The 121,896-nt window shown below is 47.5% G+C and overlaps 1 protein-coding gene across 1 annotated transcript; it reads right to left on the bottom strand.

The window, feature by feature from the left end:
* Positions 1–2,664: 2,664 nt before the first annotated feature.
* LOC142590435 (PRELI domain containing protein 3B-like) lies at positions 2,665–61,759 on the bottom strand. Its single transcript, XM_075702542.1, has 6 exons — positions 61,548–61,759; positions 57,097–57,262; positions 54,670–54,756; positions 45,643–45,713; positions 23,791–23,893; positions 2,665–5,286 (listed from the first exon to the last, which is right to left on the bottom strand). Exons 1-6 carry the CDS (start codon positions 61,577–61,579, stop codon positions 5,116–5,118), a joined length of 630 nt encoding a protein of 209 aa, XP_075558657.1. The 5' UTR covers positions 61,580–61,759; the 3' UTR covers positions 2,665–5,115.
* Between the last annotated feature and the right edge of the window lie 60,137 nt (positions 61,760–121,896).

The following is a 121,896-nucleotide window of genomic DNA, read 5'->3' as shown; positions in this document are numbered from 1 at the left end:
GGATGCTTTTATTGAGCTGGTTCTTTATTGAAATGTATGCTGTTCTGTACATTGTATGCACAATTCCAATGAATGCATGCACTGTTCACTTCACTATGCTGAGTGCTTTCAGCTTCTGCATTACGAGGGGTATGAACCATTGCATTTATTGCTCGCTTAGGGAGGAGTGAGCCATTACTGATATTTTTTGTTCATGGACGGACATGAAAAATGCCGACCACCAAGAGGCTAACAGCTTCATTGTGGAAGAGCACTACGCCTTGTTTCCAAGGCACCAGACCTCTGCCACACCGCTCCTTCGTTTCAAAAGCGCACAGCTATAAAAATTTTATCCTCATACAAATATAAGCTTTGTCGCTTATAAAGAATTGAAAAAAAAAAAGAATGGTTACACATTAACAAAACTGGCATCGTTAAAACAGCACATTTCTACTCATAAATTACGTCACCCATAACCTCGTAACGTTGACATGAGCAGAACTACGACGACCAAATGCTACAGTTTTGTTTGCCGGAACTGTTCAATTGAATGCACTAAAAAAATGATCTACATGTATCTATTCTGCCTCTGAAACGGCTAATCAATATAATTGTGCGATAGCTTTTGCTGCTGTAATAAGTTCACATCCTTTTCTTTTATCACTGCCTTATTCCTCTTAAAAGTGTGCGAAATGTCTCCACAATAATTTTGTTTATTAACTCCAATTGTGGTTGTTTTCATTTAGTATGAAGGTTATGCATTATGTATAATGTCTGCTTTTGCTTAACCACTATGAAGCTGCCTGCGTATGAGGTGGCCAGGTTCCCCTCGAGCTTCTACTGGCAGCTTTCTGCCTGGTCATCCGCACACCCTTGTTGCAGAATAAACTCAGCTGAATGCAATCTGGATACCCTAAGCTACGTTACTGCCGTGTACTGACACTTAGAAACAAAGTATAATTCACCCTATATTCTTTATAAACATTGCTGCCCATGGAACACATGCAACCTACTCATGGTGTAATATGTGCAGACTACACAGTGAAGCTTAATTTGCATGGCAATTACAAAACTACACAAATGAACATGTAGCAATAGAAGCCACTGACCCACTGCATGAAGCGACCACAAAGCACTGCCGATCATAAAAGTGGCACGAAAAAAAAAAAAAAGAAAACTGCACATGGTATTGATTTCAAGCCAGCACCATAGAAAGTTGCAGAGTTGCGATATAATACATTGCAAGAATGCCAAAAAAGTTTGTACATGTTTGTAGAAGAAATTTTAAAGAAAGGAGATCTGCTGGCAGGGGATAAATTTACAAGCAAATACCTGTAAACTTGCAGTGGCCCCTAAAATGGAGCCACGAGGAGAGATGAACTAATGCATCAAAGTACCTACCACCGTTACATGGCAACTTTCAGTTGCTACTGAGTCAATCTAAGTTGAGCTGTACTACATGGCAGATGCAACTGCCAGTGACATCTGAACGGCAGTTGACTTCAACTGAGATTGACAATCCCAGTTGAAACAAGTCAACTGCCAAGTGGGGCGAGTGGATAGCGTGTTGTTGCAAATTGCTTCTCCACTGCCTGCCAAAGGGTTTGTTAGGTCAGTCAATAACCCTACACACTGCTCACATGCAAAAGACAGTGTACCAGGTAAATCGCAAAAACTAGCATGGACACCCGAAAAAGGCATGCAACACAGAAACCAGAGGATAGGCTTCAGTTTGCTTGGATATTTAACTACCTGTTTGTTAGAAAAAAAGATTTAGTTAAATTGAATAGAACTTTTGGCAAAAAAATACCTACATTATTAGTTATCTGAAAAATATAGAAGGATGCTTTTTTCGTCATTTAAAGATGCTTCTACACCCTTATCACATGACCATGTGTGCTTAGCTGAACACGGAAGTGCCATGCAACTCCAAGTAGACTTCTATTCAGTTGAACGGCAGTTGAAAGTGCCTGTATGAACAAAGGCAGTAGATGCAAACGACAACTATTGTATGGGATACAATTCATCCAGTTGTATCTTGTATCTCAAATACTTATCGCCTCAGTATTTTGTATATGTATCATGATACATCTGCAAGGTGTCTTTGCCCTGCCCTGCTTTATAAGTAGCCTGTGCTTGGTTTGAATGTTTTAATTGTTTGGAACACCTTTTATACTAGCATCATCTTTCAGGGCTCCTCTTCTAACAGTTCTCAGAAAACATTCTCCACAGAATGTCTCAAGGGCTACGCATTTTTCTTGTATAACTCTATGATGCATGTGCGAGGTTAATAAATGGATAGTTATTGGTAGGTATGGGTATGACAAATTCACATGCATACCATGCCAAAATCATAAATGCACACAGTTTTCATGGAACCATGTTTTCAGGCATTTTAAGTCTACAAATATAGGGGGAAATGGACTTCAGCTTTTCCCGTGTCTTTGCAGCAAACAAGAAATTTTGCTCGAAAGAGTCTATTAATCATGGTGGTGCCTTGAAGAAAGACTAAAAAAATAATGAAACAAAGCAGAAAAGAAAGAGGACGTAGAAAATGGCTGCAACCCGCTCTGCCTTGTGAAAGATGTTCTAATGAGCTTGAGAAACATGGATACCTTTCTTAAGTTATTCACATGAGTTTTGATGCAAACAAAGATAATATATTAACTCTGAAGAGAGTGGAAGTCAGTGACAATGTTCCCATTTTTATTTGTACCAAACTGCTTACAGCACTTCAACTTGCTTTTCTTAGGCCTGCCTGTTATAGAGAAAACTAATCCGGAGAATTAAATACTGTAGAGTACATGGCTGTATTCACTTATACACATCAAGGTGTGGTTCGCACCAAAAGTTTAAATGTTCAGGTCATTATAAAAATAGCCTGTTTCTTTTGTTCCCGGAGCAAATGCATGTATGCACACTCTCCGTCTACTCAGTCCAACATCTATTCTAAAGCAAGAGTGGAAGAATGTTTCAAGGTACTGGCTGATCCCACATAACTTACACCAAGCTGTATTTCACGGTTGCACAAGCAACCAAAGTCAAGACACTGGACGCAACTTTGCACGATACAGCCCTGCAACAACACAGGCCACGGTTGAACACGTCAGCACCTATAAAACCACAACACCAGAAATTGTGCTCCAAGACTGACAACTTTGCAGCAGCAGAACAGTAAAAGTGGTAGGCGACAATTGGCAGGTACAAACAAGAAATGTGTGCAGCCAACAGCTGAGAAAGGACAGGTGCAATTGTGCGCTGCACTGCGTAATCACATTTGAAAGACCTAGTGAAAGTGGCAGTCACACTTGTGCCTTCAATTGCAGCAAATTGAATTATTATGCCTGCACACCTTCCTCTGGATTTCTGATTAAAAGCGAGGCTCTGCACTACCATAAATACATTGTCATAAAAATCTCCCACCTCTACAAACTGCTTGAACACAACAAAGAAAAGCATCTGTGGCACATTTTTTTCAATGTAGTACAAAACAAGTGTGTGGTTACAAATTTGCCTCCAGTTGCTAGCTACTTGTTCTTAACGCAGGATTTTTACTAAACCTGTTGGATAGAATGCATCCTGCGACACGAGCATCATGCTTTCTGGGACTCCTTACAGCAGGTCTCAAGTCAGGCATTGAGCTGCAGACATGGTACCTGGCTCTCGTAAGCCACACTGCAACATGGTCGAGGAGGTGTGGTCGAGGAGGTACCATATGATGTGGAAAGAGTCCCAATATTCAGACCGTTCCCACACATCCACCTGGTCGACATTTGTTATCTTCAATGAAAAGCTACTGCATCAAGGTGAAGAAAGTAGTCATACGTAACTGTATGTAAACACATTATTAGCCACAATAAATGTGTACATTTAGAAGTCTAATATTCACTGTAGCCAATCACGCAAGTTATATCAATAAGTAATCCAATGATCTTGAAGTTACAATACAAGAAAGCTTCTGAACAGCAACAAGATGGGAAAAAGCCTACCACACCTCCTGAATGAATCTGCAAAAATGAAAAGATCTGCCAGAGGAAGCATAGTCTATGTGCTTGAACATATCTCCACATTCTGTGGCAACATGCATTATTTGAAGACGCCTACAAAAAATGCAATATGCATGAATAGCAGGCTTTCTGCAAATTGCAGAAAAACATACCAGGATTCCTAGTGCATAATCATTGTACAATTGGACTACACGAAGTGGTTCCCTAAATGGAAACCAAGAAATGTGCTGGCACAGCGATGTATTCCATTACATAATAAAATTGAATGCCTATGTTCGCAAACATTAAATAACATGTAGCTGACACAGAACATACATAAAGCATACACTACAGCACAGGCAAAAGACCAGTATAGGTCTCCCCAACTGGCTGCAGAAAAACTGCCTGAGAGGTTACAACTTTGGCATCCTGGAAAAGACCAAATACCAGTTATTTCTAGCAGCACTAACCTCATGTCCAATCTTTATTTATTTATTTATTCTTTATTTAAAATTTTGATTCCCATTCCTGGAACAAATACCCTCTTTAAGCCAAATGACAATGCAACTTTATTAGCTACAGTAGAAGAGAAACCTCAATTTGTTTACACACACTGGCTAAAAGGTACTAGCAAATGCAATTCCGACAAAAAATATAAGGCTCCTCCATAGAAACATCCACTCACTTCCAGACTTTCTTTAAATAAAAAAGGTCACTGCTGCAGATCCCCTCATATAAATAGACAATCTACAGTGCCACAAAAATGCACTCAACTGCACACACTAATGCCAGCTGGCTAGCCTAACTCGCCATTTCAGTGGTGACAAAGCAGTCCCTGCCAACATGTCACGCAGCTGTCCATGTGCGCACTGTGCTCATTTGAATGCGAAACACATCAAGAACATTGTACACATATGACAAATGCACAACCTTCATGTGGGCACATCCCGCTGGAAATTGGTCAGAGACCTCCACAAACACTGACGAACTAAAAATGTCCACGTTTCAAGATGAGCTCTTCCATCGCCATACTCTGACACAAACAAGCACAAAGGGCTGTTCGGACAAGCTTGCCCTCAATTGGTTAAGTTTCCTAATCTGGTTCCTTGCTTCTTCCTTTGAAAAACATGCAGTTAGCTAGGGCCCAGTGTCAGTTCTTGAAGTGGTAGTGTGGCTCTGATGTGGTCAAGTGGCTCAAGTCATCCATACTTTTCTTGGCAGCTGATGTGATGATCCCATCGACACTCTTCACAGTTCGGCATGTCAGTTCTTGTACCTCTTGACTCATACGACCAATAACCCACTCCATAGCCAAACGTCCCTGCATAGAAAGAATGAGGCAGGTCCAGTATATGTATAAAGGCAACTGCCAAAAGTAACTGCAATGTACGCATTGCACAGTAAAGCAAGACTGTTCCTTTTCAAACTAATTACCAATGAGAAAATGAAATGCCAATAAAGTACCTTCAGCAAGCACTTACAGCCCCCTAGATGTTGTTTGTAGGTTATGAATATTCTGTGTACACAAATAACCTTTTAACATAACCTGTAGGCTTGCCCATTCTGTTCATCAGACTAACAAGATTTGATCTCAGGAATGCTACAAAGCAATTAAGAGATGTGTAAAGTAGCACATATGACAGTTCAATTTAAGTTTTGTTGTTACTGCTAAAAGCAGCAAAAGATGGAACAAGCAAAGAAACCTTGCAGTTTTTTTTATTTGCAATCTTTTGGCTTTGTATAATTACAGTGGTGGTCCAGCAAGTTAAGGATTTGGAGCAGGGAAAAGCAGTTCTGGAGCAGCTGCACTAGCCTTCTGGAGCAGTTTTGGAGCAGAAAAATAGACCTCGTTTGGAACATTTGGTGCTGCACAGCAACAATGAGTAGCCATTTGGTGCAGCTTGTTATTACTGCAGAATTGGTAAATGCTGCTCAACAGTAAAGGAAGACACAAGGTCAACAGTCAGCAGCAGCCAATTAGGCTTGTGTTCAGATGGATGCTAGTATACCACACAGGGTATGTTGCAAACAGATTTTCGTTTGGGTAGGCAAGAAACTTTTGTAAAGAAGTACATAAAGCTCTGTAGAACAAAGCTATGCAGGCACGCATAAGACACATGAAAAGTTACAGCTGTGCTATAACAATTTCTGCCATCAAGCATACTAAAGTAATGGCAAATGCCTTGCGTGCATTCCAAATGTGCTTTGATGCGTTTATTTTGTGGATTGCATTCAATAACCATGCTCGAAGCTACGACAAGAGACTGATGTGAATCTATAAACGGCATCCGGAATGAAATGCTGCCGTGCGGTGTGTTGCGAAGATGGCAATAGTAGCCGTGGATAAACCATGTACCATACCTTAGACTCGCTTTCATTACGAGACAGTTAGGAGGCTTTACGAGTGTCATGCAGCCTTTGCAAACAGATACGAGTCGATTTGGCACCAAACCGTAACTTTAGTTGCCGACACCCAAACGACCCGAAAAATTAGTGCCAATTACACCCAATGGTCTTTGCTTCCGCCACCAAGGTTTGTAAGTGGTAGGGCTGGCTAACACTCCCAAGGTTAATTCTAGTAGTAAAAACATAAATACCCAAGAAAGTGGATGGGGAAACGGCCCCACGGTAGAGCTCAATTGGTTAGAGCATCACACGCGTAATGCGAAGACGTGGGACTGTTCCCCAGCTGTGACAAGTTGCTTCTTCATCCACTTTCATTGCCATTAATTTATCATTTCTTTAATTCAATTAGTATGTACAAGCAATTTTCCCTATGTTGTCCTTGGTGTCCTTGTTTTTTGGCTTCTTATGATACGATTATTAAAAATTGGGCTGCTCAGTCAACCCCCTTTCCTCTTGTTTGTGGCATGCCATTCTCAAAATTCCGAAGAATAACTTTGTCAAGAATGTAAGACAAGGTACTAGCAACTTTACTGATAGAATAGTGTGGCACTATAACCCGCATATACTGCGCGTATATAGCAAAGCGTGGCATACACATATATAGTGAAATTTCGTTATTACAAACACCACATTAACGAACCTTTCAGAAATCCCCAGCCGACTTCTTATGGTTTCAATGTAAAAGGACTTCTTATGGTTTCAATGTAAAAGTATTTCAGCACTACAATCTTCAGAATACCAAATGTTTCAGAATAACGATCGTTATTCAGTTTCCCTGTCATGTTAACAATGCCTCAGTACTGCAAACTAATATTCCAAAATCTCGGGGTTCTTAGATTTCCATGTATGTTTCAAGACAGTCAAAACAGTAGCTAGCAGACAAGATGCAGAAAGCGGACACCACGTAGCACGATTAGGAAAAAAAAAACGCGGGAGAAAATTTTTTAAACCTATTCCGGACGCGATGACGCATCGGGTTTTTCGAGCGCATGCTCCACCCAGGCAAGTGTCACTTAGCAACAGAGGCACATCTCTTCCTTCTTTTGCCCTTTCTATGCACACCTCTTTCTTTCAAGCTTCTTTCTGTGCCCGTACTAGCTACGCATGTGGAGAAATGTAACCTCCGAACTCATGGCGGAGCCACACGGCTACATTTTGCACTTTCCAGACGATATCGTTTACACGCACTTGCACTTTAGAATATTTCAGGTGGCCACCTTGAGCGAGACAATTGCGGTGTCTGCGGCAAGGAATGTGAAAACAAGCAAACATGAAACGTTGCGCTTTGGAAGTGACATGGAGCTTCCTTTTTGTCAGTAGTTTTCTCAGAGTCAGCGTCTGCTTCATGCTCATCACTCTTACTATACGGTGCTTCGGTGATGCATCGCGGCGGAATCTACGGAAAATAGCAAGAGCACAGGTCGTGAGCCAACAGCGACATTTTCATGGACAGCTCAAAGAGTGGCAACTCATGAACTGATGGGTTGACGGGCAGAATGGTTAATTTTGGGGCTTTCACTATAACAATCTTTCAGAATAACGAACGATTTTCGGCAGTCCTGCGTGAATCGTTACATCGAGATTTGACTGTACCTAAACATACACTGAAATTTTCATTGAGCACTGGATGCATATTAAAGAAGCCCATGTGGTCTGGGTGCACGTTAAGAAGCCCATATGGAGCCCCCACTGAGGCGTGTCTGACATAATTAGATCGTGGTAGTGACACGTAAAACAACAGTTTATTTTAAATTGCAACATTCCATATCACGGCTGCTGTACATGCCAAAAATTAAGAGCACGGCAAAGGGAGCAACAGTGCAGATGCACTGACACTGTTTATTCTGGAAAAAGTATCATTGCATATATGGTACATGTGCATGACAAATGAAATGAACTGGGTACTATAACACGCACACAAGAAAAATGTGAGAAGGTCAAACGAAACCACTGAACCATGCAGCTCACTTAATTGCATAATCTATGGATGATAATACTTCTGTGGGAGAGCTATTCTGGGCTGAGTGAGAACTTCAGCTTGCTTTTTAAAGGGCCCCTCACCAGGTCTGGCCATCTTTAGCTGACAAGCGCAGAGCATACAATACGCGATAACAATAGTGTCTGCAAAGTATTACATCGCTACGTGCCTTGACAAGATCTGAAATTTCAAACCGAATGCTATTTGCCCTTCTCCTCGCAGCCGCGGAACGCCGAGACGCGCTCGCCGAGTCAGCACGGATCCACATCTGCTCCTCGAAGTTTTCACCCTATCAACGGAACCTTCTTCGATAGGACTCCAAACTTGTGCTAGGAAGACGTCTCAAGGTACCCACCTCCCGGTGAGACGAACTTTTCATCGTTTCTCCGCAATTAATGGAAGAACTTGGCCGGCTTAGCCGGCCGCCGGCCACTAAGCCTAGTCCTTGGCTGGACGCCACCTCGACACCACCGACGCCACGCGCGTTCGTGGGCTTCTGAAGCATGGAAATCAAGCAAGCAGCGGCGTCCGCTTCGACACTCGGCCACTGGCGCACCGTAGGGACAACGCCGCGCCAGCAACACGCCACCACTGTGATTGTTAAATTCACAGCATGCCTGAACCTTGCTGCAATCGACGTCGGTACCCTCAGCAACGCTATTCGCTCGGCGGCAGGACTCAACACAGTGGAACGCAGCAACACATACTTCAAAATCCGCACCACACAAAACCTGGTGGCCGTTGACACCTATCGTCGATCTGCTGCCGACAAGCTCGCGGAACTAAAGAGCATCACTATCAACGATGCAGCTTACGAGACAAACACCTACGTGGCCGCTGATCCTATGAACGCACGCGGCGTCATACATGGAATACCCACCTCGGTCTCCGACTGAGAGCTGCAGAGTATTGTGGAAGTAGAACAAGCGAAACTCCTGACTATCCGCCGAATAGGCACGTCCAACAACGTGATGGTGACGGTGGAAGGCCCACGTTTACCCAGATTTGCCCTTATTAATCGCGTTGTCCAGCGCCTCTACCCATTTCGACACAGAAGTTCGCTGTGCTCGCACTGCTTCACGCTCGGTCACGCCACTGACGTATGCCCAAATCGTTCGATGTATTGCATGTGCCATCAATGCAGTAGAAGATTTCCCAGTGCGCAAAGCATACCCTCCCATGAGTGCTTCCCCTACTGCCATAATTGCGGCGGTGAACATTCGGCGACTTCGAAAGACTGCCCAGCAAGAAAAGAAGCGGACCGCGCGGCGCGTTCGCGGGCGTCCAAGCACCGTCACCGACGGATACGCAACACGAAGTCCTTCCAGTATACATCAGATTTCCCTGAATTGCCACAGGGGACACACCGTCCCCGTCAACAGGACACAAGAGTCACTATAAGTGACAAGACCCCAGACACCTCCATCGCTACTTCCAACCGGTTTTCCGTCCTTCGCCAGACGAGTCGCAGCCGGAGTCGCAGTCGCAGCCGGAGTCGCAGTCGCAGCCGCAGCCGCAACCGCAGTCGCAGTCGCGGCCGCAACCACAGCCGAAGTCGCAGTGCCAACCAAACAATCACAGAAAAATCTCCAAATGGAAGCCCGCCGTCTAAGGCCGCCAAGCGATCTACCACTCCGGAGCCGAAACGTCCCAGAAATGACAAGAGTCAGCCAGCCTCTGATAACGGTGAGCCAGTCCGTCCAAACCTACCTACTAATTCCTCACAATCCTCACCTAACACTTCACAGTCAACCCGTTCTATTTTACGGACTCCAGTCCTTCATTACTCGTACTCTCAAGCTCTTCAGCGCCCTATGACACCATCTACAACACCATCGCACATGCCGGACCAAACAAGCATGCAGCGCCTTGAACGAGCGGTGCAGGTTTTAACGGCTAAAGTAGACAGCCTCGCGAATGAGGTTGCAGTGATTCGCACGATACAGGCTGAAATGCAATATCTAAAACAAGAAATTGCACGCACTGATGTCGTCGTTCAACAGCTAGTAGCGAACGCGCAAATATTCGCGCGTGCACAGACATCCACGCAGTCCAAGGTCGATGAGCCCTCCGGCTCGGCAAATCTGTAATATGGCAGGCCCTAATCGACCTTTAGTAATATGGCAATGGAATTGCAGGAGCCTTCGAAGGAAGAAGGCTCTCTTACAACAATTCATCTGCCGAGAAGCGCAGAAACCAGATATCATTTTAATTCAAGAAGCTAGCGGACTTATATCATTATCGGGATATGAACACTTTACCCAAGGAAGTATTACTAAACGAGACAAAAGAGCTCCACAGGGTGTGACCGTTCCCATTACCACTGTAACATACGTGGCCAAACATATTCCAGCTATACAAATCGATACTGATTCCATAAACAATTCGACTCAGGAGCACGTTACTGTCCAATGCCGCTTCGGCAGCCGTGACGTTCTAATTATCAATGCATACTGGGTCCCAAGGCTCGACTGTCCTTCTCTGAAATGGTTGGACACGTACACAAAGCTACATAAGGACAAAGACATCATTATAACTGGGGATTTCAATACACATAACATATCATGGGGCTACCAGCGCACAACTAAAGCAGGGCAGCGCCTCGAAAGAAAAATGCAAGATAACAAGTATACGTTTCTTAATGACACAACTGAGCCCACGCGCCAAGGAAACAGTGTCGAACGTGACTCTAACCCGGACTTAAGCTGGTACCGCGGAATCGGGAATGTAACTTGGGCGAATCTTCACGAAAGTCTTGGAAGTGACCATTACATCATTGAAGTTACTCTAAGCATTCCTCGCTCTAAGGCTCGCCTTGCTAACGCAGCTTCTAGTACACAACTTACTGACTGGCACCGATTCCGATCAGACCTAGACAGGGCCGACGAACAGCCGGGCCTACATTCATGGGTGAAGAATATTAGCGAGACGAGGAAAAAGTACACCAAAATGATTGCGCGTACTGCTGAAAACCCACACATAGACTCTCATCTGCTTAACTTATGGGATAAAAGACACAGGATAGTACAGAACTGGAAGAAACATAAACAGAATCATAGCCTTCGCAAACTTATTGAGCAAATAACAGTAGAAGCACAAGAATACGCGCAATAACTTTGCACTGAGAACTGGTTAGAAACATGTGACAAGCTCAACGGCCGCCTACATACTGCGAGAGTGTGGAATATCTTAAGATCACTTTTGGGCCAAGGAAAACCACGACACACCATGGAGAAGATAATGATGAGCTCTGGCCAGACACGCGAAGAAATAACTGATGAAATTCGTCAGACGTTCTATCCCTTGGACCAAAATGCAGAACAACTTCCGGATTACCCAACTGAGTCACTCGAAGAGAGTACAACAGGCATAAACAGCCTGTTTACTTTAGCTGAGCTACATACGGCTCTCTCTTCGCTGAAACGAAACACAACGCCTGGCAAAGATGGGATTACTTATAGTACACTTCGTAACTTACCCTCTTCTCAGTTAGAACAGCTTTTAAAATACATCAACAATATTTGGGAATCCGGAATCCTTCCAGAGGAATGGAAAACGGCAATAATAATACCAATCCCGAAACCCGGCAAACCGGCCAACTGTATCACAAACCTACGTCCTATATCTTTAACGTCGTGTGTAAGCAAACTGATGGAACGCATGGCCCTTAACCGTCTCAACTGGCACTTAGAAAACAGCAATGCTTTTCCTTACACAATGACAGGCTTTAGATCACATGTTAGCACTCAGGATACCATGCTTCGTATCTCGGAAGATGTGTATCAAAATCACAGTCTCGTACAAACCAGAGTAATCGCAGGTGTAGATATACACAAGGCGTTCAACCACGTGAAACACTCCGCTATCCTTAAGAACCTCTTGACCTTACGAACCGGCGCCCGCCTCTACAATTATATTAAAGATTTTCTTACCGGTCGCTCTATACAAATTCAAATCAATGGAGAGCTGTCAGCGCCATACCCTCTGAGTACAGGAGTCCCTCAAGGCTCAATCCTATCACCCACTCTCTTCAATATTGCTTTTCTCGATCTGCCTGCCCGGCTCTCTTCCATCGCACTACTCGAACACAATATTTATGCAGACGATATTACTATATGGTGTTGCAAGGGGTCCCTAGGTGAACAGGAGCACACCATCCAGTCAGGCTTAGATACCATTCACGAATACGTTAATGGTATTGGGCTTAAGTGTTCTCCAACAAAATCTGAGTACATAGTAGTAACTAATCAAATAGGCCGCCGCGCGGAAGAGCAGCGCCAAAGCATCAGTCTCCATATCGAACACACTGAAATACCGCGCCGATCTAACATCAAAATACTGGGCTTCATCCTTCAGGATGACGGTAGAGCTGAAGTATGGTTGGAAAAAACGATCCGACAACTAAACCAGATATACCACATGTTATCTAGAGTAACACGTAAACACAGAGGACTAAAGGAGCAAGAACTTCGAAGGATTATTGAAGCGCTTGTCTACTCCCGTGTGCTCTACCAACTTCCATATCAATCTCTCACTAAGACCCAGCACTCCAAATTAGAAACGGCGCTCCGCAAATATACGAGATTAGCTTTAGGAGTACCCCGATTCGCCGCAAACGACCTTGTGGCCGCCACTGGGCTTTTCAACACACTTGATGAACGCATTACAATTTGCAGACAAGCGCAAATTCAAAGGCTTCAAACATCCCCACAAGTGCGCAAACTGCTCGAACATCAAGGATACCAGACAGGTGCCCTACCGCCTTTTCCACCGTTATATTCACCACCATGGGACTCACTACCAAGATTCACGGTCCTACCCATACCACAACATATGCAGCCGCACAAACACGAAGCTCGCCGCTCCCAGTTAGTCAAACGAATAAATAGGAAAAACCCACTACCAGACACTACGTATTATTATACGGACGCTAGTCACTCGGAGGGTAGATGTCTAACTGCAGTAGTCGGCCCTGACTACGAGCATGTAAACGCACACATAGGAGTCCCCGACCCATCCGACGCAGAGGCTCTTGCTATTCTCGAAGCAGTCACCCGGCCTCATCATCCTACCCAACGCATCTTAATTCGCACCGATAGCCAAGATGCATGCCGCATGTTTCGCGACAACTTGCTACCTGAGCATATACACAGCCTACTTCAATGTCACTTGGATGCACACCCTTCGCTCTATGTTACCTTGCAGTGGATACCTGGGCACCAAGGCATGGGGGGGAACTCTCGAGCTCATGAGCTCACCTGCGTAGTTAGTTTTCCGGGTCCCCCGTGCCTATGGCCATCCGAATTTAACCCAAGGGAACACAGAAAGACTTTGCACAAGGAGCGCACATCACTTTTAAAGCAACTTCGCGCCAATGCCGTCGCCTTTATTACTCCCCCTTCTAACCTCTCGCGAGAAGACAGCGCTATTCTCCGAAGACTTCAAACAAACTCGATAGTGACTCCTCTTTTCCGTCACTATATTCAAGGCCTACCTGGGCCACCGAAATGCCCGAACTGCACAGAATATCCGTCCCTAGAGCATTGTCTATGGCATTGCCCTCACACTCAACCCAAACTGCAGTCATCCCTCTCTAACATTCCCACTAACATCAAGCCACGGTCATAGACGGACTGGCTCACTCCACCACCCCATGCAACTAACATTCTCCTGCCGGTGCTTATCCAGCACGTCAGAGACGTGTTGGGTAAGGACTGGTAGCTGACCGACCAGGGTTGAGCGCCGGACGCTGGCGTAAAAATAAAAGTTTTTTCTCTCTCTCTCTCGCAGCCGCTGCGCTCCAAGCCGGAGGGTGACATACAAGTGTGTGTGCTGTGACGTTGCTTGTGGCGACATGTGACTTCGAGAATTATTCAAGGCAACATCTGTTATTTGTGTAATATGTTGCTTGAATAGACAGCAAGAGAGATGTACTTCCGTTTCGTCTGCTTGTTCCCACGTCGTGCAGTTGACTGCGCAAACACCGAAACTGTTATTTTCTACCTCGTTTTAGCATGTGATCATGCTCTGCGATCCGCTTGTGTCTGCCTCAGTATTCGTGCAGCACTGACTCATACCGATAGCCAGGTGTCCTCATGCACAGCATGCAAAATCGTGCGCTGCACAAAACAAGACAATCACAACAGCGTGCGTGCGACCTCATCAGTGGAAGTGCGCTGCACCGCAAAAAAGCGAAAAAAAAAATGAAGGTGGGGCCCGTGACATATCCATCATGCAATCCATGAGCTCCGATATGGGAGAACGCAGGGAAGGAATTTCACTTGCGGAGGCTAGACAAGGCAAGTGGAGAAAGCGTCAAATTTGCACCTGTAAAGCCATTATTGCACTTATCGCCGCACATAACACCGCATTGGCTGTGTGCCTTCATAACCGTGCAGTCACCATCTATGATCGCGTCAATAGCCACAGCTATCATCCACAGCGGTTGTGGCAAACACTATACCGCTTCATTTAGACTCAGTGCACGTGTCTGCCCTGTGCCTTCAGAACTGCAAGGCCACCGTCCATGATCGCACCGATAGCGTCCGCGTTTCTTCCACAGCAGTTGCAGCAAACAGTAGTTTTGTTTTGACTCGGTGCGCATGTCGCCTGCGTGCCTTCAAAACTGCATAGTCGCCATTTATGATTGCATCGATAGTGACCACGCCTTCATCTGCAGTTGCTGCAGTAAATGGTAGTTTCCTTTTGATTCTGTGCATGTGTCAGCCACGTGCCTCCAGAACCGCAAGGTTGCTGTCCATGATCTCTTCAATAGCAGCCACGGTTTCATCTGCAGCGGCTGCGGCAAAGAGCAGTTTCCTTTTGACTCTGTGAAAAGCTGTCGAGGATGACGCACATTCTACATTGCAATGGACAGAGGATCTGTTGGCAACCAGTTCGCTGGCAAAAAAAAAAAAAATAATAAATAAATAAATAACTGAGGTGTGCGCATGGTAGTGAAAAGAGTGTCTCAGATGAAGATGCGTGTCATGGCTGTGCTGTGAAGGAAGTCATGATGCCTTCTCTACTGCGAGTGCTAATCAGTCACGAATGACGAGAATTGCAGCTTCTACACTGCTTTTGCGCAAAAGAGATACAATTTGTAATTAATTCAGTAGAAGTGTGACGTAGTAAGCATTTATTTCTTTTCTTGACACCCTTGATAGTTTGACATTCTGTTAAATTCTTAGATTTTCTTAGGGCTAATGAAATCCAAATTAACAAGGTTTTACTGTAGTAGTATCTCCAAACATCATCGCTCGTTAATACCGCCCTACGTGTGCTTCCTGTTTGTGGCCAATGAAGCACAAATGGCAACTATAACACACCGCTTTCATTATGTTCTGTGAAATTTAATTCTGCATGCTTCCTTTCTTGTCGCAAACATAGGGGCATGCTATATTATTTTTTTCATAGATCAGCAGCATGTTACATTCAAGTGCACTTATATATTCTCACTATAAATCCATGAAAATCAGGTAGATACGGTTATTTGCAAGAATAAAGAGACGCTTGTAAGAAGTAACTAAGAGTGAAATGATTGACAGGCTGGGCACAAGACGCGTCAGCTCGTCATTTGTCAGGTTATCGGGAAAACAACTCGCATTCTCTCAGGCCGATTTCAGAGTATTCAAAGCCATGGCTGTGCGACACGCACACTTCCTGTGAATTCGTGTGGACAGTCAACGACCAATTTTTCGGACTCGAAATTTTTCAGACATGCCCAATAATTTAGATGCCTTCAAGGCACCGCACTGACCCATAGGGCTAACGTATAAGAACACCTGAAATTTTGGACATTGAAACCCTTCACCGTCCGATTTATCAGTCTTTTTGCCATCGCTGTATGTTTGAAACATCATTAATTGAATCCACCACTGATACCATTTTGATTACCTCACAGCCTCGAACTAATGCTCTTACACGACACCCCATTGGTAGCCGTAGCCACCACTGCACATATGCTAGGCCTAGCTGCTTCGACGTTCACTACCACCAAGCTTCCCGTTGTTTACTGCTGTGTTTTTCATTGCAAGAATTCACTGCAGTAAGCAATGGCACCGACACCGCCTTTGTCATCTTTGTCGATGGTTTTGAAGCGTGGAAAGCACGGCATGGGTCAAGCGTTGCATAATGACGGGTCGCAAAAGTCAGCTTCGTTGCAATACAGCGAGCGGTGTTAGGCGGTGAAAAATATGCGATGTGTTGCGTGAAGCATACCAAAAGTAGCAAGGGTTGACTGTCACGGAACCCAGTTTGTATTCCTTAATTATACAAGCGTGCCCCTACCCTCTCCCGTCACATTATGAGCACAGAAACACCTAATGGAGTACTGGCGGGCCCTCAGAGGTGTTTCGGATGTTTCTATGGTAATTAGAGCCCTTGGGGGCAAAAAAAGGCCTGCATTCATTTTTTTCGACTGCATCATTTTTCGCTCATTGTCACGGCCATATTTTATATTCTAAATATATTTTATTTTTTGCACTTTAAGAAATTTCGTGTGACCTTGAAGAATTGTTGACTGAAGTGATGGCCTTATATGAGAATTTAAAAGACCTCATAGTAGGAGACAATTCAATTCCACAGCCCGAGTCCCTCCCACCACCAAGAATCTGGCGTCTCTTGACGGTGTAATCTTCCTTCGTGCAATTGTCGTATACTTTGCTATTACTAATACTGCTTCGCCTTTCAGGCAAAACTGCAGCCTCTCTATGTACCTTTTTTTCTTTCTGTGAGTCTGAGTATAAGCGCTCCTGCGCATAACTGCTGTTGATTCTGATTTCGAGTGAATCCGGCATGGCCTTATTTCGGTTACTGAGTGCATTATACAGGGCGCCCCAACTATCATGCACCAAGGCTTAAAAAAAAGAGCAGTTGCGTTACTCGAAGAAAACCTAGTGCATATTGTTTCCAGTACAGTGGAGTAGCCGCCAATAATTATTTCGTTCCTGAAATTTAATTGGACAATTGCAATTAATTATCTAATTTGAGAAGTACTGTCCTAATTATCAAAGTGTCAATGAGGCATCTGTAGTCACCCCAGACACCCCCAAATGACATCTAACTGCTGTGTTTTCAGCGACGTACTAATTGGGTGCAATTTTTCCGACTAGCAAACAAACCTCACGAAATATTAAAAATACCATGTGACTGCGCTCCCACCCACATTATAAAGCCGAGTGCTCAAATAAGTTGATTGAAAGCAACTGCACTGCCTGTTATTGCCTGTGAAAACCCAAAGAGACAGCGCATCACCTTAATAATAATACGGAAGGAGCACCAATAGCAAGTTTCACAGCTTTGCAGCTATTCCTTCCTCTCCACGTCACCTTATTATCCATCTCTCAAGGCCGACTGATCCCACTGATAACAAAAGCCCCTTGATAATGCAGCCGAAGCGCTGCTCTAACCATGCACGAGGAAATAAAGAGAGAAGGCAGGGCTGTTAACCAGAAATGCATCTGGTTAGCTACACTACTCTAGGGGAAAGGAAAGAGGGTACAGAAAGAGAGGGAGAGAAGGGGCCGGAAAGCAGCGGGGAGCTCGCGCATGCACGTGGAGGGCCTGAGCAAGACAAAGACGTTCACATAGGCCAGTCGCCCCCAATAAAGACAAAAGTGCGACGAGCGATGGAGATGGTCAAGTAGCACCTGCACAGACAACGCATGAAACGTGAAAAGCACTCTAATAGACATAACATGTTTAAAACTCCCGGCTTTACTTGCACCGCATCGACAGAGTGCGCGCACAGCTATATTTCGTGCCAGAAATTTGGTTTGGACCAAAGCCAAATTAAAGTGATGGTTTTAGTTTTCATGAGAGTGTATACCGTATTTACACGATTGTAAGTCGACCCCTTTCTTTAAATTTGAAAGTCTGAAGTTGGGGGGTCGACTTACAATCGAAACCGAAACATGGCCCCGCCAAAAAAAAAAGCGATACCAACGGGAGCTACAATGTAGTTACAATTTTATGTTTGCTCTATGGCCCTACCCTTATCTTTTCGCTATCCCACGTGTTTGTTCGCTTTTCGGAAGGGTTTTTCAACATTTTTGAGAGCTTTACATTGAATGCAACACTCATGGGGGGGGGGGGGGGGGTCGATAGTTGATGGAAGCGCCGCTGTTCCCATTTGCGGCGGCATTCTCAGAACAGCGGCGCTTGCGGGGAGTATCGGTAGTTCATGGAAGAGCAGACACCGCTCGCGGGTTTCTTTCTCTGTTAAAAGGCATTGGTATTGGTTTGACCAACTTTTTGACGCGTTCCACTTGACTGCCGGCTACGTGCTACTTCTATGCTTCCCCAGTCGTCATGAGTGCTCCAGGCTCACTAATCGTTCGGCACTCGCTCACAGCAGCGTTCAAGAGGGCTGCCATCCTTTGCGCCGAAGAAACAAATCACTGCGCAGCCGGCCGCAATTTCGATGTTTCTGAACGGGTGGCGCGAGAGTGGCGACTGCAGCGAAGCGAAATGTGACGGCAAGTGAGAAATTTCCCACGTGCCGAAGTCTGGACGCTTTCCGGAGCTGTAGGCTAAGCTTGCGGCGTACGTCGCTGAAATGCGTGATCGGTCCCTGCCAGTGAATTGCGACGTGGTCATGAAACAAGCCCGGACCTTCGCCTTAATTTTAAGGTTCTGCTCCGCCGTGAGTACAACAAATGGCTGGCGGCAGAAGACTGCGAAATTACGCCAACCGGACCTGTCAAAAGAGCCTCTCTGACGGCTGCGTGTGGTTGGGTGCATTTGGCGTGTACTGCTGTTCTGCAAGATGTCCTGGTGCGGTGGTTTGCCAAATTTGAAATTTCGCTGGACCACGATGCGCTGTGGGACAGCAGCAACGATGACGATGGCAGCACTAGTGAAGTCGAGTAGTCCAGTGACCATGTCGGCTACTAATAAATTTTCGTTATCGAATGCGCCCTCGGGTATGCTCGCTCATTTCTTTTTTTTTTTCCCGGTCACGCGATATGGGGGGGTCGACTTACATTCGAGTCGACTTACAATCGTGTAAATACGGTACCTGCTGCAAAAACACATTTATGGTGTCAAATAAAAGCGGAATAAACAGACCGCAAAGCGACCCATGTGATAAGAAAAGGCAAAACCGATACGTTCAAGAAAGTAAATTGTGTGCTGGTGCTCCATCTTGCTGATACCACAGAACTGGAATACGTGACAGCGGGACTTTGCTGAGAAACTCATCCACCACTCCAAGGATTTCGTCCACATAATGCCGTCCAGTCAGTGTGTCATCAAAGAAAATGGGACAGATTAAAGCACCAGTGTAAATTCCACACCCCACATTGAACGACCACTGGTACTGGTGCCGTTTGCGCTTTACCCAGTGTGCATTGTAGTCACTCCAATAGTGTGCATTATGCAAGTTTACCTTGATGTTTCTGTGAAAATTGACTTCATCTCTGCACATGATGTTGCTCAAAAAGTCCGGTGAGTCATCAGCTATTGTGAGGACCCAATTCAAGAAATCTAGAAGATTCAACAGGTCTTGATCTTCCAAGCATTGGTGCTGGTTAAGGTGATATGGGTGAAAGGCTATCGCTTAGAATCCTGCAACTGATGACTTGGAAATTGGTACCTGGGTGGCCACGTCCTGCACGCTAGCATGAGGGTTTAAGGCCATAAATACTAGAACATCCGTGCGTAGGCTAGGAATCAGATGGAGTTCTACACCGCTGTTTCTTGAAGCTGCCGGTCTGTCTCAGATTTTCATCATTTCTGATGATAGTCAACACGTTTGGTCTACCGCCACACTTCCATGACTGATATATATTTGCAACCTTCCTCTTCTTGTCATTTGCAGCTCCCAAGGCAAGGGTCATTTTTACCTTCTGCTCATTAGAGAAAGACATGGGGACCGGCACGAAACAAAATGCACCTCTAAGCATTTGCACTGACACTGTCAATTCCCTTTTGTGCCGATAGGTTTTGTGGCAAAAAAATATTGTGCAAATCCCACACACTGTGGGAATCGATGACAGCGAAGCTTTCCGTGCTGGATGCTTTGATTGATAATTAGCAGTGATGTTTATGGTTAAGCTTAACTTCTTCAACGTTTAGTCTAACATGAGAGCGGTGAGTAGACGTTAACCGTTACCTTGCGGGCACCAGTACTGTTTGTCTGTGCAGTACACAGAACCCACAGGGAGAGGTGTTTGCTTGAGGTGTTGTGCGCCATATTTCACAACCTCTGAGAGGGTTGAGCATCAACATTTCCTCACATGGCACATCACATTGTGGCAGAAGTATTAAACTGGAATTGGATTATGGGGCTGTATGTGCCAAAACCCCTCAGATTATCAGGCAAGCCGTAGTGGTGGACTCCGGATTAATTTTGACACCGTGATGTTTCTTAAGGTGTCCCAAAATCTAAGAACATATGCGTTTTCTATTTCGTCCCTGTCGAAATGCGGCTGCTGTGATTGGGATCAAATCAGCGACCTCTAGCAATGCCACAGCCGTAAAGCTAACGCGGCGGACACAGAAGTGTTGACTTGACAGTCGACCGCTTCCGTAGTGTCTCCTGGACCTTGCGTTGCGCTTTAATGCAGCTCTGCTTCTGCACGCCCTGCGTAAGTTGCCCGCTTGACATATTTGCATGGCGTTTATTTTTCAGAAATAGCAGCAACATACTGTACCGAGCCTTGAAGTTAAGCTTATCCTGTTTATCCACAACCGCTGTCGTATAGTAGTAGTAGGGTTTCCTTGCCTTCTGAGGTAACCTTCATCACCCCTCCCCTGTACGGTAACTGCCTCTTCTCCCTCTCCTTCTCCTCTGTACAGTTCTATCTGCGTCCCCTCTGGCCTCGCAGGATAGTAGAAAGGGAAGCGCTGCAGTTACTGCAATGCTTCTGAGGGGAGTCATGGATAATTACAGCTGTCAAGAGACTAATGTAGCGATGGTCAGGGAGCTCCAGAGGGCATTGTACACATTCGATGTGGTGGGGTGAAAATGAGTTTACAGCAGCAGCCACAGCAGCGGCCACAGCAGTCACAGCAGTCACAGCAGCACCAGTGGGAAAGTCGAAGGAAGAGGCAAAGAAAGCCTCGCTTTAAAAAAGAACCATTTGTGCACTTTATCTACGCTAAGACAACAGCTACCACAGCCTGTTTCCAAATGCAACATGTTACTTCGGCTGAAGCGTGGCAGATAAGGCACTAGCTCGATCACGATCTTTTACAGCGAATCTGTATATAGCTAGCCGATTCGTCCGTCCGTCTGTCGCCTGTACGCTGAAAACTCTTTCGGCGCAATCCCATGTGAATGCATGAAATAAAAAAAAAAAAAACGAGAGAGGCCCGCGATTGGCTGCACCAGTAGTGACGTCACTGCTCTCCGTCGCAGCCAAGCAGGTGTGCTGCAGTTTCTCCCTGGCTCAGAAATGGGCAGGCCACACATCATACGTACTCCTGAGGAGCAGGCAGCTTTCGATCAGCAATGCCACAAGCAGAACTGAGAACGTGCTCATTTACACCGCCCTGATGCTGCAACCCGCGCACAAGAACAGGCTCGTGCAGTCAAGCGCAAGCAACAACTGCGTACCAAGGATCCGGCATCCTACCAAGCTGTCGTTTAATGAACCATCAGGATTAATCCAGTCATAAACACCGGGGCGGCACGTTTCAGCTTCACTGGTTAACCGTCTGTACGGAGTGCTTGGACAGTGATTTTGTTGTTATTTCCTTCATTTCATACTGGCTAACTCAGAAGGAGCCTGTTAGAGGGTGCTGCATTATGATGCGGCTGAGAGCGCAGTCATGTGGCATCCGCCATATTTCTCAGGGTTTATTTATCAGTCGGAAAAAATTAGTACACAATTAGTATGTCGTTGGAAATACCGCAGTTAGATGTCTCTTGGCTGTGTCTACAAATGCTCATTGACACCGACAATTATGATAGTATGTCTTGAGTTAATTACAATTACCTTTATCTTCCTATCTACCTCTAATCTCAGTAACGAAAAAATTACTGGCAGCTACTCCACTGTACTGGAAACAATATGCTTTGAGTAAAGCACTGCTTGTTTTTCAATCTTGGTGCATGATAGTTAATTAAGGCACCCTGTATATACTTATGACCTCTGCATGCAAGTGACGATATTTCCAGCTCTAATAAATGTTGTAAATCATTAGAAGTGCTTTTTAATGAGTCGTTAGCTTTGCTTACTGGAAAGAGAAGCTATACTGAGACAAATATAATTCACGTGCATTTCACATGCCGTTGATAAAAGACTGCCCAAGGGGTCACTAAAGTCTACAGGTTTTTTTTCAGGGTCGAAAAAGCATGCAAAGCATATTGAAGTGAGGTGAACATACAGCAACATATTCATTGTCTAGGCATTAGCTATCTGAACATTTAGAAATAATTGTTAATTGGCTGCCTCCTTCTCTTCAAAAATATAATAAACTTTGTGCTGTGCATATATTAAATATATTTATACATGCATGGTGTTTACAGTGGAAATTTAAAACAACGTTGAAGAGAGAAAATACGGATGATGCAGCCACTGCTGGTACTTCTAATACACTTGCTCTCCCATTGTCAGGATTTGCAGAAATAAAGCAAAGCTTGAATTAAAATCCTTGCAAGTCCGCGCCAACAAGTGATGCAGTAAGCTATTAGCCACAATAAAATTTTAAGTGAAAACGTTGAGCTAAGTCAAAAGGAACCTCAAATGATGTGGGTGGCAAAACTCTGGCAATGACATGTTGGGGGGAATGGGGGAATAGTTGGCGCCTGTGGCCACGGCCCTTAGTGTTTTTGAAAAATCAGACAGACTGCATATATTACCTCCCCTGCATCAAAGAAAATTTGTTAAAGGAAAGGTTAGCATTTGTGTGTCTCACTTCCTCTGTCCATCCCTCATGTTTGTGCTATTACTCTGGTCTTCACATAGATGTCTCTTTTCCCGTCAATTGAGAATTTCGAGTGCTAGCTATAACATTTAGTGACAGTTAATTGTGAGCTTTCTTCAGAGTCAAAATATGCTGGCAGCTGAAGATAGGCCAAACTAAGTGTTGAAATCTCATAAATTACATGGTGGTGGTGCTATTTCTTGGCAGAGAATGATACCACAACATTGGTACCAAACCTCTGCATAATGATGGTGGTGCATTGCAGACAACCACATCAAGTTGTTATAGCTTGCAGCTCACAAGGGACTACAAAATGAAAGTGCAGCCCATGTAAGTGCAGCATGGGCAATGTCTTATACTTCCACTTATACATGACACACAAAAAACTTGTCTCCTGGAAAAGATTAACAAGGCAACATCCTTCAGCACCAGACCTTTCCACACTTTCACTAAAATGTGTTACAGGGCGTTTATGATTTCAGTGACAATATTTAAGTGCATGAAAAAGCTGGAAATGCAGAATTAATTCAAGAGCTCAACAAAAAAATAAAAATGAGAATTTTTCACCTTTCCCGCATTTGAAGAGATTGCTTTGGCTACGAAGTCTTCCAAGTAGCTGCTCAAAGGCACGCCCCTGATTGTGATGACTGCTTCTTGTGTCATCAATGTACTGGAAGAAAACACAAAATGAATAAGCCATTTGGAATCTGAATAGCCTTTCAGCTGTCAGTCACAAGTATAGCTTATTGAAAATTCTGAATTATCTTCCCATTTACAAAAATGCACATGGTAGATTTATAATTTGCTCTGTTTGTGCTGTCATTAGTTTGAGACAACATTCTGCACACCATGTTTGATGCTTGCGGTACTGCACCAACCACAAACTTTCACTTAAGCATTTGAATTGCATGTTTTAGACTTGATTATGGTAGTGACAAGGAGAGCAGAAGCAGCAGTACTACAAGACCACACCATACTCTATGATGCTTTGCAATAATATAGGTATAAGTAAATGTGCAAAACAATCTCCGGTCTGCATTAACCTCTCCAAGTGACAATGACAGTATCATTCAATTAACTACACCCAGTTCAACAAGACCTCTACAAGTATAGCATTTCATGATTTGCAGTCACAAGCTGGATAACTGGATATTTACACTACGTGAAACTGCACTTAGCCATATGGTGCTAACTACCATTCTACCAAGGAATGTTCGCTGACTTAGTTACCAGTTGAATTTAACATTCTTCAGAATAACAAAAGTATCATGGCCATATGTGTAGGCTGAAAATACAGTATTCAGTTGAAAGGTACAATTATGCAATGGAAATGAACTGCTTTGGGTCCAAGCCGCAGAACTCAAGCACAGCAACTTAAGGGAGCAACTTCAGCTCCTGTACAACATCAGAAAGCAATTAGCACTGATACTATTAAGTAGAAACATTCACCTACAATCCCATGGTATTACACAGGGCACCATACTAAAGACGAAAGACCAAGTGAGTGGACACATGAACAGTAAGAGGGGAAGCAGAGGCAGGCATTGAAGACAAAAAGGAAACTGATCCTGACTAGGACAAAGAAGGTCCACAAAAGACTCCAAGAAAAAGCAACAAGGGCCCAGGAGAAGTGGCCATTCACAATAAGAAAGCAGGTGGACCTGGTGACCAGCACAGAATGCAGCAAAATGCCGTCACATACTTGCACTACCGCTACACTAGCAGAGAGCCCCTTTTCATTGCTGTTATATTTACTTCAGTACTTTAGCTCTCAGTATTGGAAGCTGCATGCCCTTTGGTAAAGTACTCTTCAATGGAGCATTAATTTCTTCTTTAGTTCAATAGTTTGTTATCCCCTTCTGTGAAATGCTCAGTTGCCTCTCCTGTTTCATCCATAACTAAATATTTACGTATTTGAAGGAACTTCTTAATCTCATCTTCTCTCTCTCCCTTTTGTAGCCTTGGCAGAGGCCATGTTTAGATAATGGGCACAATATGCACGGAAGGAGCAAAGTAAGCAATTCGAATATGCCTGCCTGAAATGTTACCTCAGAATCTTAGATGCAGCCCTAGCCTACCAGGCCGCCTGGACCACTTTCCAAAAATCAGCAAATCTAAGGGTAAATGAAGTTTCATTCAATGGCCAATGACTAGGACCTTCCATGAAGCAGATGGTTCCAGCACGAAGGCATCGATACTGCTTCCTTTGACTTGACTGTGCTGCTTTTCCTTCTAGTGATGATACAGGAAGCCACACCTAAGAATCAAACAGTGAGAAGGCAGGCTTGGATGATGGCAGAAAAGGTAATGGTTGTAAGCAGGCAACTGACCATTCTTTCCCTTATCGCCCAGAAAACTAAGTTTTGAACTTCATTCCGCAGGCATGGTGTTCACAGCTGTTTAGATCAAGAGGTAGGGTACAAATCTAATTGCTTGCCTCATATTATCCATAAAAATGAAAATGCCATTCCATAGGCACTTCAGGACGCCAACACCTGTGGCAGACCACTGAAGTGCGCCTGTTTACTATGACGAAGGGGAGGTAGGTAGGTAGTGTTACAAATTCAGATTTGAAGCAGCTGCCCTCCAGTGCAAGACGATACTCTGTTGCAGATCACTTTATACATGCCACATGAATTCAACATACCATATTTTCCACAGTATAAGACATGTTCTTTTCCAAAATGTTCGGTGGTGCATCTTATATAATGGTGCATCTTATGTACATGCTATAAAAACATGTGCAATGGGGCAATCAATATGCAAATTGTTTTTTTTAAGAGTGCGAGAAACTGCACAGTGGCATTCCCAAAAAACCAATCTTGTTTTAACAGTCGAACAACCGTGGCAACAGATATAACCTTCTAGAGCTGGCCATATAGCCCGTGAGGCAACTGCAGTAAAGGCCACCATTGTGGCCGCTGTGATTCGAGGTGATGTGTAGTAGTAGGCTGTCACAGGTTAGCCTTTCTTTTTCATAAGAAAGAAGGTGAAACCCATAGAAATTATGCAATAAATAACGAAAAGGCACTGCAATTTTTCATTGTTACGCTGTGGCACCTAACATCTGTCCATCAAAAAAAGCACCACTTGGTTATCGTCATCATCAGTTGCCTGTGCGAGAAGCCTCAGCTACCATGGTCTCAGAAGTCTACCAGTAGTAGCTGCAGTGCTCACGGCAGCCATTTCGCTTTTAATGCAATAGCGTTAAGGAGCCCGTGTCGCAGAAAATCCGGTGTTGGCATTGGACATCGTTTCGGTGAAGAGATTTTCGAACTACGCAAACCCAGGCCCTCCATGTGACGCAAGGAATTTAGTGAACTAATTGAATTTCTTAAGCTAAAATACGTGTAAAAATCATAAACTATTACTTACACACAACCTACAGACAGATAGCTCATGGAATGTAATTTGACTTTACGAGAAAACATAATTCTGTTACGCAAAAACTCAAAGAAACCCCTTTTCCAGCGTTTCTACCATTCACAAACCAGCCGTGTAAAAATCATAAACTATAACTTACACACAACCTACAGACATGATAGCTCTTGGAATGTAATTTGACTATACGAGAAAACATAATTCTGTTACGCAAAAACTCAAAGAAACCCCTTTTCCAGCGTTTCTACCATTCACAAACCAGCCGCAGCGTCTGCCAATTGCGGGCACCAGCGCGCGGGTGCCTCGGGGGCCATGGAGCGGCGCCCCCAGTTCCTTGCAATACCTCCAGCTGGCACTTACCTCCGTCGCATTGCGACCCTCGCAAGAGGCCGTGTTTCTACCAGAAAGCCCACCTTCGCGCATAGCGTTCGCAGCCACATTTCCCGATAAACATTACGGTTACATAGGCTCCAGTTGCCGGGAGACATCAGAAGCAGTCAGGGATCCTTGAATGCTATCATGTTCCACTCTTAAAGGCGAAGCTTAAGCGTGCTCAAAATTTTTGTATGTATAATTTTTGTATGCATATGTTCAGGCATGATGTGATCATTGTTTGTGTGGTTGTCCTGGGCGTTCCACGCCAACGACAAGCTTATGTCGTATAGAAGTTTTTCAGAGGCCAACAACAGTAACCTAGTGACGCTGCCGGCCAAAGTGGCTGAACATTTAGACAATGCATTGGAGGATGAGGCCTTCGATGGCTTTGAGTGAAGTGAAATAAAAGTCAGTTTTCTGGGACTTTGAGGAGTGTTGGTTTAAGTTTTATTCTGCTAGAATTTGCAGCTCTTAAAACTTCCGTTTAGAGGAATTTAGCAGCCTGAAATGGGTGAGTACTACATTTTACAAAGAGTGTACAAGTGTGCATAATCACGTTTCATCAAGTCGACTGAGTTAGAATAGGTGGACCTTATATGCCAATTTTTTATGCGAAAGTCGTGAAAAGTAAGAGATGCGTCCAACACAAAGGTGCAATTTATAGAAAAGAAAACACAGTAAGTTCACACTACAACAACCTTCAATGCACAGATTCCTACCGGCATCACATTCTGCCCAACCTGACAAGCTAACATTCCCACTGAAGTGCTGCTGTAGTGTTAAACAATTCAATTACATTTAGATTCGAAATATTGTAAAAGGAAATGTTTTATATATAACTAGTCACTATAAATGGCTTTGAGCTCAATATAGCTTTCCTTTCTGTTCTTTCAAAGGTTGTTTCTGAATAGAAGCATGTGAATTATTTTTAAAATAGTTCGAGCAATTATTTACATTAGTTAGTTACAACTGGATTTCCATTTCTTACACGGCCTTAAAAGTGAAAATTTTCTGCGCTATTTACCACTGCTTGCTATAACAGAAACAAAGTTCAATGAGCAAATTATGGACACTTCTTCAATAGCGAAGATGGAAAGTGATTTAAAGGGACACTAAAGGCAAATTAAGTCAATGGTATCTGTTAAAATGCCCTTCCAGAAACCTCACAGCACTTGTTTCACGTCAAGAAAATACTTAGTTTAGGAGAAAATTGCATCTGAAGGCTCCGTGTACCTAATTGTAAATCGCCTGCTGCCAAGCAGAAAGTGGTGACGTTGCATATGCCATCAACACTCTTTACTAACATCGGTGAGTAAAAACGCGCCCACCAGATGGCACATTTTTTGCGCAAAATGCAAACGCATGGCCATGGAGAAACAGAGTTAGGACAGAGCGTTGGAGTTGCCACTGCTGCTGCTCTTGTGACATGGGCCATTTGGGCAGCTCCCGCGACATCACATGGACGTGGGATTCTCTGCTACTTGCAGCCTGTGTGAGTTTTGCGAGGCAGCAAAACTAGTGCAACACTATGTCATAAAACTACTGGAAGGCGAAAACGAAACCTTTTGACTGCCTGCATCATTTTCAAATGTAGTGACATTGAGTTTTTTTTTTTTTTTTAATCAAATGGAAATGTACAAGTAGCATTTTCTTCCATCTTACAATACAATGCAATTATAGTTTTATTACAAATCGTTGAGTACTAGTGACAGAATTATAATAAGGAGTGCCTACATCATCATGTCAAGAAAAGACTTAGCTTAAGAGAAAATTGCACCTGAATGGTCTACATACCTTTAGCGCAATTCAAATTGCCCGCCTCCTACAAGGGAGTGGTGATGTTGCATCTGCCATCACTGCCCTTTACTGCCGTCAGTGAGTAAAGCGGTGCCTGACAGACAGCGCTACAGTTATCTGCACAAAACGCAAACACGTGGCCATGGAGATACCAAGCCAAGATAGAGTGCTGGATTCGCCGCTGCAACTGCTCTTGGTTAAGCAGTGTGGAGCGTTCGGGAAACCCGCGATTCCACATAGACGTGCAATTCTCTGCTACTTGCAGTTTGTGCGAGTGAGAGTCAGTAAAACCAGTGCAGCACTATGCCATAACAAAACTACTGAAACGCGAAAGCACGGGCAGTGCAGAGTGGAGAAAATGAAACCTTTTGACCACCCGCGTCGCTGTGAAGGATAACTTCAAAGAGTTCCTTTTTTCAAATAGAATCAAATAGAAATGGACAAGCAGCATTTTCTTTTGTCTTATAAGGCAATACAATGATCTTTTTATTAGGAGTGGTTGAGTACTACTGAGAGAATTACAGTGAGGAGTGCCTTCCACATCAGCCTGGTACTGGAATGTCCCAGGGAAGTCTGTGTCCTGCATTTACCTCAATTTTCCTGCTACTAAAGCTCTGTTCTCGATAATATTGACGACTTGGACAGTCTCAAGCACTAATCTATCCCTTTAGCTTGACTTAATGTTTGCCTTTAGTGTCTCTTAAACTTTTTATTTTAAATAAAACAAACCTAATCAAAATCGGTGCCGAGGTTGCCGAGAAAAATGCTGTCTATGTTCCGGTCATTAAGATAGAAGTTCCCAAGCTAAAGCTTCCTCTTAAATGACTCCTCCCTGCAGGACAGCAACTGTCATTCAATTTCAGGACTCATGAAGTGTGAATGTCAGGAAGCAACAGCCTGGAGAACTGAGCAATTCCTTCTTATGATGCTTCAGCATTAACATGAATGTGTACAGTTAAAGAATTCAAATGGAATCAAACAGCTCACCATTGCACAAGGTGAATACATCCTCTAAGGGACAAAAATTGAAAATGCATGTAGGAAAAAATCAGTCCCACAGGAGACGTGGAAGTTGGTGCCATTAATGGTAGCAAATGGGTTCACCTAATTATTCTAAGACAACCTCAACCATACTTGTAGGTAAATACAGGCAACTGGCAACTACCGTGAACGCCTAATACATAGTTTTCATTGACATCATCATGGTCACCCTCTTCGGGTACTAACATGTTGAGAAGCTGCATAAACAATAAAAGGAGCAGCACGATAACAAAACTTGCACATTGTTACGATTGGCGTGTAACACCCCGTGCAAAAAGGATGATCGAAACACCATGCCTAATCGAAACGGAGGATGCATCCCTAATTTGCTTGAGTAGTTGCTGGTCTGGAGGGTGCCCCGCAATGATTAAGGGCCCCTTTGTGTGTGTGCGTGACAGGTGGAAGGGACGCCTTCTGCGAACTGTGCGACTCAAGGGGAGACTCCTTTCCGCGAACCAAACAGGATCCACGAGTTGCCGCCAGCAGAGGCAAGCACGTGCAACATTGCCTAGGAGAGAGGGAGCAGCCGCCCATCATAGACCATACTCAGTACATGTCATGTGACGTTGACGTGAGCAAAATCCCGCCTACGATTTTTAGCGCGCCTACTTAAGCGGCCCCGCAATGTATTATTGATTATTCTCTTCTTTTATATCCTTCACCAACCATGGAATAAACAGTGCAAGTTTCGCACTAAAAATCGTCTCGCCTCTGCCTGGTCGCCATGGTCTACCGGATGCCGGCAACCTGCCGACAACGCCACGCTACCCAGTAGTAACGCCGGTCGAGGTTAGAGTAACTGGCGTCGCAACAACTTGGTGGCAGTGGTGGGATACATACCCCAGAGGCCCCAACTTTGGATAACATCTAAGAGATTGTCTCCTCTTTGTCCTGGTGACAACTTCGGAAGGAAGGTGCCGGGATTCATGACTGCATATGGTGAGTGCATGGCTTTTCTTCACTGAGATATCACTTGGCTTTACGTATACTTTTGAGAAGTACAAAGCAGTGATTTTTCTTTCACCGTTGACAGAAGTTTTGAGTACGTCGAGGTTGTTATAGAGTGAAGAGTTAGCAGCACTAAGGGCAGCCATGAGCTTGAAGGCACTAAAGAAGCCGTAGTTGTTTAACTTGGCCAGAGACTTGGGCCTTCAAATTGCCGAATCGAAGAGAAAGCCGGAGATCATTGAGGCGATCGAAGCAGACGACGATGAACTGAAGGAATGCCCAGAGAGCATTGCACATAAGGAGGAAGAGCATAAGCACCTAGAAGAAAAAGAAGAGCATGAGCAGGCAGCACGCGAGGCCAAAGAAGAGCGCGACCATGTTGCACGTGATGCACTTGAAATGAGGCGCCTAGATACAGTGAAACCTCGTTAAACCGTAGTTGGCCGGAGCTCGGAAAAAGTACGTACTAAACGGTAGTACTGTTTAACCAAATAGCATGAGATCGCCCACTTACCTGTCGAAAACGGAACTTGGAGAGAGTGCGATGAAAGGGGAAAAAAACATGCAGTATTTATTCACTTCGTGCGACAAAAGTGTTATTTTCGTTTGATGCTGCGGCGGCCTAGCATGACGACGACAGCGGCCTCAAACTTACTGAAGCTGCGTGCCAGCTTTTCAGCCAGCCCCATCTTCTCGGCAAACACTCGCATGGCAGATCCCTCGTTGGCGATACGTATTCTCCGTGCACATGCACAGTAGTGCTGCAGAAGTCCCGGGGGCGCCTTTTTCATTGCCGAGTGCCGGAGTTTGGAATACTTTTCATTTGGAATAGAGTTACGTTATCGCGCCCCTGTTCTCGTTGCGACGATTTCATTCATGAGGCTGACATAACGCGTAGCTTATGCCACTGTCGGGCCTGAATCACCTGTGCTGTCATTTTCCGTGTCGTCCTCATCACTGTCGCTAGTGGACACTGCGGCAACAACACAGGCAACGATGGCGAAAAGTCGAACCTCGTAGCCGACATGTCTTCGCAGTCGCAGCAGCGCTGCGGAGCAACTTCTTCACATTCCAAATGCCACATACTGTAGTCAACAGCAGATCCCTGTTGCATGCCGACGCCGACTTCGTATCACGTTCGATAGCATAGAAGATGTCTCATTTTTCTTCTATGCTGAACACCCGGCGTCTTTTTTATCCGAGCTTCGGAATGACGCGAGTCCTCGCTTGCACGGCGCCATAACGCTCTCCGGCACGGCGTCGAAATCATGTTGATATTGATGTGGCTTCACGTGCAAACGCACAGGGCGCTTGGAGGCCGTTGTTCCGATCTCTGAGACTTGTTGTTCTGCCGGGCCGCCCGATAGAGACGGCACACCGCCGTGTTTGCGCAATGAAAAGTTGAAACGCTACGTTTTAACCGATCCATACGCAATAAGCTGGTACTGTTTATGCGGATACAAAACACATTATGTTCAATGGCTGCCGAGTCAGGGATTTGACTTCATTACTTCTAAAACGAAACTACTGTTTAAGCGGGTACAGTTTAACGAGGTTTTACTGTATAGAGTTTCTGAAGACTTAAAATACTGAAAGACCTAGCACAGAGGCACGAGAAAGCGAGCGCAGAATGACAGACTTGATGGAATCTTACGCAGTAGGTGGGGACATAGGTCTTTTTCTGGTGCAGTTTGAGCGCACGTGTGAGCAGGCAAAATTCGAGAAACATGTGGCTGCAACGTTTGCTTATGTTGCTGCCACGTGAGGTAGCTGATATGGCCCGCATGGGGAAAGAAAAAGCAGAGGACTTCAATAAAGTTAAAGCGAGTCTGCTTAAAAAGTACAGATTATCAGCAGAAGCATTCAGGTGAAAATTCAGGGAGGTCGAGAAGACCAGAAGCGTGTCATACTCAGATTTCGCATACACCTTGGAGGTAAACCTGAAAGAATGGCTCAGAGAAGAGGGTGCAATCGGCGACACTGAAAAGACAATCCAGTGTGTTGCATTAGAACAGTTTTTCCGCCGGCTGCCAGAAAACATCAAGTATTGGGTTCAGGATAGGCCAGGCGTGGACACTATCACAAGTGCGGCCGATCTCGCTGAGGAGTACGTAACTCGCCGTGCGTTCGAAGGCAATGAAGCTCCTAAGAAGGAGATGACTACAGACCCAACAAGCCTGAGCGATGGTCAAAGTCGAGTCAGTATAAATCAAAGGAAAGGTCAGATTCGATGAAAAATAGTGACGAGAACAGCAAGGGAAAGGAGGAGACACCCGAATAGAGGGCAGAAAGGCAAAAGAAAGAAGCTTTTTAGGTAAAGAAACAAGTAGTTTGCTACAACTGCCAGCAAACGGGGCATATCTCCATGGGGTACAAAAATCCCAAGCTAGTGTTGATGTCACTAAGTAGTAACGAGGAAAATCTGAAATTGCTAGAACCATACATTCGAGACCTCATGGTAATCGGCAAACCGTGTCGGCTGCTTCGCGACTTGGCAGCCACAATAGACGTGGTGTACTCGTCGTATGTGGAGTAAGGCCAGTTCACGGGACAATGTGCTTGGATAAGGCAAGCTGTAGAGGCCTCCAGTGTTTGTCTCCCTGTGGCAAAGATTCGCATCAAAGGCCCCTTTGGAGTACTGGACACTGAAGCCGCCATCTCTGCAAATCTCCCGCCGCAGTATCCATATTTGTTTTCTAACAAATCCGAGGATTTGCTGCGGCGCAGGGGAATCTGGTTTAGTGAAGAAATAGTACAAGCCCTAACTCGTTTCAAGGCAAGGGAGCTCGCGGCCAAGGCAGTGTACGAATGTCCAGTGGTGGAGGAAACAGGTTTGACAGAGAATTCGTCAACCAGCACCAAACAGGACAGCCCTATAGGGGATATTGCGGAAAGTACACTAGCTAATGAAGAGGTCAGAAAAGTGCCGAAGCCTGAAAAGTCTCGAGAGGCAGAATGCAGTAGAAAGTTATTGCCACATTGATTGCTGAACAGGAAAAAGATTCCACCCTGCGGAACCTAAGGCCAGACGCGAAAGAAGGTGTGGCCAAGCAGAACGTAAGGTTCCTCAAGAGGTCAAGCGTCCTCTATAGAAAGTACACCAGTCGAAAGGGAGTGCAATTCGACCAACTCGTGGTGCCGTATCCCTATTGTGAGCAGCTCCTGCATCTGGTCCATGGGGGCTTTCGGACAGGGCATCTGGGCATTCGGAAAACGAAAGACCGCTTACTGCAGTAATTTTACTGGCCCGGCAGCTTTCGGGAAGTGGAAGCATTCGTGAGAAGCTGCGACACATGTCAACGCATAGGCAAGCCCGGAGATAAGGCTACAGCGCCAATGAAACTTGTTCCCAATATCACGGAGCCGTTTCGCAGGCTCATAATAGACACAGTGGGACCACTTCCTGCAACGCAGTCTGGCTATCGGCATATTCTCACTGTACGAGTACTATGCCCCGCAACGAAATTCCCAGAGGCAGTGCCCCTCAAAGAACTAGGCTCGTTGGAAATCGTCAATGCGCTTTTGTCTATCTTCGTGCGAGTAGGGTTTCCTGCAGAAATCCAGTCTGATCAAGGATCCGTCTTTACAAGCACATTGACCTCGACGTTTTTGGAAATGTGTAGTATTAAAATTATTCATAGCTCAGTGTACCACCCGCAGTCAAACACGGTAGAGAAAGTCCACTCAGTCATGAAACGGCATTTGCGAGCCCTTTGTTATGAGCACAAAGCCGATTGGGAGGTTTGCTTGCCTGCAGCAATGTTTGCGCTTCGAACTGCACCACATGAGTCAAGAGGTTTTTCATCTTCAGAGCCCTCTTCGCATTGTTCGAGAAGCCTGGGAAGGCCGGGCAGACGACCCTTCGGTTGTGGCATACATGCTAGAGCGGTTAGACAGACTGCACACATCTCAAGAATTATCAGGGCAGGAAATGTGCAAGGCTCAAAGCAATGCTAAGCATTACTATGACAGGACGGCTTGAACGCGACGCTTTAACATTGGGGAAAAGGTAATGATTCTGAAACCCTCATTGAAAAACAAACTACAGGTTCAATGGGAAGGACTGGTTGACATAATTCAGAAACTATCTGATACAAACTACATTATCACGGTACCGGGAAAACGAAGGACACCACAAGTGTACCACAGCCATCTACTTAAACCCTACCGGCATAGGGAGGCCATTGTGAACATGTCGCTTAAAACAAACCTGAGGAGATGCCTGTCGACTTTCCGGAGTTAACATTAATAACGGGGACAAAAGAGATTCACGAGACCATTGACAAGCTAGTAGAGCAGGCGGAGTTGAATCCCAATCAAAGGGGCAAACTGAGAGAACTTGTGTTTGAATTTAAAGACATTTTCGGACACACCTGGCAGGACCACTGCGATCGTTTACAATATCGAGTTAACTCTCATCGGACCCAGTTCGTTCGAAAGCTTATCGCGTTTCACCTCGTCAACGTCAAGTCATGGCCGCTGAAATAAACAAGGTGTTAGAGTTAGGTGTAATCGAGCCAGGAGAGAGTGATTATACCTCGCCTCTTATCTTGGTTGAGGTCCCAGGAAAGGAGCCGCGACCGTGTATTGACTACCGCAGGCTCAACTTAATCACGAACGACCAGACCTACCCAATACTGCATATCGAGGAAAGGCTTGAAAGAGTGAGCAGTGCTAATTTCATCTCTACGCTCGATTTAGTCAGAGGGTACTAGCAGGTTCTGTTGACCGAGAGGGCAAGCAGGCTTGCGGTGTTTATTTCCCCAGAGGGAACCTTCGGCTGAAAGTCCTGAGCTTCGGATTGAAGAATCTTCCCTATTGTTTCTCCAGCCTTATGGACCAGGTGCTACGGGCAATGGAGGACTTTGCACTTCGGTATCTCGATGACATAGCAATCTTTTCATCATGGGCGGACCATATGCAACACTTGCGAACCGTGTTGTGTCGTCTACGAGAGGCCAACTTAACTGTCAAGGCTCCCAAATGCCAATTGGGGCGCACGGAGGTAGCTTATCTAGGTCATGTAATAGGGCAAGGCCATCGTCGGCCTTCAGAGGTTAAACTGGCCACAATAGACAACTTCCCGCAACCATGCACCAAGCGGGACATCAGGTCATTCCTTGGTTTGGCAGGTTATTGCCAAAGATATATTCCACATTATTCCGAGAGTGCAAGTTCTTTAACAGATGCTCTCAGAAGAACAGAACCACAAATGGTAAAGTGGGATGACGCAAAAGAAAAGGCTTTTAGTATGCTAAAGAAAGTACTTAAGAGTCACCCAGTGTTCAACACGCCCAACTACTCTAAGCCATTAATTCTTCAATGTGATGCCAGCGACCGGGGTATGGGGGTGGTGCTTTGTCAAAAGAGAGATGACAAAAATGAACCCCCCGTACTGTACGCCAGTAGAAAGCTTTCAGTTCGTGAGGAAGCATACAGTGCATCAGAAAAGGAATGCGCGTGTTTGGTATGGGCGGCGCAGAAGCTAGCTTGCTGTATCGCTGGTTCAAGGTTCACCATAGAGACTGACCACTGTCCCCTCAGATGGCTGCTGTCCATGTCTACAAAAAACGACCATCTTTTGCGCTGGAGCTAGGCTCTTCAACAGTACACCTTCGATACTCCCTATAAGAAGTGTAAGCTTAACAGTAATGCCGACGGTCTGAGTCATTGCCCCTAGAGTAGCGAATGCATCACGCTCACTCTGGTTTCCATGTCATTTTTACGTTGGTATTCTTCTCCATAAGTTTTTTTTATCACAAAGTTGTTGTTGATTGTTAGCTGATTTTCGTAACCACGTCTTAACGCTTTCAAGAAATGGCTGTTTTTAGTGTTTAGGGGGGGAGGACGCACGTGAAAGGGATGGGAAAGCAGTAGCTGGTTTTCCTTTTTTTGTAAAGCCTGGTGTGTCTTGGGGGAGGGTGGCCTTGTGCTCGCTTGCTTCGTGGTTGTGGGTCCGGAACTGTTCTGGAGTGGTCGCTTGCCCAAACAGGAGACGAAAAGTTGCGAGACCGGTTTGCAAGTCCGGTTTCACCGGACCGGACCAGGGAGAAAAAGCATACAAGAGCGCCACGAGGACTAATGAACGACTCCAGGGAATCTACAAGATACGAACCAAGGGTTCGTCACCACGGAGGCAAATTCTGTTGCTGAATTGCCGATCCCTCGCCCAGTGGCTGCTGGCCCCTACGCGTCGGGATCTTCCTCCCTCGCCGGAGATGCTGTTACGATTGGCGTGTAACACCCCGTGCAAAAAGGATGATGGAAAGACCATGCCTAATCGAAATGGAGGATGGATCCCTAATTTGCTATGGGTGTCTTGAGTCGTTGCCAGTCTGGCGGGCGCCCTGCAGTGATTAAGAGCCCCTTTGTGTGTGTTGTTAGGATCGGCCTGCAGCTATTTCAGCCGGCTGCACGTGTTCCGATCCAACCGGGACGGTGGCGCACTTCAGAGAACTGCGGATAACCGGCAGCCACGTGGCGAGGGGTCAGCTCAGGGGAGTTCTCGAGGGGAGGTAATTGGCGGAACCTCCCCATGCGCTTTTCAAGACACCAGACAATGTGCTACCCGGGCACGCCACCCGGGACGGCTCCGAGTTCGACGAAGCAGACTTTGTGCGCAACACGACAACGCCGCCCTGTTCTGCTACGAGTGGGGAAGTTGCCCCGGGAACGCTGACAAAGGCTCCTTCCCACGCGCCGACCAAGACGCAAGACAATGTGCTACCCGGGCCCGCTACCCGGAACGGCTCAGAGTTCTACGAAGCCCCTCTGACGTCGGCTCCGGACCATTACACCTGTGTGTGTGTGCGGCACATGTATGTGAGCCCTCCTCCTCCAAAAGGGCGGGTCATCTTCAATGACGTCGAACTATGACGTCGAGCGGAGTGCTGATAAGCAGCGATTGTCGGCTGCTAGTGTGTGCTCGTTGTCGTGCTTGAAATGTACTCGTGAGCTGTGTGCTCGTAAGCTGTTTGCTGTAGCTCCTCTTGCGGGCTCCATTTGGGAGTCACGCTAGACTGTCGATGCATCTCATGTTAAACTGTAAATAACATGTAAATAGATCCTGCTCTCCTAAGTCCCGACGAAGAGTCAAGCTCCTTCCTACAGCTAGGACTGCCAAATCTTACATCTGAATGGCAGCGGTGAGATCGGCCTACAGGTCGTAGATCGTCCGACAACTCTAACAAATGGTGGCAGCGGCGAGATCGTCCCGACGAATCTTACATCTGGTTGGCAGCGGTGAGATCGGCCTACGACTCGGAGACAGCAACGGCAGCTGATGGACGTTGACACATGGTGACCGACCGGTATCCTGATCAAGTTGGAGGCGACTTGGGATTGACCACCTCTTGCAACTGACTGGATACGGCGGAGAAGGACTGGTGATATGGTGCTGCTTCAGTGGGTAAGCGTTCAGTTTTGGCTGTAAGATTTACCAGGCTTCAATTTCTCTGTGTTTTTGGATTTGATTCGCTGGGGATCTTTTACTTGTATTTTGAATTGCGTGGGTATCGCAGCAAGTATTGTGTGACAGCAGAGCCAAAGCTTAAAGGGATACAGAATAAAAATCGGAGAATATAGAGAAAACCCCACAATTGCATTCCTAAGACACGATTGCTATAGTATATAGTCATTATTCGGGTTACTTTTGAGCGGATGGCTTTATTTTTGACTCTCTATGAGCGGCCACTGCGCAACTCGCAAAGCGCTCCCGACAACAAGCCGGCGGATCTGACGTCACACCTACCCTCAGCAGCCGCGGAGCGAGCTGGCCGGCTGCGCAGTTTTGTTTTCCTCGCGCTGCGCAGTACAAAATGCAAAGTTCTAGTGAGAGCGATAGCATGAGCGGAACTTATGACTCCGACTTGGATGAGCGGCCTACTGAACGACCACGAACGACAAAGGCGTATGCCTACGATCAGTCCGCGTCGTCAAGCGAAATTGACGACGACCCGCCGCAGCTGTCCCCCTCCGTGGTGCCGAGAGAGTCTGGACCAGCAAAGTGGTGTTTACACTGTGCATTCCATGTACACGCGTTCGCCTCGAGAGATCAGGGGCGGCATCATAGGTGGAAACCAGATTTAAACGCGGTTCCTGCGGCTCGGATCGCAAGCTCGCACCTGTCACGAATGAGTTAGCGAGACGAGAGGTGCACGCCTCATTGACAGTGTTGCATCCGAGGCGGTGCGCCCAGCGTGATGCACTCACGCAAACGCTTTGCCATGTTTGGTTTCAACAGAGCGAGGACGCTTATGCCTCAGGCTATGCAATGTCAGGCGACGTAAGGAATTTACTCTGCGTTCTGCGCAAAGCGGCTTGCTCCGCCCGCTTGGATGGGTAGCTGCTAGCGCGTAAAACATGAAAGCCATCAATGCACAATACAGGTGCCGTGAGTACACACTGTTGAAAAAAAAAACGTAGAAATCGTTGAAGATATTGACGCGTGTAGACCTCCCTGTACCTATGCCATCGGAGCAGGTGTGGCCGGCGGCGTGAGCATAACAGTCGGCTGCCGACTCTCGCGCGGCAGGTGCTTGATGCGCGCAAGTAGCTGTTTTGAGAATAGATGCGATGAAGCAACGGGTGAGGATTGGAGCCAGGCATGTGCAGTGACTGAAATGCGCCTCTGTAAGCAGGGAACGTCTTGTTATTCACGAAGTGAACGAGTACATGCGCAGCGGTTTCAGCGTCCCGTTGTTTCATCGCAGCCGAGCACTCCTTCCCTTGGTGCACACGAGATGGCGCCACCAGTCTCACGTCGGCGAATTTTTTTTCGTCAGCCGTCGCTTCAGACGATGCGCATTTCGATTCATTCTGGCAGAATTGGCCAAACATCTGGCTCAGAACGTCGTACAAACGACAAATTACGGTCAAACGGCACCTGTGCGCAAAACTACAGCGTGAACAAGTACGCGAGAAAAAGACTACCGCTGCCTGCCGTTTTCACATGCGCACAGCAGACCCTCGGCATTTTGCGGCGTTGACACGGCTGCTCCACACATCAAACCACAAATCCACGAGATCAAAGACGAGGTTTTCGAACAGCTCACACGAGGAAGCGGTACGAATAGGACGGTCGAACAAAGAAAGCGTGTTGCTGCAAACGTCAACACGCCCCTTCGCGCGCTCAGTGTGGACGATCGCTCGCAATGGGCCTCGAGGTGGGTAAGCGTGACGTGATATCCGGTTTTGCCAGAGCTTTCGGAGGAGGCCGGTAGGTGCTGTGATTTGAGAAATATTCACTAAAATAAGTACTTTTCGCTCACTTCTCCTCAGAAAGAGTGTTGTTTTGGTCGCTCTCGGTGCGACAGCTATCAATGGAGACAGAAATCTCGGCGACAAATTTTTTATTCACTATCCCTTTAAAGTAGCGATCATGGTCCTAATGTGTTTGACAAGAGCTGACCTGTTGTGGTTGTGTGAAGAGATCGAGGTAAACGTAGAGGAGGACTTGACGGAATCAGAGATTCGTAAAACCATTCTAGAAAGTAACAATGATTTGAAATTCATCGAACAAATGGGTAACCGAATTCTAAGCAAAAAACGGGAACAGGAAGCAATTAGGCAAGAACAGGAAAAATTTAGGCAAGAACAGGAAGAAGCAAGGCAGAAACTGAAAAGCATTTCACAGGAAAAAGGCCGAACTGAAGTAACGAGGCAGTACATTGATGCATTGAACGAAGAGATTGAAGGTTTAGAGCAGGCAATCGAACTAAGTCAACAGCGGCTTGAGGAATCTGTAGGCTGGACGCAGCGAAAGTGGAAGGAAGTCGATAGCAGATGTTGCTGAAAAGTCGAGGAAAGTAGTACTACCTGTGAGAGTAGCAGCACGTTCATAGATGAACTCGAAGTGCTAGCAGCTAACGATGCCTTAGTGGCAACAGAGGCCGTTAAAGGCCGGAGTGAGAGCGACGAGGTGCTGTGCCAACAGAGGACTGTAGAGACAGCTAGGCCAGCTGCGAACAAATTGGCACAGTTACCGCACGTGTGCATCACATCTCATGGTAGCGAGGTCGTTAGCGAGGTACAGAATACTGCGGACTTGACAGACGCGAGCGCACCCAGGTCAAGTCAGGTCTGCGTGCCGAAGTGCAGTGCGAGCTGGGCGATGCAGTTGAGGGTAGTTCGCAGGATTGCGAGCTCCGTAGCTCAAGAGAAGACAACTGCATTGTTCAGGGATTGGTGCAGCTCTCCGCCAATCTATGTAGCCACGAGAGGGATGATTTAGTTAAGAATCATTCGGACTCTGCGGGTAAGAGACTGATCCGGGCCGAAGAGATGTGTACCGACCAGCACGAAGCACCAGAGGACGGCATGAAAGGGCATTCCAAGAGAAAGCGGCGCAGAAAGAAGCGCCGTAAAGATCAGAATGCGGTGGCTAATGTAGTGAAGCCAAAGACGGCGACAGGCGCAAAAAGGCAGGGCGCGAAGAAAAGAAAGGTGCGATCGTCGTTGACATGTGCGCATCAAGCACGTTTTAGCCACAGGTCAAAAAGAGACAGAGAAGCATGTTCTGCACGGACGTGGACAAAAGGCACAAGGCAGTTATGTTCCTCGTCGTTCCGTCGTTCTTTTTGGAGTGCAGCATGTAGGGCGAAGGAGCACCAGGTGGCAAGACGAAACGAGATGGTAGGGAGTCGCGATGCGGTCAGTCAAGTTGGTGATGAAAGCGTGGCGCCAGGACACAAATTGGCGGGAGACTGTAACGTCTTGGAGGAGCTGATAGTGAGTCAGCCCTTTTGTTGTTCCTGGGTAGCCAGAATAGCTTTTGAACTGCGACCACCTCGAGTACGACTCAAAAGTATGAGTCAGACGTAAACATTCGAAACGGGAGGCCATGAGAGCTTCCGCAGAAGTGGAACGTTTTTTTTTTTTTTAGCATTTGAAAATTTCGCGGTTTGAGGCTAGAATTTCTTTCAAAATGTAAGGTATGAGCTTTGTGTTTTGTTCGAGAAGCTCTGAGATTTGAAAGATCCATGTAGAGTTGAGATTTAGTTTCGCGAGTGCTAATGAAAGAGTAGATAGGCTTTTTTTTTTTGTGTGTGTGTGTAACCTGAGTGTCAAGGTTATCGTTGAGAGGCCTATCGTAACGCGCGTGTGTATTAGTTAACCTTTTTTGTTTTTTTTTATTTTCTAAGGTTAAGCGCGTAGGTTTTCAGTGAGTGCCTGATTTGCACTGAGAAGAGCTCTTAGTTCCTTTAGCGCGTGTCCTGTGCGGACGGAAGGAAGCAGAAGGTTTATGACTGGGTTGCTCGTGTGTGTTGAGGGCAGCCGTATTCTGACTTCTCTAGTACGCGTGCGTAGAGCTAGTTATTAGAAGACATTTGTTTAAAGGTTCCTCGGTGTTGCGTAAGTTACGAAAGTTTGGTTGTTCGTTTAAGGAACGTGTCCTGTAGGGACTAAAGGAACAAATGTGAGTAAGCGTGATGAAACGTTCGCAGGCAACGCAAGCACGTGTTCGGAATAGGGACCACAAAGCTAGCGCGATTGTGATTACAGACCTGTGGAGTTGGCCAGACGGTTCAGTGGCAACGGTACATGAGATAAGTACGCCACTGTGAAAGGGTAAGAACAGACTGTTCGTGAAGCTAGGCTGCTTAAGTTATGTTTAGGTATTGGTGGTTAAGAGCCTTTAGTTTGATTCTGCGTAAACCTTTACTCCTGTGCAGCGCGACGATCGGGTTCGGTCGAACTCAAGAGGAACGTGAACGCTCGCTTTGGCAGCACGAAATTTTCGGGCAAAATTTGGGATTCCCACTTGAGTGGCTTGCATTGAAATTTTGATAGGAAGCCTGGTGGGTTAACAGCTGATTCTGGGCGTTTGAATGCCGAGCGGTATTGTGTTGCCGGGTCAACTCTTCTGTGTCAGTTGTTGTGAGATGGTTGAAGGCATTCCAAGTGCGCAGGGGTTGCAGAGAGCAAAGCCATCGTCTTGCTCGCCAGCCATTCTCTTCCTGCCCAGTGGTTGCCAGCACTGGCCAGGCGAGATTTTCTGGGCCATGGAAGAGCTGTTAGGATCGGCCTGCAGCTATTCAGCCCGCTGCATGTGTTCCGATCCAGCCGGGACGGTGGCGCACTTCAGAGAACTGCGGATAACCGGCAGCCACGTGGCGAGGGCTCAGCTCAGGGGAGTTCTCGAGGGGAGGTAATTGGCGGAACCTCCCCATGCGCTTTTCGAGACACCAGAAAATGTGCAACCCGGGCACGCCACCCGGGACGGCTCCGAGTTCAACGAAGCAGGCTTTGTGCGCAACACGACAACGCCGCCCTGTTCTGCTATGAGTGGGGGAGTTGCCAAGGGAACGCCGACAAAGGCTCCTTCCCACGTGCCGACCAAGACGCAAGACAATGTGCTACCCGGGCCCGCTACCCGGAACGGCTCAGAGTTCTACGAAGCCCCTCTGACATCGGCTCCAGACCATTACACCTGTGTGTGTGTGCGGCACGTGTATGTGAGCCCTCCTCCTCCAAAAGGGTGGGTCATCTTCAATGACGTCGAACTATGACGTCGAGCGGAGTGCTGATAAGCAGCGATTGTCGGCTGCTAGTGTGTGCTCGTTGTCGTGCTCGAAATGTACTCGTGAGCTGTGTGCTCGTAAGCTGTTTGCTGTAGCTCGTCTTGCGGGCTCCATTTGGGAGTCACGCTAGACTGTCGATGCATCTCATGTTCAACTGTAAATAACATGTAAATAAATCCTGCTCTCCTAAGTCCCGACGAAGAGTCAAGCTCCTTCCTACTGCTACGACTGCCAAATCTTACATCTGAATGGCAGTGGTGAGATCGAGCTCTTAGATCGTCCGACAACTCTAACAAATGGTAGCAGCAGCGAGATCGTCCGACGAATCTTACAGTGTGCGGGAGGGAGGGACGCTTTCTGCGAACTGTGCGACTCAAGGGGAATCAAACAGGACCCACGGGTTGCCGCCAGCGGAGGCAAGCATGTGCAATGTCGCCTAGGAGAGAGGGAGCAACCGCCCATCACCGATCTGACTCAGTACATGTCACGTGACATTGACGTGAGCAAAATCCCGCCTACGATTTATAGCGGGCCTATTTAAGGCCCCGTAATGTATTATTGATTATTCTTCTCTTCTATTATACCCTTCACCAACCATGGAATAAAGAATGCAAGTTTCGCACTAGAAATCGACTCGCCCCAGCCTGGTCGCCATGGTCTACCAGATGCCTGCAGCCTGCCGACAATGCCACGCTACCCAGTAGTAACGCCAGTTGAGGTTCGAGTAACCGGTGTCGCAACAGCGTGCTGCACCAAGTTACAATTTGAAAACAGTGACAATCTAGTGAAAAGCAGTCCCTGTCAAAAAGCAATATGGTATACTGGGAGCTGATATGGTGGACTGCCGTCATCATGACTGGCCTGTTTGAGTACTGGCAGGGTGAAAAACTGCGTCTGTGATGTCATGCGAAAGCTATTTATAGCAAACGTTTATATGTGTGCGTACTGGTAGGAATGGCGAAAGCTCACGCGTGGACCAACATTCCAAACTGGTGAATTTGCACTACACAGCTTAAACTGACAGTCTCAAGGAGTCAAGGCCACATGCACAATATCTGCACTTCGCGATGGGCAAATGCAAAACGCACTCACGGCATTGACCAACTTTTCTGCAGTGCTGCAGTTGTAAAACACAACTAATTGCCTTCACTGGCAAAATTCATTTTTCTAGCCTGCCCGATAGTTCAGACATCTTTGCAACCCCTTTTGTATCCAAAAGAAAGTCAGTCAATAAATGTGTTTACTTTCCGCAAACACAGTGAAGATCCAAAGAGCGCCGCTGACAAGCGACTGCAGCAAAAGGCTTCTCCATCGCCCTGGCAACTTCTGCGCACCTGCTGAGCCAGCATGCTGCAGCCGCGTTTTCGTTGCCCCCTCCATTCCTTGTTCACTCGCTCCACGTCTCCTCCTCCTCCACGTCGCCTTCATCGCTCTACCCTCAGCCGGCGTACCTTGTGAGAAGTGCACTCGCTGCCTCACTTGTCTGCCGGATTTTCTGGCAATCACATTGTAACCAGTAATTCATCTCGTGCGGCTGCACTATAAGCGGCTACATTGTAAGTGACCTGAGCTAATGCCAATGTATATACACTCTAGAGATTTCTTTTGGAGGCAATTCCTCTTGATATTACTGACTTTTTAAAAATTTTTATTTATTACTTTTACATTCAATACACAAGGACATACTTTAGCAAGTATATTTCAAATACGACTCATTTTGACAAAATTTCCCCACGCTCCACACACATCCAAATGTCATGCACCCCAATTCAAGCATCTATAATGCAGATGTAGCTAGCAGTGATAAAAACACCAGAGAAGTGCCAACTGCTGCCTGGTAATTCAATCTACAGAAATTTCAAATGCCAGTGTTTATAAGAATTTGTTGCATGTAGAAATGTTTTCTGATGCTAATTTTACATGCGTGTTAACTTGATATGCACCACACTTTTCTTTCTTTTGGAGTTAGAGCTTATGTACAGTACACCAGGTGTGCCTTTTAGATACATGAACATGATCTTAATTGCTTGCAGAAAACAGCTGCAGTTTCTTGAGGTAGATTACTGGACGAGGCTGACAGTTGCATTAAAAATCATAGTAAACACTTCTCTAATCAGTGAAATTCCATTATATTTTAACCGTTTCCAATTTGGAAACTGGAAGTGAGGCATCACACTCCAGTATGCTCTGCCTTTTTGAAGAAAAGTGGCTGCAGGGCCCCTTTAACAACAATATTCCCTCCCCCCTCCTGGGAAAAAGAAATACAAACCAACTGCTTCACCACAGAAGGTGCTACAAGGAACAAAAGCACTGCCTACTTTTATAGAGTGGCAGGTAAGCCACAATGAATACTCACTTGCCCTTATGCTGAGGGTGTTCTGTGTAGGTAAGTTTCTCCACAATGGAAATCTCATTACAGAAGGTCAGCTGCAAAAATAAAACAAAGGAGCATTAAAAACTGCATAAAATTTATCTAAATACACTTGTTTCATTGCATTTTTAACAACCTTTCCTAGGCATACAACAACAAAACAAGGAAGCCCATGTACGTATCATCTGGCTGTTTCCTTGAACCCACCATCTCACAATGGCAGCATGAGATCACCACAATATGGCTGCTGATTAATGTTTTCAGGATGAACTTATGACATAATTTTCATGGCAAGGCAAATAGAATAGACTTGTTAATTCGACTCCAGCAAATTCAACCCTGATTGAAGATCCCAGCGAGTGCCAATGAACATTTAATGGCCAAAAATTTAATTTCAATACTGGAATTCGTCCTCACCAGATTAAAACTTGACAGGTCGGTACAAACGCGAATGACACAAATTGTAACTCTAATGAATGTAATAACTGTCTTGGTGGTGCTAAAGGACGCTGAATGCATCGAAGACATGGCAATCTCTCCCTAAAAACACTCATTTTTGGCCTGCTCTGGAAAAATGTTTGAGCAAAAGCAGCAGCTTAAAGTGATTGAGTACCATATTTACCACCTGTGCCTAACACAACTTTTTTTTCACAAGGAAGTTTATTAGAAAATTGCCTGCACAGTGCAATTGGATACGAAACAGTGTTTGCAACAGCCTACCATCTGTACTATCAGTGCCAGCATCATTGATACTTCCCCTCAAGATGGTAGTCGAAGTTCTCCCGTATGATGTCGATGACATGCCGCTTAAATGTTAGGGTAGTGGCAACAAATTTGTGTCAGATTTTTCAGCATTCCCAAGAATTGCATTGCAGGGCTCTCACAATGTGGTTACTCTAGGCATAGGCTGCCATCCTGTTTGCATTTGTTGGAGAGGTGTTTGACAAAGGTGCAATATGTAATATCAATCATGCAATGGATGTATGGAGATCATGGTGATGACATATTGTGGTCCATAAAGGTGTTAAAATGCTATCTAAGATTACGGATAACTGACATTGAGTTAAATAAATTTCCATTCTGTGAAGGTGAACGTCTCAGGTTTAATCCTTCCCCAATTGCCAGAATCAGATGCACACTACATTTCTATTCTGTTTAGGAGCTTTGTCATTTCTATGTTGGTTTTCTACTTTGAACACAAAAATTGTGCATGCATTAGATTCAGGGGCCAGCAAAAATCTGGAAAATACTGCCAAATGAGGCAACAGTGTCTTTGGGTATTGCTTCTGCCTCTTTACTTCGACCCGCCAGATAATTCAATCAATTTTGTCGTTCTCATCAAGGTTGAATTAGCAGAATTTGACTCTGTCTTCTGCGGTCAGCAAGCAGTGGCTGCATATTGTGAGGATTGTGTGCATGCATTTTTGTTGCACCACCACAGTACAGCACATTTCGGGCATAGGGACTGCACCGTGGTGAGGTCACTTACGAACTTTGTGCGTACAGGCCAATGCTTTCCGTCTCTGTCCTCTGAGGGCACCATACAGCAGCGAGACTGTAAATCACTTGCTGCTGTCCGCCCCCAAGCAAACCACGGGCTAAATGACTGGTCTTTTTGGGCAGGAATGCCCGGCCCCTCCCTCCTGGCTCGACCGCAGGAGCAGAGTCACAAACAGCTCTCAGACGGCGAAACGGTGTGTAATGAATTCCAATTCTCCCTGTCACCTCTTTTCATTGGCCTGCCTTACTGAAGTTATTTAACCAGAGACGTGCACACCTATTCATTGCTCCTATTCTAGAGACACCACCACAGAGAAGCGACTTCACGTGCATGGCCATACTGTACAGGGTCACCCTCAGAGGCTGTATCGAGCTGAAGGAACAGTGGCCTGGTAACATGGTTATTGGGAGTCATCCTCCTGTGTAGCAGCATGTTACAGCATTTTCTAATATACTGTTGTGTCACCCTTGCATTGTGGGAGATTTGGCTCAGGTGCACCATGAGGATAGGGTGTAGCTGTTAGTCAACATCAAGGTAGTAGTCTTATAAACGCTTTCTTTGTACTCTGGGCCTTCTCCACGTGGCGCTGCTGTCTTGCTCCCAGTGAATGAGCATTAGCTGCAGGCACACGAAACACATGTGGCAGAGCTGATCGTCCCCCTGTGGGCTGGGATCCTCAGACCAGGGTGTCTACCAAGTTGACATTTCCAAATTCCCTGAGTTTTCCAGGTTTTCCCAGAGTGCCTTTGCAAAATTCCCTGAGTGATGCAGAACTATGTTTTATGTCAAGACAGGCTGAAATCATATCGCCAGAAGCTGTCAACCTCTAGAAAGCATACGAAAAAATTTAAAAAAGTGACTTAGTCCAATTTGAAGACTAAGGAGTAGAGTTTATGTTATTCAAAAAGAGAATAGAAGGGAGGGGTCAGTAAAATGCACAGCAAATAAAATGTCTTTAAAAAAAACTGCAAATCGAGTCGGACATTCTCAAGTACGAATAAAAAGGAGATGCATACAAAAGCAAATATTTTTGAATATGAGTTATTTCTATCAACTGATAGCAAGCTCAGTGGTATGAGGCCCGAACGTTGTCACAATTGAGATTCTTTCTCAACAGCTCATAAGTCAACCTCAACTGTCCTGACATACTCTCAGCCCGTGCACGATGCCTCAGTGTTGTGTTTCACTGTTTTAAAGAGTATTTTGGTTTGGATGAGGGACACCTGCATTTTGGCATCAGCCAACGCTTTGTTTTTTGAGCTCAAGCTCCTTCAAAACGGCGGCAGCATGCTTCCTTTCCCGTTAATTTCTCAATGCGTAGGTCCTTTCTGTTCTTGTCCTCCTTCCGCCACTCTTTCGCCCCACAGACCACTTGAAACATCTTCTTGGTCAGTTGCACAGTCCACATCCGATTTTTTTTAACTCCCTAGGAGCCGTGAAAACGTCCGAAAAATCGGCCAGTTCAAAAAATAATTACCTGTCATTTACTGCCCTTTAGGGCTCAAACCGCCACAGGCACATTCGAAAACGCTCTGAAGGCCTGCCGGTACACGTATTAGGCATATCGGTGCTCGTACTGTGACAGTAAATACCTGGTGCACGTGTGTATAATTAGGGAATACATACTGTGTCCCATGGCAATAGCCCTTTCCCACGCTTATGCTTAACTGCAATACTTTTGCTTATGCTTCACCAAGTAACATTTGCATACGGAGGCGAAGCTGACTTTTGGGAACCGGAATTATGCAACGCACCGTGCTTTCCAAGCTTCTAAGCCAATCGCGAGGACCACAAAGGCGGAGTCCGTGCCATTGCTGACAGCAACGAATTCTTTCAATAAAAAGCACGGCATCCAACGGCAAGAAGCTTCATAGCGAACGTCGAAGCAGCTAGGCCTAGTGTTGCCGCCGTGGTGGCTACGGGTGCCAGCGGATCTGCGTGAGAGAGCGCCGGTTCGAGGCGGCAAGGTAATCGAAATGGCAGCGATGGTGGCTTTGATTAATGCCGTTTCGGACCTGCGATCAGGGCAAAGCTTCCGGAAAATCGGATGGCGAAGAGTTCTTACGTTTGAAATTTCAGACGTTCTAGCACATTCACTCTATGGGGTATGTGGTGGTGCCACGAAGTCGTCCAAATTATCGGGAATCCGGAAAGTCGGCCATTGACTGTACACTCCTCCAGCCGACGACAGGGTGTAAAAAACTATTCATTACGATTCCTGTCTGTTACTCGAGCCTGCATTACCTCGACTTTCGACCCTTTCAGTAAAATTACAGCTAATTTTCCCTGATAGAAGCACAAATTCCCCGAGTTTTCCCTGAGTTTTTCCAGACTACTCAAAATCCCTGAGAATTCCCGGTTGGTAGACACCCTGTCAGACTTGCATGGCGGTCTAGGTGCATCCAAGAGGAGCACCATGTGATAGAGGCCACAATATCCCACCTGCAGGTATCACTTTTCACTAATGAAAAGTGTTTCAATGTACCAGTCATTTTGACAACTCCCCGACATCAGCTAAAATAAACATCAGAAATGCTCCCAAACCATTGGACAACTCTACCCCAGCTGAAGGTCAACCTGGACTTGCAGCAACAAAGACCACTACTAATGAAGATATGTCCTTGCAACTGTCATTCACATGACCTGTGAAAGCTAGGCTTGAAGCAGACAATGGGGACAGCCATGTTGATGTCATCAAGTAAGCTTCAAAGTAAATTAACAGGAGACATCAGATCAGACCTTTGACAACATTGACGACGATGACATTGCCAAGGAGGTGGAAGACACAGATAGACGAACCAGGGTTACCAGTAGGAAACAGCAATGCGTGTCACGGCTACATGCCTAGAGAGCACCAATACAAATGAAGTTTCCAATCATACTCAAATTCAAGAAATTGCATTTCGAAATTGGACCTCAAGGGTGCTATTCAAACTGGTACTATAAGCAGAAACTAGTCGCTTGAACTACTGGGTCCATATCCACAAAAAAATATATATATAATCGACAGGTGGGCGAGTTGGTAAGGATTCATTTCCTCGAAATGGTGAAACAGAAACACACTACACGGAATTGCACTTGTATTCTTAGTGTTATTCCGTGTTCATGTCTTTCTGTGGCACCGTTTAGAAGAAATGTTTACAAAAAATATTCTCACAGAGAGCCATGCATAAGGACAGAAGCCAGCCAATTACCATATTGGACATGTTATTAGCCAAGGTGGCCAGTAAATCACAAAAAGCTCTGCGAATTCGTCCACTGGAGTACTGTGTTCACCTTAGATCAAATATGATATTGGTGACAACCTTGGGCGAGGCAAACTTCTGTAAAGTTGTGAACTTAGATTCTCTCAAGACCTTGTCATACCATTCTTGGCATGCAAATCACATTAACTCAACCCGTATAACTGTGGCAGTGACATTTCAAGACCCCAATCTCCTGCCAACTATGCACTTTGAGATGTGTCACATTTCTGTTCATACGCATAAGGCAGCTCCTCTGTGCCCATGTATCACACACAAACAAGCGATAACATATGCTCCAATAAGCACCATCTCTGCTGTGAAAAGTGTGGTTCTGACCAACATGAAAAAACCAGACCTGTGCACTGTGGAAGCCACGCAGTGGTGTAATAACTGATGGCGTGCACATTGCAACGGACCTCAAATGCCCACCTCACACAGGTACAACTGAGAATCTACAGGCCAAGTTTGCAGTTCCAAGAAACATGAACACAGCATCGAGGGAGGTGGGAGCATGGTGACCTATGTTGTCACCAGGTCACTGACCAGAGCAACGCTGCCAGACATGACTGCCTTCAGAGCGATAAGCATCCTCAGCCCAACTTCTGATCAGTACTAGCAACAAAGGAAACAGCTACAGCAACCATCAAGGTTCAGGGTAATGAAGGGGACATTGTAAACAAACAAGAGGCAGCTCCTAGAAGCTCATGCAACTCACTAGCACCTCAGACTATGAAAAACTCAAATAAAAGCTACAAGATGTCCATTGTTGCAAAGAATGGAGGCTGAGGGAGGAGCCAGTAGATTCCTGTGCCTCCGTGCAATGATTACAGGTGCAGTAGAGGCAATGAATGCTGTGTTTTCCCCACAACTGCATGCGTCAGCCTAAGAAGACACACACGGTTGAAGAGGTGATCAGCACATCTGATCCCCTCCCAAGCACCACCAAAGCCCTCCACATCTCAGGCACCACAGAAGGAAACAAGCAGAAACTATTCTAAGAAGCCTAAATTGCATTCTTGGCAATTGCATGGGCCAAGAATAAATGGTGTTCCTATAGTTGACCAAACCTCAATTTCTAACTGGAGAACATTGTTAAAACCACCTCCAGATAATGCTCCATCTCATCAATGAATAATGGGAGGGCAGTCACTCACCTTTCCTCAAACTGAGTCTGTAGTCGTCCCTATACACGAACTAGGAAACCAGACCAAGCAGGGAAGCTTTGCCCAATTTCTCTCACACGCAATCTTTGCTAATTGATGGGAAGAACGGCACTGGAAAAATATTGCAGTACCTAGAGCACGACAATTTTTCACACCCATCCAGTTTGTTCTCGCTGTAATCATTGCACACACGACATACTTCAGTTGCACCACGAAGTTCTCAGCCCGCATCTCATGGTGTGACGGCAGTGGACATATAGAAAGCTTTTCTCAGTTCCACATGAAGCAATCAGTTAAAGCATCAGGTTGGCAGGAGCATGTGTCCACATTCTCAACACAATCCAAAGCTTCCTTGGGAACATTACGAACAGAGCCACATGGGACCAGTGCCCTAAGCGAACATGTGACCCAGGGTACAATCTTGTTGCCTACAGTTTTCAATGTTGTGATAGCAAGACTTCCCAGTTTTCTTGAAACAGTGCCCTCACTAGTGGCGCATTCTACTGGGCAAACGGGAGGATTCAAAAACGTCCCAAAATTGCTCTCTCAAGAGCAATCATGTTCCAATGGGCGAACAGGAGCAGGAGCACTGTGATCCAGTTAGGATCAACAGGAGCACTTAGGCGACGCCAAGTGCAGTTCAAGCTGCGCCCATGCGAAAAGCAGTGTGAAGAGAGTCACAAGGCACAAATGCATAATAAGTTAAACCTCGATATAAGGAAGTCAGTAAAATCGGCAATTTGCTTCGTTATATAGAAATTTCATTCAGCCGAAACTCAACCTTTTATGCAAATAAGTACCATAGCGAATCAATTTTCCTTACATGGAAAGGGGCCACAGAATTTTCCAAATTATCAGGAAATCGAAAAAAGCAAATTTCAATGAGAGAACAATTCACTGATTAATTTGGGAGGCAGCAACAAATGATACGGTTTCATGCCACGTACGTCGACAATATCTTCTTGGCAGTACGAATTGAGCGAAGCCAGCCACACTTTCGTGTGCACTCCGCTTGCGTGGCTGATAGGGTCTCCTGACAAGACATTCATTTGAGGCATCGCCAGTCATTTGTGCGCAGGCGCGAGAAAGAGCGGGCGCGAGAGTGATAATCTGGGGCTTTTGCTCCTTGAATATATGACTCTGCCCAGGCACTACAGAGGAGGTGCCTTAGCGCGCATTGTAGGCACTTGTCCCCTAGACATACCTGCATTGCAGAGTGCGGCCGAGTTTGTTTACGCTCAGCCACCGGGTGCCCGCGCGGTGAGGCAGTGGGCACGGACGCCCCATTTGGTGATCGCTGTGTCTGAAGGGGCAAGGTTCTGGCTGGTGTTGCATAAGTTGCGGGTCCCTTTTTTCGTCGCGATGACAGATTGCATTTTTTACAAGCACTGCTCCAGGAGGGCACATATAACTGGCAAACGGAGGCCTCAGGAGAGCCCCTGTGGTTATAATAAAGCAGGCGGTGCAGGATCTCCAGGGCACCCAAGGGGTAGCGGGGGGATCAAAGCTGGAAGCAGGGCAGCCCATAGGTTGAGGCCACGGAGGCCAAAGCATGCCAGGGGGTGTTCGCATAAAGAATTGGCTGTCCCTGATAGCAGACAGCCCATCTAGTGGCATGTTACAATTAATGATAATAACACATTGTTACAATTAGCAAAAAACACGATTGAATAAATATAATTACGTCCAGCCGCCAACTTGTGACGCTAAGTTCAGCGCTACCGCGCCCCGCGACTTCTGCAACACCCCCCCCCCCCCCCCCCCCCCCCCCCGTCAGAACATTTCCATTTCTCGTAGAAGTAGTGGCCGCCTCATCGAGTAATCTAGATCAAGGGTTAGAAGTGTGCTATCTGCCATAGGCCATCTTTAAAAAGTTTGGCACAGCTAAAAGAAATATGCTGTATAGTGTAATCATTGTGACATTGTTAGTAGTGATGTCATCAATGCTTTCTTTGTTGTTTTTCACCAACTGCCCGATCCTGGGCACATCCTCCGAGTGTGTGCCATGTTTAAGGCTTATCACCATCATTATGTCACCTCTTTTGCACTGTCAATGGTGTCTTCACAAGCATGACAATGAAGAATTGTATGCCAACGAACTGCCATCTTATCAAGAAAAATTTCTATGTGATGCACCTATCATCATCCTTGTTCAGTACATGCACAGACGTCCCTGCTCTGAAAGCCTGTGTGGAACACAAGACCTTGCAGTAAATGCCCAGTGCTGTTGTTTCTGAATAGCTCAGCAGTTAGCACGTCCTACTCCCAAATACACAATGCTGCAGTGGCATGAGCTCGAATCCCAGTGGTGGCATTTGGGAGCAAAGTTCTTTTTTCTTCGCTCTGTGACAATGGTGAAACTGGGTATGACAAGGTGGCCCAGCGCAAAAAGTATGTCAATGATAACAATGGTCCTCAATGTAAAAGAATGGACAGATGAACAAGGCTTACCCGGTTTCAAGCAATTAAATGCTGTCACATTAAAAAACAAAGACAGTGTCTCATCTTTGCCCAACTTTGCAGAAGTAAACAAATAAATCTCTTGATAATGGATCAGGTAAGGAAAGTGAATCTTTATCAAAGGAAAATGTTCCAAGTTGCTCAGTAGGAAGTATTCTAGCCTGTAACCAGAATACAGGCAAGGCCACAATATAAGCCTAAAGATAAACAGAAACAAATGATAGCCAGCTAAAAAGGCCTCTGACATACTATAGGCACCTCGTGTTAAGGTAGGCAATTTCTAAATTCGGAACTTTGTATCCATTGGTCACCACAGGAAAATATATATCAATGCAGGCAGTGCTAGAATCAGTGCAAATCCAATCATAGACATGAACAGATAAGCTAGACATCTACAAATATTTGTACTGCCATGCATTATATACATAGAAAAAAAAAATCAATACCTTTTTTTCTTACATTGCAAAAAATATTGCTCCTTTAAAGGTTCCCAATTGTAATTTTGTTTTTTACTATCATCCTTGCAGGACAGGCTACAACCAACTCTACTAATAAGCATCAATGCCTGCTCTGGTACTTACCTTAACCCAATGACAATAATTTACATATGTTCACACAGAAAGAGCAATTATACTGCACTCACATTTCTTGACAGCATAGTCATGGTACGCTGTGCAGGATCCACCACAGAGTGTTCGCTAGCATAGCAGGTTCGGTCAGCGCCCAGAATCTGCACACATACCATAAGTTGCTTATAATTAGGTTGCACAAGTTCAGTACACCTATTAGTTGAAACTACATTATTCCTAAATATTCTCAAGTACTATTTAATGCAGCAATGAGAGCGACTTTTTTTTTTCAGTATTATTGAACAAAATGTCAGTGAACGGCTGAAAAGATAGTATAGTGACTGCAAGAAGTGTGCTGCTGCGCATACGCATCTCACTCTCCCTAATGTAACCACTACCAGCAGAGATCACCACTGGCTTACACACACGCACACACACACAATTCGACTGTGGGATTTAATGTACCAAAGCAATATACCTTCAGTGTTTAAATATTGCCTTACATCTGACATAGACTTCGGAAGATGCAGAAAACGTCTAGCTGTGTTTAGCTTTCAAGCTTTCACCAGAGACATTAAAATCTTGATAATTTCCACTACCATAATTCCCTAAATTTGGGTCCTGTTACGCTAGCAGACACTTAAATGGACAAAAACTGCGGATATTCAAACACATCAAGGTGTGAGGCTATTTCACAAAATTTCTACCTACCGCTTATCAAAGAAGTATGATGCCCGAACACAAACTTAAATATTTCATTGAAACACAATAGCACGCTCAGTTGCTTCTTTTTTTCTGTGCGATGCTCAGGATACCCTGGTGCAGTTCTGGCATACGCTAGAGGGATTTCTGCGTATTGCGCAATCATGTGAGCCACACGACACTGGTAGGGCAGCTGAACTGCAGCTCCATGTCAAGGGTAATGTCATAGCCACTGGGCTACCCGTGGCAGCTAAAATGAGACTTTCGTTGTGCTCCCCCTCCACTCTATGTCTATACAGTCGCTGACTGATTTTTCGGACTCCAAAAATTCAGACATGCTCGACTATTCGGTCTGCTTCGCTGCACCGCCATTCTCCCCATAGACGATAATGTATAACAACTGCCGAAAGTTCGGACACCTTGCAACCTCTCGTCTGATTTTTCGGACACTCCTTGAGCCAACTCTATCAAAAGCACCATGCACAGACTCTGACCAGTGCATGGTTCGACTTGCTGAATGCCATTTTTGTTTTGAAAAGAGCCTCCTTTCTGCCCCACGAAGTGGCGCTACTGCAAATCCTTGCTCATCATCATCATTTCTGCCTGGTTCGTGGCTACAGCAGTTCCGGTCTCGGCTTAGTAAGCCATGTCAAGACGATCCAGCAGCTGATTTGTTTGTTTCTTCGTGCATGACGCTGCGAGTAGGCCACGTTTTTTGTTTGTGCGGCTAGTATCGGCGTGACAGCGTGGTGATGTTTGCTTTGTGTGCTGTGTCGAGGTTGCAGTGATGCAACGTGGCATACGGAAACATAGCGTCAAGTGTCTAATGCACCAACAGTGCCCGAACAGACTGCACTGGGGAATGCCGGCAAGCGGGTGCTGGGAGCCTAGGATTCGTCGCCTTCCGATGCGCACCCTACTGACGGCGAAAGTGTTCTGCCGAGACCTGTGCAGTGGTTCTGGACACCGTCTCATTTGACAGTTTCACAGGTGCCCACGCTGCTGTACTGACATGCGCAGAATTCTATGACGGCGAGATCATTCGTCAGATTTCTGCTGCACCGTCGGACGATGACTCCGAGTCGGATGATGACGCACCATGTGCTACACTGCCGTCGCATGCGGAGCGTGCACAAGCAGTGACTGTACTTTCAGCCGCCTATAGTGACCGTACGACCCTCTCCGAGATTCAGGCTTATCTGACTGCGCGTAAACAGAACAGCGTACAACGGCGCATTCACGATTTCTTCAAGCCTACTGCCGAGCCCGAATAAGTGCGTGGAAATACAGGATTTTTTTTTTCTTAATCTGCTTTTTCGGACACCTGTTTATTCGGACATTTCCTCAGTCCCCGTGAGGTCCGAATAAACAGTCAGGGATTGTAAATATAACAAAAACAGCTCAAGCTCCAAGCTTTTCTCTGCACCATTACAACTTGTTTTCACTGCATTAATTTTACCATATGAAAGGCACAGCAATGAAACTGAAACAGGTAGTACAATGCAAAAGTTGAGGAAAATGCCAAACACTGCCTACCTTACAAGTGTGGTTCTTAGTTGTGCTAAAAGGACCAAACGGGCAATGTACACAACTGCAACCAAAGCCCCTTACAGGGCTAAAGAAGATAATTGTATAGTGGCCTAAATCGAGGGGGCAAAATGAATGCTTATTATAGTTTCAGTTGAGCTCGGTGACAGAGCACATGAATGCACAAGCAGTGCTATCTTGTCACAGTCCTCATACTCGCACACCAACAAACACCTAAAGCAAATGCACACACACACAACAAAGCAGCTTACCCTCTGTGCCCATGTAGGAAATCCCCACGCTGTGCTGATAAGGCGGTGACTCTTGAGGACACCATTGTGCACCTGCCTGTCTACCACATCAATGCCAACCACAGCAGGGTTCATTGGATTGGGATATTTCCGCCATGCAGCCTGGGCAACAGTCTCCCATGGATGGCTGTGTAAAGTGGCAGAAAAAAAAAATAAGCGCCAGAACAACAAGGCCTTTCCCAAACATTCCCATAAAGCAGTCACTGACAATACATAGAAAGGCGTCAAATTCCTCTTATGAAAGCTGCACAGAAAATTGTACCCTCACTAATGTAACAGTGGGTTAATTACAGACTTTTCCTACACTTTGAGAATATCAAGATAATGCCCACATGAAAACAAAAGAACAACAGTAGTAGCACTGAAGCAGTGACACATGTTGCAGCTTTATCAATTGCCTAGCTTTTGCTTGACAGTGCACAAGATAACACAGGAAGCCATTAAAACAGGGCTTTAAAAATGGTAAGCACAACTGTTTAATACTACAGTGAACATAGGCAAGTTCCCCCCCCCTCTCAGAACTGGGGGGGGGGAGTAGGTCATTTGCCCCCCCCCCTTCCACTTTTGTGAGCTGGTAATATGGTGCCTGGAGCCCCGACTATTGCTCAAGTCTACAGAAGCCGCATGAAGCCCTGATAATGGGGGTCTGGCCTCTCCACCAGCTGCACGCAGAGCCTTGGCCACATCGGTTCTTCAGAGCACTCATCAATGGTATTCATATAGCACACAGGTACTCTGTAACAGCTGGCAAATTTTCCACCTCTGCAAGTCAGCAGTAGTCTTTCTAGTCTTGATCTGGGCGGCGATCTGGGCTACTTGGTCTGTCAATAGTGCAAGTGAACCTCAATAGTACTATTGAGGTTCACAGTACTTTCAAGACTGCTTTCATTTATTTGGTCGGGAAAGGTGTTCTCGAGGTGAAACTGATATAGCACAAAGCGTTCGCTTCTCGCTGCGGTGGTCTTCATCACGCCAGTGTTGTCACAGCGAGTGCCCATGGTCATCGAGTGAGATGTGTTTATATTTGCCTGTCCGTCCGTGACACCATGCTTGTCATAGGCGTATCTACTGGTTCAGGGGAACACATGCCCCTCCCTCCAACAGTTAGGAGTGAAAGCGAAAAGTAGGCCATTTGCACCCCCCTCCCCTTTACACACACACACACACACACACACACTTCTGAAAGCAGGTACTGTCAGCTGCACACTGACAAATGCAACAAAACAACAGCTGATGCCAAGTTGTCTCTCAGAATTGCGGCTACATAGGCAAGATTTTATTACGTATCCCCTGTTTGAGCAGCTAGAACTGCGTTTCGGGCACCGCCGCCACGTGCTGTATCAGGTGGCGCTCGGCCGGTTGCACTATGCAGTTAAGAGTTACCGTACATTGTGATGCGAGACCTGCCTTGCAAGCCTGCATTGCTAAGAAAGCTGTCACTGGGCTGTCCAAAACAAGTTTAATCTGCCATCCCTTGCATCATCCCGCATTTGATGGGGCTGTCTAACCTAACCATCTTTGACAACACAAAATCGGATTTGCTTTCTAGAAATTATCAGTAATGAATCAGTGTTGCCATTTACATGATTTTCTCACTAGGTTTAGTCACTCTTTTGTCTGCTTATGCAAAGTTTTCTATTTAGCAATCACCAACTTTTTAGTGACTTGAACGAACTATTGGCAATATTTTAACGACTCATAAGTCAGAAAGTTTGCTTGAAAAAATGGCATTCTAGAACACAGTTGAATATTCAAAAGGTACATGTTAGCAGCCAAAACTCTTTGAATGACGCATAGGCTCTGTGACCATGATGAACGAACGGTTGCCTTCACATTAGTAGCCTCTACATTGTGATTGTGCTTCAGAGCACAGTGGTCACAGCTATCATAGTGCTGACAAAAATGAAGTTTCTTTATTATTTATAAAACCAATCTAAATGTGTTTACATGCTACAGGATCAGGGGTGCCACTAAATCCATTCGATTGTGCCAGAGAGCTAATTTACCAAAACCAAGTGGAATAAACTGTGTTCAGATTTAGAGCACAGTAGGTGAATAAGACATATCGACTGCGTAAAAAAAGTCGTAAATATTGGAACGACTGAGCTCGTTCACGCTTGTCTGAACAAATCGGTTCCATACTGTCACGGCTTTTGGACCAATCAGTACTTCATGGCAGCTTTCAGGTAGATCAAGGGCGAAAGTGTGGTATTTAACCTGTAAAAGCTCGGATAATTGTGATCGCCGTGTTAAAAACACGTGGCCAAGCATGTTCCGCAGAACCTAGTTCTGCTGTCACGAACGTCGAGAAGAACAAAAAACTTAGGGATAATGTGCAAATTAAGTGCATTTTCATGCTAGGAAAACTACTGTGCTTGCGTAAACGCAGCACCATTAAGGGCCTCGTGTCACAGAAAATCCAACGTCAGCGTCACAGCCGGCCTTGGCGTCCCATGAGCAAAAATTGCCGTATATATTCTATACGGCACTAAAGTTCTTATATCACTAAAGTTGCTCATACCTTGTCTTACATTTTTTACAAAGCTATTCCTCGGAATTTTTAGAATGACAACCCACAAACAGATGTCATAAAACAAAACAACGACAGCGCATGGCTTTTACTGTTAAATCTTCTCAGACTGAAATGTTCAAAGTGTGAAACAATAACAGAAAATCGGCCCATGCGAAAGGCCACGTTTCTGCCAGAAAGCTCGCCTTCATGCATAGCGTTTGCTGCCAGAATTTCCTGGTAAACGTTACGGTTACATAAGCTGGAGTTGCCAGGAAGCGTGAGAAGCAGTCAGGGATCTTTGAATGCTATCACTTTCCAATCTTAAAGACAAAGCGTAAGCATTCTCCAAATTTTTTGTCTCACTTCAGCGATACACTTCAGAAAATATTGGCAACACTAGACTAATCGTTCATCCCGTTCAAGTGGAAACCAGATCTATAGATGACAAAGATAATTTTCACCGATGCATTTTCAGTCTTTGTTATTGCAATGGAAATCAAATAATCCGCATGGGAGGCGATCTTTACAGCACGCACCGCGTAGCTTGCTTCCGTACGCTTCGGTCAGTCATGAACATGAACTTCTGTAGGACCTCCAATGAATATTTCACAATAAATCAACATGCCATTAACTCAATAAATAAAAGAATATGTCATTTTTTATTAGCCTGTGGCCGCTAATGCAGCATCTACCTAGCCCCACTCACACCTGCATTGTGCGCCAACTCACTCCGACCCCTTGGCAGAGCCAGCCGTGTCAGGTTTTGTGGTAAAGCATATGAAAAAGAAGCATGTACTGCAGAAATCAAAGGGGAACTATATATAGGTTTACAGTAGTGCAGCTTCTGTTGTTGGCGTGGTGTCTGTGCCAACAGAAAAGCAGTGAGAGCGATCCCAGGCTGCACATACTGCAAAGATCACTTTCCAATCTTCAAACTCTCACTCTCTTTGTGTGTGTGTGTGTGTGTGTGTGTGTGTGTATATATATATATATATATATATATATATATATATAGTCAGAGAGAGAGAGAGAGATGGCTTGCCGCTTCCCCCCCCCCAAGAAAAATAAACAAAAACCATTTTGTTGTTTATCAACCACACTCTCGTTTACAATTTGCGTTTCATTCGTGAAAAGATTCCTGGGCCGGGTGTAACTTTGCAAAAGTAATGAACAAGTCTCTCGATAATGGATCAGGCAAGGAAAATCATACTTTATCGAAGGAAACAGCTGTTTCAAGTTGCTCAAACAATTGGTGATGGTACACAATGCGCACGACGCTAACTATATTTTGAGTTATAACCAAAGACGCGCTACCAAGCGAGCGGAACATTTCCAGTGTTATCAACAAGACCGTGACGTCACGCTATGGCGGAAATGCCCGCCGCACTTTACGGAGGGGCTCTCCGACAAGTCGGATATTGAAAGAATACTGAGATAACAAATCTGAGTTGCTGCATGACGAAATGCACGGCGTCGTACAAAGCGCCCTTGGGCAAAGCTACCCTGAAGTTGTTTGACCGGGGAGCGCAACGGCCTACATGCCATGCATGCTCGTCGTGACTTCGCCACACAACGGGGATGCCGAGTTAGCTTTATAATAAAATACGTATTTCCCAAAACTTTCCAACACTTAATGTCACCTGAACTACATAACGACTCGTCTTCACACTGTCACACAGTGTACCGTAAGTCCATCGAACGACAGTACAAGTTTGAGCTAGGTTGGTGCCGACAACTACATGTCAGAAGCCGTAAACATTTGTTTTATTACTACAAACGTTGCTTTACGTTCACGGCGTTACTCACAACTAGCAAAGAGTACAGTGAACAACGAGCACTGCACCTGTCAGGCAAAACAACTTGCATCAGATTCCCAAGGTCGAAGACGGCGCGCACTTACTTGAATGTATGTTCTGACGTCCAGATTTTCATTTCAAGCGTTTCTTTCCAATAGTTGACGTTCAATAACCGTTACAAAAGCGTTGAAGTGCGAAGGTGCCTTTTAGATGCTCCAAATTCAAGAAATAGTGCCGTTTTTGGATGAATCGTGACTAGCTGTAGCTAGCTTTAGTCTGCTGCTTGCGGCTCCGGCGAGTCTTGGCGGAAAGAGGAAGTGTGTCGAAGTCACGACAGCTAACGTTCAATGACGAACTTCCGGTATTTTTACGAACTGTTTCGGTTTCGTTTTGTTTTCTTCATGTTTGTTCACAACGTTGTCTGTATCTATGTGAACATTTCACATTATTCTGTTGCGCTAACGTGTATCACGTAACAGTGACCTTAAGTCAACAATACACTGCAGTGCGCTTCTCTGCCCACTCTGCTTCACAGCCGATTCTCACTGCGGTGCGAAAAATGCTGACAGTCTCGCGAAAGTAGCGCTGAATATAAAACTAACGTTACGATAACGTTATGAAAGTTTACAAACAAAACACAGTTCGACGATAAGCTGAAATTTAAAACTGAGTATTGCAATAAACCCAACGTTGACTCTACCTTATAATCTCGGAAAATGTCATCTATGAAAGGTAGGCACGTGGTGGCGCTGTTGACAGCAGCGATGGCTTCAGAATAAAGCGTTTGGATGATAACTTGTTTGTTGAGAAAGATCATATCAACAAGGGACTGAGGCAGGGGTGCCCTTTATCCCCGCTGCTGTTTATGATGTACATGGTGAGGATGGAGAGGGCGCTAGAAGGAAGTAATACAGGGTTTATTCTCTCATACAAACAGGCGGGTACAGTAGTAGAGCAGCAACTCCTAGGTTTATTTTATACGGACGACATTGTGTTGCTAGCTAACAAGCAAAGTGATTTGAAACGTCTGGCTAATATCTGTAGACAGGAAGGCAACAATTTAGGTTTGAAACTTAGTGTTCGAAAATCAGGTGTTATGGTATTCAATGAAAACAGTGGACAGTGTAGATACAGGGCCAGGAAATACCTCGGGTAACAGAATATAAATACCTTGGTATATGGATAAACGAAGGCAATAGATATATCGAAATGCAGGAAAAAAAAAACCATAACAGTAAAGAGGAAGAGAAATTCAGCCATAATGAAGCACATAGCGCTATGGGGATACAATAGGTACGAGGTCCTCCGAGGTATGTGGAAAGGTGTAATGGTTCCAGGACTTACTTTTGGAAATGCGGTTGTTTGCTTTAAATCAGGGGTACAATCAGGACTCGACGGGAACCAAAGGTCAGTGGGTCGCCTCGCATTGGGCGCTGACGGGAAGACTAAAAATGAAGCCGTACTGGTCGATAAAGGCTGGACAAGTTTTGAAGTGAGGGAAGCTCGCAGTAAAATTGAGTATGAAGAGCGGCTGAGGAATATGGAAGAAAGTAAATGGGCTGGGAGAGTGTTCAGGTATCTGTACAGGAAAAACATTGATTCACAGTGGAGGAAAAGAACTAGGAAGCTTACCAGCAAGTATGCGGCGTGTAGGGTGGGCAACACAGCAACAAAGAAGGTCAAGCGGAAAGTCAGAGAAGCTGAAATAATCACATGGGTGGCGGCAATGGAAAAGAAACCTGCCATGAGAAAAACGAAATCAGGAAAGAAACCATTTATGATAACTCAAAGGGAAGCTCATTACTTCTCGAAGTGTGTTCGGGATGCCTTAGAACACGCACCTATAAAGCGAGATATAAGAAGGAAAAAGAAGCATGTGCTTGCTGCGGTAAAGCTAGGGAAACTGTGGAGCATGTCTTATTGGAATGTGAAGACGTCTACCCTATTCATATTTATTCATAGGGTAACACTTTTGGTGCAGTGGCGCAAGCGCTGACACCAAGCTTGCGTTCTGGTCTTACTCAGTCGTTTTCTTCATTACAGAGTGTTTTATGTCCCACTGTCCCTGTCTCTCTCGTCAGTCACAGTCTGTGACAGATGGCAACACTGCATAGTATATTCATGTATGCAGCAAGTATACATGCTCTTGTGGTAAATTTAAACCATATGTCTAGCATATTTCCTAGGTTCTGCAATGAGCCCAGGTATTGCCCAACCTTCCAAGTTTCTTGAGGAATGATGCTGAGTGATGAAAACACCACATATATGACTTTGACAAAGCTGATTTATTAAATCCCAAGAAAAGTACCCAAATCAATTCCCAACCAAAACACAGCACATATGGACAGGCCAGGGCAACAAAGAAACTTACAACATACTTGCCCTTAGGAGTGTTTGCTGTTGGGCTATTTGGTACATAACGCTAAGACCACATGATGCTGTTTTTGTTCTTACCTGCCTTACTGGAGCAAACTTGTGCCCTATAAACCAAAGGTACTATCATAAGTAAATGAAATTCGAACCCGACAAACCCAAACACCGACATAAATATACAACAGCTTACATGGTTGATTTCATAGAAAAGCGAAATCCATCTTTCCCTGTCAAGAGCATTATATAGCACGTTGGAGTTTATCACACCCTACCTTATGCAGAATAATCCGATTTTGTCGTTTCTCACCCTTGCTGCGCAATTTGGTTGGGGGTTGCGTGTGATGGCTGGCGTCACAGTACAGTAGTGGGACAAAAATTTGGAGGATGCTTAACAGGAAACTTTAGCTCGGGCCCAACTCCGACGCGACCTATTCAAATACATGTAAAATGCAAAAACGTTTTTCTGAGGTAACCCCTGGACCGATTTTAATGAAACTTTTGCATTTAAGAGAGAAAGTTAAATTCTAGTGACTGATGGCAGCGGAATTTCGATTTAAGGTCTGAATTTTCTAAAAAGAAGTTTCAAATGTTCGGAAGCTCGAAAAAATAGACGCACGAGGTTTATAAATCAATAGCTCTGCATCAAGAACAAATATCGCGATTATGTAAACGGCATCCTTCACATAATTCAAAGCGGACATATTTGATATGTCAATTTATATCTTACGTGAATTTGTTACGTTGTGTACAAGGGTTCTGCAAAAGCTGTATCTCCCTATTAGTGAATTTTTTTTAGATTCACGTGTAACATATCAATTTTGTCTGCTTTAGATGTACTATCAGATGCAATTCACATAATTCTGATATTTTTTGTTGCTGAGTTAGAGAGTTGTAAACATGATAGTTTCTTTTTTAAAATTTAGATTTTTACCAATTTTTAATAAAAAATGACAGTCTAAATAAAAAAATTCGAAAGCGACAGTCACTACATCTTAAGTTTTTTTTTTAATGCAGCAGACCTCGTCAAATTTCGTGCAGTGGTTGCGGATAAAAACGAATTCTCCTTTTGCATTTATTTAGATAGGAGCACCCGAGCTAAAGCTTCCTCTTAAGCTTCGCCTTTAAGAGTGGAATACCCGATAGCATTAAAAGATCCCTGACTGCTTCTGACGATTCCCGCCAACTGCAGCGTATATAACCGTAATGCTTACCGGGAAACGCTCGCGGCGAACGCTATGCACGAAGGCGGGCTTTCTGGTAGAAACGGGGCCTCTTGCGTGGGCCGAGATGTGGCGGAGGCGAGCGCCATCTGGAAGTGTTTCAAGGAAATGGGCGCGCCGCTCCGCGGACTCACATATATTCACGTGCAGGCGCTTGCAAATGGCGGACGCCGTGGCCGGTCTATGAATCGTAGAAACGCTGGAAAAGGGTTTATTTGAGTTTTCGCGTAACATAATTGTGTTTAGAATGACAGAAAGCTGAGCTAGTTGTTAAGGATTCATAATGCAAAGAATGGCTAAGGCGTACAGACACAGACACAAGAGAAATGGACAACACGTCCACTTCTCTTGTATCCGTGTCTGCGCGCTTTGCCCCTTCTTTGCATTAGGAATAATGTTTTCTCGTATATTCAAATTACAATGCTACGCTATCATTTATGTAGGTTGTGCGTAAGTCGTACTTTACGATTTTTCTACGCATTTTAGCTTGAGGAATACAATTAGTTCAGTAACTTCCTTGCGCCACATGGAGGGTCTGGATATGCGTGGTTCGAAAATCTTGCTGCCGAAGCGACGTCTGATGCTCGACGCCTACGCGGGACGCCTGCGCCGGATTTTCTGTGACACGGGCCCTTAACGCTATCGCATTACTATATGTTTTTTATACCAATGACAACAGTTTATCAGCACATAGACTGCATGGTAAGGGGCGATCTCAATAAATTAACATAATATCATCCTCCTAACTTTCACTATCTTCCACTGAGGCACTTCAGTTTTTTTTTACTTCTACTGTTGCGAGGAAGAGCACTTTCTGGCTGCATCATCCCATCTGCCGTGTGGGTGGGCAAGATGCTGCAAGAGTGTGCAGTCACTCCGACGCAGTACCCAATCAGTGAGTATCATGCTATTAAGGTCAAAGTTTCAGAGGTGGAAATTTCCTCATAGCTTTGAGAATTAAGCAAGAGTTCGAGAAATCAATTTTAGATTTTTTTAGATTCCCTTACATATAATCTCCCGTCACGGTAGCAAGCTTGAACAAAACGTCTCGTCAAAATGAGGGATTCTTTTTGTCAGTATGCTTCTGCGTGAGTAATATACAGCTCAGCTTCTTCTTGCTCCAGGGTTGCTGTAAGTATCAGAGTAATGAAAGTTGCGTGGCTTCCCATAACTGATAATGTACGATCCATAATATACTGCACTCACTCACTTGTAATCGGTGCTGCTTTTGTGTGTCAGTAAAAATGAAAAACAACAGTTCACTGGCAAGTTTAATTTAGTAATTATTGGTATAAAGAATTCATGGTGCAGTAGGTGCGCTTAAATGATTTCATGATGGTACTTGCTGTTTATCTCGATTTCATACTTAAATGTTTATGGAATATTGGAGTATTGACAGTGCAAGAATTTGCATATTTAGCCCAAGAGAAGTCTGCCAATGTGTATAAAAATGTGCATTTTGTGAAAAAATATCTTTCACAGCCAGAACATCAATTCTTTATCAGTCACTGTTTGCATTTTCTGTGCATTTTTCGCTCTACACAATATAAGCGCAGCAATTTCAAAATTTAGCAGTCAGCTTTTGCATATAGCCATGCATCTAAATTTCCTGTATATAGTTCTTTCTGAGACAATTCTTTTGCGGTGGCAAGATGGGAGCAATTACAGTAGTGCAATGTAAGCATCGACACTGTGAAGGAACGCACATAAGCAATTTGCCTAGCTTCTGGAAAAAATAAAAAATGCTAACAGATATCTCTATGCTTGTGTGTAGCAAGTTCCCTTTGTATTTGCGGGGTTTCCCAACTATCAAACACGAAACTTGTAAAGAAAAATGAATTAGTCTACGTGAATAAGACTAAGTATATATTGTTTAAAGTCTTGTTGAGAAACCGCCAGTAATATTTTAGTCCCCAATATTCAGTTAGAATTCAAAGAATTTAACTAACTTCCTAATTACTGCAATAATTGTCAAGATGTCAGAGAGTTGTAGAGAATCGTACGACATCGAAATGAGACCTTTTCAGCAAAAGCATATCGCGTGTCTATTAAGGCGAATGCCTTAGACAGCTCATGGGACGAAAAATCTCATGTCCGGCGTTATGACACCAAAATTCATAGCGAGTCGCACCCTCGACCGTTAGTGGGAGTCGAAGCCACTACCTGTGCTGTTGATTAACGCGAATTTTAATAAGACCCATGACCTTTGGTCTAAATTAGGGTGAATTAGGCCATCAATTTCTTTATAAGAAAGCATGAAGCCAAAGCGAAGAAGCGTGAGTGCGACCTGTGGTGTTAATTACGACAAGGAAAATGAAGGCATAGTTAATTAAGACAGAGTTAATTAAGGCACTTGAACCCACGACCTTTGGTGGGAGTCGAAGCCACTTGGAGATATGTGCGAACCGGCCATAGCTCTAAGTTGAATTCCAATTGACCTTGTGAAAGTCGAGAGTCGAGCCCACGACCTGTGGTGGGGGTCGAAGCCTCGACCTTTGGTGGGGGTCGAACTCACAACCTTTGGTGTTAATTAAGGCACTCGAGCCAGTTGAACCCCCAACCTTTGGTTGGAGTGGCACCCACTGCCTTTGTTGTTAATTAAGGCTAAGTGAACTAAGGCACAGTTAAGATATAGTTAATTAAGGCACTCGAACCCACGACTTTTGGTGGGAGTCGAGCTCACTTGGAAATATGGGTGAACCGGCGATATCTCCAAGTTGGATTCCAATTGACATCATGTAGGTCAGGAGTCGAAGCCACGACATTTGGTGGGAGTCGAACCCTCAACCTCTGGTGGGAGTCGAACCCACGTTCTTTGGTTTTAATTGAGACGAGGTTGATTAAGGCACTCGAAAGCACGACCCAACATGGATGTATGGTCACGTGAACCCGTCATATGTGCAAGTTGGATTCTAGTTGACATCCTGAAGAACGAGAGTCGAACCCACTATGCCTTTGTTGGCAAGGCGAAGTTAATTAAGGCACTGTTAATTAAAATAGTTGATTAAGGCACTCGAACTTATGCCTTTGGGTGGGAGATGAACCCTTTACCTTTGGTGGGAGTTGAGCCCACGACCTTTGGCGTTAAGCCGAAGTCAGTTAGGGTACGGTTAATTAATATATATTTAATTAATTATAAGTTACGTATAATCAAGGCACGCTAAACCGCGACCTTCGGTGGGAGTCGAACCCGCGAATTTTGGTGTTAATTAGGGCAAAGTTAAGTAAGGTAGAGTTAATTAAGGCACTCGAACCCACGACTTTTGGTAGTAGAAAAAAGTAAGTAATAGGAAGTAACAAAGCACTAGAATGAAAATGTCAATGTAATGAATGTCTCGTGAGTGGGCAGGTTTCGCCTTCATTCTCTTCAGCGTATGAACGTTTATTTTTTTCCGGCGAAGACAGTATTGTCGCCATCTAAGAAAGAGCCATCTCAGTCTAAAGAATTGTGATGATTGTATTTGCGTCTCCGCGGCTGCGCGCCTGCGTTTCGGCCCATACTCATTTATCAAAGTGATGTTTCGATACCTCGTACCGCTTTTGCGGTTTCATGCACACTGTAACACCAATCGCGTACGCTCAATACAACTCGTGCTTTGCTGCTAGATACCTCCAAAGAGGGTGAAGTCTGAATACAATGCTATAAAGAATGCGTGACCGATGGTGGGGTCGAACCTGCCTTTCAGCACAGCAGCACCAATGCTCTAACCAGGGCCGTACCTAAGGCTATAATTTATAGTTTTTATTTAATAGTATGGAGCATATTATACATTTCGACATATATGTAAGTAGTGGTAAACATTAATATCTCCGGGCAACGATAATTTCGGGGGGCGTTAGCACCCCGCCCCTGACCCTAGCTTTGCCTGGTTGCGGTCCTGGCTCTAACCATTAGGCCATGATCGCGCGCATGCTGCTCGCGTGCCAAAGCCGCCCTTTGAAAGGTCCGGCACGTGCGTCGCGAGCCAGTTTTTCGCATTGTCCCCTCGTGACAGCCAGCGATTTGAGACGCGCTGTGTTTTACTGCACTGCCTTCGAGAAAGGCCCATATTTTTTCTCAGACGGATAAGTAGAAAGTCTGTGAAGTCCGCCTATTACCAAAAAAAAATAACAAATCCGTTTTGAAGTCACTTGGAGCTTAGCCACACCGTAACACCACCCCGCAGACAGCAAGGGTCTTCTAAAAATGTTTCTAAAAATGCCCCTTATGCAAAATAACCCATAAAGAAGAACGACGAAGCAGAGCGCAGGCGTCACCGACACCCCCTTTTTTTTACGCACCGCTTGTACAGTATATACACGGATATAGTTTTTTTTTAAAGATTATAAAGATTTTATAAATATGGCCTGTGGCAGATTGCGAGCTTGTATACTCCTTGAGCTGGATTACTCGAAGCGGCAAAGTTACTCGCAAGGCAATTCAAACGCATAATAGACTAATTAACACGCATTCACCATTTCACTTCTTTCATCAATTACTTCACGGCACATATGACAATTTACAAATTATAGCCAGTGAGTGTGCAAGGCATATCCACTCGGAACGAATCCCAAGGATGCATGCCACAGGTTTCGAAATAGGCGCCGTTGTTCAACGTGCACAGTAGTGCAAAAATGCATTATTGCTAAACTTACTTTTTTATATACCGACGTTTCATGCATTCAAGCACAAATTAAAGTAACTAGAAAGGCCATGTATTTCGTCACAGACTTGGGGATTGGATATATCGTAACTGGTGTCATCCTCAGAATTTTTTTCCAAGTGGATACACCTCGGACACGGACCCGCTACAATTAGTAAATTACAATATGTGCGGTAAACAATTAATTAAGAATGAATGAGATATTTATTCTTAATTAGTCTATTATGCATTTCGATTTATCGTGCAGGTAATGTCCGCATCTTGGAGTAATCCAGCTCAATGACTAGAATTATGCTATCTGCCACCTGGGCGACGTTAAAAAATTACGTACGGTCTAAACACTACGGAGAGGAGGGGAGGGGGGTGCGAACAGCCGCGGGTGCAGCCCGCTCAGCGGCCGCTGTGTTGGGGCTGCTACTTGAACCTTTGTTTTCTTCAAGGCTCGTTGTCAAATGCGATAAATATCTGGGCCCAGCGCAGCTGATTGGACCGATGAAGAGAATGGGCTGAAGCAGAGATGTGGCTGACGGAACAGCATGCTTGGCTTTCAGGCACCTGTATACGTGGCGCAATGCGTCATGCCTCCAGCAGCGCCATATAAGAAGAGACGGGCACGCGTGGCTTTGAGTGTCTGTTCTTTACGTGATCGTTTAAAAAAAACTATGCCGGGCGGCTTATGATAAACAAGAGCATCGCGGGACTAGAGATTACAAATGCAACACTTGCTCGTCTCCCACTTTCGTAAAGGAGGTTGACCGTCTAATGTATCGTCTCTGTCTATTTGCTCTTTCGATAAAAATTGCACACACATGCTCAACGTTCTGCTTCTGTGTGCAGAGATGGCTTGAAAGCCAGAGTGGAGTTTAGCGTTGTATTTGTGGGTGGCTACATGTAGGGTTCACGCGGTGTGGTCAAAAGAGACACGCGGTTCGACAACAAGACAGCGGCGGAGAGCTATGGCCGTCACGGTGAGCTGCAGTTTACGGAGCGCGCGTAAGCGGTTTGACTCTGGGTCGGGACTTCCATCATTCGGTTCGTGGAAGCAGCGCCGTCTCTTTGAAGTTAACCACTCGCCGCTATGCCGAGACATTCCGCGAACGGATCAGGTGCCCCAACGTGCGTGGAATTGTTTTCTTTGGGGGGCTGTGTCTTTCGACGTTGTGACACAAGAGACCTTTTGCACTGCAAAAGATTTGTAGCAACGGCGTTGACATATTATAACTCCGGATAGTGTCACACTGGAGTCCCGTTGTGTGCTCACAGCACGCGCCGCAGTGTGATTGGACGAATGATGGTGTGAGGGTGACGTTGGGGATACTTTTATGCACGTCCATGGCAGTGGGGAGGGGATTCGGTGGAGATTCGACTAAGAGAAAGAAGACCAAAACTGTAACATCATTGTAACTTTTGACTAGTCTATAGTCTGACGTCTGTGTAGTTTCCATTCTAACGCCTGCTTATTCTATCTTAATAAACAGTTAACGCCATGCAACCATCGCCAGAGCTTTGCCTATGTAATGCCACTTCGTGACATCCACAACACCTTCAATTTTCACTCACCGACATCGAAGCGAACGTCAACTGGCGCAGTCGACAGGATCGCGACGACTTTCTGTTGAAGGCAAGTGCCGTCTTGGTTGCTAGGTCGGAGAGCAAGCAGGCGAGAAAGCATTTGGAGGTCCCTAGAAAGAAAGCGACATCAGCGTCGGAAAGATGGTGCAGAAAGCTATGAGCAAGGCAGCGAGTGGGACAGTCAGCAGCAGGCTCATTGTTGCTGAGCAGAGCTGCATGAACCTCGAAGACAAGCACCACAGGAACGCCGGAGACATCACAGGTGGCGTAGCGACGCAGCGCCGCGGAGTTCGAGTAGGCAAGTCTGACGGGGTGAACCGCTGGAGCGCAGGTGACGTCGAGGGTTGCACAGCGACAAAGCGACGCGAACTTCGAGTCGGCAAGTGTGACGGGCTGAACCGTTAGAGCGCAGGTGACGTCTAGGGTTGCACAGCGACGCAGCGCCACGGAGTTCGAGTCGGCAAGTCTGACAGGGTCAATCGCAGCAGCGCAGGTGACGTTGAGGGTTGCACAGCGACGTAGCTACGCGGAGTTCGACTCTGCAAGTCTGACGGGGTGAACAGCTTCAGCGCAGATGACGTCGAGGGTAGCACAGCGACGTAGCGACGCGGAGTTCGAGTCGGCAAGTCTGACGAGATGAACCCTTTGAGCACAGGTGACGTCCAGGGTTGCACCGAGACGTAGCGACGCGGAGTTCGATTCGGCAAGTCTGACGGGGTGAACCGCAGGGGCGCAGGTGACGTCGAGGTTTGCACAGCGACGTAGCGCGGCAGAGCTCGAGTCGGAAAGTCTGACGGGGTGAACCGCTGGAGCGCAGGTGACGTCGAGTGTTGCACAGCGACGAAGCGACGCGAAGTTCGGGATCAGCGAGCAGTCTTGAAAATGAACTGGAAGTTGGCGGTTTAGTTTCGTACTGGACAAATAAGCGGTTGCTGTGACAGCGAGCTGCCACGAGCACAATGCGAAGCTAACACCCCGGGGAGACAGTCCAGGCGGCGGAGACAAGAGTGGTCAAGGTAGGGTACTTATCTGTTGTCTCTTGGTCCCCCATGACGGACTAGCACTTAAGTGGTTTTCTCGAGTTAAAGGGAAGTTCTTAGAACGTCTCACGATGGCTGAGAGCGACAGGGCTGCCGCAGATTCTGGTCAGAAGGGGGATTGGATTGGATTGGAGAAACTTTATTTATGCGTGCAGTTGGGCGCTCGCGCCCCCCGACAAGGGCCTACGTCATCCTCGAAGTTGCCGTTACTCGGCGCGGGTCTCCGCTCGCCGCTGCCGGCTCGCTGGGTCCGTGCCTTTCGAGCGCCTCGAGGACCTGCTGGACGGCCCAGAGCTGATCGTCTCGGTCGTAGCTCTTCGCGGCTGCCTCGAGCCGCGGTGTGGGAGTGTTCGTGATTTAGCGTCTTCTGGATATTTAATGCAGTCCCACAAGATGTGCGTGTAGTCTGCGGTCTCCCTCCGGCAAACTCTGCACATATCTGTCGGATATGTCTCGGGGTACATGCGATTCATCAGTTTAGGGCTCGGTAGCGATCCGGTGTGGAGCTGTCTCAGTACTACCGCCTCCGCTCGACTCAGTCTCGGGTGCAGGGGTGGGAGAGTCCTGCGAGCCAGGCGGTAGGCCTTCGTGATTTCATTGTAATCCGTCATGCGGTCCTTGGTTCCGAACCACGTCGGACGGTCTGTCGCCGGGGCGCGGTTGGTTAGCACTCGCGCCGCTGCGTGTGCCGTCTCATTATGGTCCTCATTGCGTTCCGACGCGTCGCCCGCGTGCGCCGGGAACCACTTGAGTCGTACTTTTCGTTCTTCTAGATTTACCGCTCGCAGTACGCGCTCAGCCTCCCTGCAAATTTGCCCTTTGGCGAAGTTTCGCACCGCCTGTCTTTAGTCACTCAGCACCGTGTGGCAGTCTGCGTTGGCGATGGCCAGGGCGATGGCTACCTCCTCCGCTTGTTCCGCTCCGGCGCTTCTCACGCTCGCTGCCGTCCTCGTCGCGCCGGTTTACGCCTCTATGACGACCGCTGCGAAGGCATTCCGTTGGTATTCGGCCGCGTCCACGTACCGCGCGTGTTCGTCGTTGGCATGCTGGTCGATGAGAGCCTTGGCCCTCGCCGCTCTTCTTCCCTTGTTGAACTCGGGATTCATGTTCTTCGGTATGGGGTCGATTCTGGTCTGGCGTCGGACCTCTTCGGGGACGGGGAGCTTCATCTCCACCTCGTTCGAGCGTCTAATTCCCAGATCGTCCAGTATCTTCCTCCCGGCTTTGGTCATGGACAGCCGCTCCAGTTGAGAGGTCCGTTGCGCTTCGGCTATTTCTTCGAGCGTATTGTGTAGCCCGAGTTGTAACAAGCGGGTCGTGCTTGTGGACTCGAACAGGCCCAGCGCCGTCTTGTACGCTCTTCTGATGAGCACGTTGATTTTGTTTCGTTCGTGTTGCAGCCATCTGTGGTAGGCTGCAACGTACGCGACGTGGCTGATGACGAAGGATTGGACGAGCCTAATTAGACTCTCCTCTCTCATGCCAGCCTTTTGGGAAGTGACTCGTTTGAGGAGTCGAATCGCGTTGGCTGCTTTTGCGTTGAGACGGGTGATGGTTTCGCCGTTTCTTCCGTGCTTTTCGATGACCATGCCTAGGATCCTAATTTTGCCGACCTCGGGGATCACGTTGCCGGATTTGGTGACGATTCTGATTTTTTCGTTTTCGCGTTGTCTGGTCTTGCCTCTGCTGTTTTTGGTAGGTGGGAGTATGAGAAGCTCCGATTTGCTCGGCGAACATCTCAGTCCAGTGCCTTCCAGCTGGTCTTCTATTGCGTCGACGGCGGCTTGCAGCGCGCCCTCGATGTGGGCGTCGCTGCCACCGGTCATCCATATCGTGATATCGTCCGCGTAGATGGTGTGCCTGACGTCTTCGATGTGCACGAGCTTTTCGGCCACTCCGATCATTACCAGGTTGAACAGCATCGGCGAAATGACCGATCCCTGCGGTGTGCCGGTGCTCCCGAGCTTCTTCTCTTGCGCCTGTAGGTAGCCTGCACGTAGCTCGACGGTCCTGTCCGTGAGGAAGTCCTTGATGTAGTTGTAGGATCTTTCTCCCATGTTGAGCTTGGAGACTTGGGACAGAATCGCCGAGCGTTTCACCTTATCGAAGGCGCTCTGCAGGTCGAGCCCTAGGATTGCTTTGTTGTCGCGGGCGCTGCCGCCATCATCGATGATTTGGTGTTTGAGCTGCAGCATCGCGTCCTGCGTGCTGAGGTGCTGTCTGAAGCCGATCAAAGTGGCCGGGTACAGCCCTTCTCGTTCCAGGTAGTCTTGACACCTGTTGAGAAGGACGTGCTCCAGCACCTTGCCCACGCAGGACGTGAGCGAGATGGGCCGGAGGTTATCCGTGTCCGGCGGCTTCCCGGCTTAGGGATCAGGATGGTCTTGACTGTCTTCCACAGCTTTGGCAGCGCGCCCGCTCTCCAGCACTTGTTGTAGTATTTTGCGAGCTTTTTAATCGAGCAGTCATCGAGGTTCTTGAGCGCCTTGTTCGTGACGAGGTCCGGGCCGGCTGCCGACCGGCTGTTGAGGTCGTGCAGGGCCGCGCGTACCTCCTCGACATCGATGTCACGATCGAGCTTCGCGTTAGGCAGGCCGCTGTACGGCGCGTGTTGTTCGGTAGGTGTAGTCGGCAGGTATTTGTCGTTAATGCGCCTGGTGACTTCGTCGACGCCGTGTGCTGAGACCGCCCGATGTATCAGCCTGGCGAGTCTGTCCCTTTGGTGCGACTTGGTCTTGGTTTCGTCGAGCAGGTGCCGCAGTAGGTTCCACGTCTTCCCGCTATGCATCTGCCCGTCTGCCGCGTTGCAGATCTCGTTCTACTGTTGCGTGCAGAGAGCGCGGCAGTGATCCTCGATCGCTCGGTTCAGCTCCGCCACCTTCTTTCTCAGTCTGCGGTTAAGCCGTTGTTTCTTCCAGCGATTGAGTATCGACTGTTTGGCCTCGATGAGATGCGCAAGCCGGCTGTCTACTTTGTCGATCTCCGCGCCCGTTTCAATCTCTTTGGTCGCGTCGCGTACGCTCTTGGTGATTTCGGCGGCTCAGAAGGCAGTGAAGGCACTTTTGTGTTTTCTCAGAACTTCTGGTTTGCTCGAGCGACTCTAACTGAAGTGCTGTCCGTACACGTACCTACACCTTCTCTCTCCCTTCTTTCTCTTCCCCTTCTCCCATCCCCCAGTGTAGGGTAGCCAACCAGACTATTGACTGGTTAACATCCCTGCCTTTCCTGAACTCTCCTCTCTCTCTCTCTCTCTCGGCCGTCCACGAGTCGATGTCTTTGATCTCGTCGTCGCCGTCGCTCTTCTGGCTTCTGGCGTCTCGAAAGGCATCCCAGTCTATCCATCTGTGTGTTTTGATGCTGGTGTCGTTGTGTTCCGGTATGCCAATTTCCACGATGGTGTGGTCGCTGCCTAGGTCGATCCCCGTGTTTCTCCAGGTGATCGCGCCCCGGATGTCGTTCTTGACGAACGTGAGGTCCGGAGTGGTGTCCCGGGACACGGAGTTACCAATTCTCGTCGGATGTGTCGGGTCCGTGATGAGGGTGAAGTCGAGTTCCGTGGCGTCTTGGTACAGGTCGCGGCCCTTTGCTGTGTACTTGTTGTAGCCCCAGGCAGGGTTCATCGCGTTGAAGTCTCCGCACGCGATCAGCGTGTTGCGGCCTGCTGCGGTGCTGGCTCTGTGCAGTAATGTCCTGAATCTCTGTTTTCTCTGAGATGGGTTGCTGTAGACGTTGAGCAGAAATATGCTTCCTTTTCTCTTCTTGCCCGGGATGATTTCGGTGAGTGTGTGCTCGATCTTGATATTACTTTGCAGCTCATGTTCGACGAACGTGAGTCCCTTCCTGACCAGGGTGCACAGGCCTCTGCCGTCGGGCGGTCCCTTGTGCACTCTGTAGCCGGGGAGGGACGGTGCGTCGGTTAGTGTTTCTTGTAGTAGTATAACGTCTGGCTTGCGCGCGGCATGTACGATGTGCTGTTGGATGTTGGATGTACGATGTGCCCAATGGAAAGCGTGAGTGGTTGCTCCCAAAAGAATTGTTTGAGCTTCAGAAGCTCAGACTCATGGTAGAGATAGAAAAAGTTAAACTCGCTCGAACGCGTGTGGTAGTTGCTTCAGTGGGCCAGCTGGAAATGAAGCTGTAGGTTAAGATTATGTAACACGTGCTGCTAGCTTCAGGGCATAACAGAAATAGGACGATTCGGCGCGTGAAGTTGGGAGGCGAGTTGAACGTACGCGCGGAAGGAACGTGAAGGTCAGATTGCTTTTTCACGAAAAGAAAATTAATCGCCAAATGCAGAAGCAATTGGTATTACCTAAAACAAAAAGGAAAGGAGGTTTAGAATTCGCGCACGACAGACCGTGAGGGACACTTTTCTGAGGATGAAACGAAGAAAAGGCTTAGGAGCGCAACGTAAGGTTTCGAGCACCAGAAACAAAGAGGGACCTAAGAAGTATGCTGAGCCTTGTTAATTATAACCGCCACCATGCTCCTGAATATCCTAAGGGGGTGTGCCCGCTCCCTGAATTGTCTGATTGTGGGATACCCAAAGCGATCCCGCGAAATGAAGAGGCAGGAAATGCATTTTGCGCACTTATTAATGCCTTAGCATCACCGCCGCGCGTGGTGGCCCCTGGTCATTGTCATGATTTTCTGTTGACAACCAATGCCCCTGAGGTACCGGTAGAGGTCTGCCTATCGCAGTTTGTAAAGGTAGAATAAAAACCGGTCACATTCCTCAGTAAAAAGTTGGCGGTAGCACAGGCAAAGTGCTTAATCATAGACATGTTTGCGCGTGTCGAGGCAGCGAGAATAAAGATGGCCACAGATCACAATCCGCAAGCATTTCTGTGGGGCTCTAGATCCACCAGGCCGAGGTTGATGCGCTGGCCCTATGCGCTACAAATTACGAATTTGATAACGGTTAGGGTGAGTAACACCTTATAAGGGAAGCGCGCGGCCAATGTGGCTCTCCTGAGCGTTTGTGTGTAATGCCTGTGTATGTGTGCGTGCATGAGGGTTAGTACGCACGTGCCCATTTCCAGTGTTCGCGAGTGCTGCGGGCGGTCAGCCTCAAGGCCGACAGCGAAGATATTTCTGTCGCTTTGACCGCGGATACATGGTGGACCTGATAGGTTTGTGCCCTTCCTTCATGAACGGCAAGTGCGGCACTTCGTGGTGAGCCGTGTAGTGTTTGCGGGTGGTATGTGTGAAATGTCACGCTGATAAGTATCCGCGTGACATTATTGGTTGGTAGTAGTGGAGTTCAGCGTTGTTTGTGCAGGTGGCTACATGTAAGCGCCACGCGGTATGGTGGAAAGAAACACGCGGTTCGACCCCAAGACGGCGGCGGATAGTTATAGCCGCCGGGGGGTGGGGGAGCCGCGGTTTACAGAGAGCGCGTAAGCGGTTTGACTGAGGGTTGGGGCTTCCGCCATTCGGTTCGCGGAAGCAGCGACGTGATCGAGTTTGAAGTCATCTCGCCATTGAACCGCACCCATGCCGAGACATTCCGCGAATGGATCAGATGCCCCGTCGTGCGTGGAAGTGTTTTCTTTGGGCTAGTGTGTGTTGCGAGTTTGTGAGACAAGGGACCCGTTGCACTGCAAAAGATTTCTAGCAACGGCCTTGACGTATTGGAACTCCGGATAGTGTCACCCTCGAGCTCCGTTGTGTGCACACTGCGCGCGCCGCAGTGTGATTGGACGAACGATGGGGCGAATGTGATGTTAGGGATGCTTTTAGGTACGTGCATGGCCTTTGGGAGGGGATTCGGGTAAGAGAAAGAAGACCAAAATTGTAACATCCTTGCACCTTTTGACTCGTATATAGTCTGATGTCTGAGTAAATACTTTCCATTCTATCACTTGCCTGTTCTATCTTATTAAACAGTTAACCCTTTGCAATCAGCGTCACATCTTTGCCTACGGTAATGTGACTTCGCGACATCCACAACACCTTCAATTTTCCCTCACCGACGTCGAGGCGAACATCAACCGCGAGCAAGCTCGAATGATTTGTTAATTGCTAGAGCTCTAGAATATGGATACTTCTTTCGCAAAGGCATGTATGAATGGTATGCCATTTGTTGTATGCTAATGTGTGAAGTAAAACTTTCAACGTAATTATCTATGTCAACGTGATCGATGAATGAATATAATTTATCAGTTGTTTCATAAAATAAACTCAATAAATCCTTGAAATTATGGGACTGGTACGGAGTACGGAGCAATCCAAGCAACTGGAAGCATCGACAAGCGTTACTCGATTTCTTCAAATCGTAAAGATTCTGAGGCCAAATGCTGGTGTAGATTATCAGCCAAAAAACGATCACCTGTTTCAGCGGACCAACTACATCAGCCTTCAAGACTGCCACCATGGTAGCTACCGACTACACCTGCGTCATGGAACGGCGCTGTGATCGTCAAGTCATGGACGCCACCACCCATAACCTATAAAAGAGCTGTAATAAGTGTGAACTTCGCCACTCTTCGCCAATCTTCGTCAATCTAGGTGGCTGGAAGTATCGGCAAGGGTTAATTGCTTTCTTCGAATCATGCAGGTAAGGATAGGATAGGAATAAACTTTATTTGTCCAACTGTAATAAAATGATTTATTATGAGGCACTAGGCCCAGTCTAGTAGCACTGGCAGTAGACGAAAGCTGATCACGCGCACAGCCGACACAAGAGCGCCTTCTTCGTCTTCGTCTTCACCACAATGGCCCCCGGGAGAGAAGAGGAGCCATCCTGGCGACTTACGGCGTAGGTAGGATGAGGGGGTCATAGTACGGCTTAAGTCGGTTGACATGAACCGTGTCACGCCCGCGATGCCTATGGTCGGGTGAAGGTGTCACAGGTTCCACAACATAGGTGACAGCGGAGGTACGGTCTATGACGCGGTAGGGGCCATCATAGCGTGCAAGGAGTTTGGTCGAAAGGCCAGGGCTGTGAGGCGGGACCCACAACCAAACAAGGGAACCAGTCGGGAAAGCTGGTGTAAGCGCGTCACTGTCACACCGCAGCTTTTGACGACCTTGAGCAGCGGTCGTAAGGGTTCGCGCGAGCTGCCTACAGTCCTCGGCGTATTTGGCGGCTTCAGACACAGTCGTGCATTCGGAAGCGTCGGGTCGGTATGGGAGCATTGTGTCCATAGTACACGAGGGCTCTCGTCCATACAGCAGAAAAAAGGGCGAAAAGCCAGTGGTAGCTTGTGTGGCCGTATTATAGGCATAAGTGACGAAAGGCAAAACAGTGTCCCAGTTACTGTGATCCGAGGCGACGTACATAGTCAACATGTCACCGAGTGTGCGGTTGAACCTCTCTGTCAAGCCGTTCGTTTGCGGGTGGTAGGCTGTAGACTTGCGGTGAACGATGCTGCATGCAGCGAGAAGGGCTTGGACGACTTCGGACAAGAAGACACGTCCCCTGTCGCTGAGCAGTTCGCGTGGTGCGCCATGTCGAAGAACGAAGTTCCGCAAGATGAAGAACGCAACTTCGCGCGCAGAGGCTGCCGGGAGTGCGGCAGTCTCGGCGTAGCGCGTCAGGTGGTCGACACCTACAATTATCCATCGGTTACCCGAGGAACTGCAGGGAAGTGGCCCGTATAGGTCTATGCCGACGCGATCGAAGGGCCGAGCCGGGCAGGGCAGCGGCTGTAGCTCACCAGAAGGGCGCTGTGGAATTTTACGCCGTTGGCACGCCGTGCAAGCGCGTACGTACTGGCGCACGAAGTGATACATGCCGTGCCAGTAGAAACGCTGCCTTAGCCGCGTATACGTTTTCAGAACACCGGCGTGACCATTATGAGGAGCAGCATGAAAATAAGCGCATATGTCAGAACGCATGTGTCGTGGTATCACCAGGAGCCATTTGTGACCATCAGGCAAATAATTTCTGCGGTAAAGAACGTTGTCGCGGACAGTAAAGTGAGCGGCTTGGCGACGAAGCGTTCGAGAAGAGGGTGTGGCGGACGGGTCGTGGAGGAACTTCAGCATAGTTGAAAGCAGGGGATCCTTACGCTGCTCGTCCGGCATATCAGCGACGTTGAAGGCTGACATGGATGCGAAGAGCGGAGACACTGAAGCCACATCACAAGGTAGCGGCGATCGGGAAAGCGCATCGGCGTCAGAGTGCTTTCTGCCCGATCGGTAGACAACGCGGATATCATATTCTTGTAAGCGGAGTGCCCATCGCCCTAGGCGACCTGACGGATCCTTCAACGAGGACAGCCAGCAAAGTGAATGGTGGTCGGTGACAATGTCAAAAGGGCGACCATATAGGTATGGACGAAATTTGACGAGCGCCCAAATAATGGCCAAGCACTCCTTTTCAGTTACTGAGTAGTTGGCTTCTGCCTTCTTTAAAGTGCGGCTCGCATACGCGACGACGTACTCGTCATAGCCGTCTTTCCGTTGTGCGAGGACTGCACCAAGTCCGATACCGCTGGCGTCCGTATGTACCTCTGTAGGCGCTGTGGGATCGTAGTGTCGAAGAATCGGTGGCGAAGTAAGTAGGCGACGTAGTTGCTGGAAGGCTTCGTCACAGGAAGTTGACCACGCGGAGATGCCGTTGGTAGCGGTAAGCAAATTGGTCAGTGGTGCGATGATAGTCGCGAAATTGCGCACAAAACGCCGAAAGTAAGAGCAGAGCCCTATAAAGCTGCGGAGCGCCTTAAGAGTAGTGGGCGTTGGAAACTCTGCGACCGCGCGAAGCTTGGCTGGGTCAGGAAGCACGCCGTCCTTCGATACAACGTGACCCAATATTGTTAACTTGCGAGCAGCAAAACGGCACTTTTTGATGTTAAGTTGGAGGCCAGCAGAGGTGAGGCAGGTCAGTATCTCATGCAAGCGAACGAGGTGCGTCGGGAAATCTGGCGAAAACACCACGATATCATCAAGGTAGCACAGACATGTTTTCCACTTGTAGTTGCGAAGGATGGTGTCCATCATACGCTCGAAAGTAGCGGGCGCGTTGCAGAGCCCGAATGGCATTACGGTAAATTCGTACAAGCCATCGGGCGTGATGAAAGCTGTCTTCTCACAGTCATCATCTGCCATCGGCACTTGCCAATAGCCGGAGCGAAGATCCAAAGATGAGAAGTACTCCGCGCCTTGCAAGGAGTCGAGGGCGTCATCTATCCGAGGCAGCGGATAGACATCTTTACGAGTGATCTTATTGAGTCGACGGTAATCCACACAGAAGCGTATTGACCCGTCCTTCTTGCGTACTAATACTACAGGAGACGCCCAAGGACTGTGGGAAGGGCGAATGACGCCACGGTGCAGCATGTCGTCGACCTGCTCGTTGATGATCTTTCGCTCGGCTGCCGACACGCGGTATGGTCGCTGGCGTAAAGGAGGATGGGAACCAGTGTGGACGCTGTGAGTGACGGTTGCCGTACGCCCCAGAGATAGTTGGTCACAGTCAAACGACGAGCGAAAATTCTGAAGAAGCGCGAAGACTTGTTGGCGATATGGAGGCGGCAGATCGGCGTCTACGACAGATTCAAGAACGTCGGACGACGACAATGATGATGATGATGTGCACGGCACGGGAGAAGTGAGGGCGTCGAGTTCATAACAGGCCGTGTCGTCGGAAACATCGAGAATGTGAAGCGGGTCAAGGGGCTGAACACGACCGAGGGATTCGCCGCGCAGTAACGTCACATGGTAGTGAGACGGGTTACACACAAGCATTGAGGATAATCCAGACTCAGTGGTGAGTACGGCAAATGGGAGAGGTAGGGCCTTGCGACGTAGAAAAATCGGCGATGGTGTAAAAAGTACTGTAGTGTCTGGCGCGGTAGAGCAAGAGACGGGCACAAGCACACACATGTCGGGTGGTATGTCCGTATCGGACACAATAGTGAGCTTGGAGGCTGTTTGTTCAGAGGGGTCAGGCAGCGGGGCATCGGCAAGCGGGAAAAGCGCTACTTCGGCCCGGGCACAGTCGATGATGGCACGATGGTGAGACAAGAAGTCCCAGCCGAGAATAATGTCATGCGAACATGATGACAACACGAGAAATTCAACAACATAGACAATGCCGTCGATGACCACCCTTGCAGTACATTGAGCGAGCGGGGCTATATGCTGCGCAGTCGCGGTGCTTAGAAGCATACCAGACAACGGCATTGTGACCTTATGGAGGCGGCGACAAAGCTTTGCGTCGATAACAGAAACTGCAGCCCCAGTATCAATAAGCGCAATTGCGGCGGTTCCTTCGACCAAAACGTCCAATAAATTGCGTGGCGACTGTGCAGGCCTTGTAGAAGTCGCGAAGCTTGCAGTTTGTGCCTGCGGAACTGCAGCAACTAGTTTCCCTCGCTAGGTGACTGGCGGCGACGTAAGGGGGAAAGTGAGCGACGACGTGGTGATGGCGAACGAAGGGTGCCGACAGGGCGTCGAGGAGGCGGCGAAAACTCGTGGTCGGGAAGCATCGCATGCCCGGTGGTATCGTGGGAATAGGCATATCCAGGTGGTGCGACAGTAGCGTTAGCAGCTGGCATACGACGATGGCAGAAGCGCGCAACGTGGCCGGCGACGCCGCAAGCGAAGCATATGGGTCGGTTGTCGCGTGTGCGCCAAGGGGTCTGAACGGGGCGTCGAGATGGAACGGCAGGCGACGCGGGAGGAGGTGCAGCTTGAAGTCGCATTGGCGCCGGAAACGAGAACGTCGGCGGCGCAGGTCGCGCGGCGACTTCGGCATAGGTCAGAGGTGCAGCCACGGGAGGGCAGGGTCGGGCGAAAGGTAAAGACCCAGCAAGTTCCTCGCGAATGGCCCGCCTAATGGGAGCAGCCAAAGATGTGTCAGGCTGGGGAGGTCCATCGTTGAGAGGCAGCATAGACAATTGGCGCGCCACCTCCTCACGAATGAAATCCTTAATCTCAACAGAGAGCGATGCTGCTGGCGTGGTGTGTGAGCGAAGCGTGAGGCCCGAGAGCGAGTCGCCAGGTGCGAGAGCGCTGCGCGCAAGGACCCTCTGTCGACGCAGCTCATCGAAGCTCTGGCAAAGAGTGACGACAGCTGCGACAGAAGTAGGGTTCCGCGCCAGGAGCATTTGAAATGCGTCGTCCTCGATGCCCTTGAGGATGTGCTTCACCTTGTCCTCTTCAGGCATGGTGGAATCGACGCGGGCGCAAATATCAACGACATCCTCTATGTAACTAGTATAAGTCTCGCCGGGCTGTTGAGCGCGCTGGCGGAGGCGTTGTTCAGCACGGAGTTTTCGCAAGGCTGGGCGACCGAAGACTTCCGCGAATGCAGTTTTGAAAGCGGACCAAGTTTGGAGTTCCCGTTCGTGATTGTGGAACCAGAGGTTCGCAACGTCAGCAAGATAGAAGATGACGCTACGGAGCTTCGTCGGGTCATCCCACTTGTTGTGTTCACTGACGCGCTCGTAGGTAGAGAGCCAATCTTCTACGTCAGTCTCACCTGATCCGCTATAAACAGGAGGGTCCCGCTGCCGTTGCACGGCGCCGCACATGACAGGAACGGCAGATGCGCCAAGCGGATTGTTGGGAGCGTCGTTCATAGTAGCGGCTGGAGCAGATGTTAAAGTTCGGCTGCGAAGTTCCAGGGTGAGGTCGGGGAGTGCAGCACCTTCCACCAAATGTAATAAAATGATTTATTATGAGGCACTAGGCCCAGTCTAGTAGCACTGGCAGTAGACGAAAGCTGATCACGCGCACAGCCGACACAAGAGCGCCTTCTTCGTCTTCGTCTTCACCACACAACGATTATTGATTTTGGTGCCCGGGGCTAGGCTGCCAGGGGTCCATCGCCAGAGGAAAATCTTTCGAGATCCTCGGCAACGGCCCTGGCCCGCTGGACGGCCCACTCCTGGTCTTCAGGTGCCTCGCTGAGGAGGGCGGCTTGCCATCTCTCAGCGAGGCGCCCCCCTTCAGAGGGTTCTGCTTTTGTATTCCCCCTTCCTCCTTGTCCTTGTTCCACGTGGCGTTGGCATTCCCCAAGCACATGGGCCATATCGGCCCGTTCGTTCTCGCACCACGGGCAGCCGGGCGACGGGTGCAGCGCGGGCCACAGGCGGTGAAGGTGGTAGGGGTTAGTGAAAGTGCCCGTCTGCAACCGTCTCAGGTCGACCGCCTGGGACCTGTCTAGCCGCCCATGGGGTTGTGGACATTTTCTTCGTTCTTCCCTATAGTGACCAAGCACCTCTCTGTACGTTGCCGGAAACTCCTTGACATCGCAGTCGGCGTCCGCGTGATCCCCAGCTCCGTCCGCCGCGATTTGTGTTGTATTGGTAACGACAGCGGCCGCGCCAGACGGGGTGGCCACCGCCGTCGCCGTCACTCCTCCGCTGGGGTCCCACACAACAACGGCAGCGGCTGCCCTCTGGGTGACCGCGTCGCGGCGGGTAAGCTGCCTCGCGACGAGGTGGGCGCGCTCGTTGTGGTTGGGTGGAGTGTCGGTGCGTCTTCGGCCGTTAGCATTGTTGGTGTCATTATTGTCGTGGCTGTTGTTGTTGTTACTGCCAAGCTCCCCGACGTGCGCGGGGAACCACTTGAGGGACTTGTTTGTAATCGTGCCGGATCCGAAGTCCCCGGCCCGGGCGTTTAGCATGCGCGCCACATCCGCGGACATCCAACCTTCGGTGTAGTTCGGAATCGCTGATTTGGAGTCACTGATGATCAGGTTATCCTCCGCACCTCCATGGAATACGGCGAGGGCTATGGCCATCTCTTTCGCTGCTTCGGCCGACGGCAGCCTCGCTGATGCCGTGACTGGGATCGTTCCCCTTGTATCTACGACTGCCATGGAGAAGGCGGGCGCCGCCGCCGTCGGCCGGCCGTGTCAACGTTGTCGTTGTTGCTACTGCCGTTTTTGTCGTAGTAGCAGTAGTGATGGTGGTGCTGGTAACTGCGGTTCATCTCGCACATTCCCTTGTAGCGGCGGTTGTGGTCGACGTTCCTCGTCGCCATCAGAGTCACCGACTGGCCGCGGGTACCTGGCTGCATCGACGAAGAGGACGCCTTCTTGTCTTCCATGCTTCTCGAGGATTGCTACCGCCCTGCGTATACGTCTTTGCACGTCATGCACCGGGTGCATATTCTTCGGCATGTTTTCCGTCTGTATGGCGTCCCTGACTTCCGGTAGCAGTGATTCCTTCAGTCCACGCGCCTCGTGTTATCGAATCCCGAGCAAGTCTAGGATTCGTCTTCCCGTTACGGTGCTCGACAGCCTCTCCATCTGCGCGATTCTCTGAGCCTCGGCGATCTCCTCGAGCATGTTCTGTACGCCCAACTCGAGGAACCTGTGGGCTATCGTGTACTGGGGCCGGCCGTGTCGATGTTGCCGTGGTTGCTGCTGCCGTTTTTGTCGTAGTAGCAGTAGTGGTGGTGGTGCTGGTAACTGCGGTTCGTCTCGCACATTCCCTTGTAGCGGCGGTGGTGGTCGACGTTCCTGGTCGCCAGGGCGCCCAGGGCGGTCTTGAACGCCCTGCGGATCTCCACGTTCAGCTTGTCGGTTTCGCTCCTGTTCCAGTCGGCGTACGCGGCGACGTACGCTATGTGGCTCAGCGCGTACGCCTGTATCAGCCTCGTAACGTTGTGTTCCTTCATTCCTTTCCTCTTGTTCGCGACCCGCCGCACGAGGTGTGTGGCGGCGGCCACTTTCTTCTGCAGTCGGGCAACCAGCTCGCGGTTGGCACCGTTCTCTTCCAGCCACAGGCCGAGCACTCGCAACTTGGACACCGTCGGTATTCGCGTCCCCTCCCTCGTCGTGATGCGGACGCCCAAACGACGGGCGTCTAGCACGGCCTGCGGAAGGGGTCCTTTCTTGCGCGGCCGGTGGAGCAAGATCTCCGACTTGTCGGGTGAGCAGACGAGTCCCGTGTTTTCGAGGTGCCGCTCCACCTCTCGGACGGCCCGCTGCAGTCGGTCTTGCATTTCGCCGACGCTCGTGTTCTCCGTGGTCCACACCGTCACGTCATCTGCGTATATCGTATGATTGATGCCCTCTATCGCGTCAAGACGCTCCGGCAGGCCGATCATGACGAGGTTGAAAAGCATGGGGGAGAGTACGGAGCCCTGCAGCGTTCCCGCACCACCCATTCGGACCGTTCGTGGCGGGGCCCCGTCGATCTTGACTGTCGCCTCGCGCCCATTCAAGAAGCTGCTGACATATCGATGGAACCTCGCCCCGAGATCGAGTCGGCTGATCTTGTCCAGTATGGCCATGTGCTTCACAGTGTCGAAGGCGCTCTGAGGTATAGCCCGAGTAGTTCGCGCACGTGCGTGCTCGGAGCGTTCACGACCTGTTCCTTGATCTGCAACATGGCGTCCTGCGTTGAAAGTCCCTTCCGGAAACCGATGATGTGGGGGCCGAAGGCGTCCTGCTTCTCGAGCAGCGTCGTCACCCTGTTAAGGCAGGCATGCTCCATCACCTTCCCGACGCAGGTCTTGAGGGAGATCGGCCTCATGTTTCGGACCTCCAGTGGTTTGCCCGGCTTTGGTATCAGTATAACGTCCGCGGTCTTCCACTCTTGCAGAATTCGGCCCTCCTTCCAGCACGCGTTGATGTACTCGCAGAGCTTCTCGATGGCGTCGTCGATCAGGTTCCTCAGGATTTTGTTGGTGATACTGTCAGGACCGGGAGCCGAGTTGGTCTTTAGTAGCTGGAGGACCGTTCTAATTTCCTGCATGGAAAGGTCCGCGTCCAGCTTCTCGTTGGGAGCCCCGCGGTACTCTGGGTGACTCCGCCCTTCCGGGCGTGCAAGGTGCGTCTGCACGATCTCTTCCGCGAAGGCCTCAGGGTCGTCCTTGTACTTGTGTCGCAGCTTGGCCATCTCTGTACGGGTCGCCGTTCTGGTGCTTGCCGGGTCGCGCAGGTGCCTGAGAATCTTCTAGGTGCGTCCAGCGCTCATGTTCCCGTTCATCGTGTTGCACAGCTCCTGCCATTCTTGCTCGCACAGGCGGGCGCAATGCCTCTCGATCTCCCGGTTGATTTCGGCGATCTTCTTTCGTATCTTCCTGTTGAGTTTTTGCCGACTCGCTCTCCGTTGCATGGATCTCTTGGCCGCAACAAGATGTGCCAGCCGGCTGTCCACTCTGGACGGTTGGGGAGCGCCGTCGTCTACGGCTCCGCGGGATCTGTCTGCCTCTTCTTTGGGTGGTTCTTGTCGCCAGTCCGTCCATTGGATTTCATCGGTGGCTTTCTCTACGTCCGCGAGTAGTACTCTGCACCATTCGCTGATGTCTTCGATCGGGCCCTCCTTCTTGTCTTGCTCTCTATTTTCCGGAATCTGTCCCAGTCTACGATTCTCGCCTTTCGGCAGACGTCCTCCTCGCTTTCATCCTCTCCCACGGTCACGCACAGGATCCTGTGGTCACTCCCCATGTCCTCGAAGGAGTTCGACCAAGTGACCACGCTCGCGCCTGACCAGACGGAGAGGTCGGGGGATGTGTCGCGGCACACTCCCTGTCCGATCCTGGTGTGTGAAGCAGGTTCGTTGAGTACAGTCAGGCCGAGCTCGTCCATCAGTCCGGCTAGCCTCTTCCCTTTCGGTGAGTCGGCTCCGTGTCCCCATTGCGTGTGCGGCGCATTGAAGCCTCCGCATATCAGCAAGGGACTGGAGGCGGCCTTGGCCATCGCTTCGCGAAAGAGGGCGTCGAAAGTGTGAGTGCGGTATCTTTGCGAGGGGGAGCTATATACGTTGAGCACGAAAAGGCCGGTTTTCCTACTTCCAATACTCGGCACGACTTCGATCAGTACATGGTCTATGTCCGACACTTCGTGGAGCACGAGTTCGTGTTCGATGAAGGCCGTCCCGCGCTTAACCAGGGTGCACACCCTGATGTCCCTCCCCATGGATTCGTAGGGGGGACCCGGGAGCTGGGCCCGGTCGAAAGGTTCTTGCAAGGCAATCACGACAGGAAGTTTGTTATTGGCAAGCGTTTTCATGTATTGCACCATCGTTGCTTTCTTGTTTTTGAAGCCCCTGCAATTCCACTGCCAGACTATGCGTCTGTTATCGGACTTGCGGGACACAGCCGTGATTATTATGCAGAGGTGTTGGGGGGACACAACTGTCCGTGCGTCCCTCCTGCCCCGGTGCGGGTGGTGTTGGCGTGTGCAGGTAAACTAACTTGCATCTTTTCACAAACCAGAAGCACCTGGAATTCTCAGTGACTGCTCTTTTAGTGCATTATTCGATTGTTTATTTGACCACTGCGAATAGCCTTTAATAATGACTGAGAAGCCACCGACTACGATTAAAGAATCGGCAAAGTTGATTACTATCCATCAAGCAAGGTTGACTCATGGAGGCGGGGTCGTGACGCAAACGTCACGAGGGCACAATATGGTAGAAGGCAAGGGAGGAATGGGGGGGGGGGTCGCTTATTGTTATTAATTGGCTGACGCAATGGGAGAGAGCGTCTGTTGCAGGAAGGGTAGCTTGTCTCCTCGCCTCATCACCTTGCAACATTTAATTTGCTTCTGACTTATCTATTACGAAACACTCTTTAACATTTTTACTGTAGAACGCTCCCTCGACGGTACTTTAAGACTTCCAGTGTTAACACAAGATTTACTACGGGGCTAGGTGAGGGGCCCTTCGAGAAACAAGTTTTTATGTTGCCCTTTCTATCAAAGTAAATAAATAAAACAGGAATGTTCATCATGTACGTAGCAGTGTGTGAATATTCGAAATTTCGATTACGAATTGAAGTATTTGCTATTCTTTTTGTATTGTTAATTCTTCGAAATTGTTAAATATCGTTTCTTTTAGAATATGTGGGGGATCACAACACTTAGTGAAGTCTCGAGGAAGAGAAACAGTTGCAATTGCGGACTGTTCTGGATGATTCTGCTCCAAGAAAGTCGCGGTGGTTGCGTAAAGCGAAAGCATGTGGCAGATAGCTTCTGCTCAATAATTCCCCGTAATTTCATAAGAATGTCCCATTTTTAGGCAGCCTATAACAAATTTGTTGTCAGGACTTAGGTAGATCAATTTATTATTTGGCCGGACTCGCCCGTGTTTGGATACCTTTAAAACAATGCGCGGTGTTGTGCAGTGTTACAGTCCTCGTCTTCAACGAACACAATTCACATGGAACTAGGGACGCGTTGTCCCCTTGTTTCATTACTGTCTTTGCCGCGATGTTCCAGATAAATGAAAGCAGTTTTCTCATTTACAAGCACTTCAGTTGATCGGACGCCCCAGTTACGAACGGCATTGCATGTATGTATGAAGTAGTAATGCATGTGTTGCATAATAAGTAAGACAGAAGAGAAATATGAGGTGAAAGGTGGATAGGTTAACCAGAATAACTGTCCAGCTCACAACTCTGCATTGGGACAAATAATGTAAACATGCCTCTTTCAAACTGAACGAACTCCACGCAGAATTTATGTTTCACTTTGTTTAGAAATGTGAAAATATTCGATATTCGATTCGATACTCGATTTGATATATGGAGGTCGTTTATCGCGAATATTCGGTTCGATTAGAAAATTTCCCTATTCGAACATTCCTAATCTTAGGCAATCGCGGAAACAATTTGAATAAAAATATTTTCCATGTAAACTTCAAATTGCAGTTGCTGTTGGCACCATGGTGCCAACAGCAACCAAACAATACTTGCCAGTATCGTTTGATGTTGAAGTTTTGCTAGAACAGGCTTGAAAATGCAACCTATAGCACGCACCCGAATTCAAGCGTCCTTACAGTGGTATTTAGTAACATGTTCACTCCTTTTATAGAGTATGATACGTCAAAATAAGGCAGGGATGTATTGAATAGTGTGATGCTTAAACCTCAGAACGGTTAATTTGTAACCCCACTGCTTAGCTGATGCACGCCCGGACGTACGGCTGAACGGCACAGGCCAGGATGCCGCATGGTAGCATGTATATGTTTTGTGGGCAAGTTAGGCGCGGATTGTTCACGCTATTGCCCTTGCCAGCTCACCTCGATGCCGACTTTTCCTTCGAAAACAGTCGTGTTACCTATAACGCGTGATTCCGCAATCGCGAACGTGCACCGAGACAAGGCGACTCTCGCAGCGCAATGGTTACGGGCGTGTTTCAGTCCTCACACGGCTTTTGCAATAGTGGCCCATAGATAGCCACTATACAGCCGATGACGCGCTCTCACCGCCGCCGCGTCAGCACGCGTCAACCGCACACGCACCGCTCCAGCGAGCGATGTATCGCGCCGGCTGTGGCGGAAACGGAGGCAGTATATGCATACACCGCCGCCACTTGGCTCCTGCCTGGCGTTGGCGTATCCGGTGCCCGTTTCGAAAGCGCCAAGGCGACCGCCGCCTACCCTCTCCTGCTGCGTTATCTGTGCCAGCCGCTTCTACACGCGTGAGGTGCGCTCGTCCACGGAATACGAATGCACCGGGGCTTGTTGACTCCTGCCCGCGCGTGCTTGCGCGGCGAGCTGCTGGCGAGATGCGGCGCGTCGCCACGAGGTGATCGGACGTGCTAACCGTGCGAAATGTTGGCGGCGGCAGCACTTTCCTTCTTTTTGAAATGCTGCACGCACGTTTCCTCCGTGCGCTTTCTGCAGACGTTCTTGTTCTACAAGCAAGGTTGATCACCCTGATTTAGTCTTCCCATTTTGGATGCTTTCTTTAATCGAGCGAGCGCGCCGCGTGTAAACACGCGCACGCACGCGCAGACACACAGGCAGGACAAAAAAATAAAAAAAGGAATCATTGAGAAATTTCGAAAGACAACATCAATTGCCGCGAAATTTACTACGCGCAAAACGTTGGCCCTGTAAAAATGGCCCTTCATGCATGCACCACATTTTTACTGAATATGAATGCTGCACGGTAAAAAAAAAAAGAAACTGACATTAATGAGAAACTATGGTAGTGATGAAGTTTTAGCTATTTAAGAAGCGTAACTTTGGTCCATCAAGGACGGCTGTAGTAGAGAGACTGCGTTACAATCTCCACAGTCGGGACATTCTAAAGAGCATGGTTGCTGCGTCCAAGGATGAAGTCCCCAATTGCACCGAACAATACAATGATACAACTGCATGCGTGCTTGATTTGGGGTGTGGGGCATAGTTGCACTAAATCCGGGTTTACTTACTTTCGTAGTAATTTCATCTCTGCTCGGGTACATCAGGTGTTTCAGCGAAGCCATTATGCCATTGAGCCATGAGCCAGTTCTTACACGTAGTGTAATAGCAATAAAAATGTTCTTGTTTTTTTTTCCAACATGTCATTTACGCAGAAGGACATCAGAATTTCTGTAATGACCTACCGTTCGCCAATGATCGCCCACTGAATTGTTCTGTGGTGCATGTTGCGTGTCCTATCCACTAAGACACATCTTAAGGCCAACACCGCTATCCAAGCATTAGTTCTGAAAATCTGCCGCCTATTCATTGGCGTTCCGCGTATAAGATTCATCAATGTTTTTGTTACTAAATGCGTGAAAAGACTGTTAGTAAATTAAAAAAAAGCATAATAAAGGGAGAGGAGCAAAACTAGGCTGGTGAGAATATTTGGTTTGCTACCTTTCACTGGGTGAGGGACGAAACTTTACGGCATATTAATGCATTAAGTTACACATTACGGAGGTGAATATTTCGAAACTGGCACTATTCTGAGGATACTTACCAAAAGAACACGCTTCGTACATTTGCCGGCTTCAATTTTGCCAACAGGTTCGCAAATTACATATTTATTAAGGTTTATTTTGCGTGAATTTTAATTAAAGATTGTGTGACAACTATCACCAAATTCTGGGCGACCACATTCACGAATGTGGTCGCCCACATTCACGAATGCATGAATGCATGGAATGTATGGATCTATTGTAATGTATGAATGTATGGATGTATTGTAAAAAAGAAAAAAAAATAGAAAAGCCATTTGATCTATAATGCAGTGTTCTTAACGTATAACCTATAATGTTGCAGAGCTTTCATATATTTGATAAACGGCTATGATTATTTCGTTGGAACAAAACTTGACAAATTTTTGTTTTACCGCAAATATTTCCAAAGATAATGAAGCTGAGGTGGTAGTAAGCTACGTCAGGGAACTATTGTGACCATGTAGACGCGGTGAAAAACCAAACGGTAGCAAAACGCGCGTTGGGAATCTAATTATTAATTGGGCGAAATCGAGCCCAAAAATACAAGCAACGCTCGAATCCCAACGATAGCGGCGAGCACAGTCGTCGGTTGTCGAATCTGAACTATCGGGTTAAGTCCGCAGGCTATTTATACATGCAAGATACACTCCAGAGTAATCGCTGGTGTTTGCGTTTATTCACGAATATACAGAACTGAAGCAGAAATAAAAAAATATACAAGGTACTTTCACGTACATTCGGGAATATACAAATCTCATTAGAGAGCACTCTTTCGCTAAAGAATCGGCGGCAACACTCAGGAAGTTTTGGTTACAGTAAGCGTGTCTTGCGCCGAGCGATAAGTTGATAATAGTGATGATCCGCTGAAAGACGCTCGCCGGCAAAAACGAAACAATACACGCGCGAGAACACGGCGTTTAGCACCTTTCGCGATTGTTTGAAGACTGTCCGCAGTGAATGTCGCATATATGTAGCAGTTACAACAGGAGGGTAGAAATGAGAGTATTTGGGTGAGTCTTGTCTTTAAAAAAAAGGAAAAAACAAATAAAGAAAGGCTTTGTTAAGTGTGATGCTTGTGCACGGGACACTGACCGCAAACGCGCGTCACGTGTTTTTTGTTGCCCAATGACAAGCTCATACCACATATTTCGCTCAACATTCGTACCATCATGTAAGCCTGTGTTATTACGGCGCAAATACTCACGTGTTGAATGCGTTCAGTTGTGGTTCGCTAACGCGACAAGCGTTCTTTAATGCTATGAGCATTACAAGGTCGTCAAAATTTGTCCACATCCACTGGGGGTATGTCACGTCAATTTGATTAGATTCTGTCATCACTTGTTCTTTTTAAAGGTCTATTGCAAATTATTTTGGTGATTCAAAACGTCCGGATAATAACTGTGTTACCTATCGATATGCTTATCAGAAGCACAGTTTCGGACACCCATGATGCCTTATCGTGTCTGTAACAGAACTTATGCTGCACCTACACAGTCCTCGTCTACCTTCGCCTACAGTGTGGCCCAATTCTAATCAAGAACCCCAGTCTCTGCTTACAAATTTACCACAAAGGCTTAACTCCCCCCCTAAAACAAGGGTGCTGTTTAAGAACCTAAAGCGACACCCCGGCTACGCGAGATCAACTTGAACCCAAAGCAAGCTACACGAGCGCCCCACGTCCGGAATCAATCCCGCGACTTCGTTATCAGCAGTTGTTTGAGTAAAGCAAATAATACAAAGTAGGGAAGATATTGGCCAACTCTTCCATGACACTGCTTAAATAAAATAAAAGGGAGGGTACTGAGTATACTTTGCTGAGAGCCCATTCTCAAACGCTGTTGGTGTTTTACACCTCGGCTTTATCGACAAACATTTTCCGCCTGCTAAAAACTCCGCGAATCATCGTGACAAAGTAATTGAAGCAAATCATTGTTAAGACCTTCGAAGGTTGTGGACCTCTCTGGCTTTCTGTAAACAAATTTATCTCCCCCTCTCCCTCTCTCTTTCTGTCCTGAAAGTTTGTAGTTCCTACTGGAGGACGATTCAGAACGCCTATAGATGTCTGTCTTTCAAGCAGGAGGTACTCGCTGTTTCGTGTTATTGCCCAGCAAAAAAGCTGGAGTTGCGCTTCCATCGACAAACTTAACTGAACGCTTATCCACCGTATCATGCAAATATTAAAAGCAAAAAAAATCAGGCAAGCAAAAGTTCCAGTCAGAATATAAGAGAGTTGCCGTCCTTCGCGACTTGTCGCATCGCTGTCGCTGTCTACGGCCAATCAAAACTTCGATGCAGGTTCCGTCTAGCTCGTCTTCTCAGGGAGCGACCTGACGGAAAAGGAAGCAGTGCGAGGGCTTGCACGCTGCGGGATTGTTCTTTCTGCAACACTTGCAACTGGTCGCAAAATCTGCCCGACCGACATCTCCGGCCCGGCAGCCCGAAAGACGTGCCCGGCTCCACTACGACTGGCAGTGCTTCTTCCTTTGGAGTTGCCGATACACAAAGACCTCGGCGTCCTGCGGAGATACCAGGATGTCGTTCTTTCTTTGTAGACACGCAGCGAGGGCGGGGGTTGCGACAGAACAGTGGTGAAAGTTGCCGCTTTCAGGTTTTGTTGAGCGTTTCTTTGGGCACCTTGCTATATGAAAAAGGCACCTTGTCATTAATAAAGTTAAGGTAAAATTTATATATTTTAGTATAGTTTATATTATTATACATATCTATTATGTTTTTTTTACCTCTTACATCTTGCTTAATGGGCAAGCGCCAATGACTGGGAACAGGGATTAGATAATTTGCGTACGACTAGCCGAGGTACGCGGGCATCGTTTGTGCCATGCCGAACATCGTAAAGCTTCGTGCAAAAACCACTAGAGTTCGCGCTACTGATGTTTGTGGCGGGTGAACGTGTTTTTCTAGGGCTCCGTGGCAGCGACGAGAACATAAGCTTTTTCTGCATGCTTTGAGCTTGCGTCTGTTTTGGCTTGCTGATTTTTTTAGCCTTTAAATAATAATTAGCTAGTTGTCTTTTTTTCTCTCTTTTTTCGTGCGCGCGAATGTGTTTCGTGTATATTTGGTGTTGCAGGATAGTCAAAGCGTCCTTTCAAGCCACGTGGTTCTACACGTGCAACCATGTGGGACAGGAAGTCTTTATATCTTTTAAATAGTAGTTTGGAAGTGGCAAGGCTAATAGCTATTAGTGGTTTTACTGTGTGTGCATTGGTATGGGGAATAATGCGTTAGTAGGATAGTGAGAGCGTGGCCGCGTGGTTGAACACGTGCGAACACGTGTCATACCTTAAGTCTGTGCGGCATTTATTGCTTTTAAAACATTGGTGATAATTACTTTGCGGCCTTTTAGGGGTTTAGATTCTGCGCGTAGCGGCCTTTGCTAGAAGGCTCGTGCTCTAAAAGCTTCGGTGTTTGCATTAGAAAAAGTTAAGTCCAACACATGGCAAGAAAGGCAGTAAAGCGTGCAGTGTGCTGGTGGTCCTTCGAGGTAGAAGAGGGGATTAATGAGAATGGAAAGGAAATCAAGCCAATCCGCAGAGACTATGATGTCGATGCTAGGCTAAAGAAAATGGAGGGTTTCCAGCATGAGCTTGTGAAACAGGTCATCATCATCATCATCATCATCATCATCATCATCATCATCAGCCTGGTTACGCCCACTGCAGGGCAAAGGCCTCTCCCATACTTCTCCAACTACCCCGGTCATGTACTAATTGTGGCCACGTTGTCCCTGCAAACTTCTTAATCTCATCCACCCACCTAACTTTCTTCCGCCCTCTGCTACGCTTCCCTTCCCTTGGAATCCATTCCGTAACTCTTAATGACCATCGGTTACCTTCCCTCCTCATTACGTGTCCTGCCCATGCCCGTTTCTTTTTCTTGATTTCGACTAAGATATCATTAACTCGCGTTTGTTCCCTCACCCAATCTGCTCTTTTCTTATCCCTTAACGTTACACCTATCATTCTTCTTTCCATAGCTCGTTGCGTCGTCCTCAATTTAAGTAGAACCCTTTTCTTAAGCCTCCAGGTTTCTGCCCCGTACGTGAGTACTGGTACTGGTACTGGTGGTGTGAAACAGGTCGAAGAGCTCAAAAGTGCGCTACATATGGAGCGTGATACACTGAAGGCGATGGAAAAAAGGCTTCAAGCATCCGACGAAAAGCTGAACAGGGCCGCCATCGTGAACGAGAATGGTCGTGACAATGGAACGCAGTCTCCCAACGTGACAGGGCAGGGAGTGTCAGCAAAGCACGTGGAATGCGTACAACGTGGGGAGGGGGTAGGTGGAAAGAGCTGCACCTACCTTGAGGCCGCCACAAAGGAAAAGCAGGAACGCAGGCGTCAATGTCCCTTGTCAAGTCCGAATTACACGGAAAAGGATTACAAAAAGAAGCAGGGAGAGGCCTCGGCAATAGGAGAGAGTCAAAGGGTTATTAACGCCGGCGACTCAAACCTGGCTAGGTGCTCAGAAGCAATTGTAGGGAGGGCGAAAGGCGATAAAAGAGTGGCGGTAGGGACATTTCCAGGGCGGACACTGGGTTCCGTCATGGAGCCAGCAAAAGCAAAGCTCGCGGAAAATGTCCACGTATGCAACCTTGTCGTAGTAGCCGGCGGGCTAAATGACGTCGTAAACAGAAAATGGACAGGACTAGCCCAGCGCTTGGCGAAGGGGTAGACTACTTACGCGAGCCTGTCCCCTCAGGGGCAGGTCGTGGTGTGCACGGTGCCGGAGGTGCCTGTACTTGACAGGAACGCACAAAGAGCCGCAGTGGCTGATATTGATCCGAGAGAAAGATTTCGAAGTTGTCGAAGTAAACAGGGAAGTGAGAAGGTGTAGTGGGTTGTAACGAGACGGGATACACTTCAATTACAGGCTTAGATAAGAAGTGGGCTGCCGTCTTGCTGGTCGCGTGGTTACATTTTTAGGAGGCCCACGGGTGCTCAGAAGGCCAGTGTAGGCAGTAAGGAGGAAGGTCCCCTAGGGGAACCTCAGAATAGCATCGCTGTCAATAACAGAAAAAGAAGGAAAGCAAGAAAGAGAGCTTGCCATGCAATAGGCCACATAAACATGCAGGGCGGCAGAATGAAGAAAAAGTGGGCAGAGATTGAGGCGCAGTTAAATAGAGAACAAATAAGGGTGTATGCCGTTACAGAAACATACTTTAGAGACTCAGAAGAACCAACAGTGATTGAGAATTATGTTTGGGAAGGGTGGAGCAGAACGAAATCGGAAAGAAAGGGAGGGGGAGTCGGAATGCTCATTCATCAAGGCGCCAAATGCAAAAGAGTAAATTCAAAATGTCAAGATCATCTTTGGTAAGGTACAATGAGTGAGAACAAAACTTGCTTGGGCATTACGTATTTGTGGACCGGAAAAGTTGCACAGAGAAGAATAAAGAGTTAGTGGAATGCATAATTGCTGATATTAAGGGTTTCGGGAATGATGCTGAAATTATCCTAATAGGTGACATGAATGTCCACATAAAAGATTTACATGGCTATACCGACAACAACGGCAAGTCAATGCTATACCTTTATGAGCAACATAACCTCGTTATCGTGAATACGGGGCCTAAGTGTGAAGGGCAGATCACGTGGGAAGTGGGAAACCGGCAATCAACCATTCATTACTGTCTGATGACAGAAGGAATTCATGATAAGTTGAGAGAAATGGTCATTGATAAGAAAGGGTATAGCAGCACAGGGAGTGACCATGAACGCGTCATTTTGAAAATGGGATATGTAGTTGGGAAAGAGAGCAAGGAGTGCAAAATTGCCAGTCCAAATTTGAACGCTGAACAAATAACAAATATACTCACAAGAGTCGAGGAAGAACTTGGCAAATGGCCAAGTAAAGAGTGGGAATATAGTGAGCTTCTAAGTGTAATAACGACAGAAATACGGAAAAAGAAACAACATGTTCGTTGGAAAGGAAAAAAAAAAGAAACCGAAAAGCTGGTGGAACAGCGAGATACGAGAAGCGATCGCCGAACGACAGAAAGAATCCCGAGAGCACAGGCAGGCAAAGAAGGCGCAGTTGCCGCAGGATGAAGTAGCCAGCAAATGGGAAAAATACGGGGAGAAAAAGTCTATCTTTCAAATACTGGCGCAAGCAAAGATAAAAGGTGAGGGTGAACGTTGGTTGTCAGAAATACGTGAGAAAAAGAAGGCTGCACCTAGAGTATTTTGGAACCACATAAAATTATTAGGCAGGAAGTCAACAACAATACAACATATCCTAGACGAAGATGGAATCAAATTAGAAGGGAAAGCGGCATTAAATTACATACGAAAATAACAGCCGAATATTTCCAAGGCAATGACGAGGTTGTATTCGAAGAAAAAAGCATGAAAGAGAACCAAGTGGAAAATGAGCTGGTGCTGACAAATTTAAACTGGAAGAAAGCGGAAGAGAAAATTCCTAAACGCACAGCCACAGGGCTAGACCAGGTTCCCGATAGGCTGATAAATGAACTAGGGCCAAAATTAAAAAAGCTCTGGTGTAGACAGCAGATAAAATTTTAAAAGATAGACAAATACCAAACAGTTGGCGACAAAGTAGAATGAATTTAATTTATAAATGTAAGGGGTAGAAAGATAGAATTCATTCGTATAGACCGTTGACAATTACATCGGTTATATACAGGCTAGCAATGCAGGTAATTAAATTAAAGCTGCAAGTATGGGCAAAGAATAATGGCATTTTGGGAGAACTTCAGTATAGCTTCAGAATAGGTAGGCGTTTGGATGATAACTTATTTGTCCTTATTCAGGGTATTGAAATATCAAGTAGAAAGGAGACCGTTGTATGTGACCTCTTTAGACCTTACAGGAGCGTATGACAACGTATAACGCAGTTTTGTGGGATATTCTGGAAGGGGAAGACTTAAGCAACGATTTTGTACAGCTTTTAAGAGAGATTTACCTAGAAAATACCGTTTGCTTTGAATGGGAAGGGATGAGGAGCGAGGATAAAGTTGACATGAAAGAGGAACTGATGCTGGGGTGTCCTTTATCCCCACTGCGGTTTATGATGTACATGGTGATGATGGAAAGAGCGCTAGAAGGGAGTAATGTTTCTCATACAAACAGGCGGGTACAGTAGTAGAGCAGGAGCTTCCAGGTTTGTTTTATGCGGACGACATTGTGTTGCTAACTAAAAAGCAAAGCGATATGCAACGTCTGGCTAATATCTGGCTAATACCTCATGTAAAAGAATATTAATACCTTGGTATATGGATAAACGAAGGCAATAGATATATGGAAACATAGGAAAAAAACAATAACAGTAAAATGGAAGAGAAATGCGGCCACTGTGAAACACAGAGAGCTATGGGGATACAAGAGGTACGAGGTGCTCCGGGGTACGTGGAAAGGTCTAATCGTTCCAGGACTTACTTTTGGAAATGCGGTTGTTTTCTTGATATCTGCGTTACAATCAGGACTCGATGGCAACCAAATGTCACTGGGACGTATCGAAGTGAGAGTTCACGGGAAGGCTACAAAAGAAACTGTGCAGGGTGATATGGGCTAGACAAGTTTTGAAGTCTCACAGTAAAATTGATTATGAGGAGCGATTGCGGAGCATGGACGAAAGTAAATAGGTTGGGAGAGTGTTGAGGTATTTGTACAGGAAAAACATTGATTCGCAGTGGAGGAAAAGAACTAGGAAGCTTACCTGCAAGTATGCGGCCTGTATGGTGAGCAACACGGAAACAGAGAACTTCAAGCGGAAAGTCAGAGAGGATGAGATAATCTGATGGGTGGCGGCAATGGAAAAGAAACCTGCCAGGAGTAACTATTTAAGAGGAAAAAAAAACGAAATGAGGAAAGAAACAATTTATGATAATTCAAAGGAAAACTCATTACTCTTCGGAGCGAGATCAGGATGCCTGAGAACACGCACTTATAAAGCGAAATATAAAAAAAAGAAGAAGCACGTGCTTGGGGGGAAGAAGTCCCACCTAGCGGCCGCTGCTTCTTCGGTGAGATATTATTTTCTGTTTTCTTCGAAGAATCAGTGCTGTGGTGAGACTTCGCTGTTGTCCAAAGAGAACAGACATCCCGTGGGATACCTATGTGCTAAAGACCATGCACAATATCACGTGGTTTTGTTGCGCTACGCAGCCCATCTACGCCTACCACGGCGGTAGGCAGCAAAGAACACCGGCACGAGCCATATGTCCGACAGCGCGTTCCTAGGCGCATGAGTGCCGCAGAATCGGCGCTGCACTCGGAAGTGCCACAACACGCGCCTAATGTCATCAAGCCGGCGACGCTAGTTTTCAACGCTGCACTACCTTCCAGCGCACCTTCTGAGAATATGACTGAGACAAGCGAAAGTGAAGCCAAGAAACCACGGGTTGAAAACGACAGGACATCTACCTATGAGCTAAGATGAAGACATAGACTGCGATGAAACGCCGTTCTTCTTGGTAATGTATAAAAAGAACGGACCTGAGGGAATTCCAGTTGTTTTTCGACCCTCACAGGAAGGACGCAACTTCTGGCAAGTGAATCCAAACCGCGCTGCGTCAGAAATTGTTGCCGCGGTAAAGGAAAAGGTACAGTCATTCCGCGTGAATAAAAATGGAAGTTTCTCTGTCAACATTACCTCAGTCTCGTCTGCAAGACATCTACTGTCGATGAGTGAAGTGGCTGGTTTGGGAGTCAAGCCATTCATTCCGGCATCTTATACCAAGAATGTTGGCAAGATACGCCATGTGCAAGTTGAGTATACGGAAGAACAACTGGTTGATTTCGTGAAGGATTTTGGCGTGACATCTGCCCTTCGTCAGGCGCGCTACAATCGCCAAGAAGACGGGACGGTAGAATGTCGCTGCAAGATATGCTCAGAAGACCACAACCATTCAGAATGGAAGTCTGTGTGTCAGCCAAAGTATGCCAACTGTGGCGGAAACCATACAGCTTCCTACTCCGGGTGCCCTCAGAGCAGAGCTGCCTCAAAGTTACGGAGACATGAGTTGAAATACGGAAGGCTGCCTCCTCGTAATGCGCCCCCACCCAACCTTGATACTGTAAGATACGCGCCTCCAACTCCCAACAAAGAAAAAGAGCAAGGGGTCAATTTGAACTATTCTGCAGCTATAAAGCACTCAGTTCGACAACGTTCTGACAGCGAGCGACACGATCCACCTTCAGAGCATACTACTCATCTTGCCCAGGCATCGAGTGAAATCCGCCGACCTTCTCAGCAACGCCCTCTGCCATTGACACAGTAACCTCATCTAACGTCTGAGCGACTACCTCATCATTTACCTCAATCACACCAGTCATGGCAGTGACCATCTCAGTCAGTTCTTCATCGACCTGCTTCGAGCACACATGGAGCTTCAGCGTCGTTTAGTGATTGCGCGTTTTTACCCGTGGCACAGATGATCCTGCCCATGCTATTCACAGTTCTGCGTGCAATTCTCAGGGCCATTCCACACGCAAGCAACCTACCAGAGGCAGAAACACTGCTTTCTATGGAATGGTTGGTGCTTCCACAACCACCAACAGCTACACGGCAAGCTTACAATGAATAATCGTTACAACAATGTTTTCATATTTCAGTGGAATGCTAATAGCCTTCGAAATAAGCCAGCTGATTTTCGCAAACTACTAGCTCAACATAACTTTCCTGTTTTATGCATACAGGAGGCAAGCGTTCGAGATGACTTTCGTTTTTGAAACTATGTTATAAATAAATCATCGCGCATTGCTGGAAGTAGCAGAGCGATGTTATGCGTGAGAAAAGACCTACAGTCCTATTTAATACAGTAAAGCGATTTAGATATACCGGAGTTCGTAGCATGCAAGATATCGTTTAGAAATACAAGCCTCACAGTGATCAGTCTTTATCTACAATGTTCTAGCAAAATACCAGTAGACAGCATGGTGAATGTGTTCGGTATCGCAAATGCGTGTCTCATAATCAGAAAGTGGTTTTGGCACGTAAAACCCCAAATATTATTATTATTATTATTATGGTATCGCAAACTCACATGTGCTGGTTTGTGCGGACTTCAACGCACATAACGTCATCTGGGGCAGTGAATATAATGATTCCCGCGGAAGCATTATAGAGTCTGCCGCAGAAAAAGGTAATGTGATCGTGTTAAATGACAGCTCTCCAACGTTCTTGCGGGAGTTTCGTTACTCAAGCTGTATAGATGTTACGCTTTGCTCACAAAACTTTCTTGATGGCGTTGAATGATCAACGGACATAGAAACGCATGGTAGTGACAATTTTCCGATCCTGGTAAAATACCGTCTCATACGGAGTGAAGGGACCCGGCACTACTTAAAATATACTAATTGGCAAAGTTTTCGTTACTATTTAAGTAACTCATTGGGCGAAAATCCGAACTTTCAAAGTTTTGCATATATGTTGTGTGAGTCTTAAAAGATCTGCAGAAAGCAAGTCATTGTTCCAAATGAATACGCTGCAGTCGACGGGGAATATGAATGTCTAAGAGCAATTAGAAGACGCGCAGAACGTGCTTACCGCCGCAGTGGAAAGCTGGATGACTACAAGATGGCACAGAAAGTTCAGTGAACTTTGCGCAGATGCTTACAAAAATTAGGTACGAGAAGATGGCGAGAATACTGCGCGTCGTTGTGTCCGTTTACTCCAGTTCCCAGAATATGGTCAGTTGTCCGATGTTTGAGTGGTCCAGTTACCCAGAGCCATCCCTTCCGAGCCCTTGCCGTAGTTCGAAGCACTCCGGAAACATCTGTTGCTGACGAATTCTGTCAACTTATATCCAGACGAGGAATTCCGTTTACTTGCCTACAATTTACAAGTTCGCAACCCTAGCGGAACAGAAGGTTCGTGTGTGCTTTACGTCATAACATCCTCAACTTGACTGTGAGTTTAGTTTAAATAAATTGAAATGTGCTCTTTCGTTATGCCGTACAAAGACAACCGCAGGCCCAGATGGTGTTACGTATATGATGTTAAAGGGACACTAAAGGTTACTATGAAGTCAAGGTAAAGTGATAAAGCAATGCTCTAGAACGTCTAAGGCGTCAATATAATCGCGAACAGAGCTTTAGTAACCGAGAAATTGAGGTAAATGCATGAGGCGATTGGAGACCCCCCAGCGACATTCTGGTACTAGCCCGATGACGAAGGCACTCCTCATCACAATTTATGTCACTAGTACTCAACTACTCATATTAAAAAATAATTTCATTAGGTTATAAGACGGAAGAAAATGCCACTTGTCTACTTCTATTCGATTCTAAGAAAAAAATAACATTTTGACGTTACCTTTCAGTAGTATGGGTGGTCGAAAGGTTTCGTTTTCGCTCGACTCTGCGCGCTCGACTCTGCCCCACGCGCGCTTTGGAGTTTCAGTTCTTTCGTTATCGCGTCGCGCTGCGCTGGTTCTGCTGGCTCACAAAACTTGCATTTGGAACAAGCAGCGAGAATACCACGTCCATGTGATGTCGTGGCATGCGCGAATGGTTCGTGGAACTTGGCCAAGGGCAGTTGCAGCGGCGAATCCAACGTTACTTATCACTGTGTGCCAACGAGCGAACCTCTCCGTTCGAAGTGGTTAATTGCCGTACCTCTGCCACAGCGCGTTGGCAAAGAGCTGAAAAATAGCATAGGGTGCTCGCTGCACTTTCGTTCAGAGGATTACGAGTTCAACGCCGACTTACTGAAGTCGTGTGGAGTGCCTTTCAAAGCAATGCTTTCCCGTAGCGCTGTTCCGTCAGTCTTGCCTGCATTCTCCGAAGCTCAAGAACAACTGCAGGTCGAAGACGGGGTGGTAAGTGCGGCATTTGGTTTTCACGAAGGAAAAACTACAAATGTGCGAATATGTACAGCCATGACATACAGTTGCCGTCGTAGTAGTACGCAAAGACGCCGGCAGCGCGAGCCCTCAGCAGCAGGTCACGTTCATCAGTGCTTAAATCGCTGAAGTCGAGCCCAGCATCGCGAGCAAATAAATGTGTCGTTGTCAGGGTCGTCCATAGCAACGAGCGTCAAAGTTGGCGTCATAAAATAAACAACCAGCTTATCGTCGCGCACTTTCCCTTACGTCAGCCACCATAGTTCCGCTTTCGCGCTGCTGTCGGCTCTGTCTTGGCTCTGTTTCCGGCCGCGCGTTTGCGTTTTGCGCAGAAAAGCCATAGAGCCGTCTACGGGCGCTGTTTTACTTACCGATGGCGCAAAGTCACTATGAGACCATGACGTCCCCACTCCTCGATCGGAGGGCGGGCGATTTGAACTGCGCTAGAGGTACGCGGACACTTCAGAACGCATTTTCTCTTAAAATAAGTCTCTTCTTCGCATGAAACAAGCGTTTCGAGGTTTCTGGGATGGTATTTCATCAGTCCACGTTGACTTAATATTGTTACAAGCACGGGGAAAAGGGGTTTATTTAGGCGTGCGAGGGCAGGAACGGCAGGCTACGAAGAACAGGATTGGCCACTGCACAGTCTTCGTTCTCCTCTTCCCCTCTCTTCTTGATCCCCGCGTCCCTTTGACGCGCTTGGACGTAACATACCTCCCCTCGCAGACAAAGCCCCCTGGGCGAGTCAACTAGCTTGTCGTGGCGTACATGATTTCAACCGTGCGACATGCGCGACTTGTGTCCTATCAGAACGTCTACCAGTGTTCGTGAGGCGCGCGAGAGTATAGTTCACTTCGCTGACTTTGTCGATGACAACATACGGTCCATCGTAGTTTGCCAGCAGCTTTTGACACAAACCGCGCTTCCTTGTGGGAGTCCAAAGCCAAACGAGATCACCAGGGTGATATGTAACAGGCCGATGTCGTGCGTCGTAGCGGGCTTTGGAGTTTTCTTGCGATGCCAAAGTCCGCAGACGCGCAAGTCGCCGAGCCTCTTCAGCGAGGCATAGCGTATCGGCGACCGTAGGATTTTCGTGGTGGTAAAAGGGGAGGACAGTGTCGAGCGTATACTGGGGCGGCCGAGCATATAGAAGGAAAAAGGGGCTGTAGCCGGTTGTCTCGTGCTTGGCGGTGTTGTAGGCGTAAGTAATAAACGGTAAAACTTCATCCCAATTCTTGTGATCGGACGCAACATACATGGAAAGCATATTGGTGATTGTTCGATTAGTGCGCTCAGTGAGGCCGTTCGTTTGCGGATGATACGGCGTCGAGTGCCGGAGGTGCGAGTTACATAAACGCACAAGCTCTTCCACGATATCCGCCGTGAATTGACGTCCCCGGTCGCTTATGATAACACCAGGCGGTCCATGTCGTAGAACAATAGCGTGAAGTAAGAAAAGCGACACTTCGGTGGCAGTTGCTGATGGTATAGCCGCCGTCTCGCAATAGCGTGTGAAATAGTCGGCGCAGACAATTATCCAGCGGTTCCCCTTAGATGACTTTGGAAAAGGGCCTAACAGATCAATTCCAACTTGCCGAAAGGGTGAGCTGGAAGGCGGCACAGGTTGAAGGAGACCAGATGGGGCAGTGGTTGGGCGTTTCCGACGTTGGCACTGTATGCAGCTGGCGACATAAAACTCAACCGAATGTCGCATCCGGGGCCAGTAAAAGCGTTCTTGAATGCGATAAAGTGTGCGCACAGTGCCTAAGTGACCGGAGGTAGGGTCATAGTGCATAGCCTGAAGGATTGCTGGCCGGAGACGCTCCGGCACCACTAGAAGGAAGCGTGCACCCGTGCTTGAGTAGTTCTTTTTGTACAGGAGCCCGTCACGTACACAGTAGCTGCTTGTTGCACTTGAATGGGCAGAAGTAAAGAGTGGCTCCAATTTAGTGTCTGTCCGTTGTTCTGCTTTGAATGCATCGATATCTGGAAAAGCGGGTGTCACAGAAGCGACGAGATGATCAAAATCGTCTGCGTCGCAGTCCGTCGTGGCAAGCGGTATACGGGAAAGGCAGTCTGCGTCAGCGTGTTTTCGGCCACTCTTGTAGGAAACAGTGAAGTTATATTCCTGCAACCTCAAAGCCCAGCGCGCAAGGCGACCACAAGGGTCGCGAAGGTGTTCACGAGCCAGCACAGGGAATGGTGGTCTGTGACGACTTGGAATGGGCGTCCGTACAAGTACGAGCGAAATCGCTGAACCGCAAAGATTACAGCGAGGCATTCTTGTTCTGTCACCGTGTAGTTGCGTTCAGGTTTGCTTAATGAGCGACTTGCATAAGCAATCACGTGCTGACGGTCGTCATAGCGTTGGACCAAGACGGCACCCAGACCAACGCCCCTAGCATCTGTGTGGATTTCTGTTGGCGCAGTAGGATTAAAGTGGCGAAGGATAGGTCGGGAGGTTAACAGGAACTTCAGCTGACGAAATGCAGAATCGCACTCGGGTGTCCACTCAAACCGTGCGTCTTTATGTAGCAGATTTGTCAGAGGATAAGCGACGTCAGCAAAACCAGGAATAAATCGGCGAAAGTAAGAGCAAAGGCCCAGAAAACTACGAAGTTGCTTCACTGACTGCGGTGCACTGAATGCCTCGACAGCTGCCGTCTTGAGGGGATCAGGCCGGATACCGTCTTTGTCAACAAGATGACCCAGCACAAGTGTTTGACGGTCACCAAGGTTACATTTCTTGGAGTTCAGAACCAGGCCAGCGTTTTTGATGCAGTCGAGGACAATATCCAGGCGCGTATTGTGCTCATTGAATGTGCGCCCAAATATAACAACGTCGTCAAGATAGCACATACAGATGTTCCACTTTAACCCACGTAGAATGGTGTCCATGAACCTTCCAAAGGTTGCTGGAGCGTTGCACAACCCAAATGGCATCACATTGAATTCGAATAATCCATCCGGGGTTATGAAGGCTGTTTTCTCCTTGTCTGCCGGGTGTATCGGGATTTGCCAATATCCTGAGCGCAGGTCCACTGAAGAAAAATAAGAGGCCGAATGCAGGCAATCAATTGCATCATCAATCCGGGGCAGGGGGTAGACATCCTTCTTAGTCACGGCGTTTAATCTTCGATAATCGACGCAAAATCTCCAGTTACCGTCTTTCTTTCTGACAAGTATGACCGGAGCTGCCCAAGGACTCGAGGACCTTGTATTATTCCATTTTTCATCATGTCATTCACTTGTTCCCCGATGATCTTCCGCTCGTTAGGCGACATGCGATAAGGCTTTTGCCTGATCGGGCGCGCAGATCCCGTATCGATAGTATGGCGTGTTCGTGACTCGGGGATCGAGAACGCTTTGTCCGGCTGCGCAAAGTCAAACACTGACAGATGCTTAGAAAGCGTATCCACCAAGGTATGGCGCTCCCTTGTGCTGAGTGACTTGTTTATCATAGACAGAAGCTTTTTGTCTGAGACGTGGCGAAGGTCAGCAGGTTCACACGGCCGATCTGTTAGTACGGCTACGGACGAAGACGTGTATTCTGTAAAGTAGGCGAGTTTCAAGCCGTCTGGAAGCAGGATGGGTTCTGCCGAGCAGTTGGCCGTCCACAAGCCAGCACGCCCGTTGCCGATGGATACCACACAATGAGGGACAAAAACGTTCTTCTTCATACAATTGAGATGCATTGGCTCTACGGAGGCATCAAAACTGTCTGGAACTTCACCGCGACACACAACCGGCACGCACACAGAGGTGGACGCAGGCACAACAGTATCTGCAGACACACAAAGTTCACCTTGACGGCAAGTCTCCTCTAAGAGCCCGGACGAAACATGGCCATCGACGCAAACTTCCCCCGTGCGACAATCGACGGTCGCACCACACTGTCGCAAAAAGTCGATGCCCAAAATCACTTCGTGCGTCGATCGGGGAATAACTACAAACTCCGTCGCGAAAATTCCACCAGCCAAGGATACGTCAGCAGTGCACACACAAACAGGGCGCAACGACTCGCCGCTCACTCCACAAAACGTTGCAGCCTGGTCCCACCGAAATACAACTTTACGCCCCAACCGACCTTTAAAACCGAGACTCATTACGGATACAGTTGCTCCGGTATCCACTAAAGCCATTGTAGGAACACCATCAACAAGTACATGCACTTTGTTCTTAATCATAGCAACTGCGGGGGGCATTTCTGTCGATAGCACATGTCGAGCGACCTCACCCCCATCGGCCGCGCTAGCTAGTTTTCCGGTTGTGAAGGCGAGGAGGAGCGGCGCACTGGCGATGGCGATTGACGTAAACGCGGTGCACGAGAAGTTGGCGGTGGCGTCAAACTCCTGTCAGATGCCGGCGAGCGGCTCCTGAAGCTTCTCTGCCAGTAATCGTTGCCAGGAGGGACGCCAGCTGACCAAGAGGTGGTGTACGGCTGTTGAGTTGTCCTCGTAGGAGGTGTGGGCCTTGTTGAAAATCCGGATCGACCATTCCACGTTGTTGGGCGACGATTGCAAAACCTCGCTATGTGGCCCGCGACACCGCATTGGAAACACACCGGCAGATGCCTCGAATTGCGATGTTCTTCCATGTAGTCGCGCATGTTGCTGTCGACTGCATAGACAGCAGGTGGGTGACATTCATCATGGCTAGGCATCGGCCGCCGGGAGGCCTGCGTGCGGCGTGGGTGTTGGCCGTAGTCATGACCTTGATAGCTCATGGTCCCTCTCGTTTGTGGGGTAGACCTATGCTCCATGGTCGCTGAGTGAACCGTGGGTTGCCATGCGGATCGAAACGGCCGTTTCTCATCTCGTGTGGTGAGTACGCGCCAGTGATGCCGGGTGTGCAACGGTACATCTCTTCCTGATGGAGCAACTCTTCGCGAACAATCTGCCGTATAGTGGATGGAAGGTCAACACACGAGCTCGGGTCTACACTCGCCACCGTCGTGACATTAGCCAGGCGACCAAACTTCGGTATTATCCGTCGCATCTTCAACGTCTCAAAGGTCCTGCAGTGGCGAATGACGTCAGACACGGAGTCCAAGCTTTCCTTGCCGATCAAAAAATTGTAGACGTCTTCGGCTATTCCTTTCAACAAATGTCCCACTTTGTCATCTTCAGACATCTGAGAGTTGACTATTTTACACAATTTCAGCACTTCTTCGATATAAGTCGTACAGGTCTCGCCGGGAATCTGAGCTCTTTGCGAAAGCGTCTGTTCAGCGCGTTTCTTTTTTGCGCTAGAGTCTCCAAAACACGCTCTGAGCTCCTCGACGAAAAGCTCCCACGAAGTGAGCGTGTCTTCGTGATTCTCATACCAGACGAGCGCTGTGTCGGTAAGGGAAAACACAACATTGGACAACTGTGCGGTCGAGTTCCAACCGTTAGACCGGCTCACCCTTCGGTAGTTCGTGAGCCACTCGTCGACATCTTCTCCGGCTTTTCCTCCGAAAGTGAGTGGCACCCGGTAGTATTGCCACGGAACACCAGGTGTTGGCCTTGAAGCCGCGTCAGATCCTTCGCGAATCTGGCAGGCGTATTCAGGCATGGCAGGTGAGGGTGGCGGAAGTCCGGCAAGTCGACGGCTTCGGCGAAGTTGTAGCAGCGTAGGCTCCGTGATTACGAGGTTTACCCCGCACCGTCCACCAATTTGTTACAAGCACGGGGAAAAGGGGTTTATTTAGGCGTGCGAGGGCAGGAACGGCAGGCTACGAAGAACAGGAATGGCCGCTGCACAGTCTTCGTTCTCCTCTTCCCCTCTCTTCTTGATCCCCGCGTCCCTTTGACGCGCTTGGACGTAACAATATTAACCTTTAGTGTCTCTTTAAAGAACCTAGCTCCAGCAGGAAGGATGGCTCTTTTGGAGATATTTAATGATATCTGGATAAGAGAGACTCTTCCAGATTAATGGAAATTAGCTCGGGTAATTCCAGTACAGAAACCAGGAAAGGCTCCCATTTGTCTGGACTCCTACCGATCCGTCAGTCTCACAAGCTGTTTTTCCAAACTAATGGAGAAAATGATAGGCAGTCGACTGCAATGGTGGTGTGACGACACAAATGTGTTTTCCAACTGCATGGCCGGTTTTTGACAAAATCGGTGTACAATGGATGCAGTATTAGACATTGCCACCTGCGTCGAACATGAAGGAATTTGTGGAAATGTGACAGTAGCAGTATTCTTAGACATTCAAAGAGCATTCGACACTGTAAGTCACATACACGTCCTTGCTGGTGTGTTAGAGCTTGGCCTACACGGTCGAACACTGCGATGGGTATCAAATTTCTTGAAGTATAGAAAAATATTTATGGAAACAATCAAAGGAGAGAGTAATTATCACTGCATCACGCAGGGCGTTCCGCAGGGCAGTGTTCTCAGTCCGTTTTTATTCAACTGTGTCATGGCAGCCTTGCCAAAAAACTCCCGTCTTGTCTACAGTATTCTCTGTACGCAGATGACATCTGCATGTGGGCCTCTGGATCTCATATAAAAGACATTCATACAACGCTGCAAGAGAGTCTTGATAGTATCGACATCTTTTTAAATGCAATAGGCATGAGTCTTTCATACGCAAAGAGAGCCGTACTTCCTTTCACTAGACGACAGCTGAATAATTTCCAACTTACGCTTAATGGGCAAACTTTGATGTTTGTGAAAGAGCATACATTTTTTGGCGTTATTATTGACCACCAGCTGACATGGGCATCACACATCCGCGTAATTGAAAAGCAGACCAATGCTGTAATAAACGCACTTCGGCGACTCGCTGGCACAACGTGGGGGGGATCAGTCCCTTCACTACTACGAGTTCATAACGCACTCATAAAGAGAGAGAAAGGAACGTTTATTGTACGAAACAGTGTCCCGAGCGAGGACGGGGATCACCCTAAGGTGGGAAGGCTCCTTAGTCCAGGAACCCTCTGGCTTCGACTGCCCTCTTGGCCCTGGCGACGAGTTGTCGTTGGTCTTCCAGGTCCCCGAGGGTTAGCTTGGCCTCCCACGTTTCGAATAGGTCGTTTGATTCTATTGCTCGTTTTGCGTGCGTCTCTAGTTGCATTTCGCTGCCTTCCTGCCACGGGCATTCCAGGATCAAGTGTGCCAGAGTGTCGGGTACGTTGCAGAGTGCGCAGAGGTATCCGTAGAGCGTCGGGTAGAGGCGATGCATTATCATTCCGTGCGTGTACGTATTACTTTGCAGGCGTCTGAGGATCAGGCTTTCTTCTCTGTCGAGTTTAGGGTGCGGTGGAGGGTACACTCGACGCTCGAGCCTGTAATGTTGCAATATGGCCGAATAGTTGGTGGGTACGGCCTCCGTCTCTTCTGTCGCGGGTCCGAGAGCGCGTGGAGAGAGGGGAGCCCGGCTGACGTGCTCGCGGGCAGCGGCGTGGGCCGCTTCGTTCCCCTGTAGTCCCTCGTGTCCGGGTACCCACGTTACGGAGGTGTACGGGAGCGGAGTGCCTCGTCGTTTTAGTATCTTGAGTGCATCGGCCGAGATGCGGCCCCTCAAGAAGTTTCTGCAGGCGGCCTGAGAGTCAGTGAATATAACCACTGAGTCTGTGCATGTAGTGGTGGCGAGGGCGATGGCCGCTTCTTCAGCCGTTTCCGGTGCGTGCCTTGACGGTTGCCGATGCTAGCTCGGAGCCTTGGTAGTCTACCACGCTGAGAGCGTACGCGTTTCGATGCGGATACTTGGCCGCGTCGGTGTAGCGGGCATTCGGGTCATGCTTGAAACTTCGTTGGATGGCGTTGGCTCTAGCCTGTCTTCTACTCTTGTGATATATGGGATGCATGTTGCGCGGGACACGTGCGATGCATATACACTCTCGAACGTCCGGTGGTATTCGCTCTTTCTTGTCCGTGTCTGCGACATACGTCTCGCTGTAGTTCAGGTGTCGCAGTACTGATCTCCCTGTGGGCGTGAGCTTGAGGCGTTCTAGCTGGCTGTTCTTGTGCGCTTCGGCGAGCTCTTGCCACGTGTTGTGGACGCCCATCTTAAGGAGACGTGATGTAGAGGCCATGGCGGGTAGTCCCAGGGCGACTTTGATTGCCTTCCTTATCATGATGTTGAGCTTTTCTATTTCACCGTTCTTTAAAGCCAGGTACGGCGTGCCGTATGTGATGCGGCTGGTGAGCAGTGCTTGTAATATGCTTAGGGTGTCTTGCTCCTTGAGCCCGCTTCTTTGGTTTGAGATCCTCTTGACAAGGTGCGTGAGTTGCGAAAGGGTGCGTTCTAGTCTCGGTAGGCTTGCAGCTCCCGATCCGTCTTTGTGGATGTGGAGTCCAAGTATTCGTATGGTGTCGACTTTCGGGATTGTTGTCCCGTTGAGTGTGATGGTAGGGTCGGGCTCTTCGTAGTTAGGTGGTCGGCCTCTCGTTCTTGCTTTCAGGACGAGGTGCTCAGACTTCTCTGGGGCGCAGCGGAGACCGCAGTCGCGGAGATAGCTTTCGATGGTGTCGACAGCTTCTTGTAAGCTACTTTCTTGTCTTCCAATGTTCGTAGCTCTGGTCCAGAGCGTGACGTCATCAGCATACATCGCGTGACGCAGATCTGGTATGGTCTCGAGGAGTGGGGGTAGCTTGATCATAGCTACGTTAAAGAGTAGCGGTGAAATGACCGACCCCTGCGGGGTGCCTCTGTTTGGAAGTAGGAAGCTTTCACTGCGGATGTTGCAGATTCCGACTGTTGCCGTGCGGTCCATCAGAAAGTTTCTGACGTATGCGTAGGTCCTAGCGCCGCAGCCGGTGTCTTCGAGATTGGTGAGGATGGCGTCGTGGCTAACGTTATCAAAGGCTCCCTTGACGTCTACTGCCACTATGGAGTATTTGCTTCGATTGTTTAAGTGATCTAGAAGGCCTTCCTTTAGTTGTAAGAGAACGTCTTGCGTTGAGAGGTGCTGCCTGAAGCCGAACATGGTGTCTGGTAGGTGACCGTTGTCTTCCAGGTACTGGGTAATGCGATCGTGAACCATATGTTCGAAAAGCTTTCCCGCGCACGAGGTGAGGGAAATTGGGCGTAGGTTCTCCAAGCTGAGAGGTTTGTTGGGCTTGGGGATCATGGTAATGTCCGAGTGTTTCCATACAGCAGGCAGTTCTCCTTTCTCCCAGCACTCATTGTAGTAACGGAGGAGAGCCTCGGTGGCCTGCGGCGGTAGGTTGCGTAGGTGTTTGTTAATGATCCGGTCTTTACCAGGGCTAGTATTTCTGGTCAGCTTGGATAGGGCTACGTGGATTTCGGCCTGCGTGAAGGGTCGGTCGAGTTCGGTATTCGGTTTTCCAGAGTATTCTTTGCTGCGAGTTGACGCGGTAGAGGGTGCGTCTCCGCATAGTTTCTTTTGTAGTTCTCGCAGGAGGTGTTCTTCTGATCCGGCGTGGTTGTAGATAAGACCGTGAAGATGTTGCTTCTGTTTCGTTTTGGTGGGTTCAGTGGCCAGGAGTGCGCGTAGGAGGTGCCAGGTCCTCTTCGTGCTCAGAGTCCCCTGTAGCTTGTCACAGAAAGCGTGCCAGTTCTGCCTGGCGAGGTGGTCCGCATAGTCTTGAGCCTGCTTGGTCAGGTGAGCAATACGTGTTTTTAGCTTTCTGTTAAGCTTTTGTCGCTTCCATCTCTTCAGGAGGCCACGTCTTGCCTCCCAGAGATGGAGGAGGTGCGTGTCGACCGCGGGTGTATCGGCATCGAGTTGTATGATCTTGGTGTAACGTTCTGCTGTGTCTAATACATTTTTGAGCCACTCGTCAATGTCAGTTATGCTTGCTCCGGAATCTAGATTGTCCCTAAAGGATTTCCATTCAGTTAACCGTGCAGTTCCGGTCTTGTTCTGTTTACGGGTGTGTGCTACATCTAATTGGAGGATATGGTGATCGCTACCTAAGGTTTCCTGGAGTCGACTCCACTCTGCCCAGGGGACGTCAGCAGTAAAGGTTAGATCGGGGTTGGTGTCCCTCGAGACGCTGTTTCCAATTCTTGTGGTCTGGAGAGGATCATTCCAGAGGGTGAGTCTGTGTTGCTGGGCAGCATCATGCACTCTAGCACCCTTCTTTGTGGTGGTATGATAGCCCCATGCCGTGTGCGAGGCGTTGAAGTCTCCCACTATGACGAGTTGGTGTCCATTCGTGGATTTCCTGATTTTTCGCACAAAGTGATCGAAGTCCGGTAGCTGGTCGCGAGGCGGGCTGTACACGCTAGCCACGAATAGGCTTTTCTGCGTCTTTCGTTCCGGTAAAACCTCGATTAAGGTGTGTTCGGTCTGGGTGTCCTCTACGTCATGTTTTTGGGCTGTGAAAGTTTTCTTCACCAGTATGGCAGTTCGTCGGGTTTGTGCATATGTGGCGTATCCTTGCAGTCGGACGTTCAGCGTGTTGGTTTCCTGTAGTGCTATGACGTCGGGTTGATTCAGCTTGACGAATTCTTGTAGATTGGCGTGTCGAGGGCGGTATGATCGACAGTTCCATTGCCATATGCGTATAGTTGAATGCTGGTTCTTTGCCTTGTGGTTAGGGGTCGCCATCGTCGTAAGATTCGAATTCGCGTCGGCGATCGCGAGTGGGCGAGACCGAGTGAGAGTCGCTGTGGCTGTTCGCCCGTGCCTTCTTCCGAGTCGTGGGGCGCGAATTGTCGAGCTGTGCTTTAGTGATGTAGTTGTTCTTTACATGCGCGATAAAATTGCTGAGCTGTGGTGCGATCCCATCAATTTTGGCGTTTAACGTGGCGATCTTGTTTTCGAAGGTAGCGGCTGTTTTTTCGACAGCTGATTGGACAGCTTTTTCCATTGTGGCGTGAATGTTCTTCATAAAGGCTTCTTGAAATATCAGGCACCTTGCATCTACTATGGCTTCAACGTCGGCCTTGGTCAACGTCGTTCCCGACTGTCTGTTTATGTTTTCGAGCTCCTGGCATTTTTGATGCAGCTTGTCTGTGAGTTCTTGTTGCTCTTTGCATTTTTGAAGCAGTTTGTCGGTGAGCTCTTGCTGTTTCTGTTGACTGCGGAGTAGCTTGTCTATGAGGTCTTGCTGGCTTTGTAATTGGCTGTGCTGATTCTGCAGTTTGCTCTGTTGGTTCTGCTGCTTGTTTGCTGGGACCCGAATGACTGCCGCTTCGGCCGATGCATCCAAGCTGCTCGTACCAGTCGAGTCGCTCGAGCCGTTTACCGCATCGGCGTAGCTCGCGCGTTTGACTGAGCGGGAGCGAGAGCGGGAACGTGAGCGCGAAGCACTTCGCAGTATTGGCTTGGAGCTGCTGCGCCTGGGCGAGCTGCCCGCACTGACACTGCTCGAACTGGTGGCCGAGGTGCCCAGCTCCGGGAACTCTTCACTGCTGGAGCTCCAGCGGTTGTCTCTTTCTTGTACTCTGTTAAGGCGCTGTTGCCGCATATTGTAGGGTGGAGGGCTTGGCTTCAGTTTCTTCTTGCACTCTGTACTTGCAGTTTCGTGCGCTTCTCCGCAGAGCTTGCAGGTCGGTTTGCAGTCATAATCTTGTGGTTGTCCAGTCTTGCCGCACTTGTAGCAAAAATCTGGGATGGGTTTCGGACAGACGGCTTGGCGGTGTCCCGTGTTGCCACAGGTGCGGCAGTACTGCACTGACTTGCGATATGGTCTGCAGCGGAAGTCTACGCTCTGGAAGATGATGTAGTAGGGAACGTGCGGTCCTTCGAAGAAGACGATTGCCGCGGTCGACTGACCCATCATTCGGGCGTGAAGGACGGTGTATCGTGCCGGTGCTCGGATTCCTGCCATAAGTTCTGCGGTGCTTGTTCCTGGTATGAGGCCATTGATGACGCCTCGGGATACGTCGTCAGGGGTTCGTATGTTGCCTTTGACGTTGTGGTAAGTGCCTCCGAGCTGTATTCTGTTGATGCTGACCAGCATCTTGGCGTCTTCCTTGTCGGCCGTGCTTGCGATGATTAAATTTTCGATTCTCTGTACTTGTACGCGTACTTTATCATTGAAGTCCTGCTGCGATAGTCCACTCGCTCTACCGATGGCGTGCATGACTGCGACGGTATGCCATTTGGCGAGGTCGAGACCTGCTTGCGGGCGGTAGACGATCTTAAAGTCGTCAAGTGGCAGGGGCGGCATCCTAGGTCTGCGTTGTTGCTGTAAAGGTGCTGCATTGGGCGTTTGCTCATCGGTTGGTTTTTTTGCCGGCGTCTTTGAATTCGAGGTGTCCTTCTTTGCTTTCTTGTTTCTTGTGATCCAGGTGCTTTCCGCTTGGATTGTTCGGCCGCTTTCTGCATCATAGTTCCAGGTACCTTCCCCGGTGTTTTCTTCCGTCCGGTCTGTTTGCATTGCATTTGCTTCATCTTCTTTCTGGTTTGTCATTTCGCTTGCAGCAGCTGCTTCTCGGCTCATCGTAGGGGCTCTTCGCCGCGGCGTGGGCGAGCGCTCGTGTGCTCGTGCTCACGCGGCGCGTGGCGCGCGGCGCGAGGGTGTTTCTGCCGACGAGATCGCGGGAGCTGGTTCTGGCGTTAGGCTTAACCGGGCGGGTGGGTGGTCGTCGGGAATAACGCTTTATATCTTGAGATAAGGTGCACTCACCCGAAAGTGGCTAGTGTCCGCCGGTTACTCTGGTCTTGCCGGCTGCACCGGTGCAAAACTTGGGTTCGTCACTGGCCTTTTTCCGGGTTGAGAAGCAGGAGAAGCGGGAGCCCATGTCCGCACTCATAAAAGAAAAAAAATTTATTACTCGGTATCTGTTCTCCATGGTTTATTGCAAACTTCTGAGGAACGTCTTCAACGTTTACTGGCAATGGGGCTGCGAGTGTGTCTTGGGGTTCCGCAGGCTACCTCGAGTTCTTTTGTAATTGCTGAAGGTCGTCACCCACCATTTCCAGTCATACAAACGGTTGAAACATGCCGACATATTTATCGCATCTTAACCCAACACGAGAAGCATCCATTAAACCTCGTGCTTACCGAAGGAAACAACAGCAAAATTCACGATGTTGTTCGAGAACATAAAGCAATATTACCAAGATTTGAATTATGCAAAGTGGATGTTAGTTACCCTCCCTGGATGTTAGCATGTCCTAAAATAGAGTTATTGGTTGACTGGATTATATCTAAGAGAGACATGTTCATAGTTGCCGCACAACAACTGGCACTCTTCCAAATTTACTCGTTATATCTCCAGTACATCCACGTGTATACAGATGGTTTGTGTCATAAAAATTCCTCGACTTCAGCATTTGTCATTGCACATTTAACGCTAGAGCAAACATTTAAATTATGCCGGGAGACATCTTCCACCATGGCAGAGCTATTTGCAATCCTGTGTGCTTTGCGTTTCATAACATCAGAAAAACATTCGCAAGAATTGGTTATCTTTAGCGATTCGCAAGCCGCTCTCACATTACTACAGAGCAATAAGAAAAATTCTTCGAACACTTTGCTATTGTATGAGCCGCTCAAAGAACTTACAAAAGCAAGCGCGATGAACCACGTAATTGCATTTCAGTGGATACCTGGGCACTGCAATATTCCTGGTAATACTGCAGCGGACGCAGCTACGAATCGGGCGCACAATAACGCGGAAACAACCAATCTTCCCCTATTCTGTAGTGAATTCCATCTGATCCTGAGACAGATTTCCTGTGGCCTCAGCAAAACCAGCTGGTTTGATCAGCAAGATAAGAACTCGGAGTTAGACTCTATAGACCCATGTATAAACTTATCAATGCCGGAAAATCTAAGAGACAACAGAAAATTTGAAACATTGGTACACCGCCTGCGTCTTGGTGCTGCATTTACGAGACACTTCTTGTACAGGATGAACGTGTCTCTAGTCCGCAGTCTTCTTGTGGCCATCCAGACAAAGATGTGCATCATGTCCTCCTCGAGTGCGCGATATATGATCCACAAAGAAGGGTACTGCAAGCAAATTTGTTGATATTCGACAGAAGACCATTCACCCTAAAAAAGATACTTGGCCCATGGCCAACTGCGGGCCTTCAGAAAAGAGCACTTCTTGCTCTGAAAAAGTTTTTAGAGGACAACAACATTTTGAGAAAATATAAAGTTTCAGAAGATCTTATTACGCTAAATGAGTAACATAGATGTTGTTCTGGGTTCCAGATTGGTTTATGTGGTGATCGCATGTTTTACGCAATATGTATAATTCTGTTCTGTACTTGCAGTGTATTGCATGTGTTGTGTGTTTTGGCTGTTCAAAATATATGACTTTCTATATGCGTACGTGTACTGAACTCATGCACAAAACTTTGCGATTAATGTACTGTTGGACTGTATATTTTTTATTCATCCAGTGTTCTACTGAGTGTCATATTCTGTGTCCCTATTCTCCTTTTTTGCGCAAATTTGTTTCCTTTGCCAAGTGACAAGGAGTAGCCGATGCCACCATAGAGGCGCCAACCTCCACTAATATTCATTTCAATAATAATAAAAAAGCATGTGCTTGCCGCAGTAAAGCTAGGGAAACGATGGAGCATGTTTTAGTAGAATTCAAGATATCTGCCCAGCGATCGAATTAGTCCCCCCTGGCCTCCTTGAACCCCTTGGGTTGAGCGATAGCGGGGGGAATGTAAACATGTCCGTAATAGAGATTAGTAAAAGGCGATTGGAGGCTTGGTGGAAGAAAAGTAGGGATACGACAAACAATGGAGGCGTACAAATACAAAGTTCAAAATAAGGGTTCAGAAACCTTGTTTATAGGAATTCATCGCGAGTTTTCTTTCCTTTTATTTTTTACCATAGGTAGGACATTAGGCAGTATAATAAGAGCTTGGTGGCGCAATCCATCCATCCATCCATCCATCCATCCATCCATCCATCCATCCATCCATCCATCCATCCATCCATCCATCCATCCATCCATCCATCCATCCATCCATCCGTCAGTCCATCCATCCGTCCATCCGGACAGTAGTGTGGCTAGCGGAAAATGCAAGCTATTTACAGACGCTGGCCAATATGCGTGGCAACGCAACGACAAATGTATGCCTTAAATTTAGCAATGAGAAATCGGGAATCATGCCCTTTACTGAAGAGACGAGTAACTACGTGGTGTCGATTCAACAGCAAGTCAAGCAATATAAATACCCCGGAGTTTACGTAAACGAAGGAAAGACTTACCCAAGCACCCACCAAGATAACCTGAAAGTAAAAGGGATGCGGAATGGCAGCAATAATGAAATATGGGGAACCTTGTGGTCATAATAAATATAAGGGAGTGCGTGAAATCTGGAAAGGAGCCATGGTGCCAGCGCTGACGTTCGCAAATGCCATTCTGTGGCTCAAATCGGATATATTATTGGGGTTGGAAGTTAACCAAAATTGGTCGGCCGGTTGGCTTTGGGAGTCCACGGCAAAACTACGAGGGGATATGGATTTGTCCTCGTTTGAAGGCAGAGAAGGGCAGAGCAAACTTAGTTTTGAAGAAAGACTCAGGAACATGGAAAATAAATGGGCGGCTTAAGTGTACAGGTGTCTGTACCTCAAAAGTGTGGATACAGAATGGAGGAAGAGGTCCAGAAAGTTAAGAAGCGAGTACAGGGTAATTGAAAGTGTAGATAGACAACCATGAGCAATCAGATAGAAAGTGAGAGAAACAAAGACAAAAATTGGATGCAAAGAATGGAAACTAAAAAGACCAATGAGATTATGACATCATTATGATTATGATTATGACAGATTATGATTATGATTAGAGGCTATGACAACTGTGAGGAGTGCCTTGGGATTGCCGAGAGCAACTACGTAGATCATATCATGTGGTCAACAAATGCGGAGGTAGACACCATGTGTATACTAAAGTATAAAAATAGGCTCTGAAGCAATCTCAGCAGTATACAACTTCAGTGGCTTATATCTAACGTAGCTCCGTATTATACACCGGTACCTGTGCTTGGTTACAGCGTACACGGGTTGGGCCGGAGATTAACGACTTTTGCCTATAGTCAAACTATAGACGGCATGTAAACCTGAAGCAATAAGGCTTTTACAGTATCGGCTGTTTTCCAATTCATCTCACGCCTTACCACAATCGGTATATGGGCTGTTTGCTCAAGTTAACATGACCTTTAGTGACGTCCCAGCCTCCTTCATCGATGCTGATATAGGAAACCGTGGAGAATAATTCGAATTGCAAAGAAGTATACAGGGTGCATCACTTAATTTGAGCCAAACTCCATGGTGCCTCGCTCAGCCAAAAATCAACCTGACAATACCTGGCATCACGAAAAAAGCTGATCTGTCATCACCAGCCCTTAAACAGCTGACGTTACTAGTTTTGAAGGGGAACCATCGTGACTCTACGCATATCTACACTGATAGAGCCGCTTATCGCAGCTCTTTACATGCTATAAAGCTTTTGTTTGGCCTTGTGCTGATTACGAAGGGAAGACCCAAACATAAGCTTGAACTTGCTTTGCTTTCACTGTTGCGCATCCCTCTTTTATATGTCATCATCATCCCTCATCACACCTTTATGTCCCCGTTACCCCTCCCCCTGTGCAGAGTAGCAGGCTAGAGCGCGTTAGCTCAGGCCGACCTCTCTGCCTTCTTACAAATATATTATCTCTCTCTACACTGATGGATCTGTCTTGCCAAACAGCTCCGTTGCGGCAATCGTGATACCAACGAAAGTTACAACCATCAAATTTAAGACGACTCACGCGATAACATCAACGGCAGCAGAGCTCGCAGCGCTCTTTACCACCCTTTGTTACATCGGTGATGAACCGCCACACAAGTGGACGATCTTCTGCGATTCAAAGGCGGCACTGCAGTCTCTACTGTCACCTTTGTGGTGCGGACCGAACGAACAGCTATTATTTCAGATTACAGAGACGATGCACCATATAAGTGATGCAGGCCCTGAAATAACTTTTCAATGGCTTCCAAGTGACTACGGGATTATCGGCAATGAACGGGCCGATCATGCTGTCCATTCAGCACATACTGAGGACCCCCACGTACCAATACCACTTCCTAGAACTGACGCAGCACAGAAGCCTACTTGCTCGCCAGTGCACAACGTCGCAATGGAATGAGCCACATTTCAGGAATTCCGGACTGTACTCCCTTGATCCCAAATTAAGCCTTCGAGTCTCATCAAAGCTGCGCCGTGGAGACGCCATGTTCTTGTATTGACTGTGGTTGGGCATTGCTTTTACCAAAGCCTATGCGTTCCGCATAGGGATGGCCGACACTGCAACCCGTGGCCACTACGACCATGACCACTGTGGCCACTGTGACCACTGCGGCCATATTTTGTGCGACTGCCCGCAGTACTGTCCACAGGGGGAATCCCTTCGCCAAGAACTCAACGATCGACGACTGACCACTATCGGAAGAAGGAATTCTACACCATCAATAGAACCTAACGTCACAGAAGAAGGCCGTGCAAGCACTCCTGCGCTTCTTGCGATCTACCGGCCTTTGTGAACGTCTCTAACTGGAACGCCCTTTGTGTGCGTGTGTCTCTGTGTGTGTGCATTTTTTTACCATTTCCTCTCTGTCCTCTTTCTAATCTCTAGAGATTCTAGAGAATCTGCAGAGATTTTCTAGAGAATAATCTCTTGTTAACCTCCCTGCCTTTCCCTTTCCTCTCTCTCTCTCTCTCTAGTTGAGCCAAGCTTTAAAATATGCAAATGCTACGTAGCTGGAGAGAACCAAGGTAATGTTGTTTGCTGTCGCTTGGAGATACTCAGACTACGTTTTGCATTCTCCCTGTTAGGATAAATAGTGTTAATTAATCAACACACACACACACACACACACACACACACACACACACACACACACACACACACACACACGCACACGCACACACACACACGCACGCACGCACACACACACACACACACACACACACACACACACACACACACACACACACACACACACACACACACACACACACACACACACACACACACACAAACGCGCGCGCGCGCGCGCAGGGTGTTTCAGCTAAGTTTAGCCAGAGTTTAAAATATGCTGATGCACTCTAAGGCGACGCGACCAAATGCATGTTGTTGTACGTCACGCTACTTTATGTATTTTCCGTAATTAGATATAAATTAGATATAAAAATTAATTGACCAACTTCTGAAACAACGAAGTTAGGCAAAGAATTCCAATTAGAAAGTTGTACAGCGCTTTGCAAAACGTCCGATTTGACAGTTTCTAAATTTTTATCTATTAAGTTTTAGTGTTCGACGTAATAGTTCTGCGGAAAC

This window comes from Dermacentor variabilis, chromosome 1 (genome assembly GCF_050947875.1).
Source record: "Dermacentor variabilis isolate Ectoservices chromosome 1, ASM5094787v1, whole genome shotgun sequence".
Taxonomy (NCBI): domain Eukaryota; kingdom Metazoa; phylum Arthropoda; class Arachnida; order Ixodida; family Ixodidae; genus Dermacentor; species Dermacentor variabilis.
The sequence above is the reverse complement of the archived record's forward strand: the minus strand, read 5'-3'. Positions and strand labels throughout refer to the sequence as shown.

Excerpts from the sequence above, each read along its gene's own strand:
- LOC142590435 (XM_075702542.1), bottom strand. The coding sequence starts at position 61,579 with ATGAAAATCTGGACGTCAGAACATACATTCAA. Across the intron at positions 54,757-57,096 it reads TTCCTACATGGGCACAGAGG|ATTCTGGGCGCTGACCGAAC; the intron begins GTAAGCTGCTTT and ends GTATGTGTGCAG. Across the intron at positions 5,287-23,790 it reads TCTCTTCAAATGCGGGAAAG|GGACGTTTGGCTATGGAGTG; the intron begins GTGAAAAATTCT and ends CTTTCTATGCAG.